At 44.8% G+C, this 144,179-nt stretch overlaps 6 protein-coding genes across 18 annotated transcripts; 2 read left to right on the top strand and 4 right to left on the bottom strand.

Annotated features, from left to right (window-relative positions):
• Positions 1 to 991: 991 nt before the first annotated feature.
• Positions 992 to 11,531, top strand: pias2 (protein inhibitor of activated STAT, 2). The gene is given in 15 exon segments (XM_034542192.1): positions 992 to 1,032; positions 2,506 to 2,554; positions 2,557 to 2,692; positions 4,004 to 4,091; positions 4,174 to 4,224; positions 4,759 to 4,849; positions 4,942 to 5,076; positions 5,184 to 5,289; positions 6,796 to 6,869; positions 7,584 to 7,744; positions 8,218 to 8,351; positions 9,139 to 9,325; positions 10,091 to 10,227; positions 10,312 to 10,349; positions 10,728 to 11,531. Coding segments are annotated over 15 exon segments (1,635 nt in total). The 3' UTR covers positions 10,935 to 11,531.
• A 3,833-nt stretch (positions 11,532 to 15,364) lies between these two features.
• On the top strand, positions 15,365 to 17,340 carry LOC117736801. Of its 8 annotated transcripts, none has more exons than XM_034542368.1 (3): positions 15,365 to 15,981; positions 16,035 to 16,604; positions 16,665 to 17,340. In XM_034542368.1, the coding sequence occupies exons 1-3, from the start codon at positions 15,382 to 15,384 to the stop codon at positions 16,695 to 16,697; spliced, it is 1,203 nt and encodes a 400-aa protein (XP_034398259.1). In that variant the 5' UTR covers positions 15,365 to 15,381; the 3' UTR covers positions 16,698 to 17,340. The 8 variants fall into 8 exon arrangements, with proteins under 8 accessions (XP_034398259.1, XP_034398258.1, XP_034398260.1 ...); XM_034542367.1 differs by having other exon boundaries at positions 16,035 to 16,634; XM_034542369.1 differs by having other exon boundaries at positions 15,365 to 15,951; positions 16,095 to 17,340.
• A 12,362-nt stretch (positions 17,341 to 29,702) lies between these two features.
• On the bottom strand, positions 29,703 to 101,516 carry arid3c (AT rich interactive domain 3C (BRIGHT-like)). 6 transcript variants are annotated; one of them, XM_034542186.1, is made up of 10 exons: positions 101,210 to 101,516; positions 100,253 to 100,906; positions 56,119 to 56,191; positions 48,187 to 48,370; positions 45,987 to 46,231; positions 42,460 to 42,732; positions 41,002 to 41,091; positions 35,555 to 38,133; positions 34,597 to 34,656; positions 29,703 to 31,394 (listed from the first exon to the last, which is right to left on the bottom strand). In XM_034542186.1, the coding sequence occupies exons 1-8, from the start codon at positions 101,324 to 101,326 to the stop codon at positions 37,955 to 37,957; spliced, it is 1,815 nt and encodes a 604-aa protein (XP_034398077.1). In that variant the 5' UTR covers positions 101,327 to 101,516; the 3' UTR covers positions 29,703 to 31,394; positions 34,597 to 34,656; positions 35,555 to 37,954. The 6 variants fall into 6 exon arrangements, with proteins under 6 accessions (XP_034398077.1, XP_034398076.1, XP_034398075.1 ...); XM_034542185.1 differs by having other exon boundaries at positions 29,703 to 30,339; XM_034542184.1 differs by lacking the exon at positions 29,703 to 31,394 and having other exon boundaries at positions 34,551 to 34,656.
• A 15,616-nt stretch (positions 101,517 to 117,132) lies between these two features.
• Positions 117,133 to 138,129, bottom strand: mamdc2a (MAM domain containing 2a). The gene is made up of 14 exons (XM_034542012.1): positions 138,102 to 138,129; positions 137,282 to 137,404; positions 126,690 to 126,940; positions 125,603 to 125,687; positions 125,354 to 125,491; positions 123,185 to 123,441; positions 121,158 to 121,251; positions 120,634 to 120,780; positions 119,215 to 119,480; positions 118,973 to 119,069; positions 118,608 to 118,754; positions 118,214 to 118,473; positions 117,288 to 117,372; positions 117,133 to 117,194 (listed from the first exon to the last, which is right to left on the bottom strand). The coding sequence occupies exons 1-14, from the start codon at positions 138,127 to 138,129 to the stop codon at positions 117,133 to 117,135; spliced, it is 2,040 nt and encodes a 679-aa protein (XP_034397903.1).
• A 758-nt stretch (positions 138,130 to 138,887) lies between these two features.
• LOC117736695 (circumsporozoite protein-like) lies at positions 138,888 to 139,967 on the bottom strand. The gene is made up of 4 exons (XM_034542200.1): positions 139,887 to 139,967; positions 139,747 to 139,805; positions 138,982 to 139,652; positions 138,888 to 138,910 (listed from the first exon to the last, which is right to left on the bottom strand). Exons 1-3 carry the CDS (start codon positions 139,913 to 139,915, stop codon positions 138,994 to 138,996), a joined length of 747 nt encoding a protein of 248 aa, XP_034398091.1. The 5' UTR covers positions 139,916 to 139,967; the 3' UTR covers positions 138,888 to 138,910; positions 138,982 to 138,993.
• A 2,876-nt stretch (positions 139,968 to 142,843) lies between these two features.
• LOC117736685 (circumsporozoite protein-like) lies at positions 142,844 to 143,980 on the bottom strand. Its single transcript, XM_034542182.1, has 4 exons — positions 143,900 to 143,980; positions 143,760 to 143,818; positions 142,977 to 143,665; positions 142,844 to 142,904 (listed from the first exon to the last, which is right to left on the bottom strand). Exons 1-3 carry the CDS (start codon positions 143,926 to 143,928, stop codon positions 142,989 to 142,991), a joined length of 765 nt encoding a protein of 254 aa, XP_034398073.1. The 5' UTR covers positions 143,929 to 143,980; the 3' UTR covers positions 142,844 to 142,904; positions 142,977 to 142,988.
• Between the last annotated feature and the right edge of the window lie 199 nt (positions 143,981 to 144,179).

Raw genomic sequence — 144,179 nt, 5'->3', positions numbered from 1 at the left:
AAATGTTTGGTGCTGCGGCTCACTTCTCGATCAAGGGGGATTCAAGCCATCACTGTGTCCTTGAGGAATCTTTGTATTTCTATAATAATTCCTGCTCCCTTTATGTATTTGTTATTGCGCAACACTGGTTCAGGACCAGCCGATAGTGACCTCTGCTGCTGGTGTTGTGCAATATAAGTTATGGTGGAACCACAGGCCGAGTGGACAGGGCCCCCTGCTGGGACTAAACACACTCACACCGTTAGAGATTCACAGGGCATGAATTTGTATTTCTTTTTTGCCCGACACCTCTTGCAGTTTAAAATCTGCTTTCTTTTTCCCCCCAGCCAGAATTCTTTAAAAGGCCCTTCTTTTACGTAACTCTTCAACACCCATGTCAATTCCAAATGCAATCCAGGTGCAAAGGCTTCTGGTGCATGTGACCCGTGTACCAGTGTGAGGCAAGGCTGGGAAAGCAAGCGATGAAACAACTGCTTATTTCTAGTGTCTGTCGTGATGTGCAGGACAAAGACAAGATGGAGTGAAATCAAATCAGATGTGACAGTGAACACACAACAAAATAGCAATAGGGACCAACACATACAAAGAATGGCATTAACTCAGTTGGAAACAGGAACCATGGCATTATGATTGACTTTTTACATTTAAAACTGAGGGCATACAGAAGTTAATTGCATTTTTTTTTTTTACAGGTAAATAGTTTTGCACATCAAACACCAAGAGCTGAAACCACATTCACTCACAAAAACTGAGCAGGTAACACATTATTTCAAAATGGGAGCACACTGTTATTCGAGGCTTAATCCAGGATGAAAAAAACAAGAATATAAAAACTAAACTATGTTGCAGCATAAGTTGCCCTGTCATCGCAGACGGTCACTTTGTTGTTGTTTATTACTGTCCGGAGCAGGACTGAAAACCGAGGGGGGCGGGGCGGGGCGGGGGGCGGGGCGGGGGGTGGCGTCACCTGGAAGTAGTCACGCTGGGCGGGATGACCGGAACAACAAGATGGCGGCGAATGAAGATTTTCGGGTAGGCAAACCAATAAAAGCACTTGTCTTCCTTCTGTCGACGTCCGCAACACGCGACTAGCAGCCGGGACGACTCGACCGGCCGACGAGCTGCCGCGAGGCAGGAGCGCGCGCACTCAGAGCGCAGAGAGAGAAGGGCTAGCCTCCATGCTAACGGCTGCTAACAGGTCCCTTGTTAGCTCGAGCTGACACCATTACTGAGCTGTACTAATAAACCCAAGGGGGTTAGCAGTCTTTGCCGTCACACGTGCTGAGTAATACTAACCGTTGTCTGCCCGACATCGATGCCCTGCAGCTAATAGCACGGCGCTACGCCCAGCTAGCCAACGGATGCCCACTGTCTGCAACAACACAACTCCACGTCGCTTCGATGCCCCACTCGGCCTCATGTGTGTATTGTGTATGGTCTTCTCCGTGTCAACAAACCGTGTCCTCACACAACGCCGAGTGTTCCCGAGGTAATCGATTATGATCCGCGTTGTTTTTGCGTCGTTAATCTCACTCGGTTAAACTGTTCTGCTATGTCGAGCCACCCCAGGGTGCTGTGTGCAGTCAGCCTGTGTGTGCAGCGTGTCACTGCTGACCCTAAACGACGTACCAAGACCGTTGTTTAGTGTCACAGAGCTTCTTCACCCATGGAGCCATTAGTCTTTGTAAACACCATTCATGTTCACTTCTTCAGCAGTGCAGTGCCCTGGCTAGTTAAATGTGAACTCCTTGTCGTTTGAGCCATATTTGTTTCAACACCCTAAGAATAATCTGTTTTATTTACGTTTCCTTTCTTAATGAATATGATACAGTGTTCAGACAACTGTGGGAACATGGTTCAGTTCCTCCTAATGACGAAAGACTAAGAATAATGCTGTGTTTGGAAAAAACTAAACAAGGGTCTATACAGAGGCGAGCTGCCGTGGGGCCTAAATATTAAAAGATAAAGATAGCGAGAGCCTACAGATTGTAGTGTCCAAATCACAGGCATGGGCTCCTATTGTTATTACAAGTGTCTGACAACATTACTACTGAGATGGACATTTTTGAGAGTAAAAGAGTAAAATCCTTTATGTTTACTCAGAAACAGCAGTTATAGCTCTCTCTCTCTCTCTCTTGCCAAATACACCAGACTCCATTGACAAAAACAGTCATTTTATAACCGTTTCATCTCCTGTTATCTTGTTTTCATAATCGCAGGGAGACAAAATTGTGATTGAAAATAACATTAGGCTCTGGCTTCTCATCAGACTGAGTCAATGTGAGTGTTTAGCTGTGGCTTCTGGTTGGCAGTGGGGTTTAACGCATTGTGTTACACAGAATAGTATTGAGAGTGGCAGAGCTTTCACGTGTTGCTGGGCTTTATTGGACCACGCATAGTGGTTGTAAACTCCAGGATTACAGGAGACACCCTGCCCCCTCGATTGGCCGACCTCTGACGCCAGAGGGGTAACTGTAGTGAACTCTTAGGTCTCTCTGGTTGCAGGAGTTGGTCCTGTAACGCAGACTTCAGCCCGTTGACTGGGGAGACAGCCGCGTGAGGCACAACACCGAAACCAGCATGAATCTCCAGCAGCCAGAACCTCTCATCCCCCCCGTCCACCCCGATGTGCAGATGAAGCCGCTGCCCTTCTACGACGTGCTGGACGTCCTAATCAAGCCTTCAAGTCTTGGTCAGTGTTTTTGTGTGTGTGTGTAAAGAATAACACTGATTTGAGTTATGTAACTCTTAAGTTTTGTAACATTGTATTAACCAGCCAAGAAATGGCTTATAGATAATGCCACCATCATGTCCACATATGAGTTTCCGACTTGTAAATAGCTTTCACGTCAACTTCCAAGTTGCAATTGCGACTGGGAAACGTAGTCATACGGAAGTGACTGAAAACCAAACAAATATGAACCCCTCAGATCAGCCAACGTCTATCGTGCAATGGAATTATACCCAAAATGTACTGGACAAAGAGATGATTGATAATAAACAGTATTTCACTCTTTACCTGACCAGCTCTGTAATCATACACCATCTTTGACGTGAAGGCTTCCCAGTCCTTCTACCAGCCATCCCATATCATAGGCCTGTCACAATAACTGCGTTTGTTGGACAATAAATATATATATATATAAGCATTTATATTATCAGTAGTCAAAAACACAAACGGTGTGCAATACGGCACATGCAGGGACACGCTTCACAAGAATATTTAGACATTGGAATTTGAAAAAAAAAGACTATCAATATTCTTGCTAAATAAAACGACACAACCCAAACATCACATTAAATTGACTAGCAGGCTCTTTTGATAAAAATGTGGTATGTTTGCGGAATGCCCATGTATTCTAATAGTAGGGAAAACCCGGCATCACGTTGGCTAAAATGTTGGTGACTTTCTTTTTCAAACCACTCAAAACAAACAGGAAATATCAAGGGTAGCGAAAACTGTGTCCATACATCGCATGATAAGTCCATAATGTAAACACTGATCAAGTTCATGTCCACATTGTACAAGAAGTCGTTAACGTAAATTGAGGTCATGTCCACAAATCGTACATTAATTCAATAATGTAAAAATTGAGGTCATGTCCACATATCGTACATTAATTCAATAATGTAAAAATTGAGGTCATGTCCACATATCGTACATTAATTCAATAATGTAAAAATTGAGGTCATGTCCACATATCGTACATTAATTCAATAATGTAAAAATTGAGGTCATGTCCACAAATCGTACATTAATTCAATAATGTAAAAATTGAGGTCATGTCCACATATCGTACATTAATTCAATAATGTAAAAATTGACGTCATGTCCCTATATTGTACGATAAGTAGTTAACGGCATAGATTTCGTGACGGGCCTACCATATCACATGAATGTGGCATTAATAACCAAGACTTAACCGTTGGCCAAAGCCATGCCAGCTCTGAGGTCTAGCCGTAGTTGGTTGGTTGTGCACTCAGTCTGCATTTGTGTTTTCAGGAGCGAGTCCTGCTCAGAGGTACCACCAAGAAAAGTATTTCATCTTTGCCTTGACGCCTCAGCAAGTTCGTGAAGTGTGCATATCCAGGTAGGACGGTTTAGAGGAAAAAACACGCCCACGTCTGTGAAGAATAAATATGTTTAGCATGTTCAACCTTGTTTGTTGACAGGGACTTTCTACCAGGTGGAAGACGGGACTATATGGTTCAGATTCAACTGAGGTGAGACTCTTCAGGGTTTCCTGGCCTGTACATATTAGATCTGGAGATTCTTAGCAATTTGGAATCTAAAAGTAAACTACAAGGAACTTTTAACTGTTTTTAAACAATCTTTATTACCTACTGAAGTAAATGAGACCATCAGAGTGATTTATTTATTTATAGTTCTTTTAAAACTTGACCATACTAAATAAGAGGTTTTCCAAAGGGACTCCAAATAAAAGTTCCTCGCAGTAACATTAATTAACTCATTTCTGAGTATTAAGTGAGCAAAATGGTTTGAATGAAACTCGATCATATTAAATAACTTTAATAAACCAATCACAGGTTTATTAAAACTAAATATATACTGTAAATAGGGGAAATGCTGGTTCTAAAAATAGCGCTACAATATCCAGGATAAATGTTTTGCTGACTTTTATTTAAACCCTTGCCATGTAAATGTACACGTATTCCTTTTTTATATTGGTGAAGAGTCTGCTTATTATTTTCTATAGTCGTGTTCTTTAAATATTTTTATTTTTTTTCTGTCGTCAGGTTTTGCTTGTCAGAGACAAGTTGCCCTCAAGAGGATAACTACCCAAACAGTCTTTGCATAAAGGTTAATGGGAAACTTTTCCCTTTGCCAGTAAGTGCTAGTTTGACTCCAGAACAGTCCCAATAAGAAGCCAATCCTGGATTCAACCACCAAGACGCTAAGAAAACATTTTGTTCCCGTAGGGTTACGCGCCACCACCGAAAAACGGCGTGGAACAGAAGAGACCGGGAAGACCTCTAAACATTACCTCCCTTGTCCGCCTCTCCTCTGCGGTTCCCAATCAGATTTCAGTGACATGGGCGCCTGAAATTGGCAAAGTGAGAATATCGCCCTCTTTTTTCCCCCTCTCCTCTTTGCGTGTGCTCGAGCTGGACATTGTGTTTCGGGACAGCAACAGCCGCTTGATCATTGCTTGTTCTTTCAGACCTATTCCATGTCTGTGTACCTGGTGAGGCAGCTGACGTCTCCACTGCTCCTGCAGAGGCTGAGGATGAAGGGCATCAGAAACCCGGACCACTCCAGAGCACTAAGTAACTACACAGTGGACCACTATGACACTTCAGTGTGGCTCATTAGAACCTTGAGGTCTTAACAAAACCATTTGCACCCAAGATACCATGTTACTCTGGAAAATCTGGTTACGCAGGTGACAGGACAGTGCGTTTATATGCACTGTAGTACTCTTTACCTTCTTTCCACCTCGCGTTTAAATGCTTTCAGAAATGCACACAAAACTCGTTGTGTACGGATTATAATTCGATCGCGACTCATTGTGCACACCTGGAATACAACCGTCGACAGCCTGCGTTCTCAATCCGTCTCCACGCGTGGCCGCGCCACACCAGTCGCAAACCGCAAATGAGAGGTGGCGTTCTGTTGTTTGAGCTGGAATATTGTATTCTTTACCAAGTTTTAGTGAGCTTAGAATGAGTGGGCTCCTCTTCACGGAGTCCGCCGCGTTCCACCTCTATGCTTCTACGGTGGCCCGGAACGGACAAACAAAACAGGGGCCTCTAGAGAGCCTTTTGTGTTCTTGCGTTACCTGAAGGGCACCGTAGTTCTTCCAAAACACTTGGAAAGGGAGGGCTGAGCGGAGGGCCATTCAGTCGGACGCATTCTGCTACTTTGAATCCTACACACTGCTCCTTTTTAATACCAGGCTTTTAATTTCCAGGCTTTTTAATACCAGGCTTTTTAATACCAGGCATCAATGTAATCAGGATGAAACCCATCTAAATACACTCTGGATGCAAGACGCATTTGAACCCCTCACATATCTAGTAGTGAAACAGTACAGGGTTATCTGATTAGTGTGTGTTTACATTACTTTGGTCGGCTGTAGCTCATGGGCAGAGAGGTCGACCCGTAACCACGAGGTCTGCAGTTCGATCCCCTCTCCCCACAGCTCATGTTGAAGTGTCCTTGAGCAAGACACTGAACCCCCAGTTGCTCCAGGTTCATACTCGCACGTAAAAAGTCAACTAGAAATCCCGTTTATCTACAAGTCCCAAAAAAAAGATCTCCAGGGGAAATCCAGCTGCCATTGGAGAAATCCGGTCACACGGCGTTACACTTTAGAGCACGTAAACTGCAAGACTCGCTGCAAAGCTGCACTCCCCAAACCCCAAAAATGTACCTGTCCCTAAAAAGAAAAGCTGACCTGATACCAGCTGGACCCAAGACCCTAACCGGATTTGAAACATCTGTTTATTCCCGAATTAGCTATTCAGCTATTCTTTAATAAAACAAATCTGCCAATACCCATAGGTAGGAAGAGCAACCAGCCAAATAAATGGGGGACTTTTATTTTGAAAAATGTATAGGAATTGAAATGTGTCAATCGGCGTTACGGCCGGCCGTTTGTCCAGGACATGAATCTGATCAGTGTCAGGTGGATGCACACATGGACACAGCTGAGTTCTGAATCTGGTGCACCCCTTGGTGATGTCAGGTTCATTGGACTGGTTTCTAGTTTTGTTTTGCCGTATTGTTTTTCATGAATCTTGTCCTCTCCCCCCCGACCTCCTGTGTTCCAGTCAAAGAGAAGCTGACGGCAGATCCAGACAGCGAGGTGGCTACGACGAGCCTCCGAGTCTCACTCATGTGCCCGGTGAGTGGAATCAATGTGATCTAATCATTCAGATCGCCTAGAGAAATCGTTGATCGGGGTACACAACAACACAACAAGTACACAACACACCGTCACATTTAAAGGGCACCGGAACTGTTGGGTCGCTCACGGCAGAATTCATCTTTCAGCTTTATTGTCTCTTTTGACATTAGTAGTTTATGTTTATGTAAATGAAGCCAAACGTGTTTGTAATGGACACCAATGCCTCCACAGTGAACAAAGAATCCAACAAAGGGGAGGAAAGTCTTGATGAAAAGTTAATGAGAGGTGAACAACAGCAAAAACAATATAAAAAAACTCTAATTTGCAATTAATTATTTATGTATTCATTCAATTATGCGGTCTTCTGTCTTCCCGCTTGGGTCACCTCAATTCAATCCTTTTATTGCAGCAAAGAGGGCTTTTGTCAGTCAACCAGACCGACTGACCAACACGTGGATTCAAACCAACTTGTATTTTCAAATAGTTCTACAATATTAGAAAACGATATCTGTGTATCGATACAGTATTGCCATGCACGTGATGTCAATGCTATGCTGTATCATTGTTATTTAATATTGGCATACAGCTAGCGTTAATGGTCCAACAAGGACCGTATCTGAATCTACCGTTTCATGTTTCTGTACGACTTTGTATCAAGTGTGACTTTATTTCCCTGATGAGTCTGGCTTTCACTTACCCCCCCCCCCCCAGCTGGGTAAGATGCGGCTGACGGCGCCGTGCCGGGCGGTGACCTGCTCTCACCTGCAGTGTTTCGACGCCGCCCTCTACCTGCAGATGAACGAGAAGAAACCCACTTGGATCTGCCCCGTGTGCGACAAGAAGGCCGCGTACGAGAGTCTCATCATCGATGGGTCAGTTCAGCCGATCACGTCACGCTTAACGAAAGACCTATCGGGGCTCTCTGGCGCCGTGGTTCTTCCTTTTCACAATAAAAGCCCTAGACACGTGCACTGTTTACCAGAGGGAGTTCAAATTAACTCTGAGCATTTTGCTCAAAGGAAACTCCCAAAAATAAATAGCTAGCAGTAGCTTAGGCTGTACCACAGTTTACCTCAGCCAGATGGCGCTGTGGGTCCACAGGATCCTGGTAGTTGGTCCTCTGCCTGCAAGAATCAGAAACTTCTATTGAAACTAAATTAACTAAACAGTAAATGTAGGGTTTAAAAATGACGATTCCTCGTGCATATTCATAGAAGAACTTGAAGTCTTTAATCGCTCATAGTCTTGAGAGCCGTGGGACCTGAAAACAGGTTTGTGGATCATAAGCTGAGGAACTTACGATGATCACATTCCATTGATGTGAAGTGTCTTGCTCTCTGTTCAGTTTGTTCTTGGAGATCCTGAACGACTGCTCCGATGTGGATGAAATCAAGTTCCAGGAGGACGGAACCTGGTGTCCCATGAGACCAAAGAAAGAGGCCGTCAAAGTCTCCTCTCAGTCGGTTCCAAAAATTGAGAGTAAGTACATCATGTTGTTGCCTGGGCCACTTTTGAATTGGTCCCACCAACCAGCAGTGGAAGGTGTAGAAAGAATCTGCCCTCCAATATGAATCTCGACTGGTAGAGCCAATCGGCTCGCATCGGAAAGGCAATGAATCGTTGACTGAGCCGTCCGTTTTTTGCCGGTGGCCTTTACACGGGTGTGCCGCAGCGTTGTAGTTTTACGTCAGCACACAGCGACTCGGGCAGTGATGTCACATGTCTGTGAGGGAAGATGGCATGAAACAAACACATGGAAACCAAGTTAGCCGCGGAGGAAGACCACAGCTAACAGAGGTTGCGTTCAAGCTCTACTCAGTAAAAATGAGTACTTTAAAAACTCCGTCAGGATGTGTTCAAACGTAAATGTTTTCACAGTATTATAACATAAATATTAGAGAAGGGATTATGACCCGTGTAACTTTGTGACGCAGCTTATATCATCATCATTGAAACTACTATCAAAGCAAGTATTAAAATTAAACATTTTAGAGGGTTTCGTGTATGATTGAAATTTGACCCTACCAGTGCACTTCCCCTCCAGAATCTATATTTAAATTGACATCTTCAGAAAAATTTATATACTGTGATATATTCCGTCTGTGCTTCAAAACTATACCGCCATACAAGTATTGCGTGTGTTTATTAAAGCCTGACATAATAATAATAATATCTTGTTGACATGTCTTCTTCTTGTCCATAAACACAACAACAACACATGACTGAGCCAAACTGGCGCACCGGGTGACTCCCTTTTGTCTTCCAGCCTCGGCTCCTTTACGCCAGTCGTCAGCGATGTCCCATTCTACTGAGCCCAGCACCGCCAAGAAGGCCGATGTGATCGATCTGACCCTGGAAAGCTCCTCGTCCTCCTCTGACGAAGAGGACTCGGACCCTCCGCTGAAGAAACGCTGCGTTTACATTTGCAAGAACGAGGAGATGCACGCGAAGGGGTGAGCCGGGCCCCCCTGAAGAACAACCGTGTTCCTAAAAACAAGCACACTTTGTCAAGTTGTAATTTCATCTCCATGTGTTGGTCACAGCGGTCTACAATGTGCACAGTGCTTGAGTCTGGGTCTTCCATTACCATCCAGGGAAATATGTGGGAACACTGGGCTGGATGAGATGCTCACAGGCTCGTCCACAAAGAATGGATTGCGGCCGCTGATGGCGCCATGACTTGAGCGTCATTTTCAACCGCTGTCTTTTCCCTTCTGAAGGTCCGATTCGGAAATTCAATTAGAAATGTACCCGAGGCCATTAATACGTCACTATTGAGGGGTGAGAGCCAACGCTGAAGTGCAAAAAGAAGTCAGGTCTATGGTGTTCATTTAGTAAATGATGGTCCATTTCAAACAGACCATTAAGCAGGGTATGCTTTAGGGCGGGGCTACAAGGTGATTGACAGGTTGCTATCGCTACCAGAGATGTATACGGCGTCTCTACGTCACCCCTCCGCTTTCCAAATATGGTATTTATGAGTTTGAGTTACAACTCTGCTTATTTTGCACCAAATGTATTCATATCACCTACTTTTAAATACGTGCAAAGACAATCGGGTGCATTCCACCCTTTTGTGGGTTTCCTTTTGTCTTTGTTGCACAGGATTAGCAAAAAAAGCCACTCCATCCTTTTGTGTATTGCCCCCCACACCCCCCAGTGTTGAATGTTTGCTGCGAGTCTCCAGTTCCAGTAACCGCTCGCCGTTCTTCCCTCAGAGTGCTGACCTACCAGCCCACCGTGCGCGTGCCGAACGTCCAGGCCCTGGACCCGTCGTATCTGACCTCCACGCTCGCCGACTATGCAGTCCCCTTCCACCCGTCCACCCTGGCCAGCATCCCAACAGACATGCAGAGTGAGTCAGCGGGACAGGGGGGGTGCAACTGTAAGCGCTATAGCTATGCGGTTTAATGATCTGTCTTCTATCTCTTACCTGTAGGTCTGGATTTGTTTTCCTTAATTCAATCAGATCCTCAGGTACGTTACAGTTTCCTCCCGTCGATAGCTGCACTGTGCATGATGTCTGTCATCGTTTCGGTTTGAACCAGGAATCACAGCTGCAGCAGCAGGCGTAGCCTCCGAATGCTACTTAGACACTGTGAGCTCACCAGAATTGTTTAAAGAATTTCTTAGCGAGGGAATAGAAATGTCAGAGTGAAATTCAGACTTTCTCCTAAACTTAAAATAACTACGAAATTATTTTAAAAAAATGAATGAATCTTTAAGTGTTTTTACAGCAAGTAGCAAAGAGTAGTTATGTGTGCCCATTTGCCGTTCATCGGCTTGTACACGTTGTTCAGCAGTTCATGCACACCAACGGGTTCTGATCCCGATCAACTTGTTTCCCCCGCTCAGCATTACCGGCCACAGATGTTCCTGGACAACCTGACGAGCAGCATGCAAAGTGCGGCTGCGGCCAGCACCAGCTCGGCCCTGGTGTCCTCCTCGAGCAGCCACTACGACACCAGCAGCCACGCTGCCGGCTCCATCCACGAGACCCGGGTCATCACAGGGGGAGGGGGGGCGGACAGCGGCATATCGGATATCATTTCACTAGACTGAGCCACGTCTCACTGGACCTCTCCGGGCCTGTTTTCTGTGGCCTTTTTGTAGTGCGGACTACGTGTACATGCCATGTTGATTTTATTTAGTTTTTTACCTAGAAGCACTCAAATTGGTATACATGAGCACTTTGATGACCTGAACATGTTCACCATGTTAAAAACTGTATCCGGGTATGTTTCGTTTGAAGTTCTCTTAACTTCAACATTTGGGAAATATTCTTGTGTGCTGTCATGCGTACAGTACTTTAACCACATAAGATCAAACCAATGATCTGCCTTCCTTTGGTCCAATATTCACTGGTGATTTCACCTTGGTTTAGAACAATATTCACTGATGTTTTAGCTTTTGTTTAGTCCAATATTCACTGTTGATTAAGCCTTGGTTTGGTCCAGTAAAACCAGGTATTTTAGATGTGAAGTAGCTAAATATTTCCTGGTATTTTTCACATTACTCATTTGTTTAAGGGTCCAGGTTTCCAGAAATTTTCCCTGGGGAATCATTAGTTTCTTTGTATTTCATCATCATTATGATCTGAACAGCTCGTCTCTTGGCCATCTATATCTATATTTTAATAACCCTTCCTCCTTCACTGGCTAAATGTCTGTTATACTTTCTTTCTTTTTTTTGCTCTAGTGTTACAAATATTTAGGACATTGAACTCCTCATTTATACCAATTTGTGTAAATCGGACTCTAGCCTCTTCTTGCCTGGTTCAACCTCTTGCGCACGGACCGGAGTCAGGACGCTCGGACTCACCGTTCTCAGCGAAGTGAAAGACCTGTTAGAAGGAGGAGGCCTCGCTGAAGACTGGTTAGAAGGAGGAGGCCTCGCTGAAGACCTGTTAGAAGGAGGAGGCCTCGCTGAAGACCTGATAGAAGGAGGAGGCCTCGCTGAAGACCTGTTAGAAGGAGGAGGCCTTGCTGAAGACCTGTTAGAAGGAGGAGGCCTCGCTGAAGACCTGTTAGAAGGAGGAGGCCTCGCTGAAGACCTGTTAGAAGGAGGAGGCCTCGCTGAAGACCTGTTAGAAGGAGGAGGCCTTGCTGAAGACCTGTTAGAAGGAGGAGGCCTCGCTGAAGACCTGTTAGAAGGAGGAGGCCTCGCTGAAGACCTGTTAGAAGAAGGAGGCCTCGCTGAAGACCTGTTAGAAGGAGGAGGCCTCGCTGAAGACCTGTTAGAAGAAGGGGGCCTCGCTGAAGACCTGATAGAAGGAGGAGGCCTCGCTGAAGACCTGTTAGAAGGAGGGGGCCTCGCTGAAGACCTGTTAGAAGGAGGAGGCCTCGCTGAAGACCTGTTAGAAGAAGGGGGCCTCGCTGAAGACCTGTTAGAAGGAGGCCTCGCTGAAGACTGGTTAGAAGGAGGGGGCCTCGCTGAAGACCTGTTAGAAGAAGGAGGCCTCGCTGAAGACCTGTTAGAAGAAGGGGGCCTCGCTGAAGACCTGTTAGAAGGAGGAGGCCTCGCTGAAGACCTGTTAGAAGGAGGAGGCCTCGCTGAAGACCTGTTAGAAGAAGGAGGCCTCGCTGAAGACCTGTTAGAAGGAGGAGGCCTCGCTGAAGACCTGTTAGAAGAAGGAGGCCTCGCTGAAGACCTGTTAGAAGGAGGAGGCCTCGCTGAAGACCTGTTAGAAGGAGGAGGCCTCGCTGAAGACTGGTTAGAAGAAGGGGGCCTCGCTGAAGACCTGTTAGAAGGAGGAGGCCTCGCTGAAGACCTGTTAGAAGGAGGGGGCCTCGCTGAAGACCTGTTAGAAGGAGGAGGCCTCGCTGAAGACCTGTTAGAAGAAGGGGGCCTCGCTGAAGACCTGTTAGAAGGAGGAGGCCTCGCTGAAGACCTGTTAGAAGAAGGAGGCCTCGCTGAAGACCTGTTAGAAGGAGGAGGCCTCGCTGAAGACCTGTTAGAAGGAGGCCTCGCTGAAGACCGGATAGAAGGAGGAGGCCTCGCTGAAGACCTGTTAGAAGAAGGAGGCCTCGCTGAAGACCTGTTAGAAGGAGGAGGCCTCGCTGAAGACCTGTTAGAAGGAGGAGGCCTCGCTGAAGACTGGTTAGAAGAAGGGGGCCTCGCTGAAGACCTGTTAGAAGGAGGAGGCCTCGCTGAAGACCTGTTAGAAGAAGGGGGCCTCGCTGAAGACCTGTTAGAAGGAGGAGGCCTCGCTGAAGACCTGTTAGAAGAAGGGGGCCTCGCTGAAGACCTGTTAGAAGGAGGAGGCCTCGCTGAAGACCTGTTAGAAGAAGGAGGCCTCGCTGAAGACCTGTTAGAAGGAGGAGGCCTCGCTGAAGACCTGTTAGAAGGAGGCCTCGCTGAAGACCGGATAGAAGGAGGAGGCCTCGCTGAAGACCTGTTAGAAGAAGGAGGCCTCGCTGAAGACCTGTTAGAAGGAGGAGGCCTCGCTGAAGACCTGTTAGAAGGAGGCCTCGCTGAAGACCGGATAGAAGGAGGAGGCCTCGCTGAAGACCTGTTAGAAGAAGGAGGCCTCGCTGAAGACCTGTTAGAAGGAGGCCTCGCTGAAGACCGGATAGAAGGAGGAGGCCTCGCTGAAGACCTGTTAGAAGAAGGAGGCCTCGCTGAAGACCTGTTAGAAGAAGGGGGCCTCGCTGAAGACCTGTTAGAAGAAGGAGGCCTCGCTGAAGACCTGTTAGAAGGAGGCCTCGCTGAAGACCTGTTAGAAGGAGGAGGCCTCGCTGAAGACCTGTTAGAAGAAGGAGGCCTCGCTGAAGACCTGTTAGAAGAAGGGGGCCTCGCTGAAGACCTGTTAGAAGAAGGGGGCCTCGCTGAAGACCTGTTAGAAGAAGGGGGCCTCGCTGAAGACCTGTTAGAAGGAGGAGGCCTCGCTGAAGACTGGTTAGAAGGAGGAGGCCTCGCTGAAGACCTGTTAGAAGGAGGCCTCGCTGAAGACCGGATAGAAGGAGGAGGCCTCGCTGAAGACCTGTTAGAAGAAGGAGGCCTCGCTGAAGACCGGTTAGAAAGAGGAGGCCTCGCTGAAAAACACTGGTGGTCTGACGGACACACTAGTCTGTGAACACAGTGGGCAGGTCCGTGGTTTCATTGGTCTGAACCGCTGTCAGTCATCACTTCAACGAGGTTTGTCACGGGGCAGCTTTCACGTCACACCGACGTCCCTTTGTAATCTAGTCCGAGCAATAATAATGTAACACATGCTGGTTTAATACAGTTGTCAATGAAGGTGAGCAACCGGTCCTACTCCCGGTCCACCTCCCGGTCCTACTCCCAGTCCACCTCCCGCTCCACCTCCCGGTCCTACTCCCGGTCCACCTCCCGCTCCACCTCCCGGTCCACCTCCCGCTCCACCTCCCGGTCCTACTCCCGGTCCACCTCCCGGTCCACCTCCCGCTCCACCTCCCGGTCCACCTCCCGCTCCACCTCCCGGTCCTACTCCCGGTCCACCTCCCGCTCCACCTCCCGGTCCTACTCCCGGTCCACCTCCCGCTCCACCTCCCGGTCCACCTCCCGCTCCACCTCCCGGTCCTACTCCCGGTCCTACTCCCGCTCCACCTCCCGGTCCTACTCCCGGTCCTACTCCCGGTCCTACTCCCGCTCCACCTCCCGGTCCTACTCCCGGTCCTACTCCCGCTCCACCTCCCGGTCCTACTCCCGGTCCTACTCCCGCTCCACCTCCCGGTCCTACTCCCGGTCCTACTCCCGCTCCACCTCCCGGTCCTACTCCCGCTCCACCTCCCGGTCCTACTCCCAGTCCTACTCCCGCTCCACCTCCCGATCCTACTCCCGGTCCTACTCCCGGTCCTACTCCCGGTCCTACTCCCGGTCCACCTCCCGCTCCACCTCCCGGTCCTACTCCCGGTCCTACTCCCGCTCCACCTCCCGGTCCTCCTTGTGCGGCCTCTTTACGGCTCCAAGTCGCAGACGCGGTTTGAGTCTCGTGTCCTTTCTTCTAGAGCTTGAGACGTGGGGACGAAACGCTCTGTCATCATCTCAGCTCGGAAAGAAAGACAATAAGCATTTTTAGCATTTCCTAAAATTAGGAACTGTACCTTTTTTTCCCTTTTCTTTTTCCCACAAATGTGTGCATCAGCTTTGACTGCATGAGACGGTTCAGGGTTTTTGACCTAATGTGAATTGAAGGAGTTTGTTTGCCTCTGAGTGTAAAACATCAAACAAGTTGCCAAAAGTCTGATCTTTATTTAACGTTTAAAAAGTCCACTGTAATTGTTCTGAACTTTGATTTTGTTGTGTGTTTTTGATGCGGGGTGGATGGACGTCAAGCAGTAAGTTAAAAGACTACAAACAGGGCAGCTACTGTATCACTCCCATGTTACCCGGATCGCGTGCTGTGCACGTGGACTTGCAGCCACCACAACCTCAATCTCAGGGACCTAAACTCCTCTGGTGGGCACGGCGGGCCGAGCGAAGAGTGACTGAGGTCAGGCGGCTGTATCCGGGTTCTTTAGGTAAATATATCTTGTTTAATCCAGACATGCTAATGAGTGGGCGGTGTAAAGTGTACCTGCAAATGAGTGGGCGGTGTATAGTGTACATGCAAATGAGTGGGCAGTGTATAGTGTACATGCTAAAGGGTGGGCGGTGTATAGTGTACATGCTAATGAGTGGGCGGTGTAAAGTGTACATGCTAATGAGTGGGCGGTGTAAAGTGTACATGCTAATGAGTGGGCGGTGTATAGTGTACATGCTAATGAGTGGGCGGTGTAAAGTGTACATGCTAATGAGTGGGCGGTGTAAAGTGTACATGCTAAAGGGTGGGCGGTGTATAGTGTGCATGCTAATGAGTGGGCGGTGTAAAGTGTACATGCTAAAGGGTGGGCGGTGTATAGTGTACATGCTAATGAGTGGGTGGTGTAAAGTGTACATGCTAAAGGGTGGGCGGTGTATAGTGTACATGCTAATGAGTGGGCGGTGTATAGTGTACATGCTAATGAGTGGGCGGTGTATAGTGTACATGCTAATGAGTGGGCGGTGTAAAGTGTACATGCTAATGAGTGGGCGATGTAAAGTGTACATGCTAATGAGTGGGCGGTGTATAGTGTACATGCTAATGAGTGGGCGGTGTATAGTGTACATGCTAATGAGTGGGCGGTGTAAAGTGTACATGCTAATGAGTGGGCGGTGTACATGCTAATGAGTGGGCGGTGTATAGTGTACATGCTAATGAGTGGGCGGTGTATAGTGTACATGCTAATGAGTGGGCGGTGTAAAGTGTACATGCTAATGAGTGGGCGGTGTATAGTGTACATGCTAATGAGTGGGCGTTGTAAAGTGTACATGCTAAAGGGTGGGCGGTGTATAGTGTACATGCTAATGGGTGGGCGGTGTATAGTGTACATGCTAATGAGTGGGCGGTGTAAAGTGTACATGCTAATGAGTGGGCGGTGTAAAGTGTACATGCTAAAGGGTGGGCGGTGTATAGTGTACATGCTAATGGGTGGGCGGTGTATAGTGTACATGCTAATGAGTGGGCGGTGTAAAGTGTACATGCTAATGAGTGGGCGGTGTAAAGTGTACATGCTAAAGGGTGGGCGGTGTATAGTGTACATGCTAATGGGTGGGCGGTGTATAGTGTACATGCTAATGAGTGGGCGGTGTATAGTGTACATGCTAATGAGTGGGCGGTTTAAAGTGTACATGCTAATGAGTGGGCGGTTTAAAGTGTACATGCTAATGAGTGGGCGGTTTAAAGTGTACATGCTAATGAGTGGGCGGTTTAAAGTGTACATGCTAATGAGTGGGCGGTTTAAAGTGTACATGCTAATGAGTACATGCAACCGGAATACTTGAAGACGAGGTGTTGCCCCAACGCCTCCACGGTGAACGGAGGATCAAAGAAACGGAACATATCGTGTTATATATATATATATATATATATAATGGGGGCAAAACTACTTCAAAAAATGTCCAACCGTCACACGCGAGTGTTTTAAACCGGTGTGCTGGATGAAAGGATACGTGAGAAGCTGAAGATGCTGCGTGAGTCAACGGATGTTTTGAAGCTGCATTTACTTCATCCATGAAAACCGTTCTCGTGTCTGAGTCTGTTCACCGTGGAGGCGTGAGGGCCACACAAAGTGCTCTTGGAGGATTCAAGGTGGGGATGAGGTGTTCCTTCAAGGCAGTGATGAGGAAACCACTTGGAGCTACATGAAAACTATCAGCTGTTGCTCAATAACGCTCTACTTGAGACAAATGAAACCCAAACTATGTGCATGTAGCACTGGTGGAAGGGGAGGGGTTATGTGTTTGTCATTTTTGGTGAACAAACTCTTCGTAAGTAAAGCACAAGTTTAAAAAAGAGGTTCAAAATCATCAAATTGTTTCACACCTTTTCAGCATCTTTACTGGCAGAACAATACCATCAGTGGATTTGTTGCATTCAGGTCAGTGTTTTGTGAAATGACTGATTGTTGTCACCGTTTCTATTCACCTGCAGGCGGATGTCGGGGATCTGAATGGATTTGTACTCTTCATACTTTATGGACTTTGAACCGTAATCCAGGTCACGGACGTTTCTCTGACACCACGTTAACAGACTCAGAACTACTCGTTACTGGATGGTTTCATACAAAATGGTCTTTTTTTCTTCTGTATCTGTAAACTTGCAACATTTTGAATTGTACTTTGTCTGTGGGTGTTTTAAAAAAACTATTATTAAAAGGTTTCTTTTTTGTATTCAGTTAGAACCTGGCCTACACTAAAGGAGTTGAAAAGATCTTCACTGAAAGTGAAACATCAGAACTCTTCATCGAGCATGTTTCCTTCTTGGTTGTGAACAGCATACATGAGTAATTACATGTATAACTAGCCAATCAGAAACATCGGTCATTCTTTAAAAGCATCACTTCAAATGCCCATTTGGCCTAATTAATCTGTACTAAAACCTCTCTAACTTTGTTCTGCTTTACTTTTTCAAAGTCAAACTCTGCAGAGTGACTGATCCCATATTGTTCTATGATCCCATATTGTTCTATGATCACATATTGTTCTATGATCTCTGACGTGCTCTAATGTTTCTGTGCATCTTTCCAAGAGATAATCATCCTGAAAGTGCTTTTTTTTCTAGGTGAACCTGGAAATTCAACTTTTGCTGTATTTCATCTTTATTTACTCTTAACCAGTAACACATATAATAATATTTACACATCTGAACAAAAGCACACATGGTTTGCCTTTATTATAACACCGACATTATTCAAATAGCCTTTGTGGTTGCAGAGATACACTCTTTTTAGTTTGGGTATGTTATTTCGAGCCGAAACCTAAAAAATAGGTCGGTTTCTAAATTAAAGAGACGCTACAGGTGAATATGGTGAAAATATGAACTAATAGATATCACCATAAAACTTCACCAGTTGATTACTCACATTAAGACACTTCTTTTTGTATTACAAGTCTGAAATGTTATGTTTAAATATGCAAATGAGGCATTATTATTAACGCTAACCTTTTCTCTAGATTCTGGTACTTTTCATATGAAAGGGTTCAGATCTCAATGTCACGGGGCCCTTTACAGTCCACTTCCACCTCAGTCAGGGACACGGCCAACACACTCGTGAAACCGATCTGAAGTGGAGCCCAGGACTAACCCCCCTCCTCATCAGTCAAACCATGTGTTTGTTAGACGGTCTCGATTGGATAAGAAAATCTAATGTAACTGAGTGTCCAGTGTGCCGAGGACCACGTTTACTCTGCTCATATCGGCATGCGTTCAAATGTCAGCTGAACAAAACAAGTTTCTAAACTATGCTGTTTATGTCAAATCAAACCTTCAATATGGATGTTATATAACTTAAACGTAGAAGCAGACCGTGTTTGCCTCTTCAGGTGTTGGGAGTGAAAATGCGCCGATGTACTGATGTAAAGGTTTGTACCCATCCGTCTCAAGACCCCGGACTTTCACCCAGGTCAACCGATGTTCGTGTCCCGTGTGAAACTAAAGGTCACGTATTCATTTGAGCCCAAAACACCAACCGAACAGAGAATGTGGTTTGGAAACGTCAAAAGCTCCACGAGCGCTTAAGACGACATAATGCTGATAACGTATGGACAAATGTTGATATGGCATTTTCTTTTGGTTCCGACGCAGAGAATGAACATATCCGTGGTTTGCAGAAATTTATATTTCTAATGTTTTATACTGTAAAGATCCTGTTTCCTCAACAAGCACGTCACACCATGGAAGCAAAATGCTCCCGAAATGTTTTATCGCAACTTCAAATGATCGCTTTCAAAATACATTTACAACAAAGGCAACAACAATGATGTTCTTCTCGACTTAGAACTTCTTAGCTTGCGACCTTGATTCTCAGCTCTTTCATGGCTTTTTCTTAAAAATTCCACGAGGCCACAAATCGGAGAGAAAATGTAACACTAAAATCCCCGCAGTCAACTCGGGGGGCTGTTTTTAATCTTTGTGATATGGTCAGGGGCCCCGAGACCAAATTAATCATTGTTCACTCAACATGTCAGATGACAACCAGAGAGCCGGCGACCGCGGGGCAGGAAACACGGGGAAAGTCCACTTGGGAAATCCGATTGGACCCTCAGACACGGACCCTGTGAAGCCGGAGGTCGAGTTGAGGTCGGAGCCATCCTCAGGTGTTGGCTGCCCGTCAAGCAGCGGGCCACGTCCCATACCAAACACCACGTGCCGGTGTAGATGTGATCACCGCCAGGGCTCGGGGTCCCGGCTACACTGTGCATGTTCAAATGGGCTGCATTTAAACCGGGTTGTGGTTCAGGGGCTGGAACAGAGAAATGAATACCTGGTTATGGGTCGTCATGGTGATGTTTGCAGCATTTCACGCTACAGGTCCAATTAAATTCTTTAATATTTATGGTAATATTAGCCATTTTGGAACACAATCTATATATATATATATATATTTCAGCGAGGTTATTGTATAGCAGCCGATGCAACACTCGTGTTCATTTAATAAGTGTGTAGGAAGTGACTGGCATCCCTCTCTTATGTGTCAGGCTTGACTTGGACATTTATTTCAAAACATTTGAAAGAAATACAAACATAGATATGTCAACATAAAGAGGAGAGTAACACACAAGTATCAGGCCGTATCCCAAACCTTTACCGTAACCTCGGCCTGATCCCACCTTTAACCCCAACCCTTTCCCACCAGTCCACATCTTTAAGACAGGCTCTTGATCGACCGAAATGCCCTTAATTCCAACAACAACAACAACAACAACAACGAAAGGCTTTTCACTACTGTAATAGGTTCTTCAAAAGCCAGAAGCAGAAGAGCCTTTATTGCCGCGGCGTGGTGCTGACTGGCAGCTAGCGGCAAACAGAGGAGAGATCCCAATTATTGTTGTAAGGAACCGGCTGGGAGGCTTGTTATGAGTGGGAGCTCCTCCTCAGGGAGCCCTGGTACCCCGTCAGCCCCGTCCTCAACACAGCTCTGCTAAATGAACAATTATACTGGAAACAAGTCAGCCAATATTATGGGGCGTTGACCGCCTGTGTTTCTCCTCTTTGTTTTTCCTTTGATTTGAACGTGTTCACCGGGGTTCTGTGCCGGGCTGTAATTGCACCTCGTGCAGTTTGTGGCCGTTTGTCCGCCACAAGAATCCGATCCGACCGTGATGGTAGATGGTAGTGAGGGAATGCCACCCGGCTATTTGAGCCACAAACTACCAGATGAAGTCTGGAATTGCATAAAGCCAATTAAGGAAAATGAAGAACCTGAAATGATGTTGCAAGAGTACTTTTCACCAGCTGACCAGAGATGGCATTCAAACGGTTAAATCAGAAGATCAGTTTGTGAGCGTAGGTCTAGGATGGGTTTCATCAATACGGAGTAGATATGAGTTCCCTGATTCTGAATGGAGGGAACATTTTGGCATGAGTAGGGCACCCGTTCACCGGCTGTGTGACACGGTCGAACTGTTCATGGGACCAGAGGGAGCAACAGTACGAGCACCAGTTCTCTTGCTGGTGAGGGTGGTGGAGGTCCTGCTCTGGAGGAGCTCTGGTCACTAAAGCTGTCTGAGACTTCCTTTGGAACCTGAAACCATACAATTATATACAATAACACCGTTTCTTCAGCCTTCTTGGTTCGGACTATAGTTCACTTTTTGAACATGTCTTGGTTGACATTGCATTACGATGTTAAAGTTCAGAACAATCAAACTTGTTCTCTGCACAAGTTCTGTGTTAAAGTATACACGACAAAACTAAGAAAGTAAAAAAATACTAATTATATATAATATAATAATACCCACTGAAGAGGTGACACCAGAGCGTGCACATAGAACAATCACTTCTAGTGCATGGTAAGCAGTGTGAGAAAGCTGCTCTGTTTCACTCTGATTGGTGCATCCCAGAGGCCGACTGCTTTTGCACACTTTCACTTCAAGGCACCTCCACTTGTTAGAGCAGTGCTGCTATAGGGCAGAGCTGTTTGAGTGACAGCTTTGCTGCTGACAAATAGTGATACGTCAGCATCACCAAGGACACCATAAGGGCATTACCACGTGGCTGTAAATTCAGGCCCGGCAGGGCCACCATGAATGAATGAATGAGGAGGAAACACTGATGTGTAACTGATACTCTACATGTTACAATGTGTGTGTGTGTGTGTGTGTGTGTGTGTGTGTGTGTCTGTCTACCTGCAGGAGATGTGCTGTCCTTCACAGGTAATATCATCCAGATGTGGTGAGGTTGTATTTGAAACCTCAGCCTCCTACATCCTTGCTTTCATGCCTCTCTCTCTCTCTCTCTCTCTCTCTCTCTCTCTCTCTCTCTCTCTCTCTCTCTCTCTCTCTCTCTCTCTCTCTCTCTCTCTCTCTCTCTCTCTCTCTCTCTCTCTCTCCCTCCTGTTTTGAGACAACTTTTTCATAATGATCTTTTAATTGATTGCTTGCTAGAATATTAACAGACAGACCCGTCCAAGGACAGTATTGCCTTTGGTTGGTTTTGACTCATTTCCATGAAAACAAGCCGCCGTTAGTTTCCTCACTTTTGCCGAAGCCTTTCCCACTGCCCTTGGTTAGAAGTGCTCTTATTCAGCCATTAGTTGTGCATTGGATCTATAGATGAACACATCTTTATGAAAAGCTTTCTGTCAATACTTCAACATTCTGTGAGTCTTGTTCTGGGTTAAAAAACAATATCTCTCAGTTTTCCATTCCTGTCACTGCTGCTGGAAAATATTGCAGCAACTTTTGTTTGCATTCCTAATATATCAACTGCCATTACTATAAACGGTAAAGGGAAAAGAAAATCAATACGGCATAGCATCACGATATTCTGCCAGGCAATATTGTATTGTGTGTATGTATTGTATCTTTTATAACATAAACTATTAACATTGCAAAATACAGATGAAACCTGGTGCTGAGTTTTGACATTGTGACATTGTGCTGCAATAATATGATTGAAGTGAGATGAACCCAGTAAAAACACTCTCGTTAGAAAATGTGCATAATTTGCAGTCGAAAAAAGAATAATGAATTGCAATATAATATTGTATCATGACTTCAGTAACAGTACTTTTTTTTTTTGTGGGGCGACTATGGGTCAGTGGTTAGCATCCCGTCTTTCAATCAAGAGGTTGGCAGTTCAATCCCCGCCCTAGTCGATGTGTCCTTGAGCAAGACACTTAACCCTGCATTGCTCCCCGTAGCTGTGTCTACGGTGTATAATGTAAAGTGTCTTTGAGTATCTTGAAAAGCACTATATAAATTAAATGGATTATTATTACTTTATCGGGAGGGCTTCTGATGTTTCCCACTCCTAATTACTACAGTCATTTACATATTATATATATATATATATATATATATATATATATATATTGATTTTTTACAATAATCCTAAAAATATACTACAGACACAAGTCTATCTCTCTATGATCATCTGGGTCTCCAGTGTCTACACATTACTACTTTTCTCTTTGACCATGAAGGTGACACTATACAGAGAAGTCTACTCTTTAGGGCTAGAAAATATTATAGATACACAATTACAAATGCGTCTGCTACTTCAGGGCCACGTACAGCGCCATGGGTTTATCAATACAGCATTTTTGCTAATTTACATCTATATGATATAAATGGCTTTTAAACTGGAGTTAGTTGAAAGCCGGGGTCGTATGTACAGATGCAAAGGCTGCCTTGTGCGTCAGCATCAGGGCGCCGAGGGGCCAAGCGAGACCAGCCTGCACCACACTCCGTTGACCAAAACAGCATAGGTACGTTTTGCTTTCAGTTCAGTTGTCGGACAATATTCTAAATAAAGCGTGCACTTAAATGGAAATAGATATATATTGATGTGATTGACAGGTCGCTGCCACTACCAGCGTCCCTCCTCCGCATTCCAAATATGGGAACTTCCGTTCATTGGTTGCAGAAACAAATTAACCTCGAAATCACCTCGAGGCTTCAAAACAACAGTCCACAAACCAACGGGTGACGTCACCATGGCTACGTCGTCTTCTTATACACAGACTGACTGTGGATGAGTAGCCCACACAACCCCACTTCAAATCATCCAAACTATACCTTTGGGCCCTAATCTGGGGTTTCTTTACATTCTTAGCTTAATGCAGTAGAAGTGTACCTCACCTGTGTCGGCACGCCGTGATGTCACCGGGGGGTGTGGCCCACCTCGCAGCGCCACCGCTTATTGCAACATCCGTCTTTATTCTGCCCACTGTCCCTGGACAAAGTTGTTGATGCCGGTGAGGGTGTTTGGGCTCAGCCAGCACGGTGATTAAGAGGACTGTTTGCCCCCTCGTGCTGTGGAGGAGCAGCAACCATGACCGGGCTCTGACTCCATTTATTTGTCAGGCAAAGCAGACCCACAGCTGTGTTTGTTAGGCTGTCAACAGATCAGTCATCGGTATCAGGCCCATGTGGTCTCTTTGTGTTTTCTTTTTATTCCATATTTGCATATTAAATGTCCCATATTCCCCAGTCCGATAGACGCATTTGGCAGGTGCACACCGGATCGAGGGCTCCGTCCTCATCCTCTAACAATCACCTTGAGGGTGTGGTGAGGGCTCGCTTTTTAACATTTGTAATGCAAAGCAGGAAATAAGAGAAATATAGTGCTGATATGAGAAGTCGTTTGAATGAGTCTTGAGGCCTTGACGCGGCGCTAGGCGGTCCAACGCGAGGTTCAGAGTGGGCTTTAAGCAATAGATGCCCATAGAGACATTTTCATCCCGTTAAAATCATGATTTAGTTTTTTTATTTGTAAAGAAATGTCAATATTAACATCGGCATTAATTTGTTTCGTCAGAGAACAGTCATGTGATTTAGTTTTCCAGATCAAAACACGTTAAAGTGTGCAGCACCTCATGTTGTATCTATGTATTATGGTTTGTTTTGGTTTTCATACATTCCTTCTTTGTATTGTCTAAAAAAAGTGAGTACAAAACGTATGTAGATGGATATAGATATGATACCAGTGGTCAACTTGCATCACTGGTATCATATCCAGAACGCATCGCTCTCTCTCTTCCGGTAAGCGTATTGCATCACTTCCGGTTGCCAGCTTAGCAGCTCGCGATGTTTTCTTCTCCCCCTCCCCCTCCCTCTTGCTCAGAGTGTCTCATGTATAGCTATTCCTCTGCCTCTCTTAATGATAACGGTACATGCAACAAGTGTAGTTCATTTGCTGGTTGGAGGCAGTTCTAAGTGGGTTAGATGCACGGCTCCGCACCATCGAAGCTCAGACAGTAACGCTAGTTAGCCCGCCCGCCATAGCCGGGGCGGAGCCGCTAGCCGTAGCTTCTGTTAGCTGTTCCCTAGCAGCTAGACGTAGCCTCTGTTAGCTGTCCCCCGGCAGCCCCCGTGCAGCCGGATGGCTGGGTGACTGTTCCAAGGGGTTTTAAGTCTAAACAGAAGCCCACTGAGCACCACCAACCTCTTCACGTTTCAAACCAGTTCTCCCCACTCAGCGACACACCGCTGAGAAACCCACTCTGGTTATAGGTAGCTCCATAGTCAGAAACGTGAAGATAGGGAAGCCAGGGACCAAAGTCATATGCATCCCGGGGGCCAGAGCGGGCGACATTGAATCTTGTTTAAAACTGCTGGCTAAAGATGAGCGTAGTTACAGTAAGATTATAATACACGCCGGCGGTAATGACTCCCGACTGCGGCGGTCGGAGGTCACTAAAATTAATGTGGAATCTGTGTGTACTTATGCCAAGACAATGTCGGACACCGTAGTTTTCTCTGGCCCTCTCCCCAATCTGATCAATGATGACATGTATAGCCGCATGTCGTCATTCAACCGCTGGTTGTCCAGGTGGTGCCCAGCAAACAATGTGGGCTACATAGATAACTGGCAGACTTTCTGGGGAAAGCCTGATCTGATGAGTCGAGACGGCATTCATCCCACTTGGGATGGAGCGCGTCTCATTTCTGTGAACATGGCCAAGTTGATTAGCGGACTTAATCCATGACCCAGAGTTCAGATCAGGAAGCAGAAGCAGAGTTGTAGTCTTCCACCCTTCTCTGCACTTCCATTCGAGCAGTTACCCACCCTTAACCTTAACTCTATAGAGACTGTGTCTGTCCCAGGGCCACTTAAATTAATTAAATCAAAAGTAACCAGAAGAGGAGTCATACAAAATAACCTCATAAAGGTTAACATCACTACTGCCACAGTGCAACAAAAGAAGAGAATTAAATGTGGACTCCTAAATATTAGATCTCTGTCATCTAAAGCTGTATTAGTAAATGATTTAATATCAGACAATCACATTGATTTATTGTGTCTTACCGAAACCTGGCTGAGGCATGAAGAATATGTCAACCTAAATGAATCAACTCCTCCAAGTCATATTAATACTCACATTCCTCGAGGCACCGGCCGAGGAGGTGGAGTAGCAGCCATCTTTGACTCAAGCCTATTAATGAATCCTAAACCTAAATTAAACTACAACTCATTTGAAAGCCTTGTTCTTAGTCTTTCACATCCAACCTGGAAAACATTACAGCCAATTATATTTGTTATACTGTACCGGCCACCAGGTCCATATTCAGAATTTATATCTGAATTTTCTGAGTGTTTATCAAGTTTAGTCCTTAAAACTGATAAAGTTATTATTGTCGGAGATTTTAATATTCATGTGGATTCCTATAGACCTCAGTAGTAATGACTTCATGAACTTCTTCAATGAAAAGATTTTAACTATTAGAGGCAAGATTGATGCTCTCTTGCCCTCAACTACTGCCGATCTGTCATCAAGAGGAGTGGCCTTGGAAACGGCTGTATGCCCTGGTGTATATTTGGATATCTTTTCTCCCATTAACCTAGACCAATTGTCCTCAACGGTTTCTACTTCTAAGTGTATAAATCAGGCTCTGGATGATATATGAACAAACCACTCTGTAGAAACCTTCAGAATATATTTAGGAATGAAAGTGTAAAGTTTGCTGGATGTAAGAGCTGCTAAATAATTCATTTAGAGAAAAACTCCTTTTAAGAGATGTTTTGTAAAATTTCACACATGTTGAAGACTACAGGTGAAAAAATAAATACTTAGATTCACCATGAAAATTCCCCAGTTGATTACTCACATTACTCATTTAGATATGAAACCTTATCTAATGCTAGCTTATGGTGAATTTAGGAGGAATTTAAATATGTTGTTGTGCTAAGCTAGGCTAAGACGTGACGGGCGCTGCGTGTGTGCAGTAGTTGCTAATTGGTATCGACGGAGCAGCATCCAGTCGTTCAGATCACCGGTGCAGATCCTCCCTGAATGACGAGGTGATTTCATTCAGCCAGGATTCCACTGCCCGGGTCAAAGGTCAAAATCAATGGCCATATAGGGAGTAGATAGGAGAGGCTGTACTTCAGTGTTTCCAATATTGATGGGTTATTAAAAAAACAAAAACAACAACAGCTGATGTCTGACAAAGACAGAATGAACTGCCTATCCCGGTGGGAAGTGGATCCCAGACAAAAATGTGTTGGCTAAAATTGTCATTTGTGCCACAAAGACTTGACTTTAAATGGTTTGATGTAGCAAAACAAATTACCATTGATACGTGTCAATGGGACATGGCAGTTACAGCATTGACCGGCTAATTGACTTTATTTATGATTCATTCCTAAACAACACACGAGGGCGTTGCTACCAACGGACAGTTACCTTTAGCTTGAGTTGAATGTCTTTATCGGGTCATGTAGGATACAGAGTGAGGGGCGGTGGACGGGACAAACAAACATAGGACTATCACCCAGGGGACCGAAGTTCGTGTCCCGTATAAAACCATTATCTTTACTGTTAAGGTTGCATCACGTGACGCTACATCACTGAGTCACATGATGTTAAGTTACGTAACAGACCCACTAATTTCAACCCAAACCTTGATCTTTCTTCTCAACCTACAATAACATGTTAATCAACATGTTACAACTTTAGCCAATAATATTCATTAGTAGTGCAATAATTACATTATTGTTGGAGCAGTGGAAAGACTAACAAAGACAGTTTTATCTTGTATGAGTTTGAATGAAGTGTGTTTTACAGCTAGCTAAAATAATGGCTTTCTGTCAATGGAGTCTAGCGGCTTTGAGAAGAGCATATTAATTGAATGTGTTGTACATTAATAAACTATAATAATTGTCCAAATCCCTCGCGATTGTACTTATTATATAGTCACTTAAAAACGCACCGGGTGTCACGTTTCCATCACTGTCGCTCAGAGCTCTAGTAAATAAAAAGCAAGACTACTGCTGAGTCATTTGTCCCCTGGAATGAATTCCGATATCAGTGGGCGTTAGTGTTTTTTTTGTCCAATGGGAAAAAGGCTCTACTGTTCAGGGCTGTCCACACTACACTGTAGTCCTGGGCCATGAGCCTAATAATTTAAGAGACTGTCTTAATGAGTGAGTATTAAGCAACTTGCAGCGTACACTTGAATCCGCAGTAAGCTCCCTATTAAAATGTACTCAGCAGTAAATATCACTCTTAATGGTGATGCTGGGCCTTGGACATTAAGAATTGCTGTCTGGTCAGACATCGGTCTCGTAGATTAAATGGTCTTTATCTCGAAATGTCGCTCCCCCTAAATGCTTTGGATGGCTTAAAAGAGTTCAACTTTCCCGTCTCCTCCAACTTTAGGTTATTTTGAACGTTTCCAAGTGCGTCAGTCAGGTTCTCTTTTGGTCCTGAAACTGGAGATTATTTCCTGCTGCCATAGATTTACTTTTAAAGAGTCGAAGTCTCTCAAGCTCGAGCTTTTTTGTTTCAATGTGTTCGGAAGGCCCGGTGAGATCAACGAGACTCGTTATTGGGCATCGACGTCTAACGGGATAGCTGGAAACCTGATTAGGCTCTCCCGATTGGATGAGATCATATTTTCCTTTGATTGATATTCCCACATGGTGATGCGGATACCAAGCAAGGCCAAATATCGTTTGAAAGAAGTCGTAGTACAAGCCATGCAGTGTGTGTAATGTGACTGTTGGGAAAGGTAATCGGATTACTTTCTGCCGAACTGGAAGCCGCCGCTCGACAGTCAGCTTCCTTCCTGCTGCGTCGGCCTTAGTGGACGTCACACACCGTGCACCGGCTTCATTATGTGTCGAGCAACGAGTCCATTTTCTTTCTCCAAAATAAACACCGCCGACACATTTCTCTCCCCGTCCGCTCTCAGCGCCTTCACTGCAGATTGATGCCTCACCTAATTTTATAGTAGCCCTATTGATTAGCGGCGTGCTTGTCAGTGGTGCATAAAATTAACACTGTGTTATAGGGGCATGGATTTCTGTCAGCCCGTGACAAGATAACCCATTATTGGACGACCACTCCTAATTTGTTTCTGTTTATTCAGAGGTATAAAGTGGCATTCAGCCAGCCCCAATAATAAGTCTATTACCTGCGAATCCTCGCCGCGCCATCGACAGCCACTAATCTTTTGCTGCTCCTAATTACATCAGGATTCTCAACCTTAATTAACCAATCTTTACCCCATTTTACCTGCTTAATGCTGCGCTCAACCAAACTGCACTCGTTCCACTGCCTCCGTCTGCGTCCTCTCTCCGGGAGCTTCCAACTCTCCACTTGTCACTTTGAGAGCAAGCAAATGTCCTTAAAGCTTATGAATTGTGTTTAAAATATCTTCTTCATTTTTTTCCAATCTTATTATTATCTTCTTTCTTTTTTTAATTCGTCATTCAGCCTGCAGTAACAGTGTTTTGAGACTTTCTCTCAAAACGATGGTGATGAACTAAAGTACTGCAGACACTTTTATTGTAAAGGTGCTAATGAATCTTTAATTATATTATATATTTGAGTTTTCATTTTAAATTCCAGTCACCTCTGTTATTAGGATGAACCAACCATATGTATATCTCTGTCCCTAATGGACAATGTTTAAAGGATAATGTTCATCAACTCAAATTATGTTTCATCTCAAATACCTTTATTTTTGATAACTGTCTGACCTTCATTTGTCAGAACATTTTAAAGAAAAATGTATTTGGAGATATTCATATGGAGATCGAGTTGCCACCAGAGTGTGAACGGGTGAATGTACAGCAATAAACAGTAAATAATCATTTCATCCAGACTCTCCTCACTGCACCCTGTCCAAGGCCTTCTCAGCCTCAGAGCGTTATGAATATTCACAAGTTGCCTGTTTTTGTAGAAACGAAAGTATTTCCAACACAAAGCGATGTGGTGATGCGTGGCGTGCTGCAGACACCAGGCCTACGATACGAGGAGTGAAGGTCTGTCACCAGTCAGAGTGAGACGTTTATGAGCTTCACGGGAGGGAAGAATGACGCAGGAGGAGTTTCGCTGAAGTTAAAAGCATCATTTTTATTTCTAAATACGCTACAAGTCAAAACGGGAAAATCTCTTTCACCTTTTTTTAAATTTTTTAAATTTATTTTTTTTTTTTAACCCCTGAGCACCACAATCCAGCATTCCCATAATGCACTGGATTTATCCAAGATGAATGAAAAGGGAAAATAAAAGAAACATTTAAAGCGTCATAAACAGCTATTAAAGCGATTAGTGTCTAAAAACTACCAGCATAGCATAATACAAAGTAAACAACATGTTATTCGATTACACAAGTCAATTCTTTTCTTTTTTTTTGCATGCAGAGCTGTCACTTTGTTTTCGCTCGTCTGCTCTGCTGTTGGTTATGACCCCCCACCCCCCCACCCCAAAACAATTTAAAATCTCATGAGCAAGGTCACAACTTGAAAAACTCTTTGGTGAGAAGAATGCCAGTGGAGCCGTGCTGCAGTGCTAACAGTCACCCCCAATGTTCAGCGATCGGCCTCATTCAGCAGTATGTACGGGGGGGGGGGGGCTGAGGGTTCGGCTGTGCGGGGGCTCCAAGTGTGAGACTGGGCTGTCCCGTGAGTAGAACATGTATACAGGCCTGGATGAGCCCGGATCCATTGGGGCCATCCGGTGCTTTTTTCCTGTGTGGGGGGTGCAGTGTTAAAAATACAAACTCGCATGGTGATGGGCAAAGTCCTTTGCGACTTTTAAGGTGTAAATACATAGAACAATACATAAAAATCACAAGACTTCATCCCCACTAATTGACTGAATGGAGGTTGTTGTGAGCCGATTGAGTGGGCGTTAAGGGCCTCATAGATGTGGCTCCTCCTGCTAGTAGGTTCAAAAGGCTGTCATCTCTTCGGATGGCGGATCACCACTACGAGGAGACGACGTCGACCTCTAGGTCTCTAGGTCTCACCCAGGAGGCCGCTGTTCGTGTCCTGTGTGAAACTGTATTTGTAACTTCTTTTGTTCCGTACATAACACAACCCACAAAAGTTATGTAACTAACATGGTTTTAAGCCAAACCACCATCTTATCCTAAACCTAACCAAGTGCATGCTAGTTGAGGTTTGGCCGGTTGAAGCATGAGAATGATGTCGGGGACCACTAATGAACACTAATAACACTGGAAATGGGCGCAACCCCCTTTTCTCTCATGTCTTTCTTCCCCCACCTTAAGAGTCTCCCAGAAGACCACCACAAAATGAGTTTGTATTTTCAATATTTGTAGCCAGGATCGTGTTTGAATGGACCCAAGACAATCCTACAGAATCTGGACATCAGCAATGTGACACAGAGTTGTGAAGTGAGAGAAGCAGCTTGTATCCTTTTCCACAGTGCAGTAGTTGGGTGGCCAGTTACTAAGTATAAGTATATTTTCTAACAAAATCTGTCCTTTTCTTTTGTACCGGTGTTCCAACCAGGAGTTCTCGTGTCCACACAAGCCTTGAAGTTACCATGTGAGTCTCAGTAACATTGAACTCGGCTTTTTACTTTCACAACCCTGGATGACTAAAATAATACGTCTCCCACTTGGCAACTCTGCTAAACATCTGTCTAGTCCAGCTGCTTTGAAACGAGTGCTCGAGTCCATCGCCAGGGAGCCGATGTCCTCGTTCCAGTGTTTCGTGTCCGAGGACGCGATGCCTTCCTCGGACCGGCCGTGACTTCCTGCAGCGTGGTCTGGTTGCTAAAGAAGACATTTCAAGTAAAGCGCAACCGACGGATTGTCCTCTGCTGCACGGTTGTGTTTGAACAATTTCAACGTCACCATTAATACACATATATTATTAGCGCCATCGTCAGTAAATCGGCCCTAGGGAAGGGAGGAGGGGGGCGGGGGGGCAGAAGTGGCTTTTTTTTAGATTGAGAACTTTGAACAATCTTTGTGGAAGGTCGGACGGGGAAGAACAGCAACTTGGAGCATTACATGAAAGGTCAGCAGGTCATTAAAATCAAATGTGTTCATCCCCTGGGGAACATGAATGCGCTCGGTAAATTCATTTTAACCTGCATGTTGATTCATTTTGTGCAAGTGGAGTCGAGGTCGGGGAAAAGCGGTACAAGACTTGAGCTCATTCCTGACTGTAGAACTCTGGCGACACTGAATTTATGAGGTAGATAGTGATATAAATGCTTGAGAGATGAAATAAATCCAATATATTGTTTATTTATAAATAACCACGCAAATATTTCTGACAAGGATACTTAAATTTGCTTGTCATTGAGTCGTGACCAACACGGTTAGTGAGCTGGACGTTTTATCATGTACCAAAGAAACAAGAGAACGCTGCCGTGTTTCCACTCACAACCCTAACCCGTGTTTCCAGTCACAACCCTAACCCGTGTTTCCAGTCACAACCCTGACCCTTGTTTCCAGTCACAACCCTAACCCTTGTTTCCAGTCACAACCCTAACCCTTGTTTCCAGTCACAACCCTAACCCCTGTTTCCAGTCACAACCCTGACCCTTGTTTCCAGTCACAACCCTGACCCTTGTTTCCAGTCACAACCCTAACCCGTGTTTCCAGTCACAACCCTAACCCTTGTTTCCAGTCACAACCCTAACCCGTGTTTCCACTCACAACCCTAACCCGTGTTTCCAGTCACAACCCTGACCCTTGTTTCCAGTCACAACCCTAACCCTTGTTTCCAGTCACAACCCTAACCCCTGTTTCCAGTCACAACCCTAACCCCTGTTTCCAGTCACAACCCTGACCCTTGTTTCCAGTCACAACCCTGACCCGTGTTTCCAGTCACAACCCTGACCCTTGTTTCCAGTCACAACCCTAACCCTTGTTTCCAGTCACAACCCTAACCCCTGTTTCCAGTCACAACCCTAACCCGTGTTTCCACTCACAACCCTAACCCGTGTTTCCAGTCACAACCCTGACCCTTGTTTCCAGTCACAACCCTAACCCTTGTTTCCAGTCACAACCCTAACCCCTGTTTCCAGTCACAACCCTAACCCGTGTTTCCAGTCACAACCCTAACCCTTGTTTCCAGTCACAACCCTAACCCCTGTTTCCAGTCACAACCCTAACCCGTGTTTCCAGTCACAACCCTAACCCTTGTTTCAAGTCACAACCCTAACCCTTGTTTCCACTCACAACCCTAACCCTTGTTTCCAGTCACAACCCTAACCCCTGTTTCCACTCACAACCCTGACCCTTGTTTCCAGTCACAACCCTAACCCTTGTTTCAAGTCACAACCCTAACCCTTGTTTCCACTCACAACCCTAACCCTTGTTTCAAGTCACAACCCTAACCCTTGTTTCCAGTCACAACCCTAACCCTTGTTTCCAGTCACAACCCTAACCCGTGTTTCCACTCACAACCCTAACCCATGTTTCCAGTCACAACCCTAACACATGTTTCCAGTCACAACCCTAACCCTTGTTTCCAGTCACAACCCTAACCCTTGTTTCCACTCACAACCCTAACCCATGTTTCCAGTCACAACCCTAACCCATGTTTCCAGTCACAACCCTAACCCGTGTTTCCAGTCACAACCCTAACCCGTGTTTCCACTCACAACCCTAACCCTTGTTTCCACTCACAACCCTAACCCTTGTTTCCAGTCACAACCCTAACCCGTGTTTCCAGTCACAACCCTAACCCTTGTTTCCAGTCACAACCCTAACCCTTGTTTCCACTCACAACCCTAACCCTTGTTTCCACTCACAACCCTAACCCTTGTTTCCAGTCACAACCCTAACCCGTGTTTCCAGTCACAACCCTAACCCTTGTTTCCACTCACAACCCTAACCCTTGTTTCCACTCACAACCCTAACCCTTGTTTCCAGTCACAACCCTAACCCGTGTTTCCAGTCACAACCCTAACCCGTGTTTCCAGTCACAACCCTAACCCGTGTTTCCAGTCACAACCCTAACCCGTGTTTCCAGTCACAACCCTAACTCGTGTTTCCAGTCACAACCCTAACCCTTGTTTCCAGTCACAACCCTAACCCTTGTTTCCACTCACAACCCTAACCCTTGTTTCCAGTCACAACCCTAACCCGTGTTTCCAGTCACAACCCTAACTCGTGTTTCCAGTCACAACCCTAACCCTTGTTTCCAGTCACAACCCTAACCCGTGTTTCCAGTCACAACCCTAACCCGTGTTTCCAGTCACAACCCTAACCCGTGTTTCCAGTCACAACCCTAACCCGTGTTTCCAGTCACAACCCTAACTCGTGTTTCCAGTCACAACCCTAACCCTTGTTTCCAGTCACAACCCTAACCCTTGTTTCCACTCACAACCCTAACCCTTGTTTCCAGTCACAACCCTAACACGTGTTTCCAGTCACAACCCTAACCCTTGTTTCCAGTCACAACCCTAACTCGTGTTTCCAGTCACAACCCTAACCCATGTTTCCAGTCACAACCCTAACCCTTTATCGGCATTTTAGGTATCGCGCTAGAAAAGCTGAATGGAAATAAAGCGTTGATGGAAATAGGAAAACGCCTTTAGAATAGATTCTGCCGTAGTTCATATTTGTGATCTGCTCTTCCCGCTGTCGGCCTCCAACATGATGCTCGTCTTCAGAACATGAACCAAAACGAGCCAACGTCAAAAGAACGATTCAAACAAATGATATTCTAAAGTCTCTATTTTGTCCAAGCCAACTGGTTTAGTTTCCGCTCCCGACCTCTTCTCCTTCTGATAGAAACGCAGCAAAATTTATTTTTTCAAGACATTTTTTTTACATTTGCTTAAAATGCACTCGACAATTGAACGGAAACACGACTACCGTTTCTAAATCACCTCAAACATGTCGGACATTTGTCTTTGATCATCAGCCGATATGATATGTTGGGCTATAAGATATTATATATATATTTCACCTTGAATTTAGGAACAGGAGAATCTCCACTTAAATGTCCACTTACTCGCTTTTCAACTGCACATCACAGTCTCCAGCGGGGAAAGAGGACATTCAGAGGAGGAATCTGCAAAGAAAATTGGTCCATGAGCGCACATTCATATCACGATCAGTGTGACGTCATCCTCACAAACGTCAAATCTGTGGCGTCCATCGCTACACGGTGCTGTCTTCCTCCGCATTGATGTCTTCTTGCAGATTGTGTCCCACCAAAGGTTCTGTTGTGCCGGCACAACACCAGAAGTAAAAAGCACTTTGAACATGTTGCTTGATTCTTTTGTCTAATCCATTGTTGTTGTTGTTGTTGTTGTTGTTGTTGTTGTTGTTTCTTTTTTCCACGTTAGACTTCAAAGCATGGTGTGTTCACATAAACACATGGATATGAAACACCATGAATACACTGGCAATCAAGATTGTGGACATGCTTGTTGGCACAGTCTATGACAAATGAGGTAGATGTGTGTCAATAAAATATTCCCTTCTTTGGTATAATCATACAAAATATGACAGAAATAAAAGAAAAAGAAAAAACTAAGTCCAGTGATCTGATGAATTAAAACATTGGTTTTCAGGTGGCTGTACAATACAAAAGAAATTAATGAGGTATATCTTGTATTCATACTATACTATGACTATATACAGGTAGATTGGTGAGGTATCTGCATTCGAGAAGACTCTTAAAAAGAGTTCGCAAACAATGTGGTGGAGCCGAATGCGACGTTTGCAGGTTCGAATAGAAAAAACACAATAAATAAAATCTGCAATTAAGATGCTTGAACAGAGTCGATAAAAACCCATATGTCTTCAAACCGGTTTCCATTTCCCTTCACGATAAAGAAAATATTTGATATATTTACGAAAGCTGAGGAAGAAAAAGAAAGAGGAAAAAAAAGAAAGAAAGCGGGAGAAGCTCTCTGATGTTAGACACAAGTGCATTACTAAAAAGAAAAACAATATAAAACTACCGTGTGACTGATGGAAGTCTTTGTATCACTTCCTGTATTTCTGCCCACTTGCTGCCTCCGGGGTTGAAGTGCTCTACTCTTTCCTGTCCCCCTCGTTTCTGACGAGGCTCCGTCACGTCAGCTTTGTGCTTTTTGTGCGTCCTGTCGCGTGAACAGGCCGCCGCTGCTTCGTCCACGTGGTCGCGGTCCTTGTGTTGCTCAATGTGCGTTGCAGGAGATTTCTCCGAAGAGACGACGCAACCTCGTGTGCTGCAGCCCGACCGCGCTCGGCCTCAGCAGGGATTTCTTTTTTTCTTCTTTTTGGGTGAGCATTTCCGACCGCGTCGGTGGAGCAACGACGTCGATCGCAATATTTACTGTAATGGATGAGGAAAGCGCCGGACCGCGACGGCGCTTTCCATCACATCGATTCCAGCTGCCGCCGTCTCTGTGCACTCTGGGAGACCAGAGAGGACGGGAACTCTGAAAGTGTACTTTCCTTGTCGTGAGCAGAAAAACATTGTGAAATGCGTTGTGAAATACAGTTTTATGCCATAAACTAAAAGAAATACTTTTTAAAATTCTTTGGTAAAAACGATGCGTCCTTGTGATTGGGCGTGTCCAAATCAAGTGACGCTTATTTTGTGATCACAGCGAGAGAAAAGGTAGGTGGGAAAAGGACGAGACTGATGTCAATGTAGACTTTAAACACGCGTTCTGTCACGCCGGCGGGTCAAAAGGTCGAGCAGTTGAGCTCCTTTGAGGGATTCACGGTGCCAACAATCTATTCCTTTTGGTCTTGATTGTTTAGTTGAGAAGGGCAGGCACACTTCTAAAATGGCTCAACTCTTATAACAGTAAATAATCCAAGTAGTAAATCTTCAGTTACATTTTCTAATTTGAAACGTCCAATGAGCTCAGGTTCATTGATGTGTGTATTTCCTTGTTTTCATCAAATCTTGAGCTGGCAACTGCCCCGGGCCTCAAGGCCCTAAGGGACCGCAGGTATGAGTCATTTGATTATTACTGATATTATCATTATATATTTAGTACTGTGCACCAGTAAAGCCCAATAAAAAAAACTCTGGGTCAAAATGTAGCTTTAATCAACGCCTTCTCACTCCCAACTGGTCAAATACTGGCTCTTGGCTCGTGGCCCTACACTTCCAACGACGAGGCTCTCGGTTCCCCTCTAGAGCCAGTTTTACACATGACGGGGGCAGCTCGTTACAGACATACAGTGGCTTTTCAAAATAAACTTCCAAAGTAGGTTCACTTTTGTTGAGGATAATATTGTGGTTTGGGCGACACTAAGTATATTTGTTGCGTTAAATAAATATGAATATTACATAACTTACGTATGCGCCGTTAGCTAAGTGCATGAGTTACATAAGAAAACTAAGGTAAAATAAATAACATTGATTAACATGAGACACAAACAGCAGTCTGCTGGGTGAAAGTCCTGTGTTGGTTTGACCTGTCCATCCAGAGCTGATCGTCCTTCGAGGAGTTGGGAGTGAGAAGAAGTAAATATAATGTTTCATATAATGCTTACTTGGGTGCATATCCTTCAACAAAGGAGCTCAATTCAATCATTACAATCTGATATTCCAGTGTAACGCCTGCTGACTGACAGCCCGTTTGGCCCCCGGGGGTCAGTATGAGTTGGTCCCCAGTGGACTGAGCTTTGTATCGCTAGCTTCCTTTGGCCTGCTAGCTAGTTAGCGAGCTATCGAGCTGCTGATTGTCTGACCCTGCTATTAAGACTCTTTACTCTGACTTGTGAAGTTACCCAGGGGAGGGTGGGGGGGTACATCACTCTTTCTAGCCAGCTGTATGAGACCTTATTGACCAACTGTCTAATTGGACATGAGACCATGGTGTATCTACATAATTCATGATGATGTGCTTGGTGCTCTGTCTACAATCTTCAGGTTTGATCAGTGGCGCTAAAGCTCCCTTTAGATGCTGGATGTGTGGAGCCCGGGCAGATGGCCTCCCTTTCTTTGGTATCAGCTGTAAGAGTTTCTGAGGTTTGCTGCTCAGCCGCCTCGTCTTTTGATTGAAATGGTGCACTAGAGGGAGTCTTCCGTTGGCTTCATCTGGGGCGCACCTTGAGCGGGCTTTTGAAGTGTTCCACGCGGAACGGAGGTCTTTGACGATGCACAGGGATTACATGTCCTGGAAACACACTGAGCAGGAAGGGAAGGGGGGGGACAAGGGTGGCTGGAAGATTTCTGGCCTGTAAATAGCTGACCTACGAGGAATCTGATGAAGTGGCTGGAGAGAAATCCACCTTCAAAAACAACTTGAATGTGGCTTTCTCTGATGATTACGTCTCCAACTGTTTGGTGTCTTTGAGAAGAGAATAATGGAGGAGGGAGGAGGGGAGAGGGGGCAAGGTGGGAGGGGCCAGGAATCTCAGGGGGAGGAGTTTCTGTGTCCGTGGAGTGAAGAAGAGGAGGAGGACGTGGAAGAGGAGGAGGAGCAGGAGGGCTGGAACTGTGTGGGACTGGCCTTTCCCTGAGTCGGACAGTTGCCGTGTCTCCCGCGGTGTCCCGTCATGGCCGCTATGGCCGACTGCCGAGCGAACAGGACGCCTGAGGAGCAAACATCACATGTTAGTCAGCCATGGTCCACTTCTTAAAGGGCCGGTACGGAGGTACGACAAGGGCAAACGCACGGCCAGATTTTTTTTAAGGAGAAACTCGCTGCGACTTCGCAGCACGTTGGTGAAAATGTGCCACAAATATGGAAAGATTGCAAAGTTTGTGTGTTTTTGACTTTGCACTGTTTCTGTATTTGCAGCGGTTTTTGCTGCCGTTGATGTATTTGTGTTTGACTTTCTGCAGCACGGCATCGTTTCTGAACCGGCAGCACGCTTCTCGTCTCGGACATATTTTAGCGTTTTGGCCCTCGTCGGCCACCGTACCAATGGCATCACAGCACTGCCCACTTTTATCTTTTTTATACCTTAAATACAGTTTAGTTAGAAAACCCACTGACCCACCCCGCAGAGATCTGATATATCTCAGTAATAATCTGCTTTTTACAGTTTCATGGTAATGAAGTGCAGTCAATAATCAATACCTCAAGAGCAATTTCACCCATTCTTTCACATCACAAATACAATAAACCAGGATATCCAGCCACTGACTAGCCACTGACGTAGCCACTGACTAGCCACTGACGCAGCCACTGACGCAGCCACTGACTAGCCACTGACGTAGCCACTGACTAGCCACTGACGCAGCCACTGACTAGCCACTGACGCAGCCACTGACGCAGCCACTGACGCAGCCACTGACTAGCCACTGACTAGCCACTGACGTAGCCACTGACGCAGCCACTGACTAGCCACTGACGCAGCCACTGACGCAGCCACTGACTAGCCACTGACGTAGCCACTGACTAGCCACTGACGCAGCCACTGACTAGCCACTGACGCAGCCACTGACGCAGCCACTGACTAGCCACTGACGCAGCCACTGACTAGCCACTGACGTAGCCACTGACTAGCCACTGACTAGCCACTGACGTAGCCACTGACTAGCCACTGATGTAGCCACTGACTAGCCACTGACGTAGCCACTGACTAGCAACTGACTAGCCACTGATGTAGCCACTGACTAGCCACTGACGTAGCCACTGACTAGCCACTGACGTAGCCACTGACTAGCCACTGATGTAGCCACTGACGTAACCACTGAGGTAGCCACTGACTAGCCACTGACGTAGCCACTGACTAGCAACTGACTAGCCACTGACGTAGCCACTGACTAGCCACTGACGCAGCCACTGACTAGCCACTGATGTAGCCACTGACTAGCCACTGATGTAGCCACTGACTAGCCACTGACGTAGCCACTGACTAGCCACTGATGTAGCCACTGACGTAACCACTGACGCAGCCACTGACTAGCCACTGACTTAGCCACTGACTAGCTACTGACTAGCCACTGACGTAGCCACTGACGCAGCCACTGACTAGCCACTGACTAGCAACTGACTAGCCACTGATGTAGCCACTGACGTAGCCACTGACGTAGCCACTGACATAGCCACTGACGTAGCCACTGACTAGCCACTGACGTAGCCACTGACGTAGCCACTGACATAGCCACTGACGTAGCCACTGACATAGCTACTGTTCCGACTCCCTGACTACAGCCTTGCTTTTTATCAGCTGTCCTTCAGCGCTTCATGTTTCACACACTTATAACTGGGCCCAAAATAATGTCGCCTCAGTAATTTGGAAATTTCCACTTCAAATGAGTTACATATGGAGGTATGAATTAGAGTGGAAGCCAAATTCAACCGTGGAATCTCCTGAAGGAAAGGAAGGAAACTGCCCTCAGTATCAGTGACGTGTTTCAGAGGTTGAGAATAGTGAGCAGAAGGATAAACTATTGGAAAGCACAAAAGGCTTCACAGGCCCACCGGTTTGTGAGGAAGTTATCATGGAGCTTTTGCCCAAAGGCTCCAAAAATGAAAAGAATTTGAGGGAATCATTGTTACAATATGCATTTATTATATTATGTTTGTTGTACTTCATTTACTTAATATCATCCTTCTGTCTAGTTCTACTACTGCTTACTTACTGCACATGCAACTCATTCTCACTCTTGATCGATGGCCCCTCAGCCATGTACACAACATCTATCGCACACCTGTGTGGTTAGAGAGACCACCCTCCGGAGGTTCCTCTCTTTTGGGGCCAATGCCCACATATTTGTGATAATGACTACGTGAGGGAAGCCGGCTTGCTTTGAATACGTTTGACAGGCGATCAAAACGAAAAGACAAATAAATGAAACGATGTAAACGGGTGAATGTGAAATTGAAGCCAGCAAATGAGTAAATGAACTGAACATTTCTCCGGTAAAAGTCGGGAGCATAAAGACTCGACTCGGATGTGACGGCCTGACATGGACGGCCTATGTTAAAGCAGAGAGGCAGTAATTACCTCAAGACACAAGCTCCCTTCACTCACACACTCACACACACGCCTACACACACATACACACACACACACACACACAAACACACACACACACACACACACACACACACACACACACACACACACACCTACACTCACACACACACCTACACACACACACCTACACTCACACACACACCTACACACACACACACACGCACACACACACACACCTACACACACACACACACACACCTACGCACACACACACACACACACACACACACACACGCACACACACACACGCTCTCGGCATGCACATAAGACAATAAGCCCCATCGACCTCAAATCCACAGGCCCAATTTTTAGATATTTAACTTTTTTAACTCTATTGGACTGCCACTTCATTACGATGGATTTTATAGCAAAGACATCAAATTGCGTAGAGGACTAAGCACCAGGGTGCTGCTATAACTTATTGAATTTCCTGCCTGCAATTACATCAGCAAACGGCCCCTCTATTTACCTGTGTAGACAACTCCATTTATTTCTATTGACATGTTGATGCTGCTAATGCCGTTGGTAGACAGGTTCAATGCGGTCTCTTGTCTATCATCTGTCAAGAGAGGGGCAGAGAACGGGAGAGAGGAAAAACTCAATATGAGCATTTAGAAAGGGAACAGAAGGAGCGCCCGCTGGAGTATTGGTGATAATTCAGAGAGTGACAGGATAAGGAGAGCTTTATTAAAGAGTTCTGGGGAGAAAAAGAACTGTCAAAAGATGTTACAGCCATTTGCACATGTCGGTTATGGATGAATCCCGCTAGCGGTGCGCGGTCGTGGGAAAAAACAACCCTTTTATAATAATAACGCGACTGGTTGCGAAATAAACAGAATTGCCGGATCAAAACGTGTCGTCTTTTCCACACAAATGCGATCCGTCTGAGGAGTGCATCTGGGTGGAGACAAATAACAGTGTTGGGATTGTAATCTTTAAATGACAGTGTTTATGCGCGAGGGCCAGAGCCAGACGACCAGCGTGGGAATTAACCCGGGAGAGATTCTCACTCGTTTCTTTTCCATCGCGTATCAAGCGTAAAGCCCACTATTATGACTAATACGAGAGAGGCGGCGATGCAGACATAAATGATATCACACTTGAGCAGATAGGCCCCTTATTCTTCCTTAAGCCTCTATCATTAAGTCCTGTGTGACTTATGGCGTTGTCACGGCCGGCGCTGGCTGCGGCCGCCGGCCCCTCGGATGGACGCCGCTTTTTTATTATTATTTTTTCTCTTTTACTCATGACGAGCCGGAGCAGAACTATTTCTTCATGACTATTTTGTGGGGCTTGAGCCTTCAAATTACACGTGTGATATGATGAGCTATGTGCGCGTTAGCGGTCGAGGCGATGCACAGCTGGGGGCCATTAGCTGGTGTTTGTTTGTAGGCAGACACGCCGTCATTGAAGTGTGACGTTACAGCGACGCCTGCTTTCAAATGATACTTCCAAATGGGAGACGAATTTGAATACTGAGCGTCCGTCTTTCAGCTCAGACGCCATGTTTATTAATATCAGATGCACGTATAATGTAGATAGATACATGTGGGCACGCGACGCCGAGCAAACTAAAGACATCGAAGAGGACAAAGAAATGCATTACAGGTGTGAGGAAATGTAATGTTTTAAAGTCAAGATAGATTTGAACAAGTCCCATAAAAAGACCAAAGCCAACGAGATATAAATCTATCTATCTAGTAAGATGCTTTCATTGTTGGTTTTGGTCTTTTCATGCCATTTGTTGCCAATAATCAAAACATTGATAAGAAGCAACACAGATGTACAGAAGCATAGAGAGAAGTCTCTTGTTTTGCAGAGAACACGCTACATGCTACATTAGCATACTTCAAACCTGAAGATACTGTCCTATAACATTCTACGTGACACACAAAGCACTGCAACACACGTTCTCTGTGCGTCTCACCTCTGTTGTTGAGTTTGATGTTGAGGGGCAGCTGTGTGGCCATGGCCAGCAGGTTCTGCTGCAGGGCGTGCTGCATGATCCTCTGCTGCTCCTCCGCCACCGTCATCATCTTCTTCTCGGGGGGTTCGCCGCTCTCCAGCTTCTCTCGGAGCTGTTCCAGGGCCGCCGCCTGGGCCGCCGCGGCCACGGCGTGGTGCCCGCTGGGCGACATGGGGAGGGCCAGGCGGCTGGGCAGGCAGCTGCCCAGGAGGGATTCTTCTGGGGAGAAAAAGACTATTAAGACTATTAACATGTCAAAAGTAGGCTGCGTGTGACAGCGTGGATCATATTTCATCAATAAGCTTTCACGTTGAGTATTTCATTTTTAAAACAAAAGTTGCAGGGATTAGCATTTTGACACACTATTATTGTATTACACTAGTATTGGAATCAAATAAACAGCCCATTATTTATCATATGAAGTTGAACATTTCTGCTGATTATTTAATGAAATGTTCAGAATATTTTTTTTATCTGGGCGTGTTTATATATATATATATATACTGAACTGGACTAGACTGGATTAGACTGGACTGGACTGAACTGGACTAGACTGGATTAGACTGAACTGAACTAGACTGAACTGGACTAGACTGGATTAAACTGTACTGGACTGGACTGGATTAAACTGGACTGGACTGGATTAGACTGGACTGAACTGGACTAGACTGGATTAGACTGAACTGAACTAGACTAGACTGGATTAAACTGGACTGGACTGAACTGGACTAGACTGGATTAGACTGAACTGAACTAGACTGAACTGGACTAGACTGGATTAAACTGGACTGGACTGGATTAGACTGGACTGGACTGAACTGGACTAGACTGGATTAAACTGGACTGGACTAGACTGGATTAGACTGAACTGGACTGGACTAGACTGAACTGGACTAGACTGGATTAAACTGGACTGGACTAGACTGGATTAAACTGGACTGGACTGGATTAGACTGGACTGGACTGAACTGGACTAGACTGGATTAAACTGGACTGGACTGGACTGGACTAGACTGGATTAGACTGAACTGAACTAGACTGAACTGGACTAGACTGGATTAAACTGGACTGGACTGGATTAGACTGGACTGGACTGAACTGGACTAGACTGGATTAGACTGAACTGAACTAGACTAGACTGGATTAAACTGGACTGGACTGAACTGGACTAGACTGGATTAGACTGAACTGAACTAGACTGAACTGGACTAGACTGGATTAAACTGGACTGGACTGGATTAGACTGGACTGGACTGAACTGGACTAGACTGGATTAAACTGGACTGGACTAGACTGGATTAGACTGAACTGGACTGGACTAGACTGAACTGGACTAGACTGGATTAAACTGGACTGGACTAGACTGGATTAAACTGGACTGGACTGGATTAGACTGGACTGGACTGAACTGGACTAGACTGGATTAAACTGGACTGGACTGGACTGGACTAGACTGGATTAGACTGAACTGAACTAGACTGAACTGGACTAGACTGGATTAAACTGGACTGGACTGGATTAGACTGGACTGGACTGAACTGGACTAGACTGGATTAAACTGGACTGGACTGGACTGGACTAGACTGGATTAGACTGAACTGAACTAGACTGAACTGGACTAGACTGGATTAAACTGGACTGGACTAGACTGGATTAGACTGAACTGAACTGGACTGAACTGGACTAGACTGGATTAAACTGGACTGGACTAGACTGGATTAGACTGAACTGAACTAGACTGGACTGGACTAGACTGGATTAAACTGGACTGGACTGGATTAGACTGGACTGGACTGGATTAGACTGGACTGAACTGGACTAGACTGGATTAGACTGGACTGGACTGAACTGGACTAGACTGGATTAGACTGGACTGGACTGAACTGGACTAGACTGGATTAAACTGGACTGGACTGGACTGGACTAGACTGGATTAGACTGGACTGCCTGTTGAAAGTGTAACCACAGATCCAGCTGACGTTCCGATGTGGGCCGCTCATATGCAGGTTAAATATGGGTTAGCATAGGCTGCTGTGTTTATACAACACTCTCTTTTGGTGCTGCTGGCTTGGGCCTCGTGATTTCAACCCGTCAATGTGTCAAGTAAAGTGATCTTATTCAATATGTTAACTCCCCTACAATAGAAACCACTGCTCTGGACGTGGCCCTTGTCTCCATGGCACGCCACACCGATGAGCGCGCTGCTATTTCTTCTTCCTGTAATCAAAGAGCTCTCATAATCTTTGGGGGCGTTAGTGTGTGTTGGGAGATATGAGGAAGTCCTGCAAGATGTTTCCTCTTTGGGGGAAATGACCATACTACCCGCACGTTGCGTGAGTTTGAATGAAAAGCTATTGTGACATATATTTCTGACATGTGAACACACGGACTTCTTCTCCAGCGGCTGGGTAATAATCACGCAACAGTCTTTCTGATACATCGTGTGGAACCGTGTCCGTGAGGAGGAAATGAATCATCCTTCAGAGGGACAGAAAAAGATTTAGTATATTTGGAATCAGGCCCGCTATTTGCATCATGGCCAGAATGAACTCTTTCCTGTTATTATTGCATCATGCATGCTTATGTACCAGATTGTAGTTTGCGAAATGGTATACTGCACAATGTTTGTTGAAGAGTTGGCTTGTACACATTTTTCTTAGCATCCAGCACTGATCATAAAAAATGATCAGCATGTTCCATAAATTCAAAAAGAAAGGCCAGTAAAATAAATTACAAAAGCCAAATAATGTCATGGTAAATTCAGTGAAATGCATTTTAACACAGCATTATACCATTAGCACATTAACAGAGACATATTCATCACTCTGCTGCTTTTTCTTTTTAACAGACCTACTTTTCTCCACCAATAATTTCCAGTCACTTATACTTTGCCTTTTTGTTGAGGGCTGTTAAGATACTGTCAACCAAACTCAACTTTTTGAAGGCGTTTCACATCAAAAGCGAGCAGACAAAAAATGAAGCCCCTGTAGAAGTGCCTTAAACTTGCATTCTTTCTAATGTCCATCAGGGGGCGACTCCTCTGGTTGCAAAAGAAGTCTATGAGAAAATGACTCTACTCCTTACTTGATGTATTACATCAATAGACAAAGAGACACAAAACAACAACAAAAAGAGGCAAAACAAGCACAACTTCTGTGTGTCTGCTCAGGGGCAGAGGCAGTGGGACCTTTTGCATGTCGGGTTGCAAGAAACCAAGATGGCGCCGGCCAAAATGCCAAAACTCAAGTCCGTATCTCACAAACCAGAGGATGACCTCACAGTGACTCTGTCCACTTCTTAAACACAGTCTAGGATTAAAAGCCCACCAGGAAAAGTCAGCAAAACACCAATTCAACCATGTGAAATATTGTTCAATGTGAAATATATGCACAGGAAGTGTAGAGCTTCTAAGAAAGTGTCTTAACTCTGAACTAAATCAGTTATTGAATGAATTATTGTTCAGAAGAGAAGGTGGGGTCTTATGTTACCTTTCTTGATCACAGGCACCTGTGAGAGATGGCCACTGTTGTGCGTGGCCATCGATAGGTGGGACATGTGCATCTTTGGCGAGGACAGCAGGGAGGGCGTGCCCACGGGAGAGTAGTTGAAGATGGCGGAGCCGTAGCTCTGCCGCCGGCCTTCGCGCCGGTTGCTGTCGATAGCTGCTTGAAGCTCACCGGGGGAGCTCAGTCCCCGCTTTTCACATTCATACGGGTAGAGGTACTTCATATACCTGCGGGGAAGAAGACGGCAACGATTTATGGGGCTTTTGGTCTCATATCGTCAATCAATCAGGTCGGGAGTGGGATTGGGAAAAAACCCAGAAAAAAGTCCTCCAATGAGACTATAAAACTATATCTATGAAATCATTTTATGGGTTTACCTGAAAAACATTATTATTATTATCAAATGATTTTGGTTTCAAGCGCTGAGCACAACATACAAATGATAAAAAAACAGTGTGCTAGTTCCTCTGTCCACATCGTCACTTCTATCATTGAGACAGCTGCACGCCGTAAGCACAAAGAGGATCTGCAGTCCGTGCATCAACGTGCATTCAACCCGCCGAGCTGAGTGAAGAGAACCTTGTGTGTCCAACACAGACATCTCACATTGGAGGGTGAACGACCAGAGCGTGGACTGAGCCACTGGTATTCACATGAAAATGATTTCACCCAAAGAAAAGCCTGAATAATATGTCTGTGCTTGTGTTCAGACACGTTTGTGCTGTGAGGAAAAGCTTTGTCTGCCCTCTGAAACGCACGCACACACACACACACACACACACACACACACACACACACACACACACACACACACACACACACACACACACACACACACTCTCATGCACATAAATAAAATAATGCAAAGTCACGACCAACACAGCATCCTCCATAACTATAACTTAAAGCCAGTAAGCCACGTCTCCACATGAGGTGTGATGCTGTGCTGCATCATCTGTGTGACACACATGGGCCGCAGTCATGTGACTATGTTCATATGACACGTGTACATTTCTGCATTCAGTCTTTTCAAAATAAACCTCCGTCTTCTGAGGAAACTGAGGTACGGTTTTGGTTAAAATAACTACGGAAGTTACTTCACTAGCCTTCGTTATATTATCACTAAATATGGGCTACTTTGCATGAATTTCCAGAACCGAAATCTGAACATTGGATGAAGCAAAGTTTAATATTTCTTTTTGTTCACAAATGAGTAAAATATATTTTCAGAGATTTTATATATCTCTTTTGTATCACAAACATAAAGTACTGTCAACAGCCAGAGACAAATCAAATGTTGCTATGTTTTTATTAATAAAATGTTCTCTAAATCAGGCAGTACATGATAAGTGAACAAACCCCTCTGTTTTAGAGAGAGGGGTACACCTTCAGAATAAAGAGAGGAATGAAAGTGGAACGTCTGGTGGATGTGAGAGCTGTGAAGTGGACATTTATGACTCAGAGTCGGAGAATAAAACTCACAAAGAGAAAACGGCCTTCAAAGAGATGTTTTGTAAAAGGACATTTTGAAGACACTACAGGTGAATAGGGAAAGAGTATTAACTAGTAGATATCAACATGACGCTTTTCATTTTCTGAAATGTGAGTTTTTATAAATCTACAGATGCGAACAGACAAACTAGTAAAATAAACACATAGGTGTGTTTTCTTTCCACCAGCCCCTCAGCACATGTTTTATCATTCATATCAAATAACACTGACTCCTTAAGTTCCAAAAAGGTTCACATCTGAAGAAGATACAAGGTTCAAATATTTCAACTTACTGAAAAAACAATAAAATAATGAATAATTATGTTTTCCACTTGTCTGTTATTGTGAGGCGAGAAATCGTGTGGCAACACTGAGACTCCAGATTTAATGCCAAGCCATCCATAAGGCAATAATTACCATGAATCACAGCGAGGACCACACGTACGCCGCGATGCGGCAGGAAATGAAGATGACTGTGCTTCTTCCCCCGCCTGGGCACGCATAAACCATCATATTTTAATCATAGCGGGGAATCAAAGCAACTCAAGAACACTTGTGGCCGGCTCTGGAGTCACAATGAGGGAGGAGGAGGAGGAGGAGGAGGAGGAGGAGGAGGAGGAGGAGGAGGAAGAGGAGGAGGAGGAGGAGGAGGAGGTTATCAGTCATCTCAGGGGTTATCGCTCGTACTCACTGCGTTCGGAGAGTGAAAGCTGCACTGGTGATGGAGGTAGGGAGGTTAAGGCCTTTGGTGATCTCGCGCCATATTTTCTTATTGATGACCTCCACTAAGCCGCCCTTTTCCGTGACGAGCTTGTAGAGCATGTAGAGATCCAACACCTGCTTGGCCATGATAGGAATCCGATTCACTGGAGTCCCTGCAGAAAGCAAACACAATATCCGCAATCAATCCCATTAACTTTGGTTCCTCCCGTCGATGGGCTGCTGCGCCGTCTTATAAGGCCAATTTATCTCCAGCCGGTCAAATGTCTGACAGCTCTGTTAACGGCAGGAAATATAACTTCCACAAAGAGAGAGAGAGAAAAGTTTTGAATGTCTCGTCCACTGGAAACAGCCTCATTGATTATATTATTATTTCATGACAAGGGAAATTACATCTTAAAGGAAACTTTAATTATGTCAGAAAACAAACTATCACAAAATATACATGTCAGCTATTTAATAAAGTCGAAGGTAATTAACACGGGAATGAAATAACAAGTGAACCGCAGATAGATTAGTCGGGTTTAAAACTCAAATACAATCGGTGGCCGTCTTCGATTAATGACTGCCAGCCCGCCCCCTTATTAGCAAAATAAAGGGAGTCAGACAATCATTTTCATTTGCAATTTAATGTCTGGCAATAAAGAGACACGGCCGGCTCTTTGTGAGGATTCCAAAGTGGTTGACCCTGAGATAATTAACCTGCATTTTGCTGATAGAGTTCCATTGTGCCCATCGGATTTACCATAATAGCGATCGATAGCTGCAGAAATATAGTGCAAACAACAGCAGTGGGCCCGTACAGTGCGCAGTGGGGGGATGGAGGAGAGCTCTGAAGTATCGTCTGAGGTGGTAAAACCACATCAATTAAGGCCAGTAATTACGGCTTCATTTCGCGGCGCTGGCATGTGGACGGATGAGACACGATTAAAACAAGAGATTGATGTTCCCCCTCTCCTTGCTAGACAACGCCGGCGGTGGACGTGAAGCTGCGGCCGCTTTGACGCCGCTCGATGGTGAAGACAGTGTGCAGGGGACGCTTAATTAAAAAACACATAGAAATAAGGAAGTGAATGAAATAACATGAGGTTTATGGGTTGGTCCATAGAAATGATTTGAAGGGAGACACACGGTATCTGATGTTGTGAGAAAGTTCTACTTCTCATATGACAATATGATTTATTTATTTTACATAAAGAAAGTCAATAACCTTCTACCCACACACATTTAAGTCCAAAGTGGCCCATATCTCTAAATGACAACAACCTGAGGCTGGATCCAGAAGGGAGTCCATCCCAGACGGCAACATCCGGTTCTGAAGGGCAAAGTGTCGCGAACATGCAAATTCTCTGCTGACCAGGAGGGGGCGACTCCTCTGGTTGCAAAAAGAAGTGAACATTGTGAGTTTATGGTCTCATTCGCTACTTTCAAGTCTTCTTCAGTACAGCATGATGTTCTTTTAGTAAATTATGGTAAAAATACAAAAATGAAGTAAAGTTGGCAAAGGCCGTAATCCAAGATGGCGATGGACAACATGCCGAACTCGAGTCTTCATAACATCAGTCCACAAACCAGTGGGTCCATTTCTTATAGACTATGGTTAAAGTCCAATAGACCCCATGTTAAAATACACAATGTTTACAGTCTCTATAGCTTATATCTATGACAAATGTACAGTAATGTTTATATATATATCCCTCCTTCAGAGTATAATAATGGCTGAAAGTTATAAATTGTAAATGGCAAGGAGACACTTCAGGAGTCTTTATACTGTACATTTTTTCATTTCACTGTATATTTTGTGAACTTAACTAAAATTGTAATGGTAGAAACTAAAAGGTACCTTAACTTCACACTGAGCCAAACTATAGCGACAAACTGTCGGCATGATTTGTACTTAACAAGTATATTTGTATTGTTTGCTTGTAAAATTGCGGTTTGAAATGTATGAAATGCCGTTGATGTCTGGGATAATGGAGTCCTACAGGAAACAAAACAAAAGCAGCTCATCCTCACACTCCTTCAGCTTCATCTTTATGACCTCTGATTATAATGTGTGTCCGTGCTGATCTGTGAAACTATTATTTTGTTGGAGACACAATAGCCAACCAAACACGGATTGAGGCAATAAATAAAAGCCTCAGCCTTTGTCTGACAGAATCTGAGGAGAGACAAGCCTCTTAAAACAAGATTTATGTGCTTTCAATACCGAGGGTGATGTATTTGGCTCTCTGATTCCCTGAAAGAGATATAAGGAATAAAAGAGTGAGGATGGAGGCCTTTTGTCAGCATAAACTATCTCATCAGGCCATGTATCATTATGACAATGAGCAATGGTGGACAAGGTGGAGGAAATCCACTTTGCACGGAGTCTAACCCTCAGCTGCAAAGAGCAGGGGAGTTTGTAATTGGAACAGTGTGGAGCATCAGGGGCTCTGGTAGTGGAGTAATCATCTTTCTGCTTGGCCTCATCACTGATGCGCTCACTTTGCACCTCCGAGCCAATAATGGGATGAGAATTTCTCCTCCTCATTGACTTTGCTCTTTTAACCCATGAAGTGAACGATTAGTAGGGGGGGAACCGAGTGTTTATCTACCTCTGTTCAACTCCCAAAATGAAGACGATGAGGACTGTGGAGCACACGCACTGTCGGACATCACCGTATTTCTTCTGGCCAATAAATCCCATGAAAACACCCGAACCAATAATGGATGTATTGTGTGTACATCAGAGCCTGAAATTTCTTAGAATGTCAAAAGTGGGTTACCAGCTATAATGTTTGCCATGTTCACATCATACTCTCGTGTGTTAGCATGCTCACATTTACTAATGAGCACAAAGTATAGCGCAGTCTCATGTTATTACTTTTAAAGTTAGTGGGTGGAGATGCACCACTACTGAGACTGATATCGGGTATCAGTCCCATGCTGACTCAAACAGTGGGGTTCTTTTCCGAAACCTAACTAAGTAGTTTGCTTGTTTAAAACTAACCCGGTAAAACTTATAAACTACAACAGTAGTAGTTGGTGCTCAACAGTCACCGCCCACAGCTCAAGTTTTGGAAGTGCATTAATGTTTCAGGAAATTGTTATTTACAGAGGTTTAAGCAAACTAACGACAAAATGACTGGTGACCAGAAAACATTACATTTGGAGCAAAAGAAAGCAAAGGTAGAAGATTGTGCACGTCGTTGTTTTAAGAGTGATCCCAAATGCGACCAGCTCCCTCTTGAAACCAGCCTGTACCCTCTCTAGCCATTAAAGCTGTAAACGTTTCTGTGGTCACAATGAGCTCCACCAATCAGAGACATTGCTGTTACACAGGATTGTGACTTCTCAATGACACGGCGAATAAAACATGTTAATAGCATTAATCGCTTAAAATGCTTATTGTCAGTTAAGGGTTAAACAGTAATTATTAACTTTCCTACCATGAGCTGAGCAGCGTAACAAGAAGTTTATAGAAACAGGCATGTGCCAAGCCGAGTGGTCACCGGTGCTAAGCTGTGTGTCAGAATCGTGTAGTTTTCTGGTTTTGCATCCGTCCAGAGAAGTGGTTGCCCCACCATTTATTTGACCTAGGATGTCATTATGAACACAGACTTCAACTTAACGTTGTAAAGACTCCACCAGAGAACAGAGGGAAACATAAAAATAACGACAGTCAGGCGATGCAGCAGTTCAGTAAAGAGGAATATTTACTGTCACAGCGATCGAAGACTCTGACATTTTTTAAGGTAGCCTTTTCTTCTGCCACATAGTATTCTTAAACAATTAGCTGGGGGACAAAAGTTGACTTATTTGAGAAAAAGTGCTGATGGTAGTCCTCAGAGATAATAATCAATTAATAACCAAGGCCCCCCGGGGGCACCAGTAAATCACCCTAGGTATTTATCAACACACAAAGGAGGCCATCACAGCCATTGTCTGCTCTACTGTTGATGGAATCTCTCACGTCTCGGCTTCCAACACTGAGAGAATCATCACAAAGGTGGTCCGAACCATCTGCTGCGTGTTTCAAGCCGTTAACGTTCCCCTGACAAGAGGAAATATGTCGGAGAAATACTGCGCCGTCTGCGACATGGAACAAAGCTCAAGAAGCAAATCCCCTGAGTGCACGGAATTCAGCCTCTGAGGGTTTTATTGCTCATGAATCCAACAGTTTTACTGATGCAATACCAATTCTGTCCTTTGCCCACCTGCAGTGAGGTATTTTCATACCTCACTGCAGGGAACTCATTGGATTCATTTTCATGGAAGGGAAAATGAGCCCGGGGATAGTGAAAACACCACATTTTGTAACTACATTGACATTAATCCTAATCCTGATTAATGTTGAGAGCTGGAGTCGGGCCTGATATTCATAATCAGGTCAGTATTGGTACCGATACCAAACTGAGTGATTGGATCGGTGCCTCCCTCAACAATGCCAGTCAGGGAAAGGGTATTCTCTTTAAACAGATTCTGCATTCATATGCAGACTCACATTTTACACTAAGCAATTAATTAGCAAAACAAATCAATCAATCATAATAAGTAACACAAGCTGTGTTCTGACATGGTTGCTCAGGAAGGAGATCCGATCAGTTAAATGTTGGAGATTGTGACCAATGGGATGATTAGCAGGGTTGATGGTTCAATCCCCGCCCTAGTCGATGTGTCCTTGAGCAAGACACTTAACCCTGAATTGTTCCCTGTAGCTGTGTCTACAGTGTATGAATGTAACATGATTGTAAGTTGCTTTGGATAAAAGCGTCAGCTAAATGACATGTAATGTAATGTAGCAGCCATGACAGCGTGCGGCTGGTCTTGTTTCCACCTGGAGATCGTGGCAGAACCAGGTCCTGGAGACCTACCACAGGAGCCCATTTGAGTACTCTTCTGGAAGATATGTTCTCTTCTCGAGACTTTGATTGACAGAGGGTTCATCCAATCACCTGCCAACTATTTTTTCCAAAGACGGCCTCTCAGATATTTCTCTGTAGCACACCATCTGGTGGGCCAGGTTACTGTCAAGTTGGGACCCACTTTTAAATCCAGGAAGACATTACATTACATGACATGTCATTTAGCTGACGCTTTTATCCAAAGCGACTTACAATAAGTGCATTAAACCATGAGTCCAAACTCAGAACAACAAGAATCAAGCAAGTACAATTTCTTCAATAACGTTAAACTACATAGTACTATCAGTAAGAGACATTTAAGTGCTACTAAAGTGCTAAACAACAAAGTGCTATCGGTAAGGGACATTTAAGTGCTACTAGAGTGCTACTACGGCTCTACCTTCCCTATTCAAGGTGTAGTCGAAAAAGATGACAGACAATAACAGACAATAACAGACCAATGAAAATCCCATCAGATAATTTAATTTTGAACCGGAAGTAAAGGATTGTGTATCATACTTGGAATAACAAGGGGGTTCTGACTTGTTTGAGGAAAGAAACCATTGGCCATTAGTCTACATACTGAACTTATCACTTATCACTTATTATCCCTTATCATCCTGTGGTGTCCCACAGGGCAGTGTGCTGGGTCCTCTCCTCTCTCTGCCTACTACAGCACACCCGTTACATGGTTCCAATACCATTACCAAGTTTGCACACAACACACTCGTGGTTGACGAGCCGGCCTATAGGGAGGAGGTCCAGCACCTGTCATTTGAGAATGATGTGTTTTTTATCCAGCCAATACATCAACAGCGTGAAAGGAGCGCTGCAGTTTTGACACTTTCCAATGGGATCTCTGCTTAGTGAGCCTGGCTGACATTTCTTTGTCAGTGCAGAATGACAGTGATGTTTTCAAGAAACATTGATTGGGATATTTGCAGCAGTCCACTCTGATCACAGTTGTCAGAGGCGAGCGGTGGAGATAGGCTGCTGCTGATCTGCTCGGCACTGACAATGTCTCCCTACACTAAGTCCAAAATCAATCTCTAATTGAACGCTCCAACAACAATCCATACGGTCTCTAAACCCAAGTGACCACCCAACTACAGCATCACTTCATCAGCGTGTGCTTTCCTACGGCTGTCACAGCACACAGCTGCTCAAATGGCCAACTTTTTGGGGGATTTTTGGGATATTCTCACGACCTTCATACGATAATGGTGTCAAAGTTCAAACATCTATTCCTTTTTAAACTGAAACAGCTCGTAAGAAGCTAACTCTGATATTTCAAAAGAAATGAAGTGAACATATTGTTCATAGCATATGAGTGTGAGAACATGATGAGGAATCATGAATGTTTACAACAAACACAGAACATACTGGAAAAAAAGGTTCACATGTATAAGTGTAAAAGCTGTAGGCTATATGTTGAAATTAATCTTTTTTAAATGTTGTGTTCTCAGCAGTTCATTATTATTTATAAGGTGATTGTTGACTCTGATTTGTATTTATTTATTATTAAATAAAAATAAACAAAGAGGACATCAATTATTTCAGATGATAGAATGGAGAATAAACAACACACCACAAATCTGTTCTTCCATTAAATAATTCCTTGTGCATTGTAAGTCAAGGTCGGGAGGTGAAGTCAAACCTCTTTGCAGACATGTAAAACATTGTGTACAGGAGGAGGAATTCCAAATAACAAAAACATGGCACTCTAGCCGTGTGCTCCTTAAAATAGAAGGTGTCATTGTAGGTGGCAGTGCCTTTTATTCTCTGCTGGCTGTTAACTTCCTCATATTATTATTAAGGGTCTAAACACGGATCTATTTCCCCAACGAACCCTGGTGTTGGCACAACACAGCATCACATATGTACGTGGCCAACGGAAGAAGACAAGCGGGTTGCCCTCTCGTCTCCCTTTCTGAACCTGGAGCCTCACTACCTCCATCACCTGCACATGGTCCAACCCTGTCCTGTCCCCTTAGTTCTCACCTCCCTCCCCCCACTACTTGTCCTGGATTCGTAGAAGAAAAGAAAAGCTCAAGCTGTTAACTTTTTCTGGAGCTTCAGCTTCAGCTGGATCTGAAAACCTTGAAACCTTGATCTTGTTTTTGATCAATAAAATAAAAACCTTGAACACACAAAGTGAGCTCCGGCGTGGCTATTATTAGTCACTAATTACTTACATGTATTAAAGGGACAGATCAACCCAGAATGTCAGATCAATCTTGATTGTCTAGTTTTGGAGGTATTTAGGATGGCATTCCCCCGTTGGAAAGAAAAACAGGTTTTTCTGAATCATGTTTTTGACCTCTAAGTTTGGCTGTGTTTTTGAAATGTTAAAAAGCTGATCTAGTTATTGCTTCCATATGCTTTTTAAAACTGAGATCACAATCAATGAAGACGCCAAAGGTTTTTAACAGTGTTCTTTGTTTTAAGTCCTTTTGTGCCAAGATGAGTGGCAATCTTAAGTCTCTCTTCATTTTCCCCAAATACAATTATTTTAGTTTTGTCCATATTAATATTAATAATTCCATTTGTTTAGAGGGGATTTTTTCACATTAATATAACATAGATGTAAGAGACATCTAGCATGAAGCAGATAATAAAACATACGAATACAACTACGAATGATAATATTTGTTTTATTAACAAAAATGCAATATTATTTTTCCTTATTATTGAAATTGTGTGTTTTATGCAAAACCACTAAGTAAAAGTAAAGCTGATGTTTTACACTGACTTCAGTCAGTACAAAAAAGCGTATTTAGGAAAAGCTAATTATGCTTATGGTTACATACAAGTTACATATGCTCCCTTTTTTATTTTGTGTTGATCCAATCCGTGAGTTTTATGATCCATTGCCCTCCTAATTAAAGGTATTGAGTCCGATACCCATCCTTACAATGGAGCCCATGTGCATGTAGTGTACATATTTATTAACTGATTGATTGATGGTAGATTCTGTCAAAAAAAGAAGAGTTTTTTTGTCGTATTCTTGTACTTACCCCGTTTCTGCATGAAACTGAAAAGGTCGTCGAGAAACTCTTTGCGCTTTTCATCATCATCCAACTCATACAACTGAAAAAAGAAAAGAAATAAACCAATTAATGAAGTATTCAACATGTTCACCAAAAGAAATCAGAGACAGTGAGGTTGCTCGGGGTTATGAGGTCCCTTCAAGACAATCTGCCTCCGTCCGTTAGCTGTTATCTCTGTTTTCAGCCGAGCAGGACGCCCGCTCTCCTCCAGAGACACGGATTAGACAAGTACACGTCCATTCGTTGTTCACAATGTCGCGATATCATGGACATTTTCTATAATGCCCAGAACTATTTAAGTCTCAAGGATTTCACCTACGGTACCTACAATACTGTAGATACATTTTTAGAATTTGTGCATCAATTTGGTCTCAATTCTTGTGACATCACTAGTATGGATATACTGTATATATATATATATATATATGTCCAAAAAAATGGCAAATGATACTAACTATTTTAACCTTTTGTGTTTTTTTTGTAGCATCTTGGTTTTCTTTTTCTCTTTCCTAATTACAATTATTTACATTTCTTATGGCATGCATTAATAAATGGTTGAAACTCATACATTTGTTGTTAAAGTGGTGACATTGAGCTCTTTTGGCCACCGTACGGTCATCTTTTCTTCACTTGTATATATAGCGACTGAGAATACAAACCGACTGTATAATATCCCAGCAGGACGTCTCCCTGTGTCTGTCATGCCTGTGAACCTCCGTATATATTTGAGAAGCACTAGTTTCCTTATTGGCATCCCCATTATGCTCCTCATCCTGCCCTATTCACCGGGGCGACGGCGCTGTCAAAGAGGCTTTTAAATGGGCCTCTCCAGCCAGATACAGCTGATGGAAATATGTTAGTGGCAATGTTCACTTTCAGTAAGGCCCAGAGCCACGTTAACAGACCCACTTAATCAATACTGGAAGACAGAGGGATGACCTTTGGAATCAGTGGGGCCCTGTGGACGAGGACCCGGAGATAATAACTGATCATTTAGAAGTGTATTAGCTGTCACCAATATTAAAGGACCAGAGCAGGTCAGCACTCAGGAGGAAACCGTAGGGGGGGGTTTGTTAAGGGTAGGGTTCCCGAGGCGGTGTGTATGTGTGTGTTTGCTCTGGGGGAGGGGGGGCTGTGAGTGCATTGTGAGTGCTGCTCTGCAGGCAGTCCGTGGCGGAGGGAATATCGAAAGGTAAAGGAACAGCAAGCCATTGCAAAAATGTTAAGTGCACAAATGCAGAGCGGATGACAATGCAGCGGGATCAATTGTGAGGCCCATGGAGTGCCAAGGCACATATGCAGAGACAATGATGAGTGTGTGCTCATAGAGGCAATGACACACACACGCGCACGCACTAACATGCACACACACGCGGTTCAACAAGCTCAGGGAAGTGGATCTTAAAAAAAACTATTTAATTAAATTCTCCAAAAAGACATTGACAGCTGGCTTCGATACATACGGCATAGCATTATTTATTTGTTTCATTGCGACCACGTGCGTGCGTACGGGTGAGCGTGCACCTCTGTGTCTGTCTGGCAGTCTGCTGCAGCAACCTGGATCTCACTTTGGGTGACTCGCCTTCTGCACAGGAGGACCGGCTTCGACATTCGTCACAGACCGCCGGCTCCGACCGAACGGCCGAGGAATCAGCAGTTTATTCGACATCCTGTTGTAATCTGCTGTCTGACGCTCAGTTTTTTGCACAACTTCATTTTGTTGAGGCGTTGAGAGGGAGAGAGAAAAACCGCCAGGCGGCATTACACCACCCAACCCCCCAAACACCCCTCCCCTCAGTGTGTGAGGTAAATGAACAGACAGACAGGCCGAGGCAGGCTGAAGGACACCGGGTTCAGCTTAACCTGGAGGCTCTCAGCCACCGGGGTCAGCTGAGGGAAGCCGGCCGACATTGAACTTGGAAATGCCTCCGGACCTTTTTTTTCTCCCCTCATCGAAGCTTCACCTGTCGTTGCTGTGGCCACACTCACTAAAAATATTAACGCCACACTTTTGTGAGTCACCTGTCACCTGTCACCTGTCACCGGTCACGTGGGTTGGACTATAAAGTTCTCAGTAACGAGGATTTAAACACATTTGTGAAAGGGCTGCGTATGATACTTCTGCCCGGTGCACACAGCATCATATCCTGCATCACCCCGAAAGTCGGCATGCAAGTTGAATTTCACGGAGGGGAATGGAGACCCCGCCAGTGACCATGAGAACTACAATAGTGAGGTAATTACCAAATGTACAACTAATGACAATAAGGCAGCGACAAATAGCATCATGAGTGTAACTGCAAATCAGATCTGTGGCACAGGAAGCCATTATTTTGATTTACAACATTACGACCTCCCGTCTCAGAACAGTGAACGTAGGGATACAACTTATTACTTTGATATATATACGACTATTTTAGTGAGCTGTAAATGTCAAGATATGAAAGTTTGTGTGTGTGTGTGTGCACGTGTGTGTGAGTGTGTGTGTGTGTGTGTGTGTTTGAGTGAGAGTTAATCAGGGAGCGATGCTGCCTGGTCATGCTGGCAACCTTCCAGTTGGCTAAGTACCACCGGTAACATCACTCCACTAGTGCTTTCCTTTTCCCTTGCTCTGTCTCTCTCTCTCTCTCTCTCTCTCACACACACACACACACACACACACACACACCAATAACAGAAGATGTGGAAGCTAATATGAAGAGGCATTCTGTGCGTCTATAGAATTAAGTGGCAACAGGCTGACCACATATTGGCAGCCCTGAGTGTTATTTTACCACGGGCCACAGCAGGACACACACACACACACACACACACACACACACACACACAGAAACACACTTCCCTGTACTTGACAGTTTATGAAGCCCGAGGAAGAAATACAAGCAGTAAATATGCTAAACCAACCAAGTGCTCACCTCTGAAGCTTTCGCTCTCTTGTAAAAAGGCCGATAAAGATCATCCAATATCAATGTCATTTGAAGGACACTGGGCTTGCTTTATTGGAGGTATTTTCAAACAATATGTTTTTCTCTTCATGATGGGGACTTATTGGGTAACTACTTCCCAGTAAATTGGATTTAGGGATGATATAAATGACAAAACAGTGGGTGGGGGGGTAGTCCAATGAGATAAACTGGCCCAGAGGATTCCCATGATCTGTTCACCTTACTGGCCCGCTATCAACCGAGGCATCAGAGGGTTAATCCTGGAAATCCATGTTGGATATAGCCTCATAGAGGCCTCTCAAGGCTCCTTCAATATGACAAGCACTGCAGTGCCTGATGCAGCCTTTGTCTCAGCAGTGAAGTATACATACTATACATGTATTGTATAATAGTAGTAATAGTAATAAATTATACTAAATCAGCACGTGCATATTTTCAACAGCTCATCCAAATAAAATAATGAAAATGTTCTGATCTTACCTCTAATCAACAAGACGATAACAGTTAGAAATCACAGTTACCAAACTGATGTTTATTACGGTTAATGTTTGGTCAGGTTTAGGCAAAAAAGAAAAGAAAAAAAAGAAATTTCTTAGGCTTTTAGAAAATTCTTAGAAAATGTTATGGAAATATTGTAATTCAGGTAAGCAACTACTTTGTTAAGAGGATAAAAAAAAAGACGTGGCTGGTTAAGTACATCAGGATGTTCTCATTCCCCATTTGGACTTAGTTATCCACTGTTATTCATAAATAACCAACGTATTCGTTAAACCAGGAAGTGCAGGGCTGCCGCAAAGGAAGTCAGGTGACATAATCTAAAGAACGACAAAGTCCCGTGTGAATGCTGGTTTTACCTTTTGTTGCTTATTCTTATTCTTAAGAGAAAATGTGGGATAATTTTTAAATAACTTTATCATTCTTTTTATAAACACAGATGTCTTTCTAAGCCTATGGGAGTAGTTTTGTTCCGTGAGTAAAAACTAAAAATAGCTCCAATAACAGTCGACTTTGATAAGACGCTATGCATGAAACGAGCATGATGTCCCGTCAAACCTGGAGCGTCGTAGTTTGAAGCCAACCCAGTGCTGGTATTTTGACCGGTCGGGAGTGACAATCTGTTGGTAACCATGGCAAACTGTACACCCCGAAGGTGGCGACGGCTGTAAAACACCACAAACAGGTCAACGGCGAGTGACACCTGCAGTTGCAGAGGAGGTAAAAGAGCCGACATTGTCCACTTCTGCGCCGTGACACGACGACCATTATGATTAGCTTTCACGCGTCCCAGAGTGCACTGCTCTCCTTCATCACGGCCACTTCAAAGGCCAACGTGGCCTCCAGCCACACAGGCAGATACATGGCATCGTAAATCACCACGCTCATCCTCACAGCCTTCTCCCTCTAATCTATTCTGCTGCTGTAATATTAAAATGCAACCGTGCATCTGGTTCCCGGGTACGATATTCAAATGTATTGTTGGCCTCAATAATTCCACCTTAAAAAATGTGTTTAGTGTGTACAAAAATGAACAGCTATAGAACAATATGGACTGACACAATAGGGGCCTTGAGGTGACACTTGCATTATCATGGTTTTGTATGACATCATCTTGGGTGGCCCCGAGCACAAATCTACTTTAAAGGAGACATATCATGCTGATTTTCAGGTTCATACTTGTATTTGGGATTTCTGCTAGAACACGTTTGCATGCTTTAATGTTCAAAGACACTGTGTATCTGAATGTACCTGAACCTGCCTGAAACGCTCCGTTAAACCGCCTGTTGCTTTAAGACTACCTCCTTTTGAAAAAGGGCCCAGTGTGCTCTGATTGGTCATCGTTTCTGGTCGTCTTCACTGTCTGTGTCAACTACACAGACGTCACTTCTACTGGTGTATAGTTGTGACATAACAACAACTCCTTTATTATTGTGTTCATGCCGAGCATGGTGCATATTCCAGCAGAAAATCAATGTATTATTGAGTTATAAACTAAAACGACCTCATATTTGCAGGTGAAGCTAAATGAGGTGTTAAGCTGCTCTCTTCAAAGCAAGCTAACAAGTCAGATTAACATAACTGCTTAGAGTTGAGTGTTTAATTATTATTTTATTTTTTACATCGGTTAACAATTCCCTTTTTTTCAGTGAAGGAAGTGCACTTAACTATTATGTATTTTCTGTTCTTATATATTTTCTTTCTTTAACGCCTTATACACACTAACAATGTAAACTGTGTGTGTGTGGCGGCAGAGGAAAGGTCATCGGCCTTGTGAAATAAAAACGGTTTATCCTCTGTACATAAATGCCGTCCAGACCTTTTGAGTAGTCAAAGAATTCTTATTATAAATGTTAATTTCCTAAATATATTTTCTTATCAAGTCTTTTATGGCTATTTGACAACTTATTTAAAAGATGAGCTTGTACTGTGCAAATACCTTTAAATAACTGACATGGAAACTAGTGTTATATTTCCACCAGCTTTAATGCCCTGATGCCTGTTAGTAGTTTAATCAGTCACCACAACAGTCACCTCACTGACCTTTTGGAGATCATCCCATGAGATTTCCCAGTGAAGCGGTCGGACAGCGGCGGTGTCATTTTTCATTGTAAACAAGGGAGAAGCAGACGCGTTGCCATTTTCTGCCTGAAGGTGAGAGCGAACCACCTGACATGCACAGCGACAGGGACACTGTACAATGCTCTTTATAGTGACCCGCCCTCCACAGTGGTGCTCACAGAACAGCCATCAGTTAGTCTCTAGAACATCAGCACCAACCAAACACAGGTGGCCCACATTAGAGTCATAGACTGTATAGAAGAAATGGACGTAGTCGTCTTGAAGTCATTCATTTGTATGTCGACTGCTGGTTTGAAGCCTGGAGTTTTTGCATTTGGGGGTTTTCGCAGCCAGTGAACAGAAGTGACCATATTTGGACTGCAGCGATGTGACGTAGAGACGATGTATACGGCTCTGGTGACCGGTCGTGACCCTGCTTTATGGTCTGTTTGACTTGACCACACATTGCTACTAAACATCACGCTGTATTGAAGACTTGGAACTACAGATTGAGACCATAAACTCATGTTTACAATGTTTACTGAGGGAATACATCAAGAGAAGTAGAGTCATTTATATAGACTTCTATACAACCAGAGGAGTCGCCCCCTGGTGGTCAGTAGAGAGAATGCAGCTTTAACACATGAAGCATAGACTTCTATACAACCAGAGGAGTCGCCCCCTGGTGGTCAGGAGAGAGAATGCAGCTTTACCACATGAAGCATAGACTTCTATACAACCAGAGGAGTCGCCCCCTGGTGGTCAGGAGAGAGAATGCAGCTTTACCACATGAAGCATAGACTTCTATACAACCAGAGGAGTCGCCCCCTGGTGGTCAGGAGAGAGAATGCAGCTTTAACACATGAAGCATAGACTTCTATACAACCAGAGGAGTCGCCCCTGGTGGTCAGTAGAGAGAATGCAGCTTTAACACATGAAGCACAGACTTCTATACAACCAGAGGAGTCGCCCCCTGGTGGTCAGGAGAGAGAATGCAGCTTTAACACATGAAGCATAGACTTCTATACAACCAGAGGAGTCGCCCCCTGGTGGTCAGGAGAGAGAATGCAGCTTCAACACATGAAGCATAGACTTCTATACAACCAGAGGAGTCACCCCCTGGTGGTCAGGAGAGAGAATGCAGCTTTAACACATGAAGCATAGACTTCTATACAACCAGAGGAGTCACCCCCTGATGGTCAGGAGAGAGAATGCAGCTTTAACAAATAAAGCATAGACTTCTATACAACCAGAGGAGTCACCCCCTGGTGGTCAGGAGAGAGAATGCAGCTTTAACACATGAAGCATAGACTTCTATACAACCAGAGGAGTCGCCCCCTGATGGTCAGGAGAGAGAATGCAGCTTTAACACATGAAGCATAGACTTCTATACAACCAGAGGAGTCGCCCTCTGGTGGTCAGGAGAGAGAATGCAGCTTCAACACATGAAGCATAGACTTCTATACAACCAGAGGAGTCACCCCCTGGTGGTCAGGAGAGAGAATGCAGCTTTAACACATGAAGCATAGACTTCTATACAACCAGAGGAGTCACCCCCTGATGGTCAGGAGAGAGAATGCAGCTTTAACAAATAAAGCATAGACTTCTATACAACCAGAGGAGTCGCCCCCTGGTGGTCAGGAGAGAGAATGCAGCTTTAACAAATAAACATAGACTTCTATACAACCAGAGGAGTCACCCCCTGGTGGTCAGGAGAGAGAATGCAGCTTTAACAAATAAAGCATAGACTTCTATACAACCAGAGGAGTCACCCCCTGGTGGTCAGGAGAGAGAATGCAGCTTTAACACATGAAGCATAGACTTCTATACAACCAGAGGAGTCGCCCCCTGATGGTCAGGAGAGAGAATGCAGCTTTAACACATGAAGCATAGACTTCTATACAACCAGAGGAGTCGCCCCCTGGTGGTCGTTAGAGAGAATGCAGCTTTAAGGCACATCTGCATCTGCTTCACTTTTCAGAACAGGAGGGTTGCTGCCTGATGGGAATATACACTCTGCTAACCCTTATTTATGAGATAGAGCAACCCACTGGCTACTTAAAGAACACTAGACAAGACTGATTTTTCAAATAAAGAACATTTTTGCACAATAAAAAGACAGATTTATAAAATGTATACAATTTAAAAAACAAATCTGTCTCCTTCCCCAGGCTACACCAACCCCTTACTGTAGATTGATACTTTAGATTGATTATTATTATTATTAAGGTAGTTATTGAACTTGCACTATTATTACTATTTATTGAACCTTTTTTATTTCTCTCTCCTCGGACATACCTGCCTCTGGTCAGTTATTCATGTCATGTGACACACTTACACAACACACTTCATACACGCACACAAACATTGGATATTCACATCAGTCCTGTGTCAGTGTCCTGTGTTTCATTCCACCGTCGTCTGTCTAACTTGTGATGGGACGATGTCACACTAACAAAGTTAAACTCTCACGGTTTCATGCCTCCAGCCAACCAGGCGGTTTACATACACGTCTGTCCGAAATGTCACTTCAGCATTTTATCTTGACGTCTGATGTGTTTTGTGAGGTCACGGTGAACTTTGACCACTAAATTCTAATCTGTTCATCCAAGCGGATGTTTGTGACGGACAACCCCGAAAACCTAATGCGTAACCTTGGTTACGGCCACGTACTTATGAAAACAATCCTACAACAGTTTGACTGAATCAGAAAAATTAAAATATAAACTGAGATGTCTGTTTTTGCAAGTATACCCTTCATTTTGACTGAATATTGTACGCTGTGTATACTAAGGGAACAGTTACTAAAATGTACTACTTTGCAGGGCATTGGTTTTTGTCATGAACTTATTTGACTGAATGATTTACACATTTCCAGGAGACAAGAGCGATGCCAGATAGCATGTAAATCAAGAAATTAAAGGCCAACTTATCAGTTGATCTTTCGGGAAACGTGAATAAAAAATACACTGCAGTCAACACGGCTCCTAGAAAGGATGGCCAGTGTGGAGATGAGTTGTTATATGGGCTCCGATACGGACCGGGACCAGTCCCTCCACAGGCCAGTTTCCCAGAATCCAAACTATCAGCGGCCATTTTGTGTCGGCTGCTGTTCTAATTATCCCGACATGACAAAACCACCATGTCCTGCATCGTCTTCAGAATTAGATTTAATAGCCGAAGCTCCAGAAGCAGGTGTGGGACATTGGTTAACAAATCCCTCGGCAGCATCCCGGCCCCGTCCTGTTGCACTCGGCACCCCGGTGTCCCGTTACGGAGCTTGTGTGCTCATATCGGAGAACAAAGTCCTCCCCAGTTAAACACTGGCTGTCACATCTCCACCTGAATGCCTGATGGGTCGAGTCCCGTGCCGCTCAGGGCCACGGATTAAATGCTTCAACACAAAAGAGTGCCCTGCCGTCGCGTTTGAGCGCAATGACAACTGTGCTTCAGCTTGTCAAATCATTTACCAAAAAATATTGCAATCAAAGTTTGTAGTCATTTTGAAATTGATGAGAGAAAATGGGATGAAGCCCGATGGATTTACTGTAAAAGGCCCAAAACAATGACAGCAGCAGAATATGACACGACGCGTGGAAGCATTAATGTCAAATATGGGAAAAACAACGATGCAATGCGTTGATGTTACACAATAGTAACGGAACAATGAAATTCCATACTTCCAGCTGATGTTTCACATTCAAAGCCTACCGAGAAAGGAAACTAGTGGCAGACTTTTAATGTGAAACATCTGTGCAGGAAGTATTGAGTTCCATTGACGTCAAAGAGACATCGAGGTAGAAGCAACTGGAAACCAGAGACAACATTTTGACAATCCAACCAGGGACAACACCTTCGTTAAGCGTGTCAGGGCTTTGCCTGTTGGTGGTTTGTTTATTGGTTTTGTCACGTCGATATTCACGTATGTTTGTTTCTACATTTCTTTAACTGGAACTTGATCACTGAGATACCAGGCGACACCAACCTCATTGTATTGTTGGCTCACTAGCAGCCAAACGTCAGATTTATTCCACAGAGATAAAAAGCAGATCATTCTTTTTTTTAAATGACTAATTAGCGATTATATTATTTAGATTTTTGGGGAAAAAGCCATACTTCTATTCGGCACTTTTCTAAAAGTTCTGGGGATGTTTTCAAAATTATTTTTTTAACTTTATTTTAATCTCTTTTAATGTCATCAAAATAACCTTTAAACCTGCACTGCATTTCGAAGGAAAGGAACATGACTACAATGTCCAATGATTGAGGTGGTGGGGCTAAAGAAGATCACAATGAAAGCCCCCCCCCCTCCACAAACAGTGGTGGTGGGTGTAACTGCAGGCTCAGCATGAACAGTCAATGAGCAATGTGTCCAACACAATACAACACCGGCGGCTGGAAGCTGCTCCGTGTCACACGATCTGCTGACTCACTGAGGTCAGGCTCTCCATCACTGCCCTCAGCTCTGAATCCCCACTTTTATAATGTCCTTATTATTGGTAACTTATTTTATTCATCCATTTGGGTTTTGAGTAACTGTCATATTACGTAAAGCGCGTCCTATGTCATTTCTCATAAAGAGTAATGCAGAAATATGGGCTGACTTGACTTTATGTATTCTAACGTCTTATTGTTCACAGTCCACGGGTGGTCAACTGTCATTTGTTTCTTTTGATTTTCTCTTAAAGATATGTTGTGATGCGATACAACTGAACTGCATTCTCAATTAAGCTTTCGAGAGAAACGTATTTGTTCTTGGATTACAGATGTTTCACACAGCAGTGTGATCTCCTGTCACCTTCGTAGTCTGGATATGAAAAGCCACCCGTTGGTTCATGGACGAAGGTTTTGAAGCGCGACAAACAAGCTTCATTTTTCTACCAAAAAGTCTCGCTGTCCTCAAACAAGCGAACCGTGCCGCGCGGTGGATGACATGGCATTCCCGAGGTTACAACGTTTACTAGAATAAATCATTGACTCCCCAAAGCTCACTCGAACACGCTCTGTCTTCTGTGAGCCATCTGGAGTTCCTGCTGCCTCACGCCTGAAACTATTTCCAGAGGTAAACGGAGCCCCGTCCTCCGCCCGGCACTGTAAAATAGACCTGTCGCGGACAACGGAATGCTCCCCCCCTTCAGAGGTGTTAATGAATGTCAGACAAGCAGCTGTTGGACATCTGATATTAAAATGTCAGGCGGCTGCTTAATGTTGTTTATGGACCTGTTTTTACTGCTTGTTTGCTTCTTCAGGGCTCCAATCATGTATTCTTAAATAAAGTTAAAAAGTTAAAGCTGAACAAGAGGCATGTGATACTGTTGGTCATTCAAACCTTAGCTGATGTTAATTCTAACTTATTAGGATTCAAAGAGCAGCACCGGTCACAAAGTCCAGCCGACGAAACGCTGCACAGACTTGAATTATCATTTAAAGCCTTCTTCTTCTTCTTTTTTTTTTACAAGCCAAAAAACCCAAAACAAATACAATTTGTATGTCATTTGAAGTCATATCTAGGGGACCGGTAAAGTGCTAAAGGTCAGACGAGAATCTTGATAATGACTATATTACTGTTGCGCAACCAATTAGCTAGAAAATGCCAATCTCTCCCTCCTGAACATGTTATCTGCATCTCCAGACTGGGCGGTTAACTCTGTGTGAAAGTGTCTGAATGATCTCCTTCCATCTGCAGAGCTGCGTGTGTGCATACCATGTCCATGTGTGGGAATGTGCAGGAGCGTGTCATTAACTTCTGTATATACTGTAGGTTTTAATATGAATGTGACACTTTATAACCTCAACCTTTTTATGAAGTGTATGGACTTCTGTGCTTTCATGTAAAGACTAATAAGGAGGAGGACAGTAAGATTTCTTTAAACTCTGCATCCCTGAGGATGAATATGGGAGCGCTGGTACTCATGTAAACAGGATCAATATGCCTGGTCTACGCTTCCAACCAAAAGGATTTCTAAGCCAAACCAAGATGAAACCGGGAGCTGGCCAGATGAGAGGAGCATGATCTGCCAAGTTGGGGGTGCTGTGCAGACCTATTAGTGCTGTGTTACTGTGCAACTCCTGGACAGGAATGCCAGACTCTCTGTACTCTTGTTGTAAACTATCAGTCCACGGTGGTAAAACGAAATGCACTGTTTTTAAAGCAATGGTATCGTTGGTGTCTGTCCGTACTATAGCCACTGATACTAAAGATCTCTTACCCCTCTTACTGCCCACCTGTGGCCACGAAGAATACCAAGCTTGGTCACCCAAACCTCGTCTTAGTCCAAGCTTATTCACAGCCTCTCGTCCTTCGCTGGATCCTATTATTTCGTAATGACCCGGTTTCCCTGAGAGCATCAATCTAATCTAGTATTGTGTATTCTGATACAATGAATACATGGATTTTAATGAATGTCTACTGAAAACGCAGATGATTGTTGTTTCCATTTGAGTGAAGATTTAAAGCAAAAGCATGAGGAAAACATGACGATGAAAGTTATTTGCTTACCTGACAGGTAGAACAAAGTCCAGCAGCCACAACATGACAAAGAGAGTAAAAGGACACATGTAGACTGTGTTGCAGACATCAAATGTAGAAAACTGGAGATGCTAAGACCCTTTTCATGACAGAATTATGGTTTTAAGAAATAAAAGTTATCACTTTGACATGGCATTCCCGAGGTTACAACATTTACATAGTGTCCTTTTAAAATGAACTTCCTAGTTCACAAGAAACCTACAGTTGCTGCTCCTTAAATGCATACAAAGTATTTTCAAAATAAACTTCCAACATAAGTTTACTTAGTTTTTAGGTTAACCTGGTTGGTTAACTTGGTTAGGTTTAGAAAAACTAAACTATGTGGTTAGATTAAGACCACTTCCTGCAGGACATACTGTAGGTACAAGGCGTTATTTACGTAAGTACGTAAGTTACATAACAATCGAAGCTTGTAGGCTTGGTTTCAAATGGGACACTGGTTTTCAAATGGGACACTGGGGGAAAGTCTGTGTCTGTTTGAACCAACCATTCACCCCTCATAGCTAGTTGGTTACCCTAAGTGTCTCATGCGTGCGTCTCATACAGATCCTTCAGGTGCCTCATGCGTCGGCGTCAGACAAGAGAACGGCTGATAGGATTCAGGTGTTATGTCAACCCTTAAAACCTGACTGTACAGTTCATTACCGAGCCCCATTTAATGTGAGAACACCCACACCTGTCATGTTGGTTTTAGCACCGTAACACTTGCCATTACTCAGAAACATGATCAGCATGGAAAAGTCCTTCAGCTATCAGTTTTTAATGCCATGTTACACGGCAGAGAGTTGGATACACAGTTGGAAACTGCACGGAGCCGCAATCTAAGTGTCAAACCAGTTGTTCAAGTTTCTGCACCAAAGAAAAAGTATGTAGCTTTGTATGTTGTGGACACATGTTGTGCGTTCCAATCACAGTTACAGTCAACAGACTGGATGGAGAAATATATTAATATGTGACCTGGAGACGAGGCACACTCCTGATTGAGCTAATCGTTACCATTCGTCCTCTTATAGTTTGATAATGAGTCACTATCATTGCTGTTGCGCCACCGTGGAACACACTCAGCCGCCGTGAAATGTTGCTCAACGGAATAGTTTTGTAATGGGTCACAATGTCTACCTAAGGCGTCTGCTATCCACTCTTATAGCTTGTAGATACAGAGACAGATCCATCATGCTGACTCACCTTTAACAACATCTTTATAAACCTAGGCTTAACCTTTAAATGAATTCCACAATGGTTGTTGCGTAACTATCAGAGAGATAGAAAAAAAGAACATCATCATTTCATGACAGTTAAGAAGCACGCATCAAAACTGTATATACTACACTAAATCGCTTTGTTGCATGAAGGCAACCATTTAAAGAAATGTAGTCCTGTTGGCCTTGGGGTTAAAGACGCCGACCATGTAATTACGTTGTCGATCACCCCCCTTGATCTTTCTCCTCCTGTATCTTTTGCCCCTATCGGCTCTCAACATGGCGCTCGCTGATGTTGCGCTCAGTGCTGACGGAGTTATAGTGTTTACCTGCGGGGGCTTTGCTTTCACAAAGACGCCACCGCTTGGGGCGGCCCATACCGCCGTGTGAGCGCAGTGAGCTGGCCAGTGGGCCAGGCTATGCCAACAAAGCAAGGAGACGCTCGGATACCAACGCACACAACGTCCTCCTCTGGTCAGGTCGACATTACTCCACTATATCTTTAGCAAATAGCAGTTACCCTAACTCTATATTACTGCTCTGAATACTGTATAGAGAACATTTAAGAGTGTAACAAATGTAAATAAGTTCAAGTTGATTTGGTTTCACAGCACATCAGCGGTCTCCAGCATGTTATTATGAACAGGCAGCAACCGTCTGTTCTGAAAAGCACCTTAAACTTGCATTCTCTCTAACGACCACCAGGGGCGACTCCTCTGGTTGTATAGAAGTTCATGATAAAATGACTCTGCTTCTCTCTTGATTTATTCCCTCAGTAAACATTGTAAACATGAGTTTATGGTCTCATGGTTGCAAAAAGCCAAGATGGCAACCACAGGAATCCAAGATGGCGACGACCAAAACGGCGAACTCAAGGCTTCAAGACGTAAGTCCACAAACCAACGGGTGACGTCACGATGACTGTGTCCACTTATATAGAGTCTATGAATATTTACAAATGATTGTGCATTAGTTTTTGTAAGTATACGTATGAACGGCCTGACCTGTCACACAGTCAGACCTCTCTTACCGAGTCTTCAAGAATACAAAATGTTTGTTAAGATGGGCGTTCTTTGCAGTGCGGTCCATACATAGAGCCAGAGAGACCCTTGTGGTTATTCATTACAACATAAACTCAGTAGCATTCAGTGGGACATGTCAAAGCTTTGTTGCTGTTGTACACATTGGTGTTTGGAAAGGGTGGTGGGAAGGCAGATTAGAAGCCTACAAAGAATGTGAAATCCAACGAATTCTCTACAAATCTCGACAGCTGTGTTTATACAATCATAAAAACCAATGTGTGACGTATTTTGCCCACATCATATTGAGGCTGAAAGTTTTCTTTTTAATTACAGATCACAAAACTCCAGTCTACTGTACTTAATTCACCATACTGCTTTATGAGGGTGTATATATGAACAATTTATCCCCTATTTTTATAAAGTTTCCTCCTCCAACTACTACTGTGTGTGCGTATGTGTGTGTTTTCTTAACTAGAATTCTGGAAAAGTGTTTGTGCCTCTTCATGGAACCATTAATAGTGTAATGTTTAACTGTTGTTAAAGGCTTGGTTTAATGTCCGGTGATAAAACATTACCTCGTCTACTTTTAATTAACAACATCCTGTATATACACTCTGAGGCCACACTGACCTCTGCGATCCGCCCCTACGTCCATTCAAACATTAACCCAGAGCTTCAATGACACAGACGCAGCTGTGATTAAAAGCCTGCAGGTCCAGTGCTTTGGACTGGTTTAGTGGGGCTGCAGCGGGCCTCAGGGCCTGGACGGGTCACCTGGGTGGCCATCTGGAGCAGAGCTCGGTATAAATGGAGGCTGAATTAAATCAGCTCCTGTCCCACGGGAACAAATTAGTTTTTTGTTGAAACTGTGACTGGGAAAACAGTCTGTAAACTGGCCCTGATTTGTAGTGGTTTGATATCACAAGCTAACGCTGTGCTTTGGGCATTTTCCAAAGGATCCCACTCATTCTCAGTCTGAATTCCAGGCGACCATAAGCCTCAGTTCATTGCAGTTCAAAAGATGATCAGCGATAAGTCTGGTGTTGATTTTGTTTCTCATTGTCAAAAAAACTAAAGGACCAACACCAACAATGTGTCAGTCCATCACTCAATAATCTCCACTCCCTTTTCTGTAATTCCCAGCAAACCCAGGACCAGATTAACCTGCTTTGTGGCTGTCGGACAAAAATGTGCCATAGGCTTTTTTTGTTAAGGAGCCTAGAAGTGCTAAGGTGATATTAATGCCCCCATCATTTCAGTTCTTATTGTGCTACATCTTCTTCTCTAAACCTTTCACAGTTTGTTTTCAGTTCATGAAAGTTAATCATAATCACTTTGGTCGTCAAAAAATGCCTTACTTAGTGTACAATTGTCTTTAGCTCCACCCTCAAAAGATCGCAACGTCCAAAATGCCAAAATTGAGGCTTCAAATGGAAGTTAATGCTCTGAATTTGATCTCACTTTTCCTACCTATGGTGTGCGTGTCTTGGATCTGTTCAAAATGATTGCACTTAGAGGGATAAGTAAAGCATGGAGAATTAAGGGTATTTAAGCCCCGTCAAGGTCTGGAGGCTTGGGAGTATTTGCCCCCTTTGTTTGGTTGGCTCATTTATGTGTTTTTAATAGTTCTGGACAACAATGGTCAATGGCACAGAGGAAGAAGTTATATCAGGCTTTGATACACAAGATTTTACTGGGTTCCAAGCCAAACACTGACATTGTCAATAGTGGTATGAGCCAATAGTAGTTCAGAAACATTCTGCATATTTCTTTTTACTACTGATTTACTACCTTTTGTTCCCAGGAAGGACATCAGACGGCCCTGTGCACTCCACATTGCCCTGTAATCTCACTGACTGGACATTTTTCAGCCTAATGACAGATTGGAGGAAACCAACCAGGTGTCCACTGGTGTGTGTGTGTGTGTGTGTGTGTGGGGGTTTACCAAAATCTTTTTTTATAATGTGTTTTTCAGGATATGGTCCCCTTTGGATTTATTGTACCCAGCCACACTATTTTGTACAAAAAACATACGTTGTGTACAAACCAATATCGTGTCGTTGTCTAATGTCAAGTAGTAGAAAGCCCAAATAAATCACCATTGACTGAATATTACAACTGCACTTGTCTCTCAGTTTATCATGCATGGGTTACAAAGACAAAAAGCACAACTTTACAGAGCGTTACTGTCCTTGCAGCAGGAGATGGAATACGAGTACAAATGACTCTGTCGACACTGGAATGTGTGTCCCAGTAACGGGCGAGGGACCAGCCCATGTTCATTGTCTTTACTTTGATTGTTTTTGATTTACTATTACGATAAAAAAAGAAAAACAATGACTCTTCAGATTGCTGAGATTTAAAAGACTGCAGGCAGCCAAAGGAGACATTTTAAAGAAACTTGAAGGAGTGTGTTTAGGATGCACACTGTGAATCTTGAGCTTTTGTTCAGATTTGAGCATGCCTCCTGGTCATGTGGCAAGCAGAGGCATGCATGGGGAGGGGGTGATTAGCCATCGATGAGGTTACCCTTCAAGAATCTAAAAAGGTCAGTTCCAACCTCGTTCTAGCCTTTGCTTCAAGTCCCGTCAGTCAAGTTTCAATCTACGACACAGCGCCTGAAATCTCTCCTTTGACTCTGGAGAGCAGTCCAGTGGAGAGCCCTTTGGAGAGATCAGATATGGAAAGCCAGTCACAGGGCCTGGGATTCATGGGAAGAATTCCTCGGCCTGTTATTGCCTTAATTAGCCAAATGGCTACCAGGAACAGAGGCCGTCCGAATGAGAAGACGGGTAATTGTGCGGCCGTAAACTGTGGGTGCTAATCTGGAGTCTGCCACTAAATGTGGACTAGTCTGCAACCCCCCCACCCTCAGGACTACACCCACACAGACAGACGGGGGAGGGCCAACGCCCAGAATCCCATGCTGCCTCAATCGGTTGCACAAACTTGCCTGGCATGCCTGGTTACCCTTCAGTGACGTCTCACAGTGCTCACAGGAGGATAACAACCAACCGTCTAGTCAACACTCCTCCATCAGATAAGCGTGTTATATTGCCTCCACCACTCCCGTCTAATGTGGCTTTCATCCCAGTCAATACGCAATAGAGAACTAGCAGAGCTGTCAAAACTAGCAAGTTTATGTGCATGGGTATGCATAGGGCCGTTGTATTATTGCATGGGTGGGCCTTAATTGTGTTAAAAGTCCTGATTTAAATCGGTATCTCCATTGGTTCATATCGTGTTTTAGTATTACATATTCCAACATTTGTGAAACACTGAATCTAAAAAGAGAAAATAAATCCCCAGTGCTCCCAACACCTCTTGTCTCTGCCGCCGTGACGAGCCCCGGCATGTTCCCAGCTGAAAGGGCACTTCAGCTGAGCAGGAGGGTTATGGTGTTCACGGTCAGAGAAAAAGGAAGCCTCACTTCCTCGTCACAAGATGGAGGGGAGATAAGGGCGGCCTCCTCTTTTAGCACCAATGACCCGACCCCGAATGGGGGGTGCTTCTGGGTATTCCTCCCTTTTTCAAAGCTCTGTTTTTTGGCTCCCCTCCGTCCTCCAGTTTCAGTCCGATGTCACTAACATCTCTCTGAACATTGTCTTCAGAACATCCAGGTGTCAGAATCTAGAGGAGAAGCAAATACCTACATGAAGGCTGTCCTAGCGCTCTGATTGGTGGAGCCTCGAATGGCTGGATCAAAAACGAGTACACCTCCATATTAAAATTGCCAATTTTACAGCATGTTAATATCCCTGTTCATGACAAATGTACGGGAAAGACTCCAAGGAAACTACATTGCAAACAAGCCACTAGCCAAAATTAGCACCCAAATTCACATCCCAGTTAACGTAAATGATGGCTCCACCTTGATAACAGAGCTAGCTATCGCTGCACCTGCCACCCGCCCGGCCTCACTCTTCCCCAGCTCCACCCTCTCGTCCAAACATGGTCACTTCTGGTTAAAGAACAAAAACAAGATGGCGACGGACAAAATGCCAAACACGAGGCTTCAAAATGGGAGTCCGCAAAGCCAGTGGGTGACGTCACGTTCACGACGTCCAACCTCTACAGTCAGTGTTCAGTATGGGTGTGCATCAATTAAAGAGTGCAGTAAAGATAGAAGCACTCTGACGTGCACTCTGCTTTTGGGTGATCTCCCCTAAATACCAACACAAGGTGTTGCCTCAGCTTATCCAGTTTAACTTCAAGAAAGCTCATTTTAGTTTGATTAACGTTTACAGCGAGTCGGATGCTTCAAGTCTTTCACCAAATCCTCTAGAAATCCCCAAAGTCAAAGAAATGAAGAAAAGCAAAAATAATCACAGCAGAACACAGCGGACAGTAGAGCACACAAGTAGCCAGTATTTAAAAAGCTACCCTCACTCAGAAAGACTACAAGACAAGCTGGTCCTCACAAGCACACACACACACACACACACGTGTACACTTGAAGCCACAAAAACAGAAGCACGCTCCTATGACTGAGGGGTGTGTAAATCTCAGGCATCCGTGTGGGACTCAGCCAGCTGGATGCGGGCCAATACGAGCTCTGGCAATGAAGCCAGCAGCGTAAGCGCTGAAGGGTCAAACAAAGTGTGCTGTGACGTCGGCGCTGGCAGACACACAGAGCCGGAGGATGCAAGGGCGCACCGCAAGGGACCGGCTTTCCCTTCTCCCCCCCTCACCCCCGAGGGCACAGCCGGGCTCCGAACGCAGACGCCACAGCGAATGGTTGAGAGAGGATTTATCCTCAGGCGAGCCTGAATACGCTTCGATTTCATGGAAATGTGCCAATGAACACTTAATAAAAAAAGAAAAGCTACTGCAGTAACAACAAAACAATCATGTCAAAAGAAATCCACTAAATATAATCGGCCTCTATGCAGTTATATATTATTGAAGCCTTTCTCAATGGAGACAACTTTTACAGTAATGGCTCTGGGCTCATTTGTGCCAAGGAGTTTAAGACTCTTTTTTTTATGTATTATGTGAGTTATTCAGAAACATATTCTGTTAGATAGTTCTGGACTATTAAGACAACATCGCACACATCAAGACCAATGACACATTCATCTGATCAGTCGGGGCCACACAGGGGTTACGATGCAACACATTGTGATATATATCGTAGGCCATTATGGAGGAAGTCCAATGTAAACGGAATTACTTGATATCGATATTCATTATTAGCGCTTTCCAAATAATCTTCAGCGATGTGGACAAAAGGACTCCGCAGGTTAAGTCAAATCATAGATTATAACAATTACATCACTTTGCTGTAATGGAGCCTTTAACACTTGTGCTTGTGCAAGATGATATCTCGTCTCATATCACGATATTGATATCATATCCCAAACCAAACATATTGCGACACTGTAAGGAATGTTGGGCATGTTGTTATAGTATAACAAATCTAATCTTTTTTTCTCAATGTAATACTTCATCGCATCACTTTATTGTCCACATACACACACCTCGCTCCAGTGAATCACAGCGTTAGATTGCTGTGTTTATGTTTGACAAGACACAGCTGCAACCAGCAACACGGGACTTTCTCACTTAGGTCGGCTACTGTGCATCAACTGGTGTGTGCTGTAATTTGAACCACGGAAGAATGCAGTAAACACACACACACACACACACACACACACACACACACACACAAAGAGCCTCTGGTCAATATAGGCAAACACACATAACTAGCTGAGGGCAAAGTAAAGTCTTAGCCTCTCCCAGATAAAGACTGGGGAGAAGCCCCCCCCCCCCCCCCCACGCCACCCTCCCTCCTGCAGCAGAAGGATGTCGACTCTGTGTGTGTGTGTGTGTGTGTGTGTGTGTGTGTGTGTGTGTGTGTGTGTGTGTGTCTCATTAACCTCAGCAGAAGAGAAGGGGAGGCTTTGCCTAATCAACAGCTCTTCCCTGTGTGCGCTGGCCTTTTATAGGGCCTGACAAGCCGACTCCAAATGGCTGCCATTCCCATGATACCTTTGTTGTTATTTTGGTTGTTGTTTTTTATAGTGCAGTCAACAAACATCACCCCTCAATGAATTGGATATGGCTTCCTGAGGCCTGGCTAAGTGTTCTTCTCTTTTACTAGAGACACATTCTGAGCCCCAATCCACACTGAACTAGCTTGTGTGTAACTGCAACGTTTTGCCGTACATAATTCAACCTTTTTTATTTTATATCGTTATCTCTTTGTGTGATTCCATATTTGTGCTGAGTATGAACCCTCGTTAACAAGTTATTTTGGAAAGCGTAACGTATTGACTCTTCTGAATGAATGATCTCGCTATCTTGTGATAGCTTGTTTTCGTTCTTTTTTTACACGTTTCTTTTATTGTCTTTTTATTGCAACACGTCTGCTTATGGCGTCCGTACCACGCAGCTTTTCCACCAACACATTGTCGAGACCGGCTCGTCAAACACCGGCGCTCTGGGTTCCCTCCAGCTGCAGCTTTGGGGACGTAAGCTTGTAACACGCAATATGAACTGAGAGGATAAAGGCGCTGCTTCACGAGGCCTCTCTTGAAGAGGGGCCCTGTGAGGGTCTCACGCCACGAATGTCCCAGTAATTCTCCCCCTTCTGCCGGGGAAGCTACCTGTGAGATCTGTACTTTATTTTTAGCACCTACTTGTATATCCGTGTGCTCCTCTACGGCCGCCGCAGGCAAATACTCCAGTCTGTAACTGGATCGGGTTCACAGCTGCATCTGTTTCCTCCCATTACGCTCTTCACGGGAAAAACGCCAGCTCAGAGTTCAGCAATGTCACAAAATATTAAGTCAGACCGAGTAAGTGTGAAACAATGTGAGTGAGAATGTGTTCAGCCAAACAACAACCCTTGACTTTAGGTTGCAGAGTGTTTTTACAGGGCACTTTTTATCTCTCTTTTTTATGAGAAGGCCTGGTTTTGTTTGTCTTGTGCATCTGGACGATTTCCCCAATAAAAGCAAAGAAGAAGAGTAAACGCGGAAGAACAATGCAGGTTTCAAACTTTAGAGAATCCAGTGAGTAAAACTGGAACTTTCGTCTTTTAAAGAAAAGGAAATTGTGTTTTACCATCAAATATGAAAGAGAAACATGAGAACGTTAGAATTAACAGCATTTTAAGATGAATTATCAGTAGTCATCAGCAGTTCTGTGTGACTCCCTGAGTGCTTCCATGTTGCTTCCAGCTAAATGAATTAGTGTCGGAAAACCGTCCCCACAGCGCAGCGGGGAGGGGAGGGGGGGGGGGGGGGGGTTCTCCTTTCCTTGTTTACTTTTGCCTGCAATAAGCAAACTTCATTTCCTTTTTGTTTGATGCGGGACGCCACCGAAAAACACTTATGTGAATATTTAGACATAACACTTTAGAACACTTGTAATACAAAAAATGGTTGTATAGAAGTCTAAGCTTCATGTGTTAAAGCTGCATTCTCTCTCCTGACCGCCAGGGGGCGACTCCTCTGGTTGTATAGTAGTCCATGTTTCATGTGTTAAAGCTGCATTCTCTCTCCTGACCGCCAGGGGGCGACTCCTCTGGTTGTATAGAAGTCTATGCTTCACGTGTTAAAGCTGCATTCTCTCTCCTGACCACCAGGGGGCGACTCCTCTGGTTGTATAGAAGTCTATGCTTCACGTGTTAAAGCTGCATTCTCTCTACTGACCACCAGGGGGCGACTCCTCTGGTTGTATAGAAGTCTATGCTTCATGTGTTAAAGCTGCATTCTCTCTCCTGACCACCAGGGGGCGACTCCTCTGGTTGTATAGAAGTCTATGCTTCATGTGTTAAAGCTGCATTCTCTCTCCTGACCACCAGGTGGCGACTCCTCTGGTTGTATAGAAGTCTATGCTTCATGTGTTAAAGCTGCATTCTCTCTACTGACCACCAGGGGGCGACTCCTCTGGTTGTATAGAAGTCTATGCTTCATGTGTTAAAGCTGCATTCTCTCTCCTGACCATCAGGGGGCGACTCCTCTGGTTGTATAGAAGTATATGCTTCATGTGTTAAAGCTGCATTTTCTCTCCTGACCACCAGGGGGCGACTTCTCTGGTTGTATAGAAGTCTATGCTTCATGTGTTAAAGCTGCATTCTCTCTCCTGACCACCAGGGGGCGACTCCTCTGGTTGTATAGAAGTCTATGCTTCATGTGTTAAAGCTGCATTCTCTCTCCTGACCACCAGGTGGCGACTCCTCTGGTTGTATAGAAGTCTATGCTTCATGTGTTAAAGCTGCATTCTCTCTACTGACCACCAGGGGGCGACTCCTCTGGTTGTATAGAAGTCTATGCTTCATGTGTTAAAGCTGCATTCTCTCTCCTGACCACCAGGTGGCGACTCCTCTGGTTGTATAGAAGTCTATGCTTCATGTGTTAAAGCTGCATTCTCTCTACTGACCACCAGGGGGCGACTCCACTGGTTGTATAGAAGTCTATGCTTCATGTGTTAAAGCTGCATTCTCTCTCCTGACCATCAGGGGGCGACTCCTCTGGTTGTATAGAAGTCTATATAAATGACTCTACTTCTCTTGATGTATTCCCTCAGTAAACATTGTAAACATGAGTTTTTGGTCTCAATCTCTAGTTTCAATACAGCGTGATGTTCATTTAGTAAATTACGGTCCATTTAGAGTCGTCATTGTTCTTGTTCTTAGCCCTTTCACCGAGTGTTTTCAGTTCATGACAATTCATTGTAACATTTAAAAAAGTCTCCCTCAGTGTTTGGATGGTAACGGCCAAAAAGGGTGACGTGACTGTCATGTTTTTGGCTAGCGGTTGGGATGTATCTCTATATTATGGAAACACATCCTTGCTGCTGGTGTGTCTGCAGGAGGGCGGAGCTTCATGTGCACAGTGGTAAATTCCTTTAATTCTGAGTCCCGTGAGCTAAATACCATCACCTTCCATTGCGTTGGGGGGAGGTAGAACTGGTTCCTCCCCCCAGTTCAAAGAGATGACTTAGATATTCTCATACATTAAGGTTCTGTCTGGCTTCAGTTGGGAAACTAATGTGTGCGTTTGTGTGTGTGATATAATTGGCAGTATCTTTGGCCATCTGCTTACACAACGCTGGCCAGAGTCCTGGCAGGAAATACCAGCCCAGTGTGATGATGTGGCACTTTGAGCCATAAATTCACCATTCCGACCCCATCTCCCCCTTCCTCCCCTGGCCAGCCCCATCCCCCACCCTGCTTACTCACATCCACTTACCTTCTCAACGCTTCGCTTCTGTACCCGGCTCTTCAATGAGCTACGTAAAGCCAGGATGTTTCCATCAATACTCAGCCTGCTGTTTATTTATGTATATACACACACACACACACACACACACACACACAGGTTTTTTTCCACTTCTGTAATGCGGGGAAAGTTGTTCAGAAAAGAATGGCTTGGACCCAGAGATTTCCTGCCATGTAGCGTCTTGTTTGGTGTCACTTGATTTATGCTCTGATTTGTGTCCATCTATTAGATGAATTAGGTTATGGTAATCCAATTAAAATGCCACCGGCAGGAGAGCTGCTGCAGCGAAACGGGGGAAATGGAGCCGCGGCGTTCTGGATGAGGCCGCGTATTGAAATAAATGTCTTCCTTCCTGCCAATCAATGAGCTGGATTTGAACCAGCAGCTGTGACGTGGGTTCGTCCACCAGAAATGAACACCGTTTGCATCTTGTGCCCCACTTTTATGCTATTTATCCAACCATATTTTGAGTAGGTTATGAATTCCAAAAATGAAAAACAATGTTTATTATGCTTATTAATGCAGATTAGGATCACTTGTTCTTGTTCACTTATAGAAATAGAGAAGGAGCTCACAGCTGCATGGAAAAAGGGAGAAATAATAATGCTTTGGTGCAACAGAGATTTATTTAGTTAATTTCCTTTTTTAAAATAACGCCTTGATTAAAACCGTAGTACGTATTTATTCTTTATGTATTATTGAAAACTTTATTCTCTCACATGTTGGCCCTTTCACTTCAGGTTATCACTGTGCTCGAGCGTAATATATAATACAAAAATCATACGAGGGTATTCTGCACTAGTGCACTGTGAACACAACGTGTGGTATTTATTTTATACTTTTAGTTTATAGAACGCAATGATGATTAGTGCTCAAATGACTAGCATTTATTGATTTAATCAGTTCATTTTAAATATAGTGGGCTTATAATGACTCAAATAGCTGGATTAAGACCAATCAATTCTATATACTTTACTCATTATATACTGGAATTGTAATTCCAAGCTTTGACCAATTGGTTGCTGCATTCAAAAGGTTTACACTTGAATGTACATGTTTTAACAAGTTGCCGGTGTATGATTTATTGATGTCTACGTATTTGTTTTGTTTAACTGAATGTTGAAGTCGGGCCGGATGTCGGCGTACAAACCAAAAGGATGGCAGCTTCATCAAACTCTGGTGCTGGACCGGGACTCGGCATCGGTCCACAAGTCCAGGTTTTATTGTCGGTATCAGGACTTTTTTTAAATCGGTGCGTCGCTTAAAATACTCAACGACATTTCTGATGAGGAAAACATTGGAAGACATTGCACTAAAGTCATGTAAACACAAACACGAGAGTGTCAGTGTGTGAAGAAGTTGACCCTGAGGGGCTTTGGTGAGCCGATAAGCTGCCATGAGGTGATAATCACAGAAGAACAACTACTCCTACTTTAATGTCCACCTTTTGGCCACCGAGACTGGAGATGAACACTTCTGTGGCTTTTGGAGGCGACGTTTTTTGTTTCAAATGAAAAGAGGTGGAGAAGCGACACCATAAATGGCCTCATGCGCTCAATCGCTAATCTGTTGTTTTAATCTGATGTTGATCCCCTCGGTGACCTCTGGCCAACGTAGGTATGCTGGAGCGCTAGGCGGCGTTTCTGATGGGCAGCGGGCCCCGCAAGTAGGTCACAGGGCCGTACAATGGGGCTTACACACAAAGTGTCGGCGAGCTCATGCCAGATTTCACAGGAGCGCACGCCGATTACAGAGGGTGGCGTTACGCGGTGGCGCCGCATGGTTAACGTCACAGAGCATGACCCACGGCGTTGGTACGGGAAGAGGGCCGCCCGGTGTCACCCGCTTCCCCGCAGCCAGCGCTCGCTGTCAGGAGGACTTCCAGTGGAGCTACTTCTGGTCCAGGCCGCTCCTGTGACTCACTGTTTCATATTCAAAAGTCCTTTATTCATAACGTGTATCTGTTTTCACATAAACCGCCAGCCACAAAAACCTTGAACCATAAAAAGCACAGGGACAAAAAGGAAAATAATGTTGTTGTTTTTTCCCTTCAGAAGTGTATTAATTAGTTTGGTTAAGCGATTAATCTCGGGGAGACACTAAAGACACTAATGTTTTTATCATGCAATCGTCAGTTTGGGTTATGTTGCTTCCATAACACGTTTAGGTGTTTTATTATGTTGCATAATAATATTTGCATCTGCAGATTTACCTTAAATTCACCAAAATAATGTCTCATTTGTATATTTAAATATAACATTTCAGAAAACTTGTGATCCATAAAAAAAATCAACTGGTGAAGTTTCATAATGATATCTATTAGTTTATATTTTTACCTTATTCACTTCAAACTTCAAATCTTTAAAGGCTGTTTTAAATTAGTTTTATTCTCAGACTCTGATCCATAAATCACTTCAGCAGCTCTCACATCCACCAAACGTTACGCTTTCATTCCTAAATATATTCTGAAGGGTTTGTTCACATATCTCTCAGAACATTTGATTATAAAACAATTTTCTGATTTATGGATCGTTTAAAAACAGATATCCAAAATCCATCTATAAAAACCTTTGTCTACAAAATAAAACAAGACTTTTGCTCTGGTAATGTATGACAATTAGCACGTTTGATGAAGATGATCGTTTGCATATTTAAACACTTCTGAGGTGTCATGGTGATACTTATTAGTTTAGTTTTAACCTAAGTGTGTGTGTGTGTGTGTCATTCCGCCTCATCTGACAGTCGTTGTTGTCACGGTAACCGCAGCCTGATGACACTGGCGTTCACATGGGGATGAACGTGGAGAAACGGTCGTGTGTCCTTTTCTTTTTTACTTTGATTAATCATAAATGAACACATTTATCAAAAGCATTGACTATCTTAGATTTGAGGACTAAATAATAAAGGTGGTAACTTGTTCAGACAGATGCTGCTCTGCTTGTGATGGATGATTATTTCTGCTTCATCTAAAGAATTGGAATCAATACCCCTCTGACGTGTGGGCTGGGCAGAGAGAGGACAACAAAGAGTATTTGCTAGCGATGGCTCCCCGAAGACGTCCCAACATCCTTCCTCACAATCACACGGGAGGCCTTGCTTGACTTCAACTAAACAGGAGCACTTGTTTTTCTCCCCCCAACTGCTGACTCCCTCACAAATTATATAGGTCTTCTTTAGCCCCCACCCCCCTAACAAGGTCAATATTGATTTTTCATTGCCATGCGAGCAGCACTGAGTAATCTTTTCCACGTCCATTTCTTACGACGCTGAGACATTTGATAAAACAAAAAATGGGTGAGAAGAAACAAATCCACGAAGACATCTTTTTGAACACGATTAGGACTCAACGGGACGACGTCACATACTGTTGCCGGCTGTCTTCGGGAAGTGAATGGCGTGTGTCAAATAAACCTGGATTTAATCTGGACATTATTAAGCCGAGTTGTGGCTGAATCAAAGTGAGCCGTTTATTTCCCCATGGCCTCCCCGCCGAGCTCCCCATAAATTAAAGCTCCTCTTGCGCCGCTGCTGGTCTTCCTCTGTTTGCACGACGTGTTTTCTCAAGCAATCTCGACAGGAGGAAACAAAGACGGGAAGTGCCAACTGCTTCCCTTCTTTCTTTCTTTTTTCCCCCCGCTGAGGAATCCATAAGCACATTAGGAACTATATCTGGTTTGTATTGATTTCAGCCACACTTTGGCTTGAATTTACTGATTGCTTTCCCTGACCCTGTGAACAAAGACCACGCTTCTGCCGGGTTTGTCTCTGTCACAATTAAAAGGACACGGGGAAGTGTCTTTAATAAGGTATTCGTCACCCAGTGCCCGTGTGTCCATGTGGCTTTTCTTTTCCTTCCCCTGCCGTCCACCTTTCGACCACCACTAAGCGTTGGTGTGAAGGTGTTCGGAGCGAGGACCGTGGAAGCAATTCACCAAGGTGCCAATGAGCTGTGGAATTCCTCCGGGACCTCTCGGTGCACAAGCGGACTCACGGGAAGCGATGCGCCACCTCGTCCTCGGCGCATGGCGAGCACGGGGCTAACATTCAAGTCACTTCTGAGCGAAAGGTCTGGGCCACACTTAACCGCGGCTTTCAAGGCATTTCCAGAATCCTTCAAAGCAATTGGTCGACCGCCTCGACCCACAACATATTTGGTCAACTTGAGCTGTGTTCAAATGTGGAACATAGAGAGACGACGACATTCGGGAACTGACAACGGCGATGGACTCGGTTGTAAATTACCCACCGGCTACATGAGCTCGGTGAAATCCAATTCCTCCCCGACCTCCTGCCCTATCTTCCCCTTTTAAGAAAAATATGCTTTGACTTTGGATGGCAGAGCTGTTACTATAGCCGGAGTTAGCCTCAGCTAACGTCCCCGTCCTGCTCTTGCCCACTAAAGTGGGATCCGGTTTGCCGTCTGCTGTAACACTGTGACTGTGTTTCATTGTTTCACTGATGGGGATCCAGTCTGAGGAGGTGCCAACATGGGGGGCTCCGGCAAAACAATGCAATGTCATCCGGCAGGGCAGAGAACACATTCCACAGCTGTTTTTGGTCTGAATCTCAGTCAACACAGTTAAAACCCCCAAATAGGAAGGAGGAAAAATAACTTTGTTCAAGGAGAAAATAACTTTGTCATTTGCATTTTATGAAAGTAATGTTGTCGGGAACACAACAAAAGAAGAAGAAGCGTTTCATGAAATGTTTGTGAAGGAATGACTCCTCTTAGAAAGTCTCTATGAAGCCATTATGACAGGACGGCATTATAGTGAACGAAACGGGAAGTGTACAGAGAACCGTGAACCAAGAATGCTGTTGTTTGGACAAAAACAGCAAGAACAATGGTTGGATGAACGCAATAGAATAAGGCAGTCTCTGCGGGTGAAGGTCCCTGTGGAGGAACGTTGCTTTCATCATCGTACGACGCAGCCTTTCAGCTCATGGTGGTATGAAGGTCAGGTGACACATTCATTGGACATTGTGACAGTTGACAATATGACCAATGGGAAAGGTCTCGGCCGCTCGTCAACAAACAGACAATAGAAAGTTGTCACATGTGACGCAAAGTGGTTCTCCCATACAACTAAACTATTTAACGCCATACATTGAACAAAATCAATCACTTGGTTAAGTTTATTAAAACATGAAGTGTGGATTCAAATAAGTGCGTTTGTTACGTTGTTTAAGTCACCGGGAATTAAAAGAGGTCAACGTTGACTTTTACATTGGACATGAGCAGCGGCCTCCTTGGTGAAAGCATACCCTTATTTCTAAATGGACCATCATTTACTAAATGAACATCATGCTGAATTGAAGAAGACTTGAAAATAGCTATTAGGCCCACAGACTATAGGCCAGTCGAGAGAATGCAAGCCAATGCTGCTCATCAGCAGCTTGAACATGGAAAACCTCATGTCACTCAAGCCCTGTATTCCTGTTGTGAAGAGCTTGTTCCAACATCTCTGTCCACTTGACCATCTGAGATAAAACTCCATTTGACAGACAGAGCAGATAATTGACCACAAGCTCCCGTTAACACGTGCGGCTAATTACTCAGCATCCGTCACATCTCATTTCCACTCGCGCTTCATTTCAGTCCTCAACCAGGAGCCGACTTTGAATCCCCGACTAGAACCCTTCCAACAAGAGATGTATGACTTTAAAAACGGCAACTCTCACGCTTTGGAGAGTTTGATCTCATTCTCTCACACCAAGAAATCTACACAAAAAGCCACTTCTTGGTGGAAATGACGAGGAAGGTTTCAGGCTTCCTCCGCACACAGAACCAGACCCCATCTAATGGTAGTTGTACAAATAACAGAGGTAAGATGATGATCGGTGAGGTAAAATGTTTCAAACATTAACAAATTATATGAATCGCTAACTGCCCTTTTGATTTGAGCTGTTATATATTGACTTCAACGCCTGTTGTGCTGGAGATCAGATTACACATGATTGGGATTTTAGTGTTTTGGAAGTCATATATTCAACCAATAGGAAATTGCTGCATTGTTCTCTGCCATTGGCAGCATATTTGAGGTGTTGTTCATTAGTGTTGTGGTGTTGCATTGTGGTGTTTTGGGACTTTTGTGCTTCATGGATTAGAGGTGCTTTATGCCCCTCAAATACATGGTGGTCTCTCTTCTCCTGGTTGATTTAAAGAGTCGCTTCATACTAAAAAAAACTGTCCAGGTTTGGACATATTGGATATATCCAGAGCGCAGAACAGCCTGCAATCACAATTTACCATAACCAATGTTTAATAATGTTTTTTTAAATGTCACCATTGAACAAATATTATCCAAATAGTTCAATATCAATCTATTTCTCTGAGAGAAATCACCATGTTCCACTCATATGACAGCAGCTCAGTCTGCATTAGTTTCCCCAGTAAGATCTACTGCTTACCATCTTAATGTGTAGTCATTGTTGGTTGCTGGAGTTGATAAATGAAGCTGCCACATTAGCATGACAGTTGTCACTGGGGGGATGGATGGATGGATGAAGATTACCAATAGCATACTGGAGAACTCTGTCTTCTGCTTCTAATGGAGAGGGAAACCCCGTACATTACAGCGTTTTGCAATTGACTCTTCGCTATGCCCCGCCCCTTGCTACTCTGTCAAGTGGAGAGAGTTACTGTGGAGCCCACACTGTCACTGACTGCACTCCGTAAAGAAATATAATATAATCTTTGAAAAAACAAACAAATCAGTCAGATGGATCTACAATATGGGTTTTGAAGGATATATTCAGCAGCAAAAACAAGATAAAAAGATACCTATAGAAGATGAAGCCTAAAGATCACAGTGTAGAGGTGAACCACCACATCACCTGGTGATCCAGACTGTAGACTATGAAATTAAGGAACAACAATGTTCCTTATTCACTGTTACAATAAACTTTTTTAGACCATTTTGTTGGGCCGGCGGGGCATGAACATTAAAATTGAAAAATGTGTTTTATACACAGCACATACGTGTGCAGTGGGCATGTGGAAAGAGCTATTTATTATGTGTAAAGTTGATGCAAAAATAAAAAGATTAATATAGTTTTGAATTATGTGTTTGCTTTTGCAAGAGAGATGTCAGATATGTTGTAGAACAAGCTTGAGTGACTGAGTTATCCCTTCAGATATCTCGTTTGTACACTGGAGCAGATACACTGCCTGGCGACCAGCTAATCTCCTGCATAAACATCTCAAGGTTCATGCAAATGAGCTCCCACGGATTTCCCTGTGAATTTGCTTTGCTTCTATCACACAATGACCAGCAGAAAGGTGTGTTGACATCAGCAGCAGAGCTAGTTAATGTTAGCCGTTAACTAGCTAGTGGACAGCACAGTCCGACTTGGCTCAATAACGGAGCGAACAGCTAACGCTAACGGAGGTTGCATTAAGTTACATTATGAAGCTCTCCAGTAAAAATGAGTACTGGGCCATGGTAAACTATAACTTTATCCTGATGTGTTCAAATGTTTGTATCTTGTAAATTGCAGTTTTTGTAAAATGTAGTTTTATTAGAGAGGGGCCTTTTTAACTCTTTTTGGTATTGGCTGATACCCAAGTTAAGGTATCGGAATCAGTAGTAATGTAGGTGTATTAAATGTGTTCTCAAACATCTGCTCGTTTACACACACAGTAGAGTGACATTAAAACGTATTTGTTTCCACCTGATGAATGTAAGTCAAACACTCACTCTCTTTAAGCTCTGTTTTTGGTCCCCACCAACTCCCAAGAGAAACATCAGCCTCTTAAGCTGCTAAGTGTTCAGCGGCTAGTCTCGTGGAATTGTAAAAGCACTAGCTTGTAGCTGTAGCATCGGTAAAGAACGCGGGAGTACCGTGCAGGTTCACTGTCATTAAAATGTCATCCTCTACAGTGGAGGTTCGTCTCGGGCACCTTTTGTCAGCGACCCGTAACCCGACGCTGCGCTCCTGCCTCCACTTTATGGCTTCTCCTGATTAGCGGACTGGCTGGGGAAGCTCTCTCAGTAGAGTGTCACCTCACACTTCCCTATCAGCCAGAAAGGGTATTGTCTTTCCATCGGGCCGCAGTGGTGCGAGAGGAGGGCAAACATGACCAGGCAGCTATTGTTAGGCTGATGTCACTCCCAGCCAAATGAGTGAGTGGGGGGGCTTTGGTGGCATCTGAGATAGCAGGTATGTGTGTATGGGGGAGATAATGATTAGTGGAGGGGTGGGGGCGGGGGGGTAGTGAGGCTCTAAACCGCCACGGCCACTTGAACTCCCCAGCTTCCTGCCAGCCCACCGGCTGTCTGACTGCAGACGTTTTAAAGGAAACACTTGGTTATCTCTTTCTGATTGTGGAGGCGGCAGCAAAGTCAACAATGGCGGGTGTCGGGTAGATGCACACGATGACTGTAAATCATAAATTGAGATGAATATGAATTGATATGAATTCCTTGATATGAATTCCTAGAATATATGAATGATAGGTTCACAAATATGCATCTGTCCATATGCCGAACAACTTTCTTTTTTTCAGCAATATCCTCTATTGATATTAGTAGCACATCAATTGAGCTATTGGAATTAACATTTCAGGCTGCAGCTTTAAGTCAAATAGAACTATTTTAGACGCCCCGTCAGCCTGACAAATGGAGGGCGTGGATTCAATACTTGAGATTCGGTATGGGAGCCAAACAAATGACAAGATGACGACGAACAAATTCTGCCCCCTTGTTTATTTTAAGTAATTAGAGATCCCCACTTTCCCTTTTTTACCCCAACCGGAACGTGTTCTCCATTAACTACAAATCACCTTGTTTTCAATTTGTTGGTCACAATCAACCATACATTGATTCTGAGTCATAGATTTGATGAAGTAAATCAGGACAACTCTGATCAAAGATTGAATAACAACAAATATTGAACTGATCCTACAACTTCTACAAGTGCAGGAAGTGAAGTCCCACTAATGGGAACAAAGCATTGTGGATCAACAAAAAATACAAAATAAGAATGTCCCGATTTTATAATATAAGAGACTATTCGAGTTTTCTTCTTGTAAATTCAGATTTTCTTAGTTGTGTCCTGGCCCGGCACATAACTTTTCTTTTCTTTTTTCTTTTACCTGCATTGTGCCAGTACAGATTGGTGTAGATTCATTATTTGTGGCGTTTGAAAGAGTTGAGAGCGGGGGGGATGCTCTCGGGGGACTTGGGCTCTTGGAAAATCCCAGTCCTTTCTGTAACTCAATAACTATATTTATAGTGGACTTCCTTCAGCAGTCTTTCTGAAAATTAAAAATTAAATATTCTGATAGATGAGTAACTATTAATGTCAGTAAAAAGGGAAAATGTTTCTTATCACTCAACAGGTCCAGCTCCCATGAGGCTTGGACAGTGGGCCAATGACTTGCTAAGAAAAGGAGGGGGAGGTGGGGGGTACTATATAGACACACCACCAATACGCCCATGGAAGGGTACTGAAATACAAAATGAATGCAAAAATACTCCAGAGTACTCCACGCAAAGCACATGTAAAGGAGCCGCCAAGAAGATGGCGAACAAAACATTTGCAACATTTACACTCCTTGTTCCTTTTAGTGTCTGGAGCCTAAATGGGCTTTCTTTACCTCGTCGTCACACATTCTTTTCCCTAATTCACATCTACTCAGTGTCCGGCGCATCGGGATGAGACGGCGGAGTCATGAAGCCGCGTCCCCGGTGAGCGGGATTAACCGAGAGGTTAATTCATTTATGTTTCGCCTGATCTCTGTCCAGAGAGGTCCAGAATAGATTACCCTCAATCTGAGACCAGGCTTTTTGCTATCTGGCATGGCGGCCCCCTGCTCGGGCCTCCATAGGAATGTAATGGCATGCATTATGCGCGAGCACACACACACACACCTGCACAAACACATTAATCTATGACAGGGGGTACAACAGATGGAGCCGCTGTGTGTATCTCTTTCTGTGTCGGTCAGCTAGTTGCCATTTTTAAGTTTACGTCACCACCTACCCCCCTACCTCCAAAATCCACGCTGCACCGGTTCATGTTTCAATGGGTTCAAATCACCTCCAGCATCTCCCGTCCATCCGGGGAACTAAAGACGGATATTCATTAACCAGCTCTCGCTCTTTAAATACTTTCCACTGTTCCACTCTGGTTGCCGGGGCCCGGCAGAAAATAATCAGAGAAGCGGAGTAAGTATTGTGGTTTTGGACTGCTGGGGGCCAACCAGACCCAGACCCGGGACCAGGGGGACAGGGTTCCTTTCACCCAATGGAAGCAGAACAAAAACTAATTAAAAACCACATATTAGTTATTTGAAATAACCCTGATTACTACAAACACAAATATCATAACATAAACAAACATATTGGCACTGTGCGAGCGTTCACAAAACCTCGATGTTGTAAATCTGTTGACCTCGATGGTATTTACGGGTCGGACACTGGCGCTCTGAGAAAAGACAAGGAGGGCTTTCTTATACGTGTAAAAACTTTGATTCCAAAAGAGAAAGTTGTGATGACGCACACACGCACACGCACACGCACACACACACACACACACACACACACACACACACAGTACAACCTGATGGGAGCTGTAGTTTTATTGCTGCATATTAAACCCATATGGGTTAAAATAGCAAGTTTGCATTAAATACACATGATCCCTCGCTGTCAAATATCAATCTTCATATAGACATATTGTACGTTGTTGGTCATTGTTGCTTTTTATGCATATTTACTAAATATGTACACCTTTCTTTCTGTTTCTATCCTTCAGCAAGTTGTTGGAACTGTGTGCCTTTGGGAGCAACTTAAAAACTACAACATTTTGCTTCCAATGAGTGTGTTTGTGAGGTCATTCAAGTTACGGGCGACATTAAAGTAAGTCACCGTTGACTTCTGGTTGCACACAGGACTCCATCAGCGGTCTCCTTGGTGACCTCAAATATAAGTCCAAACCCTAGCCTCGGAGGTAATGCGTTTTGTGTGGTAATGCTTTGAGGGGAGCCGCCTGCAGCGTGACATCAAACAGACATAACATACATGAAACGTCCAAGTTTTAGCTGAAATTAGCTTATTTTGGACGGAAGGGAACGCCTCAAAGGGGCTCATCACACAGGAATCAATCAGCAGCCTCGGTGCAGCCGAGACCTTGACACAAACACACACTTTTATGACGGCAATCTAATCTGCTCGCTCGGCGTTTGACTATCAATGATTGCTCAATCTCGTTAGCGCCGAGCCCGGGCGGCACATGCAAATCTCCAGCCATCGACTCTGCGGCTTTTGATTACATACATTGTGTCCAGAAAAGAAAATGCTGAACGTGCCGTTATAGAGAATGCAGATGAGGCTGAAGGTCGCGTATATTGAAGAATCAGGGAATTTTCTGCCCCGGGTTTGTTATCTGTGGCCTCTGCAGCCGGGGACTGATCTCTGTGTGCTGGTTGTCTTACGTTCTTTAGGGGGGGGGGATAACACAGAAATATAAATGACAAAATAAAGTAAAAAATGTATTGATGCATACCATTGAGCTTCACAGCAGTACCAACCTTAAAAACATATAATTAGTATGATATTAAGTCATTTAGTCTTTTTTTTATATATATATAAATGTGAAGGTTTCCAGGATTCATTTGACTGCAGTGTTTTACAACAATTAATCTTGTTTTAGGGTTTTATAGGAAGTATAAACTGACTGTGATATTCATTATTATAAAAAGAAAATGTTTCTGTGTGTTAATACCATTGTCAATGATACAAGAAATACAGCAAAGTATCACTGTGGAGAAAGCTAAAAACAGCAAATGTTTACTATCAGCTTCAATATGTATTTAATAAAATACATAGATTTTTCCCACACCAAAACTCCGTTACTAAGCAGCGTGGACTGATTATTGAAGCCTGCACCATGGAGGAGCCTTTTCCATTTTGGGAAAGCAGTACCCTTGACCGAAGGAACCGGGGTCTATCTCTGTGGGTGGTACTCATCATCATGAGGCTGTGGGCTCTTCAGATGCTCTGGGAACACAAACAGGATTGAGTGACTTGTAGTTCCTCTGGGATTATGTGCTCAGGGCTATTAACTCTACTTTGGAAACAACAAATACGTTACTGTTGAGTGGAGGTAACCTGAACCAGGTATTTAATGTGTTCCTGCAAGCTGACTTTCATAATGTACTCAAATGAATGGCTGCCTGGAAGATGTCAAAAACATCTCTGACAGGGAGAACATGCGGCCCGGGAAGCGAACCCCGGGCCGCTGGAAGGAAACAACGCAGACCACTACAACCGCCGTGCAACCTGCATGCTGAAGGCTTTCACAGAGGGCCACTTGATCTGCAGGCAGATGCTCAACCTCAGAGCTGTAACCCCCCCCCCCCCTTGGTTCATATGATATCTTTTCAAAACGTGATCATAGTTTTTCTTGCATTTTCTTGTCCAGCCACACGAGCAATCACTGCGCCTGTGCACGCCGCTCAGGTCTGTAGGCATCAAACCTTCTTGGTAGGGTTGAGGGAAAGATCGTGGATTGGGTTAAAGCAACTAAGGAAGTGAAGTTACTTAAGCACTGAAAGCACTGAAGTTACTTAAGCACTGAAGTCACTTAAGAGTTACTTAAGCACTGAAGTTACTTAAGCACTGAAGTCACTTAAGCACTGAAAGCACTGAAGTTACTTAAGCACTGAAGTTACTTAAGCACGGAAGTTACTTAAGAGTTACTTAAGCACTGAAGTTACTTAAGCACGGAAGTTACGCGACGAATGAGTTGACTTCTGGTTTCACGCGGGAGAAGAACAACGGTCTCCTGGGTGAAAGTCTCCGGTTGTTTTTGGACCCGTCCCCCGCGACCTCCTGCATTGGCTCAGGATCACCTGACTGCGTGGTACGATGGAAGGGAGGGTCGTGGAGCTTTGAATCTAATAGGCTTTAAATGTATCAGGTCAATTTTAAATGTCCCTTCCTGCCGTTACTTAGAATCAGCAATTAGAATAGATTTTTTTGTTATTACCAGTGACAGCTGATGCAACTCATTGCATTGTATCCCCGCCTCACTTAAATATGTACATGTGTATATATCTCTTTTTATCGCTCTCAGTTTCACTTCACAAGCTCTTCATCACTCTGATTCTTGGTCCTTCATCTGTGTGACGTCGTCCCCTCTCAAAGCCCAATAGCTCCAGCCTGAAGGGCCTCTCGGGGGACTCTCGGGGGCCTCTCGGGGCCCATAAGTAACGACGTGCAGCAGTTCACGGTATGTTGCGCCCACACTAGCAGCAACGTCGCGGCGATCCAAAAGCTGGCGCGCGCGTGCATAGGATCGAGAGACAACGCGTCGTCATGGCGACTCTTGAGGGCCTCCCCAACAATGGCAGGATGGAAAAAGCCAGTCAGAGACGGCAGCGGTGAGGCAATGTTTGCCCAGTGGTCGGGGCTCATAAACAGGGGGGGGGGGGGGGGTTGCAAACAGCTGCAGAAATTCCAGGCTGGTGCCATTAAAAAGTAACACCCACATTGAGAGAGGGGGGGGCAGGTTGAACAAGTCAACCCTGCCTCTGTTTTAATGAAAAGAAAAGGAGAGATGTTGTTGTTCATTGGTAATCATGATGTAATCAATGTTGATGATCAATGAATCATCCAATTGTTCCACGACGTTCCCATTGCAGAGTTCATGGGTCTCGCTGTACAGAGATGATGGAAAATTATAACAATTTTAAATACGAGCAACTAGCGCTAAAGAGGTGGTTTAATGTCCAACTGTCTACAACAAACTGCAGCAGTGAAGGAAATTATGAAAGGAAATTATGAAGTGTGAAAATGTCAAATTTGAAATTGTATTCACGAATGCCTCGAGCCGTAAGTTTGAGTCTTTCTCTCTACTGTCTGTAATAAACGTGCTCCAGAATACTTCATACATTATAATACTTCAATATAACTTTTTGATCCAGGAGTCCACAAATCGAAGGTTGGCATCGTCTTGGTGACATTCTTCATCTGATTCCTTCTCTGATCAAGTAGAAACATTTGCAACTTTTTATTGAGGCAAAACTTTCATTTAAATGGAGAAAAGAGTACAAACTATTTACATATTTCCCCTACTTTAATGTATATAACACTATCATACATACATACATACATATAAAGCTTTTTCCTGTGTATTGAGAGCAACGTCCACACTATTACGAAAATGATCTCTGTCCACGCGGCAACCTTTGAAAAGGCATATCACGTGACTAGGCATGCGTGTGACGGTGTAAACAGGAAGCAGTTTTTCGACACATTGCAGTTGGTTTAGTTGCAGCAAATCCTGCAGAGGAATAAGGGCGGTGGCAAAAAGGGGACCAGAGACCTCTTCGCGACGACGTCATCGTTTCCAAACTTCTCCGTTGACCACGACGTAACCCCCGGACACGCTCAGTGTAAACGTAGCAAAAGATATGCATTTTAAAATGTAAACGTAGTAGTTTGGACACGGCCTAAGAACCAGAGTCAAATCCCTTCTATGTTTACACACACCTGTCCCCGAAAGCTGATTCTGATAATCAAGGTCTTCAAATATATCCTGACACATATATCCTCCCCCTCTGCAAGACAGGACCACAAGATCAGCAACGTGGCCCGGTTGACCCGGTTGGCCCGGTTCACCCGGTTGACCCGGTTCACCCGGTTGACCCGGTTGACCCGGTTGACCCGGTTGACACGGTTGACAAGGTTGCTCATTTCAGATGAAGTTGCAATTATAAGAAAATTGGCAATATCACTTTTAGGGGGCCTTTCCCCTACACTGGAACTGAAGACCAGACAACACACACACTCTTTCCCTCTCTCACTTCTGTCCTTTCCCCCCCGCCCCCCCGCCCCCCCCGCCCATGTGGCAGAACCACCATATAACCTCAAGGAATGCCATTAAAGCATTTCCAGTGACGGAGCACATTTTTAAAGCGAGCTACAGCTGTTAGATGAATATGTGGAGCCAGAGATCCTGGGCGGGAGGCTGGGATGAGGGGGGAGGGTTTACTGCCTGATAAAAAAAATATAGATATACATATATATATATATATATATATATATATATATATATATATATATATATATGTGTGTGTGTGTATATATGAAAATGTGCCATGCGGATGATTTGACGTGTTATTTGGGCGGTAGCTCCACCAGACTTGATGAAGGGTTTTCACGTCCCTGACAGAATGTTGACACAGGACTCTTTCAAAGCCGCCCCCCCCCTGTTCAGGTTTTATGGTCACATTAAAGTGGGTGGTGCAAGGGGGTTGTTGGAGGGGGGGGTCAGATCGGAGGGCTGATTGTTTTTCAAGACGGGCCCTTTGATACATGGCTGAAAAACAAGGACTACACAACCAAAGAAACCACACCAGAACACATGTATTGCCCTGCGTACGGTTCTACGGGGCCTAGCTTGGCTTAATGGGCTCCCGGCAGGCGTCAGGTAGAGGAGCCAATCTTCTCTTTCCCTCATTTATACACAAAGATGTGGTCCTCGGCCCGGTTGAACAAGTGAAAGTCACTGTCCTCTACGGCCGAGTGAACGCAATGCTTTGTTTTTAGTTGGCCAAGAGGAGGGGAAAGCTCATTAGAAGTGCTGCTCCAGCTCGGGGCGCCGTTGCTTACCGGCTACATGAAGAGAAAGCTTGCTCCCATGGGAACATTTGTGCGACGTGATATCGTAGAAATATGCGGAATGGCCGCTAAAATAGCAAAAGAGCTAAAACATTGTCAGCGGATCTCATACAAACGCTCGCTGTGCCGAACCCGGCCTCGAATCCACGTTCCTGTCTGAATTCAAATCAACTTGTAGCTGCACGACCATCAAGAACATTCTGAAAACATTAACATTTGCCATTTATTCTTGGGAGAAAATGTGCCTATGAATACTACGAGTAACCACATGACATGTGTGTGGATGGTTTGAGTGGCGGGGGTGGGGTGGGGTGAAAGGGTACACCGCTACAGCTGGAGCTCCCTCCTCCTCCCTCCAACGCTTTTCTATAGTTTGTTGAAAAAACAAGCTGGAAGAGGTACAATCCCCACGAGGAGTGGCTCCACACACTGACATGTTCATTACATGACATTATTCACTCAGGGAGATGTCACGCGTGGTGCTTCAGAAGCTCTTTGAGCGATGGAACAAAGCTTTGGAGCCGGTTTGGATTTCACCGTTTTAAGACGGGACACCGCAGGCCAAAAACAATGTGCTTAATGCCCTGGTCACTTTAGAGATGTCGGGGTTATGTGGCTTCCATAACACGTCTGCTTTCAGACGAGTGGAAAGAAAACGTCCAAAATACACACCTGTGTTTATTTTTCTACTTTGTCTGTAGATTTCTCCTAAATTTACCAAAAGTTACCGTTAGAAGTCTCATTTGCATATTTAAACATAACATTTCAGAAAACTTGTAATACAAAACATTTTTTCTTAATGTGAGCAATCAACTGGGGAAGCTTCATGCTGTTGGTTTGATTTAGTTCATATTTTTACCCTATAAACCTTCAAAATGAACAAACATATCTTTAAAGGTTGTATTCTCTAAATGAGTTTATTCTCATACAGAAATCTCCATCTATACTTGTATTAATAAAAACATGGAGAAAATGCTTTTTCTTTATGGCTGTTGACATTATTTCCTGATTCATGGAGTGATACAAAGAGATTTCCAACTTTCGTTCAATAAAAAACATTGGACTCCAACACGGCAACAAAATGAAACAAGAATTATGAACCTGCTCATGTTCTTGGAAATAGATGCAAATGAGCCCATATTTCATGGCGATGGCCTCGTTTGCATGTTCTAACATCACGTTTCGGACCCTGTAGGCAGTCATTCCGTCTCAAACAGGAAGCTGAGCGTCTGCCGCTGTAATTAAGGGAAGTACCCTCTGACGGGATTCCTGGAGCCGGTTCCTTTCGTGTTGGAAACTGGATTTGTCACTTCACGTCAATTGTCTCTGTCTTGATGAAAATAGAAAAAAAGCTGGTGGACGGTGAAAACACGACGACGACGGGAATAAGATGGAGACGTCACCATTTCATCCCAGACAAAGCCGGACGGGTTTATTCTGAAGGGAGTGGCGTACAAAAAAACTAATTGCCGCACTCGAGGGGATTTAGTTTTATCTTCATGTTTGTGTTTCACTCTTGTCTGTGCCATGGTGACTGGATTTGCATTTTATGTTGTTTAGAAGAAGAAAAAAACTGAAGATTGTACAGATTTTAAAGTCCCTTTTTGCACGTTTCCCAAGATCCTCTGGAACTAAACACAGGTCAGGGGTCAGCGCTGAGCTTTGTGTGTTTCCTTTGTTTCTCAGACAGCGGCGCTCTGTTCCGGTGACACAGTGGAAGTGAACTTGCAGAGACTTGAACAGTGACCCAACCAGGCAACCCCCCCAGCAGCCGGAGCAGACCGCCGGGGGGGTTGCCTGGTGGCTCGGTGGTAAAGCGGCGCGGCCTTTTCTGTACGGCGACAGAGCTTTGACACCGCTGGAAGCAACTCAGAGGAAGCTCCCCCGCGGCCTTCACGGTGCACAGGGTTCCTCATCTGTGAGGAACCAGAGAACTGCCCTCCCCTTTGCTGGCGCGTCGCCACGCTACGTATCCGTGCCAACGCCACTGTGAAACAGCGTGGCCAAGTGTGTAACAGCACACAATTTATGTTTTGTAATAGTTTGGCACCGAGCCGACTCCCACACACACTCCCACACACACACACACACACACACTCCCACACACACACACACACACACACGCTGACAGACAGGGAGATCCCAGCATTGTTTGGGTGTGAGCCAGGCTGGAATACCACCAGATCCAGTTTCCTGCATTTCTTGAGCTGCTGCCAGAGCTACACCAACAGGTCCTCTCTCTCTCTCTCTCTCCCCCTCTCTCTCTCTCCCTCTCCCTCTCTCCCTCTCTCACACCCTCTCTCCCTCCCCCTCTCTCTCTCTCTCTCTCCCCCTCTCTCTCTCTCCCTCTCCCTCTCCCCCTCTCTCTCTCCCCCTCTCTCTCTCTCCCTCTCCCTCTCTCCCTCTCTCTCACACCCTCTCTCCCCCCCCCTCTCTCTCCCCCTCTCTCTCTCCCTCTCTCTCCCCACCTCTCTCTCTCCCCCCCCCCTCTCTCTCTCCCTCCCTCTCTCTCTCTCCCTCTCTCCCTCTCTCTCCCCCTCTCTCTCTCTCCCTCTCTTCCCCCCCCTCTCTCTCTCCCTCTCCCTCTATCCTTCTCTCTCACACCCTCTCTCTCCCCCTCTCTCTCTCTCCCCCTCTCTCTCTCTCCCTCTCCCTCTCTCCCTCTCTCTCTCCCTCTCCCTCTCTCCCTCTCTCTCACACCCTCTCTCCCTCCCCCTCTCTCTCTCCCCCTCTCTCTCTCTCCCTCTCCCTCTCTCCCTCTCCCTCTCTCCCTCTCTCTCACACCCTCTCTCCCCCCCTCTCTCTCTCCCCCCCTCTCTCTCTCTCCCTCCCTCTCTCTCTCTCCCTCTCTCTCCCCCTCTCTTCCCCCCCCTCTCTCTCTCCCTCTCCCTCTATCCTTCTCTCTCACACCCTCTCTCTCCCCCTCTCTCTCTCCCCCTCTCTCTCTCCCTCTCTTAGGTCTTTCTGTCGATCTCCGTTTGCTCAGCATCTTATTTTGTCACTGACAGGAATTTATGTTCAATGTTTTACACTCTCATCTCTTTAGATCTCACCTACAGTATATATATATATATATATATATATATATATATATATATATAATAATAATATGTGTGTATATATACATATATATATATATGTATATATACACATATTATTAATATAATAGATGTAAATGATATATGTACATTTATATATATAAATATACATATATATATATATATATATATATATATATATTTCAAGTCCCTCGATGGACTGGCGGCCTGTCCAGGGTGTCCCCTGCCTTCGCCCTATGTCAGCTGGGATAGGCTCCAGCGACCCTAATGAGGATAAGCGGTATTGAAAATGGATGGATGGATATATATATATGCCCTCCCCCGTTTGTCCCTGAGCTCAGAAGTGATTTAGGAGCCACTGTAAACACCGGTCAGTCCCACTTGGTCCAGATCAGATTAAAAACTCCTCGGCCCCCAATGGGGCCCTTTTTTATATTTAGCCCACATCTTGTTCCTATTTTCCAAAGATGCATTTACTGCCCTCAAATGTGGTTTTGTTTTGCCGCTTTGAGCAAGCTTATCATGCCGGCTCCAGTCTGTCTGCCTAGCAGCCATAAGCATCCTTTTATTGTGCCCGTGACCATGATGCTGAATGGCTACATACAAATGACCCCCACCCCCAACAATAACTGCACATCCTGAGGGGTCTTTGAAGCGTGCGCCCTGACGCTGCGTGTACGGGCCGCGGGGAACTTTGTCTTAATGGAACAGAGTTTTCTGCAACACGTACAGGCTTTTTTTCTTTTTCTAATCGACGAAGATGGATTTTAAATCCATCCGCCGAGGCTTTTCCATCGCTCTTAAGATCTAATGACTTGAGTGAGGAACAAATGGCAACCGAGCGGACGCACACTAGAACATCTCCAAATGCTCCATCATAAACGAATCAAAGAGAGAACCAGTGGACGTGTCGAGGCTACTGGTTTCAGCCCCCCTCCCCCTATTTAAATTGCATTTCCATGCATCGGGTTGCTGTAATGTGCGGCGCTAATGCAGTCACTAATGTACACATCGCATTTGGGGAAGTCTGCAAATGATCCATCATAAATAAGAGATGACAAAGGATATGGATCCGCTGGAAGCATCAATCAAACAACCTGCTGTCATTAACCTGTGGCGCTAATAAGGAACCGTAGTGAAGGGTTTACAACGGCCTAATTAACATGTAACTAACTGTAGATTTCTCGGTACAAGCCATTAACAGGAACAACTTTTGTGAGAAAAACAAAACAAAATCCCCCTGACTGATGATTCTGGAAGAGGGTTCAAAGTGAAATCCATTCATGAATAACTTATTTCTACATTTATACTGTATTATAACCAGATCGGAAAGACGGGCTCAAGCATAACGCCTTTTTCATCAACCTGGCCAAGCAGAAATTAGTTTTTTTTATGATGGCTTCGCTGAGTAAATGTGCCTTCCAGTCTGTAGTCATATACATCTGCAAATGTTTGTCAGATGAAGCTTGTTAATAAAACCAACTTTGATCCAGATCCCTCTGCTGATCTTTGAATGTTCTCCACCTGTCAACCTAGAAGTGTCTCATTCCTCTGCTGGTCTATAAAGCATCCCTAAAGTACTTATTATTGAATAATAAAGCTTGAGTCACAGTTTACGCTGCCTCATTTTATCTTGCACCCATGTTAATCTTCATTGTGAACAGAATTAAAACACTTTACATATCTCTCTCTCACACACACACACACACACACACACACACACACACACACACACAGGGACAGACTCTTAATGACTTGTGTTTTCCTTCAGAAAGAAGCCCACAATTCCGTTGAATATCAAGTGTATCAACCATGCAGGGTGCAGTGTCCACATGTGAATATGGCAACAACAACAAGAACAACAACAAAACAAAAACAGCAACAAGTGTCCAGAAGCATCGCTGTTGTATTTGTATGGCTCTGTCCTACCTGTTTGAACTGCTCCTCGTAGGTCCAGTCGTGGTGCTGGGGCTGGGGGTGCGCCGAGGGGGACTCTGCGCGGCGGCCCGGGGCGAAGGGCCCCGGGACTCTGGCCATGAGATGCAGCGGGGTGCCCTTCGGAGGCAGACAGGCTCCGTGGAGCGACGGCTGCCGGTCCCGGTAGTGGGTCAAACCGACGTCGTCCTCGCCCTCCTCTTCTTCGTCCATGACCTCCTGCTCCTCCGTGTCGTCCCCGTCCTCGCCCCGCTCCCTGTCGTCGCTGCCCGGTCTGGAGGAGCTCCCGTCCTCGTCGGTCCCGCGTCGCTCCGGGCGCTGGAGCGTCGCTCCGGGGGACGAAACGGCGACTCCCGCGGCCAGGGCGCCGCGCATCGCCGCCTGGTAGTGGCGGAAAGCCAGCGCCTGCTGGTGTATCTGGGACTCCACCATGGAGCGCAGGTCTTTCTCCGTCTCCGCCTGCCGGAGCTTCTCCTCCAGGGCCAGCCGCGCCGCCTGCTGCCGCTGCAGGTTCTCCATGACGGCTTCGAGCTTCATGCCGCCGCTGGAGGGCTGCTGCTGGTGGGACTGGGCGCCGGGGAACGGGCTGTGAGAGGAGGCGGAGGGAGCCTGGAGGGGAAGGCTGCCGGCGGACGAGAACGAGCCTTGCTGCGGGGAGGGGGAGCGAGAGGGTGGTCGGGTAACGATTATCACTTTATGAGATTAAACACCCGTTTTGCCATAAGCCTCTTTACACACACACACACTCTCTGTGTGACTTTTATAAATATGTTAAAATATAGCTAACGGGCTAACGTGACAAACGTGCACTAAAAGACTTAAAACACGATTAAACTGTGCCAAATACGAAGTTTTCAAGAGTGCAACACTGTGAGTCCAAAGTTAAAAAGGCGTTAGAGAGAGCACCGCCTGAAGTGTGAAGAAGTAACACCCCAGGGCCCGGAGGCTTACCAGAGCAGATGTAGTGGCTGTCCTCGCGTTATCAACCATGCTGCTCTCCGTCAGGATGCCGAAACGAGCTGTCAGCCGGATCACGCGTCGTCCTTCAGTCCTGGAAACGCTCCGCATTCAGCATCCAGACATGTAGGTCTCGAGAGTCGGCGGAACCAAAATAAAATGACTTGAAATGTTGTTGTTGTTGTTGTTGTTGTTGTTGTTGTGTGTGTGTTTTTGTTGTGTGTTGAATGGTGGAGCCCCCGCGCTGCTTTGGCAACAAGTGGCAACTGTAGTGAGAATGACCTCTGGAGGCAGAGATCAGCCCCCCCCCCCCCCTCCACACACACACACACACACACACACACACACACACACACACACACACACACACACACACACACACACACACGCACACATACACTCCTCCCCTCCTGCTCCATCCGCTAACAACGCGTCAGTACGGAGGAGTACAGGGAGAGAGAGTCGGCCGGGAGACACTCAACCTCCGGCTGGAGACGCCGACGTGCCGCGGGACTGTCTGCTCTGGAGACCTCACTCAGTTATGTCAAAAATCAAATTAAAACATTTAAATATACACTGTATATATGTATACTCTATATAAATACCGTATATATTTAGAAACATACATATACAGTATATATTGAGAAACATGAACAGGATTTAATTATAGTAATGCAATTAAAATAATAATGATATTAATAATACAATTATTATTTGTTTATGTTTATTTAATTGATATGAAGTTCTTAAAAACATCCGTCACACCCAATGCATACTAAACATATTTATAATAATGTATAAGTGCGTGTAGCAGTGAATAATTATAGTGTATATGCACTTAGGCATTCGTAATGCTTTATAACAATAATCAGAACGCATTATGAAGCATTTCATTATTACTCAGCAGGTCATGTGTCGTTATATTTCTTAACTTCTGGTCACCTACCGACATTTGTTTTGCAGTGTGTTATAATCCCCATAGTTGTGATACAATATCATCCTTATATAATGCATCGTAATCACTGTTATGATGCATATGACTATGAGTTACTGTTACTGGCCGTTGTTCGCTTTAAGTCACGTGAACATTATTTTACAACTTCAATGCGTTCTTCTTGCATAGACATAACAAAATTGTTTCATTTCAACTATGAGACTTATCATACTCTTTTATCCTTTATGAGCGAATGCAATGTGTCAGTGAGCAGCAGCTTTAAAGTATATAAGTGTGTGTGTTATGCATTATGGGCGTCATAGCACGTGCCATCCCCCTTCCCCCGTTGCTCTCGTGCGATTGACCACAGACTGATGTTCCCGTGGATTCCCGTGACGCTCGTTTTGATCCGCGTGATAACTGAAGATGACAAACTGTCAGTTTCGACTAATCCTGCATGACAAAATGTCAGACATAAAAAAAATGAACAAAGATTGTTCTTATCTTAAATCAATGCAGGATACTTTATCACACCGATGCAAAATCATATCAAATTCCAATATTGGCACGAAGCAGACTCATTGATTGGCCGCATGGACCACGATGCTCCGCTCCACCCGGAGACATCAACAGGTGACACCCCTCTGTTTGTGTTGGAGCATCAGTTCATCCACTGGCAGGGCACAGGCCTCATGCTGCATCTCCTGTGGGCCATTACTACTAGTTGGTGCCATTTCAGCCAGGTTTACTTCTATCAACATTTTTATTTTTATTTTCCATGATTTCTATATTTCCTCTGAAAGAGGGCATATTGGTCAAGCTCAGGATATGCTGGTCTAATAATTTTGACCAATTCTTTACAACCAAATGTCCACCCTGTTACAGGACATTCAACTCTTTATTAATATGTGTTTTGAATACACAGGAATTGTAATAATTACATGTCCCTTACTTTGAACAGTATTTACAAACAATCATTCATTTGAAAAAAAGGTGTTCTTCTATTTTAAGGCACAATGTAATTTACCCACATTTCTTTTAGAAATAAAGGTAATCTCAATGAAATTTGACCCCACTTTCTAGGCTATTTAATTTAGGTAACCACAAAGATAATAATATTAATTAATATTTGTGGATTTCATTTAGCCTACTTTTGCTAAGACTTTAGTAATTATTTTCAATTAAATGATCCTGCGTACATATATTTGTTTTATGTTAGAGGGGGGTTAGCTAAGCTTTTAGAAAGAATGTATGCTTCCAGATGGGGAGGAGAAAGGACACCTGCCTCCCGCTGACTGTCACACAGCCACTGTCGCTGCTTAGCTGAGACTACAACTACATGACACATCTACTACAGGACACGCCTACTACAGGACACATCTAGTACAGGACACGCCTACTACAGGACACATCTAGTACAGGACACGCCTACTACATGACACATCTAGTACAGGACACGCCTACTACATGACACATCTAGTACAGGACACACCTAGTACAGGCCACGCATACTACAGGACACGTTTACTACAATACACATCTACAACAAGACACACCTGGTACAGGACACGCCTAATACATGACACATCTAGTACAGGACACACGCCTACTACAGAACACATCTAATACAGGACACGCCTACTACAGGACACACCTAGTACAGGACACGCCTACTACAGGAAACGCATAGTACAGGACACGCCTACTACAGGACACATCTAGTACAGGACACGCCTACTACATGACACATCTACTACAGGACACGCCTACTACAGGACACACCTAGTACAGGACACACGCCTACTACAGGAAACGCATACTACAGGACACGCCTACTACAGGACACATCTAGTACAGGACACGCCTACTACAGGAAACGCATAGTACAGGACACGCCTACTACATGACACATCTAGTACAGGACACGCCTACTACAGGACACACCTAGTACAGGACACGCCTACGACAGGACACCACTACTACAGGACACGCCTACTACAGGACACGCCTACTATAGGACACACCTAGTACAGGACACGCCTACTACAGGACACATCTAGTACAGGACACGCCTACTACAGGAAACGCATAGTACAGGACACGCCTACTACATGACACATCTAGTACAGGACACGCCTACTACAGGACACACCTAGTACAGGACACGCCTACGACAGGACACCACTACTACAGGACACGCCTACTACAGGACACGCCTACTATAGGACACACCTAGTACAGGACACGCTTACGACAGGACACGCCTACTACAGGACACGCCTACTATAGGACACACCTAGTACAGGACACGCCTACTACAGGACACACCTAGTACAGGACACGCTTACGACAGGACACGCCTACTACAGGACACGCCTACTATAGGACACACCTAGTACAGGACACGCCTACTACAGGACACACCTAGTACAGGACACGCTTACGACAGGACACGCCTACTACAGGACACGCCTACTATAGGACACACCTAGTACAGGACACGCCTACTACAGGACACACCTAGTACAGGACACGCTTACGACAGGACACGCCTACTACAGGACACGCCTACTATAGGACACACCTAGTACAGGACACGCCTACGACAGGACACCACTACTACAGGACACACCTAGTACAGGACACGCCTACGACAGGACATCAATACTACATGCCACGCCTACTACAGGACACGTTTACTACAATACACATCTACAACAAGACACACCTAGTACAGGACACGCCTACGACAGGACACACCTACTACAGGACACATCTAGTACAGGACACGCCTACTACAGGACACACCTAGTACAGGACACGCCTACTACAGGACACGCCTACTATAGGACACACCTAGTACAGGACACGCCTACTACAGGACACACCTAGTACAGGACACGCCTACAACAGGACACCACTACTACAGGACACGCCTACTACAGGACACATCTAGTACAGGACACGCCTACTACAGGACACGCCTACTACAGGACACACCTAGTACAGGACACGCTTACGACAGGACACACCTAGTACAGGACACGCCTACTACAGGACACCACTACTACAGGACACCACTACTACAGGACACGCCTACTACAGGACACATCTAGTACAGGACACGCCTACTACAGGACACACCTACTACAGGACACACCTAGTACAGGACACGCTTACGACAGGACACACCTAGTACAGGACACGCCTACTACAGGACACGCCTACTACAGGACACGCCTAGTACAGGACACGCCTACTACAGGACACCACTACTACAGGACACGCCTACTACAGGACACGCCTACTATAGGACACACCTAGTACAGGACACGCCTACTACAGGACACACCTAGTACAGGACACGCTTACGACAGGACACGCCTACTACAGGACACGCCTACTATAGGACACACCTAGTACAGGACACGCCTACTACAGGACACACCTAGTACAGGACACGCTTACGACAGGACACACCTACTACAGGACACGCCTACGACAGGACACCACTACTACAGGACACACCTAGTACAGGACACGCCTACGACAGGACATCAATACTACATGCCACGCCTACTACAGGACACGTTTACTACAATACACATCTACAACAAGACACACCTAGTACAGGACACGCCTACGACAGGACACGCCTACTACAGGACACATCTAGTACAGGACACGCCTACTACAGGACACATCTAGTACAGGACACGCCTACTACAGGACACACCTAGTACAGGACACGCTTACGACAGGACACACCTAGTACAGGACACGCCTACTACAGGACACACCTACTATAGGACACACCTAGTACAGGACACGCCTACTACAGGACACACCTAGTACAGGACACGCTTACGACAGGACACACCTAGTACAGGACACGCCTACGACAGGACACCACTACTACAGGACACGCCTAGTACAGGACACACCTACTACAGGACACGCCTACGACAGGACACCACTACTACAGGACACGCCTAGTACAGGACACGCCTACTACAGGACACGCCTACGACAGGACACCACTACTACAGGACACGCCTAGTACAGGACACGCCTACTACAGGACACACCTAGTACAGGACACGCTTACGACAGGACACACCTAGTACAGGACACGCCTACGACAGGACACCACTACTACAGGACACGCCTAGTACAGGACACACCTACTACAGGACACGCCTACGACAGGACACCACTACTACAGGACACGCCTAGTACAGGACACGCCTACTACAGGACACGCCTACGACAGGACACCACTACTACAGGACACGCCTAGTACAGGACACGCCTACTACAGGACACACCCAGTACAGGACACCACTACTACAGGACACACCTAGTACAGGACACACCTACGACAGGACATCAATACTACATGCCACGCCTACTACAGGACACGTTTACTACAATACACATCTACAACAAGACACACCTAGTACAGGACACGTCCCTGGAAACAGTCGCAGTTCAGTTGGGTTTAGGTACCAAAACTATTACGTGCCAAAACTACCCTGTTAGGTGAAAGTAAACATCATGGTTTGAGCCAAAATATGTATGTGAATCCCGGAAGTAATCTCAGGGGGTGTGTCGTGTCCGATTGGTCCTTCTCAAACGCCAGTTTATTGAAAGCTGGCCAGTTTATTGAAAGCTTGGCCCTAAAGGAAAAGCAAAGAGTAAGGGAAAAGTCAAATCAACGAGGATACATTAAAAGGATGACAAATTTACACATAAATGTGCAATGAAAATGCTTATACTGTATTTATTCTTTTATCATGTATTTGTCTTTATATTTCAGCTTTTATTTTAATTAGAAAAATGTTCTCTTTGTGTTTACACATTTTAATTGACTTATTTTTCTATCTATTCCTCTCAATTCTTCCACATTCCTCTTTTTATTTTCACATTCATGTTATTATTCGTTGACACATTTATTCTTTATTATAGTACTTTCCGCTGCTGTTTTTATGAACTCTAATGGTATCCAAAAGCAAAGCACTAGCTTTAAATCACATATTCACTTTCTAAAATGTTGTTTAAAGTGAATAACTATCATACTCTCCGTCCATGTCTGCGCTGCAGTGTAAACACAGTTTCTTGGAACCCTACAATTGACTGCCATTTACCACAGTGACCCTACAATTAAGGCTTACTGTGATGTAGGATATATCATTTGGCTGAAGCAAATCAATTATCATCAGCAGGGTCAGCACTGGTTCTCTCACGTCAAAGGACCTGAGCTATAATAACGTAATAGAATAATAACAATAAGAAGAATCCCACATAGTTTTCCCTACCGACGTGTGCTTTCAGAGCCTCTCTTCTTTGTCTTTCATTGCTCTCAGTCTCAGAAAAATAAGAAATCAATGCAGTCAATGCAGCTCGGGGTAGGACATGAGAGATAGGCAGGTATGGAGAACCTTTTCATTATTCATGGTCAAATAATCTTTTTCCTCTCTTTGTGTAAATAATGTTAACTAATATTACATCAACGAAGGCCTCCTTCTGAAGAGACTTCCCAAGTTAAAGTGCTGTCTTTTTGTTCTTTGAGGTGTTTGTTGTTTCTGTTTATTGTAAAGATACTTTAAAAACAGTTTTTTTGTGGGGAAAGCAATAAAGTGGTTGACAGAAAGGACTTGTCTGTCAGTTCTCTGTGCAGTAAACCGCAGATGTACAAGAAATATTGAAGAACAACGCACAGCTCTCATTCACACTTCTTTTCGTGAAATGAAAAGACCCTCGACGTGTCCGTCTCATTGGTTGAGGGATCGTGTCCTTGCTTCCTGCCGTAACAGACTTTGAGTATTGTTGTCATGGAATCTGCAAAGTTCGGATGAATGAAAAAAGGGTGAGTTGTAGACCAGCGCCACCTAGTGGAGGTTCAGGGGACTTCACTAGAGCAGCTGATGGCACACACACACACACACACACACACACACACACACCTGAAGGCGAGACCCACTGTGCATTATAAGAAGGCTGTACTGAAAGAAATATCTTTTCTCTCATAATGTGTTGATGTGATTTCCTTCTCCACACCGTTCCCTGTGGTCCTTAGGTTGGTGGCCAGTATCCATCGTTTATAACCCCCCCCCCCCCCCCCCCCCCAATAACACAATAGAGAAACCCATAAACATTCCATCCAACACATGGCTTTGAGTGAATGGATTTATCAGCATGGGGGCAGAAAGGAAGACGTATACAAGGGAGAGGAAAAGCTGAGCAGATGTGAAGGTCAATAATGATCAGTGATATTGACCAGCTACTTGGAAATGGAAACATAAAAACTGTGCATTCTGATGCATGGTCAATAAAGTCCTCATGCAAATGGTTTCATCGTAGATAATGGAGGATGATATCGTGCTTTTCTTTTTAGCACTTTGTTCATATTTTGCATATACCTTGAGATTTCTTTTCTTTTTGTATAACTGCTGAGTGTAAATTGTAGATTGCAGGGGTTCAGTCGTAGAGGTAACAAGTGTCCCCCTGCTTCTTTGGAGCAGGTGGTTATAGGGATTACACATCGCATCTCAAAGAAGGCAGCAGACGTGTCTATTCAGGAAATGGCCACTCTTATCATCCCCAAACCTAAACCCTTCCCTCTTGAATCCAACAGATTGAGATCACAAGCTCATGTTTCTAATTTGTATTATATCGTAATATAAATAACTTCATAAAGCAATATAGTGTAGGCAGTATTCTGTATTTTTTCTTTCTCAATATAGTTTTTGGATCACCTGAACCCACTTCCTCTTCGTTCTCCAAGGCCTTCCATGTTTTCTAATCTCTTCATGAAGTTGGGAGCTATTGGCGATTTGAGGAGTGTCGGCTCTTGAGACGAACTCTCCGCGAGTTCCAGATGAAAGGTTATTGACCGAACCCGTGCGCCTTGAGCCATGGAGAGGTTGACCCCTCCATCCTGTCCATGATTAACCTCCAGGGATTGTCGAACCAAATCGCCGGGTGCAATCAATGGCTTCGCAACTGTCACACACTGACCACTTCCACTAATGATGACTAGCTAATTAGTTGCTTTTCACTGCGAGGGCATAAACTCTTCAATCATTTATGAACCCTCTTTTATTCTGAGGGGTATAATGGCTGCGTCCTGTGGCTCAGGAGGCATCGTCAGGGATCCGCAAGTCTTCCTGTCACCCTCTCTCTGTATTCCCACCAACAGGACCGCTGCTTTAAAGGGACATATCATGCTCATTTTCAGGTTCTTAATTGCATAATGAGTTACTATTAGAACATGTTTACATGCTTTAATGTAAAAAAAAAAGAAAACATTATTTTTCTCATACTGTCCGTCTGAATATACCTTTATTGTGCCTCTGTCTGAAACGCTCCGTTTTAACGCCTGTCTCTTTAAGACCCCGTGCTGAAAAAGCCTTGTCTGCTCTGATTGGCTCGGGAGAAGAATATGACTCCAATTAAAAAATTTGTTTACTTAATAAATCCAAATAATATCTATCAGTAATGAACACTGAACACAAATCCCCATAATTCTCTTCAACCCTGTTGGACCATAGTGTGGGCTCCGTCATTACTACCTATTGCGGTGCGGCTGGTCGTTGTTCAAGCCCACAGAGATTTGATGTACTTACGTACTCAGCGTTAGTTATGTACGTAAATGACATAACAAAAGTCAGGTAAAGTAAGTCAAGGAAGACATCCACTGTAGCCTGTCTAACAATGAGGAGGTTTACATTGAAACATTGGAGGTAGTCATCATGACGCCACCTGCGGGGTTGTTTACAATGTTTACTGAGGGAATAAATCAAGAGGAGAGTCATTTATATAGACTTCTATACAACCAGAGGAGTCGCCCCCTTGTGGTCAGGAGAAAGAATGCAGCTTTAACACATGAAGCATAGACTTCTATACAACCAGAGGAGTCGCCCCCTGGTGGTCAGGAGAAAGAATGCAGCTTTAACACATGAAGCATAGACTTCTATACAACCAGAGGAGTCGCCCCCTGGTGGTCAGTAGAGAGAATGCAGCTTTAACACATGAAGCATTGACTTCTATACAACCAGAGGAGTCGCCCCCTGGTGGTCAGGAGAAAGAATGCAGCTTTAACACATGAAGCATAGACTTCTATACAACCAGAGGAGTCACCCCCTGGTGGTCAGGAGAAAGAATGCAGCTTTAACACATGAAGCATAGACTTCTATACAACCAGAGGAGTCGCCCCCTGGTGGTCAGGAGAAAGAATGCAGCTTTAACACATGAAGCATAGACTTCTATACAACCAGAGGAGTCGCCCCCTGGTGGTCAAAAGAGAGAATGCAGCTTTAACACATGAAGCATAGACTTCTATACAACCAGAGGAGTCGCCCCTGGTGGTCAGTAGAAGAAAGAAGAAGACATTTACACTTTTATATATCCTATAGGTAAATTCCTCTCTGCATTGATCCATTCTTAGTTATTAAGGAGCAGTGGGCTGCAGTGAAGCGCTCGGGGAGCAACTGGGGGTTCAGTGTCTTGCTCAAGGACACTTCAACATGAACTATCGAACCGGGTACCTTGTGGTTACGGGACGACCACTGTCTCCATGAGCTACAGACGAGCCCTAGAGTAGAGAGAATGCACGTTTTAAAACACTTCCATATTAGCTTCACTATTCAAAACCAGAGGTTGTCGCCTGTTTGAAAGTCTGGTGCGTCTCATACCGACTATAAAGGGTGCCCACAGACCACCTGAAGGGTGCCCACAGACCACCTAAAGGGTGCCTTAAAGGGGCACTGACTAGGTGTCGGTGTTTGACGAGTTGGGAGTGAGACGATATCTTACAAAAGGTTCTGCCTCTTTTTTGTGTGCATTTTCCATCAAAAGTCCAGCAACACGTGTCATTTTATGTTCGTGCATGCGGTCTTTTCAAAATAAATTTCTGTCTTCACAGGAAAAACCTTTGTGATTATGATTTACATATGATTTGCTCTCGTGGGATATCAAGAACAGTGCATTCATTTTTATACAGCTAAAGGTAAAGGTAGAGCTACAAACGCTGTAACGGGTTGACCCGACGCGTCTTCACTATTTCCATTCCAAAACAGTTAAAAACACGGCAAAATGCTGAATGCTAATTTGCGCCACAACATTCTAGGTAAGAAGTTAAAACTAAACCCAAATAGCTTATCATGTATTTTTTTCAGCAAAGTTAATGTCAAACCAGCAAAAATAATCAATTTGTGCATAACCAAACCATATTGGATGAACAAAAATAAAATAAAAAAGAAGAAATAAGTATTTTGCAACACAAGGCACTTTTCAGTTATTTTGGAAATGGTGAAAATCTGAAAAAAATAATGAGTATTAAAATAATATTACAAATAGGAGTTTGAAGCTCATACATATTGCTGTAATGCTTTAGCATGGGAGTGTGATTGTGGTGATTGACTGCCCTCCAGTGGCTCAATGAACAATAAACTTCAAAAGTACTGTTATTATTCTACTATAGGTTCACAGATTAATTTGGAAGAGTTGTTCATCCGAAGGCAGGATTCACCAGGCAGGGTTCACCAGGCAGGATTCACCAGGCAGGATTCACCAGGCAGGGTTCACCAGGGAGGGTTCACCAGGCAGGGTTCACCAGGCAGGGTTCACCAGGGAGGGTTCACCAGGGAGGGTTCACCAGGCAGGGTTCACCAGGCAGGGTTCACCAGGGAGGGTTCACCAGGCAGGGTTCACCAGGGAGGGTTCACCAGGCAGGGTTCACCAGGGAGGGTTCACCAGGGAGGGTTCACCAGGCAGGGTTCACCAGGCAGGGTTCACCAGGCAGGGTTCACCAGGGAGGGTTCACCAGGCAGGGTTCACCAGGCAGGGTTCACCAGGGAGGGTTCACCAGGCAGGGTTCACCAGGGAGGGTTCACCAGGGAGGGTTCACCAGGCAGGGTTCACCAGGGAGGGTTCACCAGGGAGGGTTCACCAGGCAGGGTTCACCAGGCAGGGTTCACCAGGGAGGGTTCACCAGGGAGGGTTCACCAGGCAGGGTTCACCAGGCAGGGTTCACCAGGCAGGGTTCACCAGGGAGGGTTCACCAGGCAGGGTTCACCAGGCAGGGTTCACCAGGGAGGGTTCACCAGGCAGGGTTCACCAGGCAGGGTTCACCAGGGAGGGTTCTGCTTTGGGGGGCCCTCTGGGGTCTGGGGCCCCGGGACAGTCGTCCCTCTGGGGTCTGGGGCCCCGGGACAGTCGTCCCTCTGGGGTCTGGGGCCCCGGGACAGTCGTCCCTCTGCTCTCTGGCCGGGCCGGTGATCCATCCGTGATTTGCCACGTTCCACATCCTGACCAGGGCAGAACCAGGTGAACTATAATGTGTACAGACTGGGGTCCATGTTGTGCCTCTCGCATCAGAGCAAAGTCTGAACCACTAGAGGGCGCTACTACCCGACTAAACCAGCGCTGTGGTCAAATAGACGCCTCTCCCTCTCCATGCTGTGTCTGTGTGGCATCTCTCATGTGTGTGCCACCAGAGTTCACTCTTTCCTTTCTGAAGTTAACGGGATGTCTTCCAACAGATTTAAAATGTGGACCTTCACAACAATCAGAACCTGACACGGTACGGCTTGTTACAAAAGTAAGGACATTCCTTGCTGCACACACACTTCTTGGGTTGAGTGACACACACACACACACACACACACACACACACACACACACACACACACACACACACACACACCTGCACTTTGAAAGTTATGTGACACACGACTTGCTCCATGCCTTTGTGTTCTGTAAATCTGTTATCTGAGAAAGGAAACCTGTTACACGTCTGTTTTGAACCACTGCGGGATCCTTTTTCTTTGTTTCTTTTGTCCTGGTCTTGACCAAGGCTATTAAACCAAGGCCTGGACACAGGCCCGGTTACTGTCTGGCCCCCCTACACCCTCTCCGTTCTACTTCCACTCCTGCTGGTGCGTTCGCATGGCGGCTCCGCCATATTAAGTGCCGTCCAAGACACATTAGCAGGAAGCGGAAGTGGGTTAAACCCTCCAACATTTGACTGGTAAACTGCTTAAACGTACACATTTAATGCTGTCATACTGAGGTTTACAACTTAAAGGTCAAATGTCTCGTCTAGAAAAAAGTTACAAAATTAAAGTGAAATTAACAGTTAAAAAAAAAAAAATGCTTATCAAAAACAGAAGAAATGCCACCAAAGACGCATGGGAGTTTGATTTTTCTCCACATGCTTACAGCCTATTTTACTTGGAGGTGCTCTTAAGTACGCTCCAATTGAAATTTAAAATACGAAAAGTTCAAAACAAAGGCCTGCGTTCCTGATATCTTTAAACCTCCAGGCTTCGCCTGTACTGTCTGCACGGGGCCTTCACCTTGTCCCCTGTACTCACCACATGACGTAACCATTCCATCGGTAGCGGTGCGACACTGACATGCGTGCACATCTGTCCCCAGTAAACAATCGAGAATTATTAGCTGATATTTCTTCCTTTGTGTAATGTGTGTGAAGTATGAGTCACAGACACATGTGTTCTCACCATTTTATTCAATATCAAACAGTATGATTGTGTCTATGTTGTTGGCATTTTTCTTTACATGTCGTATACATTCTGCAGACCTCACAGACAAGACAAGAATGTCAAAGAACAGAAAATAAAAGGCTTCGAGACGTGATCTTGCACCGTCTTGACTTTTGAAAATGTTTGATATTTTCACCTGATGGCAGCGCCAGAGGAATGATCAGGGAGTTACCAAACATATCGGGGTGGAGCAGTAAGAATGAGATTTCAGATTTTTTTGTACAAACACAATGAATAGAAATAATGGCTAAAAACGATGAGACGACCTGGCAGCAACCTCCGGTTCTGAAAATGGATTATCTGCCTTAAACTAGCATTATCTCTAATAGCCGTCATGGGGCGACTTCCCCAGTTGTAAAAGAAGTCTGATTAAAAGAAGTCTATGAGAAAATGACCGCTTCAAAAATGTTGTTGCATCACTTCTGGTTCCAAAAAAAAAAGATGGCGGAGGCCAAAATGCCAAACTCAAGGTTCAAAAAGGGAGAGCACAAACCAGCGGGCGGCGTCACCGTAAGTACGTCCACTTCCTAGACACCGTCTATGGAGACAACACAAGTTGCTGAAAACCAAAATTATTATTTAAGGGGGGACATACGATCTACTTTTACTGGTGCCAAACATGAGGGTTCCAGTATCTCAGAAACAGTCGTGACGGATTCATGCACTTTAGTGTCACTCAGTCTGGTTAACAGGCTCAACAGTGGTGTCCAGAAGCACTTCTGTGTACAGTCAGAGAGTAGTAGCATGAATGGCTGAAAAGTATGCAGGAAGTGTACGAGGCATGGATCAAATCTCTCGGGAAGGTTTCCAGCACCTTACTGAAGCCTCGAGAAGATTCTGATGCACGGGATTTACCAAAAGACAAAAAGGGACCATATCTGATTGTGGCTTAAGACTGAAGCTGGAGTCGTATCCTTTGTCACAGTGGAAATAACATAATAGAATTATTGTGTGAAATCTGATGATAAAATAACCTACACACTCGTAGTTATATTCTGAGATGAGAAACGTGATCAAAAACCTCAGCACAGTTGCATGTTATTGGCATTCAAAGTTTAAACTTGTCCGAAGCGAAGCGTCCATGCGTTCCTAACAAAAGACACATTCCCTGACAACTATATAAACAAACAACAATGCAATAGTGAAAGCTCAATTATTAAAAGTGCATTGCCTGCCGACGCTTTGATTCTGTGGTGAATTGATTCCAAGCCAACAGTTGGGGGGAGTTTCCCGTCCGGAGGAGAATGAGTCAGCCACTGAAACAGTGTCCCGGGACGCGTTGCCTTATGTTGCTAAGAAGTTGTCGTTGTCGCTGCCTGGTGTGGTTTTCGGCATTAATGTTTTCATTGTGTTGTCGTGCGGATGTGTGCTTTGTTTTCCTCCCACACGGTCCACATGGCAGGAGTCCAGGCCCATACTCTTTTTCTGACATGCAGAGTCTTAAAACCCCAGTTGGGCTGCACCGCGACCTCCCAGAGCAGAAAACTGCAGGTTTTACCCCCCTCTTTTGGATGGGACTATTTACAGTTTTTTTACAATTGTTAACACACGTTTCTCAAACCTCACACACAAAATGCTAAACCTAAACTCCCTTTGCAAGATGACTCTTCACTGTTCACAAACTTGTGTTTTCATTTGGTACACACAGCCATATTTTTCAAATTCAACACACATATCATTCAAATGATTTTCCAGGTGGCTCACTATAACCCGATGGCTGGTCACATGGGATACGATAAAACATTAGACCGGATAATGACGCCGTTGGTGTGCGTCCTGCCCAGAGTGCGTCCTGCCCGGAGTGTCAGTTGGTAAACCACCCGGCCATTCCGAGGGCGCCTTTGCGAGAACTTTACGGGTTACTGGGCGTGAAGTCTATTCGGACCAGTGGGTACCACCCACAGACCGACGGTCTGCTGGAGCGTCTGAATAAGACTTTGAAGTCCATGATTTATTTATTATGACATTTATTAGCAAAGATGTACGTAATTGGGCAGGCCTCCACGGGATTTTACCCATTTGAATTGTTCGGCAAGACACCGCGGGGGGTGCTTGACCTTATTAAGGAAAACTGGGAGGAGGGGCGGAGCTTCAGTAAAAACGAGATCCAGTACGTCTTGGACCTGCGAGCAAAGCTCCACACGCTGGATAGGATGTCACGTGAGAATTTGCTCCAGGCCCAGGGGCGTCAACAACGCCTGTACGACAGAGGGGCCAGGCTGAGACAATTCACACCGGGAGAGAAGGTACTTGTATTGCTTCCTTCTTGAGGGCAAGGGCCCTATGTGGTCACATGGCGGGTGGGGGATGTCGACTATGAGGTGGCGCGTTCTGACAGGGGCGGAGCTACACAGATTTACCACCTCAACCTCCTAAAAGCATGGAGGGAGGCGGAGTCTGGTGTCCTCGGTATCTGAGAGAGAGGAGCTGGGGCCTGAGGTCCCAAAATCTACCAATCCGGCCTCGCTGCCCTCTTTTGTGCCTGACCGAGACTCACGATCGTCACAGAAGTATTACAGTGTAAATAGATTTTGTGGCTGTTCTCCATCCTGAAGGTTCTAATGGTGGCAGCAACTGTGAAGCAGCTGAGATTTGGTTGGACCATCTGGCCTCCCTCAAGCGATTGCTAGATGAAGTGAAGGTTGTGCAAATTGTGGCGAATTTTCACTTGTGTGTGTTAACGACTGAGAAAAACTGTAACATCCAATTTTCAACAGCATCCTGTATGGAAGTCATGGGTAACTTATAGGATGTATTGTTTATGGTAAAAAAAGATCTCATAAAAATCTCCCAAAACTGTTGCCCAAGAGACAAGGTCTGAACACACACACACTTGATTATTTCAACTCTGCACCGAATACTATCTAAAGAACCAAATGTGGATTGAGAGAGAGAGTGTGTGAGTGATAATTCCGTCTGTCACCCCAATGAAAAGAACCACAGAAAGTAACGTGTCGGGTTTGTTTTTGAAGCTAGCTTCCTAGCTCATTGGTGTCAACTGAAAAGCAGTCGGGTAGAAACCTTATCCGTGTGCTGGTCTACCTCTCTAGAGCCAGATCACACCTGAACCCGCCCCGTGCCATATTTGGCAAATATTTGCATGACTTCTTTTGTGTATTTGAGTGTCATGAGAATGAGGTGTCATTGGATAATGTTGTCCAGGGGAGAAATCTCGACCATCCCTCGGTGTGTCACACCAATTCCAAGACGAGAATAAAAAGCAACAAAAAAAAGAGCAAAAAAAAGACTAAAAAGACTGAATGAAAGACAGCAGGACGGGTGGGGTGGAGGTCCTGGCTGCACCAGTAGCAACAGAAGCATTGCTCTACAACTCTGAAACTCGTCTCGGCCGGTTGGTCACATTCACACTTCCGTAGGAGAACAAAGCGTTTGTCCAGACCGACGTGCCGCCGGTCTCAGTTCTCGATCTCATTGAAATACTCCGAGAAGCCCGAGTACGGCGTGATGTCGCCGGGATCTGAGAAGGAGGACGAGGCAAGATATTACTGCTCACACACTGACATCGTACTAATATCTACCCCTTGTGCACTGCAGCAATGTGTATACTGACCTTCACACGGCCCCCTTTTAAAATGGATGTCATCGATGGCGATGTCGCTCCGCAGTGTCGGGCCCCGGATGGCTTCAAATATAATCTGCAGGAAACACAAAACTGTGTGAAGCGACCAGTGTGACGTCCACTGGTCAAAGAACAGAGTGCGAGACCTTTTATTCTTTTCTTTGGGCCTACATTTGTATTTAAACACACTTAAATGTGTCTGTTTGAGCTGCAAACTACATGATGTGACAGTGCTGTGATTTAACGCATCAATGCTGCTGGTCATACTGACGTTTCTTACTTTTACCGTGGGGAAAAAGGTTTTAGAGTGGCTTCGTATAATAGCACTATAAGGTTATATACTTTAGGAGCACTACTGGGAAGCTACAAAAGGATATGAACTAAAAACTAAAAGATAATCTATCCAACGAGCGACACATTCATCTATCGTTTCATGGGCCGAGTAACGTTTTTATGAAACCATAATGTCCGGCGTGAATAAATACAATTTAGCAAGAAAAGGGACCACCATGCACAACTCCCCGAAACTCGGTTCTAAATTCGCAAAGACAGAGTTTGATCATAAGAACATTCTAATAAATGAAAGCTGATCACTTCGATAATTGATTAGCTACTTATGTATTTGAACGATTTCGGAACTTTTTGTATCGCGCTCCAGAAAGACTATTTGTTTACACACAAGAATAATAAAGCAACATTGTTTCTTTTTCTGAATGAATTTTCTTTTTTTCCTTAACAATATAATCCAAAACAACCGATAAGCAGTATTGATAAGAGTATCGATAACATCGTAACAATACGCGGCCCCAGTCTGTGTGATGCAGTTTGCTTTAGTTTGATTCATTTGATGACGAGTGGAGTCGAGGGACAGTGGGAGTCACTGTCACTGTCTTTGTCTGTGACTCCCACTGACGCACCTGGTGTCGGACGTCGCAGTGGTAGTCCACCATCGCCCTCATCCAGCTGACGCTCTGCTCGCCGCGGCGTCGCCACAGCAACGTGTCCTGTGCTCCGCCGCCGCGGCGCAGGAGCACGCTCAGTATCCCGGTGCCGGAGCCGTACATATGGTGGTAGAAGACCAGGCACTGAGATGACGAGGAGCCCCGCAGGTCAGAGGTCAGCAGTCGGGCCTTGTGACCCGGACGCATAAGCGACGCCTCGATGTACATGAAGTAGCCTGGGGGGGGGGGGGGGGGGCCCGGTTATGGGACACTATGGAAAGTGGGATGATGCATTCATGCTTCAAGGGAAGGGGGGGGGGAGATGCTCTCTGAATGAATGAACAAAGAAACGCCTGAGTAAATGACTCACCCACCCCAGTGGTGTGGTCTCCTTGGGGTCCTGTATAGGAGGTGGGGGTGTGTCCTCGGACTCGCAGCCAGTCGGCTTTGTCTTCTCTCTTATCCTGGGTGTAGCCACAGACTCCGCCTTCAAAGTCACACTGGCCCGGGAAGGAGCCTGAGGAGCAAAAAAGAGCTCGCAGTCAGTGCACTAGGTGAGCAAGGTGAGCAAGGACACTCGAGGCTGGATTTATTCATGAAAGGGCCCGGCGCAACGTGTGCTGCAGTTTTTCCATGAAAACTCCAGGATCAGCGATTAGGGAGTGTTGGTCCTTAATGTGTTGGGAGCATTAAGGAGGCTCCTGGCTTAAGTGCGTATCTTTGAGAGCCTTTTACCTGCTGTCATTTGACAGTCGCCCAGGCTGACAGTGATGTCATCGATGGCTGCAAGGCCACATTCCCAGAAGTTCTTACATATGCTGACAAACACTACCTGGGAAACAGAGAAGATCCATTTATCCAGATATCACTCTTGTCATTCATCTGTCCATCCATCTATCCATATTCATCCATCCATCCCCATACACCCGTCCATTTATCCAGTCTTCCACAACCATCACCCATCTAATGCTTCACACCTTGGAGAGCATTGGCTTCATGTAGGTGATCTCCACCTCAGTCCATACAGCCCTGGCAGTGTCAGTCAGGCTCCACACCTTCTCCTGGGCCACATTGTTCTCGTCATAAATGTAGAGAAACAGAGCATTGTCTACTTTCCTATAGCCATGCAGCAGGTAGTAGAACCTCAGGCAGTATTTGTGGTTCCCTGGTAACAGTGGACCATGCAGCCGACCCACATAGCCAGGCTGCGAAGTGAAACGGATGTTTGCCAGGAGGAAACAGCCTAGATGGGAGAAAGATCATCATTAACAACAAAGGTGGTGGTGTTAGTTTGACTATGTGCAAAGTAAAACACCCGGTCCACCTTGGGGCAGAAAGTGAGGAAACCAATTGTCTTGCGTGGTGGGCAACCTAAGTCAGTGTCAAAGTGCCTTTAACTTTCTTTCTTCCTAATGGCCATCAGGGGGCGACTCCTCTGGTTGTATAGAAGTCTATGCTTCATGTGTTAAAGCTGCATTCTCTCTCCTGACCACCACGGGGCGACTCCTCTGGTTGTATAGAAGTCTATGCTTCATGTATTAAAGCTGCATTCTCTCTCTTGACCACCAGGGGGCGACTCCTCTGGTTGTATAGAAGTCTATGCTTCATTTGTTAAAGCTGCATTCTCTCTCCTGACCACCAGGGGGCGACTCCTCTGGTTGTATAGAAGTCTATGCTTCATGTGCTAAAGCTGCATTCTCTCTCCTGACCACCAGGGGGCGACTCCTCTGGTTGTATAGAAGTCTATATAAATGACTCTACTTCTCTTGATGTATTCCCTCAGTAAACATTGTAAACATTAGTTTTTGGTCTCAATCTCTAGTTTCAAGTCTTCTTCAATACAGCGTGATGTTCATTTAGTAAATTATGGTCATTTAGTGTCAAACAGACCATAAAGCGGGGGATGCTTCAGTGCTTACTGTGATTGACAGGTTGCAACCACAGCATTGTCCTGTTGGGGAGTTTTTGTCTTAAAACAATGGGTTTTCTGGGGATGCCCTTGACCAAAGAAATGCTTAGACAACTAACACTCATTTGAGCTTGTCGATTGATCGATTAGTTGATTTAGTTATGACATCACTGGCAGCTTGTTTTTACCGGATAACTTGCTTGATAAAAATAGCATAAAAAATACAAATCGACTTTTCTTAGTTACTAAGAATAAAACAACCGATTTGTCTACTAATCGACTGAGAGGGGGCAGCCGAAGCTTAAAAATATCTTGGTTGTCCTGAGCTCCAGTTTCAGTTCTGGGTCATAAAACCAAGATGGCGTTGTCTTATTCACCACCCAATCCAACAAAAATACATTACCACAGGAAAGCATTCTTGTTGTCCCGTAGCAGACATCTGTCCTCATGAATCATGTCCTGAAGTCTGTGGCGCAGTGTGACTCACCGGTTCCTGTGGTATGGTCTCCGATCCTGTAGGCATTCGGCTTCACGGAAACTCTGCTCCACACCTTACTCTCTGTCCTCTCCTGATAGTACAGGCACAGCCCGTTCTCAAAGTCACAGTTGGCGATGGCGGGGTCAACGGTCGGCTCTGGGACCACAAAACGCAACATCTTTAACAACAGAGGTCAGGGGTATGAATAGTGCGCATGGATGTGGTAGTTTATCGACATGGACATTCATCGCAGTGTGTGCGGTCACTGCTGTATTTGAAAAATGTATTAGCAGTTGGATGATTAGTGATTAGGACGCTCCTCCCCCTTCTCCCCAGTCTAAACCACCATCATCATCATTCATTAAACAGAACATAGAATGCCTACAATCAAAGAGTTTCCCACGCATTTCCCTTTCTCTTTACATTGCCCCCTCCCCCCCTCTCCTCTGCCTTCTTTCTCATCTCACGTTAATCCAGGGGTCTCACATGCGGAACAGTCTGAGTGCGGCCGTCCTTTACCCCCCTACAATCACCTGTGTCAGTGTGGCAGAATTCAGGAGAAAAGGAGATGTCATCAATGGCCACGTATCCACCTCTGGCACTGTTGAAGGCCACCTCAAACACCACCTGGAAATAAGCAGCCACCATTATTAGATGGGCAACGAGCAATGCATGACTTTAATGTCTGCCTGTTTCAGTCTTAGACTCATTAATTCTGCTCTGTGAATTGTTACAAAGACACGTTATGGGTGCACGGCAAATATTGATAGATCAGACAGCTGCTGGAGAAGCCAGACAGTGACATCAGTGGAGGGTAAACTCAGAAACATGGGTTAGTCAGCGAAGTGTTGCTTGATGGTAAAGCTCTGTACGGCTCTTGGCTCGGTTGGACTGGGGAACTGACCCAGTTAGTAATGTTATGCAAGCTTCTTTCCACAGCAGCCGGCTGTAGGAGGCGTTCTGGCTGAAAGCACAAGGGAAGGAAACTGTGCAGTCACAGAGAATCCCCATCTGACAGCCACAGAGTGCTTCCATCCACAACGCAAGAATGAGACAGTGGATTATCGGATTAGTTTGTCTTTCATAAGATTTGGAAAAACATCTGTCACTTTCTGTCAGATAAAAAAGACATGAAGTGAAGAGGCACAAGAGGCTCACGGCAATATCTGGCTGCAGAGCAGTGGACATATACACTGGACTAATAACACGAAAACACTTGAAATAAGTTACAAGGAAGATTAGTTTGCAGCAACTACCTCTCATAAACCTACTAAGAAACAAACTTCTGAAAGCTGAGAGTAAATCTGCACTAAAACAAATGCCAAATAGGCAGATCATAAAATCTGATTTACACACCAGATAGGCCGAGGCTGCGTTTAGCAACTAGATGGAAAGAGATGATCTGCTGCAGCGACCCCAAAAGGGAGCAGCCAAAAGAAGAAGAAGCCACATTTAAGCTGTCATGAAAAAGTATAATAAGGTATAATTCTCTGCCACCATGTGGAATATGCATTGGTGTGGGGACAGCTGAAAGCTTGCAAGAGAAGAGCAGCAGACACGCGACATAACTCCTGTGAGGGCGGTGCGTGGTCTCAGTCTGTATTACATAAACATCGGAATCTGGAGCCGACTGTGCAGGGAAAGTAGAATCATTACCGATTCTCTATGGTGGAGCTTTTCAGCTGCTGCAGTCAGACAAACTCCTCCACAGTCAAAAGGCCAACACAGACAGGCTGAGCATGAGCGTTTCTCCGCAAGCCATAAGTTCATCTATGCGGCGGCTGCCAAGGGTCAGAACAATGATCTCTGCTGACAACTGCAAAATCTGTCCCAATCTATGCAGCAGAGGCTGAGATGTCCTGGCTGTAAGAAGTCTGTATGGGTCAAGCTCAAACAACACTGGATCCCACGTTTCCCATGATGCAACTTAATGGCACCTTTTGTTAGACCCTCCCTCCCTCCCTCCCTCCCCACATCTTTTAAACCCCGCCGGCTGCTTTTGAGACTCAAGCCCAAGCAGAGATAACCCTGAGGACATTATCAGGGTTATTTTCAGATTTGACCAAGCTACGCCAGAGTCTGACGATGGATAAGCTTCTGTGGACAAGGGCGTATATATTTCTGGGGTTCCGGTGTAGCCACCGGACATCGAGGCCAAGACTTCTGTTTTCGTGCACTGCTCATTTATCACATTCCAATAAGTAGCTTGAGACGCAAGGCTGGAGAGATGACGTCTACAACTGGATTGTTTCACAAGTAGCCAGTTTACAAGCTAATTTGAAACCAATAAAAAGCTAATTGATTGCCAGGCGATAGCCGGTGGGTTGCCAGATTGCGTTTTGGCCAATGCATTCTGCCTCCTTTGTTCTCCATACGTATTGTTAGTCTGCACTCAACCAGACAGCTTCTGGTTGAGACCTGGTTAGAAACAACGTCATCATAACTGACAAAAATGATCTAAAAAGCCACAAAAATAAGACTTTATTTCTACTATTTATATTTAAAGAAAACACATTTAGCCATTTTCCAAAGCTTTATTTATAATTATAGGTCTACTGACCTCCAGCGGGTGTGGGGCCTTGATATCAAGGCTGACTTGAGTCCAGCCAGCGGTAGCATACACTTCTGGCCTCCAGATCTCCTCATAGTGGCCCAACTGGTCTCTGGTGAAAACCAAAAAGATATTTCCCCTCTCCTGATCTCTGTTGTAGTAGAAGGACAGGCAGCCGGCTATGGGTACCGTGGTCATGGGCGAGGTCAGCTTGGCTACTTCCTGAAATTGCTTGACGTACACAGAGTCCACATACATGTATTGGCCTGGAGCAGTGGAAGAGAAAGATGAGCAGAACGTTATGGGCTATTACAGTCACAATTATAGGATGTGGGTGCTTTTATATGTAGCAAAAACACATTAACGAATGGATTGTTACTCTGACTCATGTTTGGTGAGTCATACACATCTCCATCAGTGTTTAGAGTTCAAACAGATGTTTTCTTGAAGGACCTCAATGAGCATCGACTATTGAGGGATGCAGAACCAAAAGGTCTGAACCTGCCGGTCTTCATCCTCCCCAAACAACTGAGCAGTTCTGGATCCTGGATGTTTCAAACTGGCAGACCATGAGCTGTTAGAATATGTTGTTATCCTCATAGATTGTCATGATTTGGAGTTTCAATAGGCACATAGTGCATCTGCAACTGGCCTCATCAACCCCGACTGACACGGACCCCCTCCGGACCCCGTACTGTGAGACCGTTGGCCATTCCTTGGACAATTTTACACATTTCTGCACGAAACTACCACTTCTAAAAACTGCACAGCTCTTTCATTATAATTCTGTAAACAGTACATATTTTTGATTACATTTTTTTTCTATTCTATAGTTATATTTCTTGACTTTTGCAATACTTGCTTTCTTCTTATGTTATACACCAAGGCAAATTCCATGTACCGGAAAACCTGCTTTGGATTAAACCTGACTCTGAAGTGATTGACAGTAATGAAGTGAACAGAGAAAGAGGAACACAACAGTTATAAGCAATGAAAATGAGGTTTCTTACAGAGAAGTCCTGAATGTCAAAACAAGTATATACAAATATTACTGGGGGAAAAATCCACAGTTCCAGAATCTCAACAATGCTGCAGTGCTGGAGACTGTGAATAACTTAAGGATTGGGTCTCATACGAGAATAGTTGTGTTCTTATATCTTAAACATCTCTTAGTTTTGATTACACTGTCAGGTTTCATAATGGAGATTGTTCACGAGGAAGCTTTGAGTTGATGATAAATATGTTTGCTTGGGAACTTCTTCATCAGCTCCTTCACTAATCAAGCCATGCAGGTAAACTGTGATTATGTCAAACCATAAAACTGTTCCTTCATTTCCTCATATCATGAGCACAATGAACACTGTCAGACCTCAGCACCGTCCAGCATTCTGCACAATAATAACCAGTTTGGAGCTGCAGACATAAACAGCTAACCACACCGTTGACAGCGGGGAGGTGTATATTTAGCCATATTTTGGCAGAAATATGTGTTTGGAGAGTTTGGGACATACTGATCATACAAAAAGACAGGAGACGGGCTGCAGTAATGGTTTGAAAGGTTCTTTTTGCAATAAAACTGGACTGCTTTTTGAAGCCATTGAAAGTTATGGATGCAGGTTATGCCTGAGTGTGTGTGTGTGTGTGTGTGTGTGTGTGTGTGTGTGTGTGTGTGTGTGTGTGTGTGCGTGTATACGGCTCTTACAGACATCTTTGTGAGGACCAATTGGAGTTTTAGACCTTCAGAGTATATTTTTGGGAAAGTGGGAACATTTTGAATGGTAAAGGTTTTAGGTGAGGGAAAGGGGTGGGGTCAGTTGTGTTGGTTGAGGTTAGGGTAAGGGGCTAGGGAATACATGATGTCAATGAGTGTCCTTACAAAGATAGAAGTACAAGGTTCTATGTGTTTGCCGTCCTGTACATGCTACATAGTGAGGACCGAAACAAATGAGGACATTTTCGGAAAGTGTCTTCCCTTCTTTAAAAGTCTGTTTCAGGGTTAATAATTGTTTTTAAAGTTCAGATTAGAACTAGGCTTAGGTTAGGTGGAGGTCAAATGTTGGTGGGCATTTAGCTGTGATAAAGGTTCGGTTAAGGAATGCATGATATCTGTGATCTCAAAGATAGAACTACAGGGATGTGTGTGTGTGTGCGTGTGTGTGTGTGTGTGTGTGTGTGTACCTCTCTGGTTATTGTTGGTGTGGTTTACAAGCAGGTTAGACTCTGGCTCTCTGGCCACACTCCCGCCAACATACCAGTTGACATTTGGGTTCCAGTTGTTACTGTAGCCGCACAGGTGATGCTCCTCAAAATTACACTCTGGGAACAGCACCAGCAAAGACAACCATTATTCCTTACTCAATATTACATAAGGTGTAAGAATAAACACAGTTTCACATCAGGCTCTCACTTGATATAACACACACTGACCTATGCAGTAACCAGGAACAATGTGAATTTCAAAGATGGCTACGCTGTTCCCCGAGACACGTTCAGGTCGACCCTCCAGCAAAATCTGAAAAAAAAGAGTTTACATCGCAGCAGGTCACGTCGTGTCACACAGATTTATAGCATCAGATTAGAACTACATTCCATGACACAAAAATGACGTAAAAATATCGTCAAGTTTCACATCACGATCACTATTGGGCATCATTCGGGGGATAATGCACATTTGATATATATATATATATATATATATATATATATATATATATCAAACTAAATGAGTTCTTATCTGCCGGCAGACAGACTTCCTGTCAGTGCCTTGGGGCACGCTGGCCAGTAATGCATGAGGCCTTCTAATCCTGGAGCTATAAACGCTGGTCTGCAGCCATACTTAAGTAATTCAAGTTAACTGTCAGCCTTTAAATGTTTGCCATGCCATTACTTTAAGTACCAACATGATGTAGTTCTGTTTTCCCCTCATAACTCAGCATGGCATGTGAAACAACCTCACTGCCTCATTACAGAGTTTGAAGTGAGTCAACCTATTCTCTCTCAGATTTCTTTATATTCACTTGAACAGTTGTTCCCAAAGAAGACTGGATGGAGGAGGTTAGTGCACTCATTGTTACATTTAAATTGCAGCTGGGATGACATCATTGCTTCCTTTACAGTACTTGTGGGCCTCGGCCTCAAACTCACTGTAATTTAGGAGGGTCCGCTTTCTTTAAATTTAGATTTGCATTATTTATATAATTGTCTGCTTTCACACCACAAACCAACCGGGATCAGCCCTGTGTTCAAAGAAAACATTGAATACAATTAATAATAGTGCCATGTGCTATATATGCCCTCAACAAAACCCATCTTTGTAATCGTTTACTTTTTGGGGGGGAACTAGTTAGTTGAGCTTATTTTACAGAAACTATATTTTAAAAAACTATAAAGAAAGATAATTTGCACTCTTGACATATGAAATAAATCTGACACTATAGCAGGTGGATCAGGACTGAATGAATAAACAAATATATTCAAATTAACAGGGATCCCACTGATCCGGATCCATTCCTACCTGGTAGGGGATTGTGGTGTTCGGCAGGTCCACATTGGCAATGAGCCAGCTGTCAGAGGCTTTGCTGGCAGTCCACAATCGGTAGTCAAAGTTATCCCCATCCGGTCTGAGGTGGAGCTGCAGGGAACCCCTTCCAGTGATCTGGTACACCAGCCTCACGCAGCTCCAGTCCTGCAGGTCCAGAAGTGGACTGACAAGAACCGCCTGCTCCTGGTCGTCTAGGACGGCTGCGTCCACCGTTATCAAATGCCCTATGACAACAACACCAATATTAACTTATTAATGGATCTTCTGGTAGCTACTCTCCACAATATGAAGAAATTACATAAGGTATTTATATTCACATTTTGTTTAAGTCGAGGGAACTTTGCAGTTTTTTTGGGTGACCAGGACTTCTTTTAGCAGATTAAAAATATATATTTGCTAGAAAACTGAGGATTTTGACAGGGACATGAGGGAAATGCAAAACAATAATAAAAAAAAGAGGATTCAAGAAATCGGTCCCATATGATGCTGCCACTAAGATAAATAGTCCAATAATCCTTCAGTGAAATCAAATGACGTGTACTATTTACAGTGGCATACATTTGAACTTGATTGTCAACTCAATGATGTATTCAAAGAACAACTTTTCATGGGAAGTAAAAGAGATTAAAAAGCTGAGGTCCACTCATACTTTAGCACGTATCCCTTAGGATCCCCACACAGGGAAAGAAATCACAATACAAAGAATCGTTTATTTTTTTTTTTTTAGAAGAATGACTTCTGGCAGAAGATACCGACTCTCATCCCGGACGCTTCCCAAAGCGCCCCAGTGCGTGCTGAAGGTCACGGTCTGATGAAGCAACAGAACCACATCATCTGCAAACAGCAGAGATTCTGAGGTCCTCAAACCGGACACCCCCCGGTTCTGAGCCATCGATGGTTTGCCAAATTAAATTTACTTTTACGTTTCACGTTCCAGGAGGGGACACTTTTTTGGATCCAGCACCTGAGAACTTGGTCATCTCACCGAATAAATATAGATTATGACCGTGAATGTTTTCTGTGATTGACGTATTTGGATATTCAGATATGGTTGTTTATGATGTTCATTTAGAGCTTACTTTTACAATATATCTATTAGAAATCTAAATATTTGTGTATGTTAACTTTTGTATCTTATTTTTTTATATATACACACACAGAAATGTATGCACAAGTGAAATCTGCATACAGGGTATGAGACATTTTGGCTCAGGTCGTTTTATTTGAGGTAATTGGGTTGGTTTTATTCACTGAAGGCCACCTGTGTGACTGGGATGTGACCTATAAAACTAATCTGTGCCTGTATCTTATTAGTATTGTTGATCTTTAAGAAGGCCTAAAGGTCATCAGAATTAGAGAAATGCAACCGGAGTTCCACTTTCAGGTGATCAGGTTGCCATTATGAGCACAATGGTAAAAACATCACCAGTTGTTACGGTTCAGTGTTTTGTGTGAGTGGAACAAAACAATAAGACACATTTCAGAAAAGTAATAGGTAGCACCATGTTTTGTGAAATATGCAAACGCATCTTTTCGGAGAACAACAAAATACAAGTAGAAAAATAAACACTTCAATGTGTATTTTGGATGTTTTCTTCTAGTCTGAAAGACGACATGTTATGGAAGCTAAAAAGAACAGAATCTCTAAATCTAAGTAGCATGAAAAACAATGCTGTCACAGCAAGGATGAAAAATAGAAAGGTTAAGTGTCAAATACTGTATATATTAGATCATACAGCTTTGAGGTTGTGTATTACTAGCTGCCATATTGTAAACCAGAGAGACAATGACGTATGTTCTGAATCAGATTGGTAAAGACTGGAAACGTGAACATCGTTTTTACCCATTTGACCGGTCTGAGAGAGCAGAGAGGCAATTTATTGGATTTTAACAGTGTTTATGGAGAGCCGGTTTAAGTGCCATCACTTCTACATCTGGTTGGGGAGGGGGGCGCAGGGGGGAGGGGGTGCAGGGGGGAGGTGCAGTTATTTCTGTGATCCCTTATTTGGTCAAATGAAGTTCAATGAGAATCCGGGACCAGGACCGGGCAGACAGAGTCCATCATGTACTGGTGTATCTTCTGGAGACATACCAGACAATCAGCTGCAAGTCACACGTGTAGAATCAATACCAGTTTATGTGTCCGCTATGTTATTATTATTATTATTATTATTATTGTCAGGTAGCCCTTCTGTCTCAGGAGAGGAGGTGGATGAGAGGACAGAAGGATAGATGAGGAGAAGAGAACAGGGAAAAGAGAATGGCAGTAGAAGAGGAGAGGAGAGGAGACAATTGAGGAGGCGAGAAGAGGGAAAAGGAGGAGAGCAGAGCATAGTAGAGGAGGAGAGGAGTCAGAAACTGTCCGGCAGCAGCTGTAGACAGTCCAGGTCTGGTGGTCTGGTGGTCTGAGTCCCTGACAGCTCTCCCTCTCACTCCATCCGTCTCTGTCTCTCTGTTTATGGCGTCCGGCTCAGCCTGAAGTCTTTGCCTCTGATGTGACGTCTCTGTTTAGAGGACATAATCACAGAGGACATCCATCCGGGTTTTAACCACCAAACTCAGCCTTGGGTTCTTTTTCTTTTTTTTAAGCCGCGGCCTCCTCAGCCCACCGGCCCAAAGGGTTGCCAGGGCAACCAAACAGAAAAACATCGCCGTGGTCTGCCACAGCGGGTGCAGTCTGTCCTTTTTTTAGTTATAGCAACTGGGGCTGGTGGCCCGGGGCCCGTCCGGCCTCAGGCGGCTTGGCGGTTCGGTGCACACCGCGCTGCTGCAGCTTCTGTTTGGGGCCTTTTCCTTTCGTGTCAAGGCGAAGACGAGGGCGTAGACGAGGGCGTAGACGAGGGCGTAGACGAGGGCGAAGACGAGAGCGAAGACGAGAGCGAAGACGAGGGCGTAGACGAGGGCGAAGACGAGGGCGAAGACGAGAGCGAAGACGAGGACGTAGACGAGGGCGTAGACGAGGGCGTAGACGAGGGCGTAGACGAGGGCGAAGACGAGAGCGAAGACGAGGACGTAGACGAGGGCGTAGACGAGGACGTAGACGAGGGCGTAGACGAGGGCGTAGACGAGGGCGAAGACGAGAGCGAAGACGAGGACGTAGACGAGGGCGTAGACGAGGGCGTAGACGAGGGCGTAGACGAGGGCGTAGACGAGGGCGTAGACGAGGACGAAGACGAGAGCGTAGACGAGGGCGTAGACGAGGGCGTAGACGAGGGCGAAGACGAGAGTGAAGACGAGGGCGTAGACGAGGGCGTAGACGAGGGCGTAGACGAGGGCGTAGACGAGTGGCGAGAGCTTTGGCTGGAGGAGAGATGGCACACATGGTTTACAGCGCCGCCACTTATCTTAACAGTGGGAACATAAACTGTGCTGACGGATTATCATAAACAGAGGAGGCTCTGTGGCTGGACGCTCACAGGGGTAGCAGCCGGTGGAAAACAAGACAATAGGGGTGTGGGGGGGGGGGGGGGGCTTGGCACGCGGAACGTGGGGGACAGGAGATCCCAACACAGCCCGCCTCAATTACATACGGGAGCAGGTTTAGGGCAGGTCAACTTCTACAGTTGTTTCAGAACTCATATATAATAGGACAAAAACCTTCTTCTCACTGATTTCATCTAACCGATGACAAAATTAGGAAAAGAAAACACATCAGAATAATCAGATTTGTAGCTCTATAAAACAACATGACACTACTGTGAGAATACTTCTGTAATTTGATATAGAATCATAATATCATAAGGATAAAGTTAAGACTGATATAATATTGCAATGTTTCAGGAAGAAAGACCTGATTTCACAAAAAAAATGTAAACATTAAAGGGTGAAAGTAATAATTTCATGAGAAAAATTAATTGCATTACATTTTTTACAAAGTACGGAGGATACGGAACAAATATGTCAGAGATGACCTCTGGTTTCATTCGGGGACACGACCAGCGGCCTCCTGGGTGAAAGTCCAGTGTTAAACCCCAAGTGACCTCCCAACACGTCCCCCATCCTGGCCCACGATTACGTGGGTTACATACAAATTATAGGGCATTACTTTAAGAATGAGCACTATTCAGACGGCCTACACAGACGGAATTCTTTACCCACGCCAAATTCTCCAACTCTGTAACCGTCTGGGTTCCCCGTCTGTGTCCAGTATTCGACAATTTGTATAGCTTCAACATGTTGAAAGTAGGGAAGAGCCCTAGTTGCTGCATGGCAGCTCCGTCTGTGGCAACACGGCTACCCTTGTTTTGGCATTCCAGTGTGTTTGACCCATTTAAAGAGGCCCGCACTGCAGCTCACTAATGACAGGCTGGTATTGAAGGCTGCACTTGTAGTATTAAGAAGAAGTGCACTGGCGTTATTTTTAAATAAAGAAGGTTTGAATGCTTTGGTTTGCAAAAAACAAAAATCTGGTAATCATACTGATGTGACAAAGTGTCAAAAACACAGAGGGGGTGGCATTTAGAACACTTTTATTGATCTCCGTGGGTAGACGTGTGGGCAACAACACCTCGAGCAGCATCACACTGAGCACAGGGGCCCCTCAGAGCTGTGTGCTCAGTCCACTGCTCTTCACCTTGCTGACTCACGACTGCAAAACCACCTACAGCACCAACCACATGGTCAAGTTTGCAGACGACACAACTCTGGTTGGTCTCATCACCAAGGATGATGAGACTCACTACAGGAAGGAGGTCAGTCTTCTGACCACGTGGTGCGGAGACAACAACCTCCTTCTAAACAACAGCAAGACCAAGGAGATTGTTGTTGACTTCCGGAGAGGCCACACTGAACACCCACCACTGACCATCAATGGTGCTGTCATAGAGAGAGGGAGCAGCACCAAATTCCTGGGGGTGGACATCAGTGAAGACCTCTCCTGGACAGCCAACACAACATCCCTGGCAAAGAAAGCACAGAGGCGCCTCTACTTCCTCCGGAAGCTGAGGAAGGCAAGAACCCCCCCACCCATCATGTGCACCTTTTTATTTATTATTATTATTACTACAATCACTTTATGTTGGACAAGAGAGAAACGTACTTTCAGATCTTCTGTATGTTTGCACAAATGGAAGAAGTGACAATAAATCTAACTTTGAACTTTGAACTTTAGATTCTTCTCTACATTGACACCATCTTTAGTTATTAAGGAGCAGTGGGCTGCAGTGAAGCGCCTGGGGAGCAACTGGGGGTTCAGTGTCTTGCTCAAGGACACTTCAACATGAACTATGGGGAGAGGGGATCGAACCGGAGACCTTGTGGTTAAAGGACGACCACTCTGCCCATGAACTACAGCCGACCCCTAACTTACAGATTAATGCCCACCTGCTCCACACAGACCCAGCACCTCGTCACAGGGGGCCACTGGAACTGCCAGTCAGCTAACCGCAAGGCAGACTTCATCTCTGGCTTCGCTATCAAGCAATCGCTTCCTGGCTCTCACTGAGACTTGGATCACACCAGACAACGCATCAACCCCTGCTGCTCTCTCCTCGGCCTTATCCTTCAGCCACACACCCAGACCCTCTGGTCGGGGTGGTGGCACAGGTCTACTCATCTCACCCAAATGGAGTGTTGCTCTCTACCCGCTTCCATTATTTACCCCACTGTCTTTTGAGTTTCATGCAGTGACGGTTACTCATCCGGTTCATCTAACCATTGTTGTTCTTTACCGTCCACCTGGTTCCTTGGGAGACTTCTTGGAAGAACTAGACGTCCTCCTATCAAACTTCTGAGAAAACGGCCCCCGCTCATCCTTCTGGGTGACAGAGAAGTCATGTGACCTGCTACTCTTACTGTCTTCCTTTGCTCTCTCGCTCAGTCCATCCCCTCCTACTCACAAAGCTGGACACCACCTTGACTATATGTTCACCAGAAACTGCTTTACATCTAACCTCACTGTAACTCCACTTCTTCATCTCTTACTCTCTCCCACTCTTTGGAACTGACAACCCTCCCACAACGGACTCTGCACCTGTCCGTCGCAACATCCGCTCCCTTTCTCACCCATCTTATTAACACCTCCTTCTCAGCCGGCTGTTTCCCTAACTCTCTGAAGGAGGCAAGAGTCAACCCTCTCCTGAAGAAACCCACTCTCGACCCATCTGAAGTCAATAACTACAGACCTGTCTCTCTCCTCCCCTTCCTTTCCAAAACTCTAGAGCGAGCTATCTCTAACCAAGTCTCCTCCTATCTCCACAGCAACAACCTTCTAGACCCCCACCAGTCTGGATTCAAGGCCACTCAACAGAGACTGCCCTCCTTGCTGTCTCTGAGCAGCTTCACACTGCTAGAGCAGCCTCTCACTCATCTGTCCTTATCCTTCTAGACCTTTCCGCTGCCTTTGACACAGTGAACCACCAGATCCTCATGTCCTCCCTCCAGGACCTGGTATCTCAGGCACCGCGCTCTTACTCTTCTCATCCTACCTCACCGACTGCTCTTACCGGGTAACCTGGAGAGGATCTGTGTCTGAGCCTTGTCCTCTGACTACTGGGGTCCCTCAGGGCTTGGTCCTCTTCTCTTCTCAGCTCTCTCGGTTCTGTCATTCGCTTGCATGGCTTCTCCTACCACAGCTATGCTGACGACACCCAACTGGTCCTCTCGTTTCCCCAATCTGAAACACAGGTAGCAGCACGAATCTCTGCCTGTCTGCCATCTCTCAGTGGATGTCTGACTGACATCTCTCAGTGGATGTCTGACCGACATCTCTCAGTGGATGTCCGCTCACCACCTGAAAATTAACCCGGACAAGACTGAACTTCTCCTCCTTCCAGGAAAAGGCTCTCCCACCCACGACCTGACTATTAACTTCAACAACTCAGTGCTGGCTCCGACTGCCAGGAACCTCGGTGTGACACTCGACAGTCAACTCTCCCTGACTGCCAACATTACCGCAATAACACGCTCCTGTAGATACATGCTGTACAACATCAGGAGAATACGACCCCTTCTCACTCAGAAGGTGGCACAGGTTCTGGTCCAGGTTCTGGTCCAGGCTCTGGTCATCTCACGGCTAGACTATTGCAACTCCCTAATGCCATTCGACTTCTGCAGCTCATCCAGAATGCAGCTGCTCGACTGGTCTTCAACCTCCCGAAATTTACCCACACTACTCCGCTCCTCCGCGACCTTCACTGGTTACCGGTGGCCGCCCGCATCCGCTTCAAAACATTGGTACTTGCGTACAATTCTGCGAACAGATCGGGTCCGGTCTACATCCAGGACATGGTCTAACCTCACACCCAGGACATGGTCTAACCTCACACCCAGGACATGGTCTAACCTCACACCCCAGCTCGTTCACTTCGCTCGGCTTCTGCCAATCGGCTTGTAGCTCCGTCACTTCGAGCTAAACACTCAACAAAATCACGACTGTTTGCTGTCCTGGCTCCTCATTGGTGGAACGAGCTCCCCATTGACATCAGGACAGCAGAAAGTCTCTACATCTTCCGTCGCAAACTAAAAACACATCTTTTTCGACTATACCTTGAATAGGGAAGGTAGCGCCGTAGTAGCACTTTGGAAGCACTTAAATGGCTCTTACTGATAGCACTTTGTAGTTTAACTTTATTGAAGAAACGGTACTTGTTGTTCTGAGTTTGGACTCATGGTTTAATGCACTTATTGTAAGTCACTTTGGATAAAAGCGTCAGCTAAATGACATGTAATGTAATGCCTCTCTTCTCCTCTACTGTTCTTTGGCTCGGTGTTACGTCCCACCTCCTGCACTTTTCAAACGAAAGGTTTAAAAGTAAGGAACACATTATTTCCATTAAGTAAAAGCAAAGTGAAATAATGACTGAATGAGAACAGTTCTTGTGACGAAAAGAGAAAGTGAAAGCAGAGCGGTGATGTGGACACGCTCCGGTTGTTACTGAAGAAGTAGTGCCGTGGACATGGCAGGTACACATGTTCTCTCTGGGCTTGACTAAGACTGTATCTTATCATACTATATTTCATATTTGGGTACATATGACTACTGTGTAATGAAATATAAAACAGTAGTACCATGTGCCCAAAGACTATAGTAGGTTATGATGAGTGAATATCAAAGATATTGTCAACATATCCCTACTCCCTATTCAACTGGTCAAATACCTGCCTGGTCAGTGGCCCGACACCTCAAACTATGACACAATGTCTAATAATGACACAGATGGAGTTATTGCATCTCATACAGACGCCAAATCAAATACGTGTGTATAAATATTTTTTATAGTAATTTATTTTGGAATGTAATATTTTCATTTGTTCTTGATAAGACCTCGAGTTACAAAAGGTTGAGAGCCCCTGTACTGTACTGTACAGGGGCTCGTAAACATGTCTCCATGGGGTCGGAGACGTCTTGTGTCCAGCAGTTTAACTTTGGAGTTTTCACTCAGGAGCAGATGAGGTTTGTAGGTTTTTGTGGAAAAACTTCATCATGTCTGAAAATACGTCTTGCGGGTGTGGGGGGGGCATCTTTAAGGCCCCATGAGGTAAATAAATGTCTCGGCCACCATTCGACTGCAACTTTAAGCGCACTACTTACGGGGAAAATAACTAAATGAGGAGGAGAGCTTGTGCCACTGAGTAGAATGAGAGCAGTGGGAGACGGACAGGAAATCCTCAAAGAGATGTTTTAGGTTTTATTACCCATCGCAGTGACACACACACACACACACACACACACACACACGCGCACCTTTTTGGGATTAAAAGACGTGTGTGGCTCTCTAGCCACGGAGTTTCCTACCCGGGGGTTCAGAGCCCCACAAGTTGACTATTCTTTAAAGGAAAATCTGCTACACAACATATTGCCATTTTTCAGACTTCACTCCAATCTTTGCTTGTTTCCCCCAGTGACCCACATCAAAATTAAACACGCAGTGCACCAGACGTAGTACAAAGTGTGCTTGAGGAGAATGGATGGGCCAAACAAAGACTTTCACACAGAAGACCACAGTCCATGTCCTGTGCGAGTCAATGATGACTTACTTTACCGTAGTTTTGTAACGGCAGTTACGTTACAAACGTAGTTATTCTAGCCATGAACACAGAAGTTTATTTTGAAGAGACACCTTGCTGCATGCTGTCAGCAGAAACTTACGCTGTCAAAGAGGTATCTAGAGCATCATAGTTTGAAGCATATAGCCAAAGACCAAGCATCTGTATTCAACGAGTTGGGAGAGAGAATGTTCGGCAGAGTGAAGCCAATGCAAAAGTTTCTTAAAACTTGCAGTCTCTACCGACCATCAGGGGGCGACTCCTCTGGTTGTATAGAAGTCTATCCTTCATGTGTTAAAGCTGCATTCTCTCTACTGACCATCAGGGGGCGACTCCTCTGGTTGTATAGAAGTCTATGCTTCATGTGTTAAAGCTGCATTCTCTCTCCTGACCACCAGGGGGCGACTCCTCTTGTTGTATAGAAGTCTATGCTTCATGTGTTAAAGCTGCATTCTCTCTACCGACCATCAGGGGGCGACTCCTCTGGTTGTATAGAAGTCTATATAAATGACTCTACTTCTCTCTTGATTTATTCCCTCAGTAAACATTGTAAACATGAGTTTGTAGTTTCAAGTCTTCTTCAATACAGCATTGATAAATACAAATGATGGTCCATTTATAGTCAAAAAGACCATAAAGCTGTTTTAGGGCGGGCTTCCAGTGATTGACAGATTGCTACCGCTAACTCTACGTCACTCTTCCGCATTACAAATATGATAACTTCTGTTCATAGGTTGCAAAAAGACAACATGGCGATGGCCATAATTCAAGATGGCGACAAATCGCCAAACTCAAGGCTTCAAAACATCAGTCCACAAACCAACGGGTGACGTCACGACGACTACGTCCACTTCTTAGATACAGTCTGTGGCTGAAACACCTGCAGCCATCACGCAGCTGATGCTGCGCTCACTACGAACCACACAGCAGCAGGCTTCAAGTCATTTCCAAAGGAAGCTGGTGACATGAAGGTACAATATGGATCCTCCTCTGTTGCTCTCCTGAAGGTTTTTCCTGATCCGATGTGAGGTCAAAGGTCAGGGATGTCGTATGTGTACAGATTGTAATGCCCTCTGAGGCATACGTATGGTGGAGATTGTCATAACGCAATGAACAAGAAAACTGGCATTGCTTCACTAGAATTCAGATTCAACTTTATTGTCATTGCACAGAGTACAGGTACTGAGGCAACAAACAGAATTGCTGTGCATGACAAATACTGAACTTTGAGAGGAAAATCCCCAGAACAATAAATAAAGGATTACCTCAAAAGGCAGTTATGGCCCTGAGGAGAAAAGGTCACAACCTACTGACCTAGTGTCAATGTCTTGTCCCTTTTGACCTCATGTCCCCTTCATAGTTTATATTACCTTCAAACCCCCAATAATGACCTGTCTCGCATTACTTTTCAATGTTCTGTACATTTCGACATGTTTAAAGAGGCTCCGTCTCGTGGTTCCCCACCAGAGTCCTGATATGCTTTCCACCATGGCAGACGATATTGAAATGGCAGTACCCGTAGCCGTGAAAGTACTCTGAGCGTGATTATTTCTGCCAATAAGCTCGCGTTGACACTGTACCTTCTTCATTCATGCTCCAGCTGCCGTACTCCGCGTCCGACGTGTAGCCACAGGTGCCCAGCTCAAAGTTGCAGGACCCGGGCAGCAGCTGCTGCGCCCCGAGGAACCCGCAGAGGAGCAGCACTACAGGGAGGAAGCACATCCATGAGTTCACCTCCACTTTCACACACACACACGTTAGGCCAACAGGTTAAACATATTTAACTGACAGGTATTACCATTAATCTTCCCCAGCTGATTACTTACATTAAGACAAGAATGTTATGTATTACAAGTTCTGAAAATTGATGTGTAAATATGTAAATGAGGCCTTCCCTCATCAGCATGAATTTCCAGTTCAGAAATCTGAACACTGGATGAAGCCAGGTTCAACATTCTGTTAACGACATGTTATCTCTTGGTATCACACCATAAAATCTAAAAAAAAGCCATAAAATACATTTTAGTAATGCTGTATAAATTGGGCTTTGAATAATATATGAACAAACTGTCAGAATATAGAGGATGGGCATAAGAGCTGCTGAAGTGGGGATTTGACTTCACTAAACAAAAACATTTAAATGACATATTTTAAAGACAAAGGTGAAACAAATACCATAAAACTCCCAGTTGATTACTGACATTAAGACAATGTTTTATGAAAGTTCATGTTTAAATATGGAAATGAGGTTAATGGTGTCTTTTGTCTCCAGACGCAAAAAGACAGTAAAATAAACACGTAAATAAATATTGTACTACTTTCCATACTCGGAAAGAAGAAGCGTTATGAAGCTATGAGCGGAGCATGAACGACGTCTCCGCCGGGAGAGATGAGCTTTACCGTGGAGAGCGAGGCGTGCGCTGCTCATCTTAATCCGGTGATCGGACCCGCTGGACTTTGTCCTCCACAGGGTCCCCGTTAGAGTACCCACCCCCTCCCAAAAATATATTAAAAAAACAGCGGCAACAGCATTTCGAGACTCTCACGGGTCTTCATGTTGTAACGGTGTCAGCGGGAGAGATGGAGCGTTGATCCGACCGGTTCAATGGATTGGGGGAGGGGGGGGGGGGGGGGGGCACTCCGCCTACTTGTGCTGCTCTCAGCTACGTGACGAGCAGCCAGGGCCGGCACGGTGCGTTCATGGACCAGGGCCCCTCGAGTACATAATGGGCTGCTTTGCATGAAGAGTGACTAAATTCAGTTATTTAAAGAGTTTGAAACTTTCTAGTTAGGTGCAAAAAAATTGTTTCACAAGCGTCTGGCACGATTCATGCGAGCAATGACAGTTAATGAATGGTTGCCTTCTTGATTTGATCACAATAATCTTTAAGGCAATACAAGCGCACTCTTGTCAAATAGTTGCCTTCCTATGAAAACGTCTGCAGCTGCAGTGGCTCACATAAAAAAAATTGAAAAGTGCATTCAGGAAGTAAGACCTTCATCTTCTCTTGCAGCCTCATGTAACAAGTGAGCGTCATTATGAATAAAGCTACAAATAACTGGCAGATTTAATAGATACAATTTTGGAGTAAAAGCTTTTTCAAGTCACACAAGAGTAGCTGCAACAACAACAAAAGAGACAAAACTGAAGATCAGATAAGTAAAACTTTATTTCTCTTTCATATTTCCAGTTGACTAAATCTGAAGATCTGGGGAGACAAAAGAAGCATAGGTAAAAATTGGCACAACTCAAGTATCAAGCAAAGAGAAAAAGTATTACCTTTCAAGATGCTCACTGGCCGCCTTTGGGTGAAGCGTTGACGGGTTTGTTAGGGATGCGCTCGACAACCGGCCTAGGAGGAAACACCATCTCTCCAGGAGTGTAGCGGGTTTTGGAGAAATGGCGTCTTCCATTCCGGTAGCCCGAGCGAGATCTGAATGTGTAGACTGGTTCCATGTTTGACATGTTACTGAACACAGGCTGAGGGCGTTCATCCTCAACAAAGCCATCTTCACCACCTGTGGACCCGGAGTTGGAGGAAGACAATCCAGTGCCAACCGAGCCTCCACCTGCGTTACCAGACGCAGAAATAACTCCACTAGCATCATTCCCAGTGGGTTCTAGGTCGACATTGGCTCCCAATGCAGTGTGGAACTCTCTTGGGAAGCTTGAGGCAGAAGACCAGTGCATCGGACCCACGGGCGCAGGACTGCCGGAGCCTCCAGTGGCTGCAGGACTGCCGAAAACGGCAGCGGCTGCAGGACTGCCGGAGCCTCCAGCGGCTGCAGGACTACCGAAACCACCAGCGGCTGCAGGACTTCCGGAGACGCCAGCGGCTGCAGGACTGCCAAAGCCACCGGGGTAAGGACTGCCAAAGCCACCAGAATAAGGACTGCCAAAGCCACCGGGGTAAGGACTGCCAAAGCCACCGGGGTAAGGACTGCCGTAGTCTGCTGAAACATAACTTGTCAATTCTGTTTTTAGAGTTAGTTATCAGACATTAATATTAACGTAAGTGTGCATTCTTGAGACTGCCAACGTTACCTTTCCGTGCAGGGAGACAAGTTACACTGCTGATCAACAGGCATGAAATCCACAACATCCTGCAAACACAATCGTGTTCAGTTCAGCCAACTAAGAGAAGGCCAATCAAACCACTTCAGAGGAACCATTTGACAACTTACCTCAAAGACAACACCCAAAGCACAGCCATTGTGATAACACTAGAGATTCACTGCTATGCTCCTCAGTCTTCTGAGCGCTCCTTAAAAAGGATCCTCCCAGCTGCTAATTGATTGCTGATTGGGAGCAGCTGCTGGCCAGGTGGGAGGAGGCGTTCCCAGGAAATGAGCCAGTTCATTAAAATTACAATTAAGAAAAAAACAACTAATTGTCAGTTCCCTTCGTGCAGATATAGATAGTTTTGTTTTTATTCATCCAGGTTTTGAGATATCTGACTCAACCCCAATACAATGGAATTCAGTGTGTGGTTCTTGGAAGAACTGTTTGAATAATTCACCAGAAACATGTAATTCCTGAAACAGTGTCTCCTTGTTGCTCCACACATGATTAACATACCTAACCATCATCATAGTTCCTATAGTAGAGGTTTGCTAAATGACAAACAAGTTAGAACAGAAGTCAATTAAAAACCTCAAGCATGTTGCATTTGTTTGACACTCCCCCCATCTTTTCTTTAGTCTTCTGAAATACTGGCTGGTTTTACCTCGAGATCATCCAGAATTACTGTGGAACTGTTTCTGGGTGGATTTTGACTGGCTCTGTGGGTTGCATGTTTGCACAGCATGACATAATGTAGCCTGTAAAGTGTATGTGAGCTTTAAGAAGTGTTGGTCTATTTTTAGATTCCCTGTTTGTTAGAGAAGACAACTAATCAGCATCTCAGCCCAGATGTTTCCCTGGCTCACAACCAGCGTTCCTGCTCCTCTATGATCTCCGCCGGTAGAATCATGCGATTGCTTGTGTGTGTGCGTCCATGTGTCAGTGTGCACCTCAGTGTCTGTCCATGGCAAATCCCAGTCGGCTGCAGCAAACAGCATCATATTTGTTGGTGTCCGGTTATGGCTGCATGCTCAAAGACCTCTGATGGTGGCAGTGATACTCCCATTGACTGCCTGCTGCCTCCTCACTCACTCCTCACTACTTTAGGACTCTCAGGATGTGTTTTGCTTACGCATTGTGAGTGTCATCAGCAGATTGAACGAGAGTTATCAGTGGTCATCACTGCCACTCTAATGCTTCAGACGGGCCAAGCTGCACCTACCACGTTGTGAAAGTGAAACTTAACAGTGTGAAGTGAAACAGGTTGAAGCAACATGACTACATGTTAGTTTTAGGAAAAGATCATGGTTTGTGTTAAACAACTATGTTTGTTAGGGCTGGGCACATTAACGCGTTATTAATGCGTTAATGCAGCAACCCATTAACGCCGACAATAATTTCATCATGCGTTAACGTCATTTTTCTCTTTGCATTGGGAGGGGCTTAATGCTGCACACATTGACCGAGAACATAAAGAAAGGTACTTTTAAATGGACATTTTCATTTCAAATCTCTACCAGACGGTGTAGTTGATAAAAGCAAAGTTATTTGTAACCACTCAAACTGGAGTTATCTCATCACCAGAGGACTACGAGCATGAAGTAACGTTTACGTCTTAAAGGCGACACGCAGCATTGAAACAACCAGTGGAGCGAAACTTCGTCAGACTACTGCGGCGTGCAGGAGAACTGTGATGTACCAACGCAGGAACAATGATCACATGCCTCGGCCAAGTGGAGAGCAGCGGACTGCAGGCCGATTACTGTCGTGGAAGAGGTCAGGCTGAGGAGCGTCCTTAGAAACACAACAAAATAAATATTATTTATATGTATATGTCAAAAAACCCTGATAGCCGCCAACGGAATGAAGCTACCTCGCCCGGACCAGAGAAACCTGGTGAGACGAGCTCTAGGGACGTGGACGTCACCTCGCTAACGGGGAAAGAGCCAGAGCTGGTGCGGGAGGAGGAGTGCTATAGTTGGGCTTTATTTTAGATATTTGGGGTACTTGTTATACTCCAAAAATGTTACCAAATGTTGCACAGGCTTGGTGAACATAGCCATCTGCTATAGGTGGCTATGTTGCGCTCCGGTGCAGTAGGAGCCTCAAGTCACACTGTTGATTTGTATGAAATGGAGCGGACTACAAAGATGGCGGCGGGGTTAATGTAACTGCGTTATTGTTTCACTAAAAGTCCAGCTGTTTTTTTTTTTGCTAGACCTATTCAGAATTTGTTTTTAAACAGATTTATATTCTGTATGTTAACATTACTTTAAAATAAAAGTGTGCATTACACTAGTTAAGTCATTCTTGAATTTTTTTCATCTTTGACCAATATATATAAATAAGAGAGACAGACAAAGTTATGCATTTGTTTTGAAAAAGCTGACAGGAAATGAGCGTCACAGCATGAGGGAGAGAGGAGAGGTAAAATAAATACAAATAAAATATGAAGGGAAGCAGAGATGACGCATGGACAAAGCAGATAATAATGCTGGGAACGCATTCAAGATCCACCAGGTGCAGCTGCGGCACGGCCACCCGGAGGCAATGAGTTGGGGGGCCGGCTAGTTTCCACTCCTTGCATACATACATGGTGTCTTTTCAAAATAAACTTGTGTCCTCACAGGAAGTCAAGTTTAGGAAACAAAATCACCTGGTTAGGTTCAGGAAAAGAGGGCGGCCCAATCCCAATCTAAGAAACAGACTCCTGCAAAGTCCATGAGGGTTTAGGGCCGTCCCACTGTCAACTCATCCAGATTTGGAGGGCTCTTTATGAACACTTTCCTTAAGTCCACATTTCTGCAGACATTATTTTTTTTTTTTTTTTATATATATATATATATATATATATATATATATATATATATATATATATATATATATATATATATATATATATATATATATATATATATATATACACACACAGTGATATGTACAGCTCCAAGAGCATTTGAGAGTGCCCAAAATGTTGTGTGACTAACACTATTGGAGCAAACATTTGTTAATACACACACACTAAAAGGAGAAGCCGCAACCTGACCGTGACATTGGAGAACAAAAAAAAGACTTAACGGAAGACCAGCTGAGAAGCACAACTTTATTGTTCTTTCAGGATGTGTCCAGTCAGGGTAAATCTGAAGAGGAAATAATCAAGGTTAAAATTGGCTCAATGCAAATTAAAGCATAAAGAGAAAAAGTATAATTACCTTTCAAGATGCTCACTGGCCGCCTTTGGGTGAAGCGTTGACGGGTTTGTTAGGGATGCGCTCGACAACCGGCCTAGGAGGAAACACCATCTCTCCAGGAGTGTAGCGGGTTTTGGAGAAATGGCGTCTTCCATTCCGGTAGCCCGAGCGAGATCTCAATGTGTAGACTGGTTCCATGTTTGACATGTTACTGAACACAGGCTGAGGGCGTTCATCCTCAACAAAGCCATCCTCACCACCTGTGGACCCGGAGTTGGAAGACAATCCAGTGCCAATCGAGCCTCCACCTGCGTTACCAGACCCAGAAATAACTCCACTAGCATCATTCCCAGTGTGTTCTAGGTCGACATTGGCTCCCAATGCAGTGTGGAACTCTCTTGGGAAGCTTGAGGCAGAAGACCAGTGCATCGGACCCACGGGAGCAGGACTGCCGGAGCCTCCAGTGGCTGCAGGACTGCCGGAGCCTCCAGCGGCTGCAGGACTGCCGAAACCACCAGCGGCTGCAGGACTTCCGGAGACGCCAGCGGCTGCAGGACTGCCAAAGCCACCGGGGTAAGGACTGCCAAAGCCACCAGAATAAGGACTGCCAAAGCCACCGGGGTAAGGACTGCCAAAGCCACCAGAATAAGGACTGCCAAAGCCACCGGGGTAAGGACTGCCAAAGCCACCGGGGTAAGGACTGCCGTAGTCTGCTGAAACATAACTTGTCAATTCTGTTTTTAGAGTTAGTTATCAGACATTAATATTAACGTAAGTGTGCATTCTTGAGACTGCCAACGTTACCTTTCCGTGCAGGGAGACAAGTTACACTGCTGATCAACAGGCATGAAATCCACAACATCCTGCAAACACAATCGTGTTTAGTTCAGCCAACTAAGAGAAGGCCAATCAAACCACTTCAGAGGAACCATTTGACAACTTACCTCAAAGACAACACCCAAAGCACAGCCATTGTGATAACACTAGAGATTCACTGCTATGCTCCTCAGTCTTCTGAGCGCTCCTTAAAAAGGATCCTTACAGCTGCTAATTGATTGCTGATTGGGAGCAGCTGCTGGCCAGGTGGGAGGAGGCCTCCCAAGAACCAACCTCCCAGGAAACGTCTTGAGACTTTCACTCCATGGACAGTAATATTAACCCCAACCTTTTTGATGGGCGGGGAAAACTCAGGTGCGTGAGGTTATTGTGGGGCGGTTAGGAGTG

Source organism: Cyclopterus lumpus, chromosome 9 (genome assembly GCF_009769545.1).
Source record: "Cyclopterus lumpus isolate fCycLum1 chromosome 9, fCycLum1.pri, whole genome shotgun sequence".
In the NCBI taxonomy this organism is placed as follows: Eukaryota; Metazoa; Chordata; class Actinopteri; order Perciformes; family Cyclopteridae; genus Cyclopterus; species Cyclopterus lumpus.
The sequence above is the reverse complement of the archived record's forward strand: the minus strand, read 5'-3'. Positions and strand labels throughout refer to the sequence as shown.

Bases quoted from the DNA above. Each gene is read 5' to 3' on its own strand.
- LOC117736695 (XM_034542200.1), bottom strand. From the start codon at position 139,915: ATGGCTGTGCTTTGGGTGTTGTCTTTGAG. The intron at 139,806-139,886 runs GTAAGTTGTCAA...TTGTGTTTGCAG, and splicing joins CTTTGGGTGTTGTCTTTGAG to GATGTTGTGGATTTCATGCC. The intron at 139,653-139,746 runs GTAACGTTGGCA...ATGTTTCAGCAG, and splicing joins TTGTCTCCCTGCACGGAAAG to ACTACGGCAGTCCTTACCCC.
- LOC117736801 (XM_034542362.1), top strand. From the start codon at position 15,382: ATGCTAATGAGTGGGCGGTGTAAAGTGTACCTGCAAATGAGTGGGCGG. The intron at 15,982-16,034 runs ATGCTAATGAGT...TGGGCGGTGTAC, and splicing joins GTGGGCGGTGTATAGTGTAC to ATGCTAATGAGTGGGCGGTG.
- mamdc2a (XM_034542012.1), bottom strand. From the start codon at position 138,129: ATGAGCAGCGCACGCCTCGCTCTCCACG. The intron at 125,688-126,689 runs GTAGGAATGGAT...CTTTTTTTTCAG, and splicing joins ACACCACAATCCCCTACCAG to ATTTTGCTGGAGGGTCGACC. The intron at 117,195-117,287 runs GTCAGTATACAC...CCTCCTTCTCAG, and splicing joins TAAAAGGGGGCCGTGTGAAG to ATCCCGGCGACATCACGCCG.
- arid3c (XM_034542186.1), bottom strand. From the start codon at position 101,326: ATGCGGAGCGTTTCCAGGACTGAAGGACGACGCGTGATCCGGCTGACA. The intron at 56,192-100,252 runs GTAGGACAGAGC...TTCTTTTTTCAG, and splicing joins ACGAGGAGCAGTTCAAACAG to TTGTATGAGTTGGATGATGA. The intron at 38,134-41,001 runs GTAAATAGAGGG...TTTGCTCCTCAG, and splicing joins AAATGGAGTTGTCTACACAG to GCGTCCTGTTCGCTCGGCAG.
- LOC117736685 (XM_034542182.1), bottom strand. From the start codon at position 143,928: ATGGCTGTGCTTTGGGTGTTGTCTTTGAG. The intron at 143,819-143,899 runs GTAAGTTGTCAA...TTGTGTTTGCAG, and splicing joins CTTTGGGTGTTGTCTTTGAG to GATGTTGTGGATTTCATGCC. The intron at 143,666-143,759 runs GTAACGTTGGCA...ATGTTTCAGCAG, and splicing joins TTGTCTCCCTGCACGGAAAG to ACTACGGCAGTCCTTACCCC.